General features: G+C 40.2%; 4 protein-coding genes across 6 annotated transcripts; 2 read left to right on the forward strand and 2 right to left on the reverse strand.

Moving 5' to 3' along the window:
• Window positions 1-13956: 13956 nt before the first annotated feature.
• mrpl19 (mitochondrial ribosomal protein L19) lies at window positions 13957-17425 on the reverse strand. The gene is made up of 6 exons (XM_063495568.1): window positions 17314-17425; window positions 16984-17104; window positions 16745-16863; window positions 16511-16645; window positions 14764-14945; window positions 13957-14471 (listed from the first exon to the last, which is right to left on the reverse strand). Exons 1-6 carry the CDS (start codon window positions 17390-17392, stop codon window positions 14250-14252), a joined length of 858 nt encoding a protein of 285 aa, XP_063351638.1. The 5' UTR covers window positions 17393-17425; the 3' UTR covers window positions 13957-14249.
• An 860-nt stretch (window positions 17426-18285) lies between these two features.
• LOC134643046 (protein eva-1 homolog A) lies at window positions 18286-95814 on the forward strand. Of its 3 annotated transcripts, XM_063495245.1 has the most exons (8): window positions 18286-18535; window positions 42611-42834; window positions 44889-45012; window positions 47291-47443; window positions 55670-55813; window positions 89470-89604; window positions 92382-92564; window positions 93815-95814. In XM_063495245.1, the coding sequence occupies exons 1-8, from the start codon at window positions 18427-18429 to the stop codon at window positions 94192-94194; spliced, it is 1452 nt and encodes a 483-aa protein (XP_063351315.1). In that variant the 5' UTR covers window positions 18286-18426; the 3' UTR covers window positions 94195-95814. The 3 variants fall into 3 exon arrangements, with proteins under 3 accessions (XP_063351315.1, XP_063351316.1, XP_063351317.1); XM_063495246.1 differs by lacking the exons at window positions 18286-18535; window positions 42611-42834; window positions 44889-45012; window positions 47291-47443; window positions 55670-55813 and adding an exon at window positions 67220-67727; XM_063495247.1 differs by lacking the exons at window positions 18286-18535; window positions 42611-42834; window positions 44889-45012; ... (1 more) ...; window positions 55670-55813; window positions 89470-89604 and adding an exon at window positions 67222-67727.
• A 769-nt stretch (window positions 95815-96583) lies between these two features.
• On the forward strand, window positions 96584-101565 carry efhc1 (EF-hand domain (C-terminal) containing 1). Its single transcript, XM_063496100.1, has 9 exons — window positions 96584-96649; window positions 98255-98476; window positions 98560-98847; window positions 98953-99102; window positions 99337-99523; window positions 99795-100021; window positions 100541-100681; window positions 100951-101164; window positions 101384-101565. Exons 1-9 carry the CDS (start codon window positions 96584-96586, stop codon window positions 101563-101565), a joined length of 1677 nt encoding a protein of 558 aa, XP_063352170.1.
• Window positions 101566-102132: 567 nt separating this feature from the next.
• Window positions 102133-110329, reverse strand: tram2 (translocation associated membrane protein 2). Its single transcript, XM_063495447.1, has 11 exons — window positions 110165-110329; window positions 107923-107986; window positions 107612-107721; window positions 106494-106610; window positions 106300-106358; window positions 104705-104789; window positions 104455-104525; window positions 103914-104018; window positions 103473-103616; window positions 102989-103146; window positions 102133-102786 (listed from the first exon to the last, which is right to left on the reverse strand). The coding sequence occupies exons 1-11, from the start codon at window positions 110282-110284 to the stop codon at window positions 102710-102712; spliced, it is 1110 nt and encodes a 369-aa protein (XP_063351517.1). The 5' UTR covers window positions 110285-110329; the 3' UTR covers window positions 102133-102709.
• Window positions 110330-111973: the final 1644 nt, after the last annotated feature.

A 111973-nucleotide genomic window follows, 5' to 3' on the forward strand; every position in this document is an offset into this window, starting at 1 on the left:
GGGATTAAAAAAATGTACATTTTAAAAATTGTTCCAACTCTGTGTGGAAACACTCTTGGGAAAACAAGAAAGAAACAGAGAGACACAGACAGAAAGTGAAGACAGTGAAAGGAATGATGGTGCAAGACGGAGAGTTAGTGCAAGAGAGCGAGATAAAGGGACAAGAAAAAGGCACAGAGAATGAGAGAGAAGAGAGATCAAATGTCAAGTCCACTGTGGTCCATTTTGCCCGGAGACAGCTGCAGCCACAACTGACAAATCCAGAGGGGCCCCCTTCCTCTATAGGCACCGGGAAAGCACCGGGAATTATCAAGCGTCTCAGCTCTCTCCGCTCCTTAGGGAAGCTTGCTCTCACTCTTTCCCTCCCTGTCTCGCTCTTTAGTTAAAGGAGAAGAGGGTCATGGCCAGTCCCACTTTCAGAGCCTCCACTGATACCCCTGTTCCGCATTAGTCCAGCCAGCTCCCCAGGAATCCTAAAAGAGGGTAAATCCTGAAGATTCAGGGGGCACGGTTCTCTCCCACCCTCCCATGCTTCCTTCTTCTACTTCCATATGTTCTTTCATAATGATTTGTATGCGCGTGTTAAAGGAATGTGGAAGTAAGAGGTGGGGGAAAGTGTGAACAGCTGTGATGAACTGTCGTCTGGGGCATGATAATATACCCATGTCATTAAGGCTGGACATTGCTACAGCTTACATCTGTATGCGCATTTAGGTAGCTTTTAAAACAAGCAGTTCAAAGGAGGCCACAGCTTGGCGATACCCGCTGCGTCCGTTAAATAAGGAGAATAAAATGAGCAAAGTGAAATTAATACAACCTACTGCCAGAGAGAAAGAAAAAAAAAGCAGACTGCGGATATTGGTGTATTAAAAAGGGGTAATCAGGTGTGTGTGCTGGGAGGAGGAAGGGGGAGGGAGGAGCAGTAGCTACAAGGGTGAGAAAGGTAGGAGGTTTTGATGTTTGGAAAAGGAGTGCAGCAGGGGAGCACATCATAATGTATCTATTGAAGTTCAGAGCTCTGTGTTGGATACAGTACATCTGTACCCCATTTCCCTCTTTTCCCCCAGCTGTGCACTCTCACGTGTACAGGAACAATGAGACCCAGGATCATAAATTCCCTCATTCTGTCTCTCGCTCCGCATAAGTCTCCCCTAGCATCCATGTTTTGCGCTTTTAATCTCTTCCGCTATCCTTTTCCGTCTCTCTTCCGCACCAACAATGACACTCCTATTTTATCCCTTCCTCTCTTTTTGATTTAATGCAGGTGTTGCAAGCTCTTACTGTTAAATTTAACGTCTGCCTCAGATTGCTGAGTTGGCTGCAGCCACTCCTCTCAGGCACAGCTCTGCAAAAAGCTTGAATTAATTGATTTCCTCTCGGTAAGAGGGGTCATGTCTTCTGCTCTGGTTCCTGACATCCCTTACTCTTCCCTCCCCTCACACTCCCCATCTCCTCACCGCCTGACTCTCAGTGTACCGTTCTCCCCCCAGTCCCTAAACCCCTACGACCACTCTGTAATGCAGGAGAATGGAAGTATCAGTTGGCCCCGTCAGGTCCGCTGGGGTCTGTGTGCGCGGTAAATGAAATATGGTAGCTGTCGCATTAGGAAATCCATTGAAGTTAATGAGGGCCGGTGTTCTGTGCGGAGCCACATCTGCTGCTGGTTAGGCGCCAACAGCCCCCCATCCAGACATTACTATTGGGACCGTGGTGGAGATCAGAGGGATGGGGGTTGATACAGATGGGGAAACTGGACCTGGGGTATTGAGTGGTATTGGCCAGCGGTTGGCTTGGGATAGTGGCTGAATGGCTGAGAGGCCGTGACCTCCAGGTTATTTGTGTGGGTGGCTGGATTGAGCATCGAGTAATGGATACTACATTGTTATCAGAGTGATCAGCTGGCTAAGCTGTAGCAAAACCACGGAAATAGCCATTCCACACCCAACATACAATGTCAAGCCCCCCACAGGTGTGACTTTCTCAGAGTATATGATATTTCACTGCCTACAATTATATAAGCTGGGTTGTTACATTGAAGGTTAAGCAATAAAACAACTAAACTGTCTTACATTATTGGTAATGAGCTGTGAAGCAGCTCTTAGTCATTTGTTACTGTGGGATATTGCAGGTTAATGGAGCATAATTTTGACATGGCTGCTCACAACAAAATCTTGAGTCATCCCTTGTTACTTCACATTTTGCTTCCAAGAAGCCAGACTTTTTAAAATAATTTTTAAGTGGTCTTTAGCTATAGTTTTCCAGGCTTTCTGGAGGTCATAGAAGTTTTTCTATGGACAATGAATGGTTTTTCACTAATTTTCAGTCCAGCCCTTGTTCCTGATCATTTCCAAGAAATTTTTTTTTTTTTTTTTTTAGTTTGTTAAGTTTCTTTATTAAGCTACTTAACATTGACCTGAGCCATTCAAGCTTAAAAAGACACCAAATTCATTGGAATGAACCATTGGTGTGTCTAGAAATGATAGACAGCTTCGCAAAAAACGCTTTTAAATTGTATCTATAGCTTTGTAGCAGCCTGACGAAAACACATACTTTGTTCGCATTTTTTTAGTTGAATCTGTGAAAAATCCCAAAGATAAGAGTTTGACAGACCTGTTAGCCAAAAACATGTCATATCTCGGTATTGTGTGCCCTTAAAATATCTGAGGAAACCTTAACAAGTGGAGGACAAAAGAAGAAGTGGCAGGCCTAACAAACTATCTATAGCACATGAAACTATCTGATATCCATGTCCAGGGAGAAAATCCAGCAAACATCTGACACAGGACCTTAATAATGCTGTTCACCGAAATATCATCAGAAATGGTCTCAGTGGCTGTCAAAAAGTGATTCTTAAGGAAGGCAAACAGGGAAAAAGATCCAGGTATGCTAAATTACACAAGAACTGGACTGAAAATCAGCAGCCACAGATCTTATAGAGTGATTATAGAGTGAGTAAAACATACCTGGATAGAAAAACACACAATGTAACACTATGAGTCATGGACTGACCTCCCCAGCGCTCAGATCTCAGCATTATTAAAGCACTGTAGGATCATCTCAACAAAAAACAGAACAAAAGTCAGTCTACATCCAAAAAAGAGCTTTAAATCTCCTTCAAGAAACATGCAGAAGTATTCCTGAAGACTACTTGAAGAAATTACAAGAAATGTAGCCAGGCTCAACTGAAGAAAATAAGGTCGTCATAACAAATATTGACTTTCAAGCTTGTTAGAACTGTACAGACTGCTTTATATACGGTATTTCGATAACTTTTTGTACACGCTTCAATAAAATACCCCACTTATTTTATTTTCATACTTCTTTGTTACTGTTATTGTTTAAAAAATTCTCAAATATGGACTAAACAATGTATTTATCATTCTATTTCCCATTTTCCTAGTAAACTATAAAGAAATGTGGGACTTCTTGAGACTTTTGCAGGGACGCTACACAACAATCAAAGTCTTTACCATAAATTTTAGGATTTATCATACAATCACAATGTACAACAGCTGACCTGCACCCTTAGGTGTGTGGCCTAAAAGAGAGATAATGACAACCAAACAATAAAGATGAGATAAGTAAACCTAATGTGACAGAGCTGACCGCTGCTTAAACAGTAGTCACAGAGCTCAAAGAACAGAGTTTTGTCAAGGAGTGACAGACACGGCAGGGTCAAAAGTTTAATGATAGCGTGTGTGTGAAACATGGTGAATGGGCAGTGTATTGACACACAGACAAACGGTTCAAAGCTGCCTTGAATGGCCGGTCACAGCTCTTTAAGATCAAACTTTGAGTGCCCGACTGATGGGTTTGGGGTTGCCAGTTCAGACGAGGCCTCGAGACTGTGGAATCTGCTTTTTTCTAGAGGATTTTTTTGTTATCGGGTCAAATATTTGCTAATTAGTTTTACTTTACCTGCTCAAAGATCCAGATGGTAGAGGGTTAACTGTATCAGATCAAAGGGTATTTGCTTTTTGCTCACAGAGTTGACATTGTACTTTTCTCTATTTAACCACTCATCCAGTTCTCCAAATAGTTGAATTAAAAAAAAATGCAAATATTGCTTCACCGTGTTATGTTTTAATATAAGCAGAGATGAAGTGCATGGAGACCTTTGATGTAATTAATATATATTTACTTACAGCATGTTTTTTACTGCAAAAACAGCAATCGAAATACTAGAATCAGACTCTACATACATAAATTGTGTTTTATGTATGCAAATTGGTGATTGATTGATAAAACTGACCTGACATCGCCTAAAGAAAATGACTGAATAGTGCATAAAAAGGGGGTGCATAGTTTATCTCTGGCTAGAACAATCAGCAGAAGAATGAAGGTGAAGAAATGGTCTCTTAACCCCTTGTCAAATCACAAAATAACCCACCCATCGTCAGCCATAGCAGGGGGTCAGTACATGCACTGAGGTGTCAGCTCATTTGTCAGCTACAGTTCAGTTCAGGGAGCATCTTCCCTGCGCCATCCATCTTTGCTGTGAATTCTGTGTGTGTGTCCGTGGTGTGTGTATGTTTCACGCCATTTGTCAATAGTTCAGAGTGCATCTTCACTCATTCATCTTCAGCAAGCGTCTTAAGTGTGCATTCTTTGTGTCCATTAGTGCTCGGCGTGCATAATGGATGAATGGGTTGGGGTCTGTCTTCTTGCCTCAAACTAAATGTACAACTTTCCACAATAGTGTTAAAACAGCCCTTTGATCCGCAAACATCAATATACACAAACGCTAACTGCTCTAGTTTTATATCGGTGGTATTAGCAATATAACATTGATTTTGATATATGAAATCCTGTCACTGAAAGGGAGGGAAATCGAAAACTTCAATGCCACTTGAACACCGGTTCCAAGTTTTCCAAAGCATCAGAGTTGTATGCGTCTATGCTTATCAATTCCTTTATCGGTGCCTAGGGATGGGTATTGATAAGATTTTCACGATTCCATTTTCGATTCTGTTTAACGATTCGATTCTTTATTGATTCTCTTATCGATTCTTTTTAAAAAAGGAGAACACTAAGGTCGATTAGCTTAGAACTTTGTTTTATATCTTGAACAAGAGAGAAATTTAGGAGTAACATGGCCTTACAAACCCAACAGTGAGATCTTAAGAGATCCACAGCCTACGGCTCTTCGATGGGGTGTCACAGGGTCCCCGGGAAAAAAAATTGTAAATGTAAAATAATAAAATAAATATTCTTCTGTAGCAAAACAAATTATAACATAAATTATTCAGTGGCAATTACATATCAAGAATATCCAGTGATGTCCCTGCCTACAATTAAACACATTCACTTACCGAAAATCGGGGGCATCTGCTGTGGCAAATGGGTGCAAGCCTTTTACCACAAACTTAGTCACTGCTCGGTGACATTCGTCTATCCTGGCCTGAAAGGAGACGCTACCGGTAGACTGCAGCGAGAACTGCCAGCATCTGAGCCAGCCAGACTCTGTCTGTCTCTCTCATCATGGTCACCTAAATGCAGCGCACAGTAATGGCAGGTTTTGTAATAATGCAGATCGCGCTAACATAATATGGACTGTTAGTTGATTATTTACCTGCCGCATTAACGGGAGAGGACGTGCAAACGTTACCGCTGCTGCTTTGAGATTCACGAGTCCGGAGCGGAATTAAAAACACGACATTCATTTAATGTTATCGTGTGTTTTGTGAGCAAATGCTTTTGCATATCCATAGTGTTTCCTCCCTTAAATGAAATATCTACTTTGCAAGTATTGCAAGTTGCCCTGTTGTCATCCGTTCTCGTAAAGTATAACCAAACTTTTGAGCGTTTGAGCCGCCATGTTTCCTGCCAGGTAAATGAAGCTCCGCAACGTGGTGACGTCATTCGGGGCGACTGGAATCGATAAGGGAATCGTTTACAAAAATGGCAAACAATTCCAAGGAATTGAAACAGTGGGAACCGGTTCTCAACAAGAACCGGTTTTCGATACCCATCCCTATCGGTGCCTGTGGCTGCTGCGATTGGACACTTATTGGAAATCAGCAATGTCATACACGTGTATCATGGTAGTGAGGACAAAGCATTGCTTCGCAAAGAAAGATTATAACAGTGCTAGTTGCAATGGCTGTAACACGATTATTTCATCCTAAAACATCTTTTTATGCAACATGAGATTCACTTCCAGGGTTGCCATGTATTTGACGCTCTATGTATGTGTACAACAAGAGATACTGCTACTCATGTAAACTATTGTTTACATGACTGAAATCCGGCATAAAGTGAAACAAATAAACAAACATATAAAACTGCTACAAGAATCAATAACAGACTTTATAAAGAATCGCATCTATAAGACGATTCGATCATTCGCATCTGTAGTCACTAACAAAATATGACAAATATAAAGGTTTTATAAGCATGCATGTAACAACATATGCATGCTTGAGCTCCACTGTGCATGATGACATACAGTCAGGTCCATAAATATTGGGACATCGACACAATTCTAACATTTTTGGCTCTATACACCACCACAATGGATTCCAAATGAAACGAACAAGACATGCTTTAACTGCAGACTGTCAGCTTTTATTTGAGGGTATTTACATCCAAATCAGGTGAACGGTGTAGGAATTACAACAGTTTGCAAATGTGCCTCCCACTTCTTGAGGGACCAAAAGTAATGGGACAGAATAAGAACCATAAATCAAACATTCATTTTTTAATACTTGGTTGCAAATCCTTTACAGTCAATCACAGCCTGAAGTCTGGAACACATAGACATCACCAGACGCCGGGTTTCATCCCTGGTGATGCTCTGCCAGGCCTCTACTGCAACAGTCTTCAGTTCCTGCTTGTTCTTGGGGCATTTTCCCTTCAGTTTTGTCTTCAGCAAGTGAAATACATGCTCAATCGGATTCAGGTCAGGTGATTGACTTGGCCATTGCAAAACAGTCCACTTCTTTCCCTTCAAAAACTCTTTGGTTGCTTTTGCAGTATGCTTTGGGTCGTTGTCCACCTGCATTGTGAAGCGCCGTCCAATGAGTTTTGAAGCATTTGTCTGAATATGAGCAGATAATATTGCACGAAACACTTCAGAATTCATTGTGCTGCTTTTGTCAGCAGTCACATCATCAATAAATACAAGAGAACAAGTTCCACTGGCAGCCATACATGCCCACGCCATGACACTTCCACCACAATGCTTCACTGATGAGGTGGTATGCTTAGGATCATGAGCAGTTCCTTTCCTTCTCCATACTCTTCTCTTCCCATCACTCTGGTACAAGTTGATGTTGGTCTCATCTGTCCATAGGATGTTGTTCCAGAACTGCGACGGCTTTTTCAGATGTCGTTTGGCAAACTCTAATCTGGCCTGCCTGTTTTTGGGGCTCACCAAAGGTTTACATCTTGTGGTGAACCCTCTGTATTCACACTGGTGGAGTCTTCTCTTGATTGTTGACTCTGACGCACATACACCTGCCTCCTAGAGAGTGTTCTTGATCTGGCCAACTGTTGTGAAGGGTGTTTTCTTCACCAGGGAAAGGATTCTTCGGTCATCCATCACAGTTGTGTCCCGTGGTCTTCCTAGTTTTTTGGTGTTGCTGAGCTCACCAGTGCGTTCCTTCTTTTTGGGAATGTTCTAAACAGTTGTTTTGGCCACGCCTGATGTTTTTGCAATCTCTCTGATGGGTTTGTTTTGTTTTTTTCAGCCTAATGATGGCTTGCTTCACTGGTAGTGACAGCTCTTTGGATCTCATCCTGGCAGTTGACAGCAACAGGTTCAAAAAGCAAACAGCACACTTGGAATGAACTCTGGACCTTTTATTTGTTCATTGTAATTGGGGTAATGAGGGAATAACACACACCTGGCCATGGAACAGCTGAGAAGCCAATTGTCCCATTACTTTTGGTCCCTTAAGAAGTGGGAGGCACATATACAAACTGTCATAATTCCTTTACTGTTCACCTGATTTGGATGTAAATACCCTCAAATAAAAGCTGACAGTCTGCAGTTAAAGCATGTCTTGTTCGTTTCATTTGGAATCCATTGTGGTTGTGTATAGAGCCAAAAATGTTAGAATTGTGTTGATGTCCCAATATTTATGGACCTGACTGTATGTACAAAACTTAACAGTAGAAGGCTCTTTATACATTGAGCTGCCGAATACACGCTCCTACACCGAAAGTCGACTTTTTCTTAGTGTAAAGTCTGTAAACATGCAGTTAGATGTTAACTTTTATTGCACACTTATACATTTGTTTTATTCAATTAGGAAAAATACTTTTTTCTTAGAGCTTTTTAGAACTTTTTTGTTGGGGACATTTATCTTGAGTCTGCTTTAACCTTAGCAAACAGGGTTAGCCATGTTACCTCACAAGACCTTATATAAATCACTTATTTGTTTGTTAACCTTATTGACCCAGGGCCTCGCAGTGTAGAGCTTGGCTGGGTTTTGTTCTAAATCCTTTGGTTCCCTCCCACATACAAAAGACCAGCATTAAAGGGATGCTGAAGAAAGAAAGACTCTGTGTCTGTCTTTTAGTCTGTGTTTTCATGTATAATACATTGGCAATGCATGAGAAATTATAAGGTCCAGAATGTCATAATCTAAAGCAGTGTGGTGCGTCTGGGAATCGGTGATTATGTGCCTCGGCAGCTCTCTCTCTCTATTTATATCAACAGCCTTTCAGCTGCTGCTAGATATGAGTGAAAAAAACGGAGCTGACTGCTACCAAGTCCTGTGAATCTGTGTTCTTCCTGCATACTTGGCGTTAGATCAAGGTGAATCGGGCATGAGCAAGGGAATGAGCTAAGTAAAGTAAGACTGTGTGTGTGTGTGTGTGTGTATACTCTCGGCCCTCATTAGTAAACGCCAGCCTTGCGTTCACAGTATGAACACACCATTTCTCCCCTTCCCCTTGTTCTCGGCCCCCTTTAAACTAAATGAGGTTAATAAACTCAAGACTTTACTACCATCACCAACGCCATCCCTCCACCACCTCCTACCTCCTTCTTCCTTCATCTCTACCTCCACCTCGCCCTGCACTCCTGAGCCAGCAGTCCTCCACCTCCTTTTTTCCTCCTAAGCCTCCCTCCCTCTTTTATCTCAGCTGAAATGCTTTCTTCCTCTTTTCCTCACCTCTTTTTTATTGTCATTGTTGCGAGGCAAAAGCTATGGGATTTCCTCCCTCTTTTTCCCAGGACAGAGCTGCAATTACAGCTCAGGAGAGAAGAAGACCAGCTGTGCAGGGGAACCGAACTGAGAGCTGCATACAGGTGTAGCAAGAAGACAAAGGGCGCCTCCCAGAGGGAAGGAAGTCAAACTGCTAATATTTCCGCCCCAGTAATTTTTCTTCACTTCAAAGCAGAAGCGCGCTTTGAGTCAGCGCTCATGACTGTTTTAAAAAAGTACAAGGGCAGGGTTATCATGACCAGAGAGGAAAAAAACTCGTCATGAGGAATATTATTCTGTTATGACCTGGTTCGCGTCCTCAGCAATAAACCACAAGTGAGTACAAGCTAGCTTTGGCAAGAACAAACAGTAATACCAACAAAATGTAAAGAATGCACCAAAGAGCCTTGGGTGCTCCTACCTCGGACAGCATGTTGACAGTGACATCCTAAAAGCAGAAAATACTCAAGATATTACTGAAAAGGGCACACAACCAACCAAGGTCAAACTCAAGACAGCTGCGTCCTGCATGCATAGACAGGAATGCTGTTCAGGTTGGCAAAAATATCATATGTCAATTCATAATAGGTTAAGTGAGTGAATGGCTGTGAAGCATGCATTGTTCATGCTGCTGTTTGAGTTGTTTTCCCTTTCATCTTTATGCTTCTATCCTCAATCAATGAAGTACAAGTTATACTCCCTGTTTTATTTCCCTGACTTATCATGCCTTCAAAATATTTCGAGTCATGCCAAAAATTATTAGTGTTTTTAAAGAAATGTGTGATTATTTGATATCTGGGGCTGCCTCCGAACAAAAGGTTTAAGTGTTATTTTCAGCTCAGTTCTGGCCACGGTGTTCCTCTGATCATATGACTGAGGGGGACTTTAGTCTGCGGTGTGAAGCTGGAAAACTTTCCTCAGTTTTACTGTTGTGGCCCAGAATGAACCAATAGTACGTTTCTTGTGACTCTCATTATTAATCACGACTTCAAGCCGTCAGTAGCATTCCAGGACAATATGATCCTTTTGAAGAAATCTTGAGATGTGTTCACGTATGTCCTTAATTTTTTTCCCGGAAAAACCTTAAGCACATACTCTAAGTATAAAAAATAGCTTGATGTTGGGAGTGTAACTATTGACATTTGCAGAATGGTCCTCAATAAAGTATTTTCAGCAGCCACTTTGTTAGGTACATCTTTTTAGCAGCACGTTGGACCCTTTCTGCCTTCTGAGCTGCCGTAATTCTTTGTGTCACAGATTCAACAAGCTGCTGGAAACATTCCTTAGGGATCTTGGTTTATATTGACGTGATAGCATCACACAGTTGCAGCAGATCTGATGGCTTCACATACATGACAGGAATCTTACAGTCCAACAAAATCTCAAAGCTACTCTATTGGATTCATATCTGTTGACTATATTCAAGAAACCACTTTGAGATGATTTGAGTACGTTACCCTGTTAGAAGCAGCCATCAGAAGATGGGTAAACTAAAAGGATGGACATGGTCAACAATAACACTCGAGTAGGATGTGGCCTAGTAACAAAGCTCACTAGGAGCCCAAATATCCCCCGCACCGTTTCGCCAAGAGCACCTGCTTATATGTTTTTCCAACCTTCTATCGTCCAGTTTTGGTGATCCTGTGTGAACTGCAGCCTTTTTAGTTTCCTGTTCTTAGGCAAATCCAACTTCTGATGCTTTGGTCTTCTGGTGGTCTCCTTTAGCCCATCTGTTTCAGGTTTCAACGTGTTGTGCACTTGAAGAAGCTTTTCTTCATGCCCTATTTGGAATGAGTAGTTATTTTAGTTACTGTTGCCTTCCTATCAGTTTGAAGCAGCCCAGCCATTTTCCTGTGACCTCAGTGATGCATTTATGCCCTGAGAACTGTTGCTCACGGGATATTTTCTTTTTCAGACCATCCTCTGTAAACCCTAGGGATAATTGTGTGGGAAAATCCCAGGAGATCAGGAATTTCGGAAATATACACTATACACCACATTCAAAGTTTACTTTGAATTTCCTTTCTTTCCCATTCTGTTTGAACTACCCATACTCAGTTTGAACTTCAACATGTTTACATGCCTAAATGCATTGTTAATACTTAATCAGTCATTGCCAGCACAGACAATATTTGTATCAGTGGGATCTAGTCATCAGTAGTAAAGGGTCTCTGTGTGTTATTTATGGACAAAAAGAAAAATGTAATCCCCCGAGATGAGAAATCTTTATATATTTGCCATCTGACAAGTAGTTCTGATGAAACAGATTGACCACTGAAATTTGATTCCATTCTCCTCCTGCGCTGTACCATCATCCTTGTCCTCCTGGCATTAAATGAATAATCCTAAAACTACTGTCCAACACGTTCCATTTGATGGACGCTTTTATCCAAACACTTCTGGGATGAGATACTTGGCCCCAACTGGAAGTGAACCCTTGACCCCAGTAGCACTGCCAGATCCACTCCACACAGGATCACACTATTAAAAAGACTTTGATATGTGCCTGTTCAACTTCAGCTATCAGCTGCTTGCAATGTAATGTTTCCTAACAGCTGTCACACTGTCAGATTGTCTGTGTGTGTGTGTGTGTGTGTGTGTGTGTGTGTGTGTGTGTGTGTGTGTGTGAGCGTAACAAAGAGAGTGATGGCAGCAGGAGCCCATGTCAGTCCCGTGGGACAGTCGGAGAGGAGCAGACGGTTGTGTCGTTTCACTGGAAACATATGGTGAAACTCAAGTGTGTAATTTACCTAGGACTATGGGTGGCCCCAAGGAGCACATACACACATGTGTAAGCACACATGCACACAGTGAGAGGGTGTAATTTACCTGGGGCCTATGGGTGGCCCAGTATCCCATTGCACTTGTCATACACACAGACAGCTCAAACACAGTTCACACACGCTGACAGAGATAGAGAGACTGAAACTAATTTCCCCAGGCCTGCAGACAGGAGAATAAGAAATCACACGATGACAGAGATGTTAAGAGATCAGCACTCTGATCCGGTAGAGTGAGACTGTGCTATATTGGCCCAGTGGAAGACATTACCTCAAAATCTCAATCTGTGGGAGTTGCTGAACACCCTCACATCCTCTCCGATTCATCAACCTGCCTGCTTTTCAAGAGCTATCCCACCTTAGAGAGAAAAAGAGATGAAGGTCATGGGAGTACCAGGGAAAGGGAGGAAGACAGATTAGAAGAGCATGTCCCTCCCTACATTCCTACAGTGTGGTGTGTGGCACTGTAACTATCATCAGGCCTCCATCCTTTGCAGTTGGATGTTATTGAGGGGGTGAGGTTATGTCTCCTCAAACCCTTATGCCACACCTCGATTTCACAGCAACCGTGAATGGAGTGTATCTAGTTTCAGCATGAGGATTGACAGACAGGTTGCCCCAGACGTTTATAGTTGGCACTGTTTAGAGCGTCTGTCTGTTAGGGAGGGCTGGTATGATAGTCTGTCTGCAAGTTACTGTATGTGTCTGTGTGTGTGTGAGCAAGACACAGAGACAGAGAGAGAAAGAGAGCGAGAGAAAAAAAAACAAAAAAACTGGTGTTTGATCTTCTTTCCCAGCCAACGGGCTTCAACTGCACTCCAGGTGCAGCAGTCAACCTGAGGGCAGGGGAGGCACATACAGTTTAAATCACACACACATACGCACACCAGCAACGTTTCCCTAGAGCAGTAACACGGACTGTGTAACTTTGTGGTTTACCAGTTCAGTGGTGTCGCTGTGGAATGCTCCTAAAGACTCGGTAATGCGCTGCAACATAAACATTTCTGTTGCCGCCTCCACATGGGAACTTCAGCCTCAAAGAGAAATACCGAAAAAGGTGAAAGGGCCTGCAGGTTCAGTAGGTAGCATAATGACGACACGCAGGACAGGCTCTCAGTCAACTGTATACAGAAGCACATGGAGTTGGTTTTCTTTGCTGCAGGTCACATCTAATTAGGCAGAGAATAAATTAGCCGGAGTAAACACAGTGTGTACAACACTGCAGCGATGTGGAAACCTATTTGTTCAACAGGTGCAGAAGATTTGGCAATTGGACTAAAACAATTACAAAACCATTAACTCTAGCAGATACCCTGTGAATTGCTGTATATCACAGTTAAAGGCTTTCTTCCACTCCATGACCCTAAATGTAACACGAGTCCTCACTCCCTTTATTCCGCTCTATCTCCACACAGGGAATCTGTGTGGTCCATAATGAGCTCAGCAAACATCTGCTACTCCTGTATTAGAGACCATTTTCTCCACATCTCATCCTGTAATATGGAGAAATTAGAGTGCAGGGACTCATTGAGCATGTTTATACACACACACACACACACACACTCACACTCACAGTGAGCAGACATAACATAAGGAGTCCAAGAGTTTTTATACTACCCAACTGACGCTCTAACATACCATCTCAACACCACAATTTTCCATCCACAACAGTAAAACACTACCGGGTGTCTTTGGTGTGTGTGCTCCTTGAATACCAAGGTTCTGGGTTACAGCTGCCAGGTTTAGCCCATAAACCCCTTAGAACATGAACGGATGGAAAAATCGACCCAAAAAAACATCTCAGTTAACCTGCTTGTTTGGAATCATCCTGTCATCATTAGTTTAAATAAAACATTATTTGTTTATTTAGCGCGGCAGGAGTTTCTCCTCAAAACAGTGCGCGAGTTATATAACTGCTAACGGGAGGCGACTTGAGTAGAGAAACACCGCCACCTGGTGTCACAACTCCAAACAAAGAACACAGACCATAACGAGACAATGAAATTCAGTTGTAACACATGCAGGGTTAATTAGCTTTATTGCAGACGACACTTAACATCGCATACTGTGAATGTCACAGCTAAAATCAGTGACACTGGAAGAACTCCTCAGCAGACTGATACGCAGACATGAAGAAGACAATGCTTTTACAAATAGAACATCAATATCCATATTCACTTCTTGTTAGATAAAGAGGTGTGGCTGTTGTAAACCACTTGGAATAAGACTTGATTTGTTCCACATCCATGACCGCCTCATCTTCCAATTTTGAAATGTCTGCACTGATGGTAAAAAGGAAAAAAAGTTGTTTGTTTCACTTGCTCATCTCCTGCTGGACTTCTTTGATGATTTGCTCCTCCAGTTTGGATGTGTCGTACTCTTTTAGCATGTCATACTCCAGCCACGGCTGTGCCCACTTCTGGGCATGCTCCATCTGTTCTGGGGTCAGGGAGAGGTCGAAGCGGATGCCCTGGATGTTGAACTTAGGCCGTTCCCAGCGTTTAGACCATGGCTTTGGATGCATCCTTACCTTGATCTGGAGGACGGATAAAAACAAGTAATTGTTTTTGGTTCAACATGCTGCAGTTTTATTCTTGCATATTAGGTCTGTTAAACAGATAGACTGGACTGGGCTCAACACTTAGCAAATCCCACACATTTGGCCTATTTATTTCACCATTGCTACAAATAAGACCTGTAGTAATATCAGTAATGATAAATGAATGTTCATCAAAAATATTTAAAAAACATTGAGTGTATTAGACGAGTTTGCTTTGGAGAAGCCCAACTTGATCCAGCTGTTTCAGTTCACCTTTAAGTCCTCTCACCTTGTTGACAGGCACCTCTCCAGTAGGTGAAAAAGGCACTGGCTTCATTTCGGGGTCCACAGTGCTGTACTGGGGCAGAGCGTCTCTCAGGTACATCAGATTATCGTCTAGTCTTTTCTCCAGCTTCAGCACCTCAATGTTCTGAATACGAGGGCTGTACAGCTCATAGCAGATCTCCACACCTAGGTCAAAAACACAGGCGTACATTATTAAAACATGCGTTATCCCTGATCACCTGGCTCACGACTCCTACTGGCCAAACACTTCAATCTGACAGCCTTTCTGCATCTACAAACTTTACGTTTTATTACTCAACTTTTTTTGGTCGGAGGTATTTGGTATTAAGTTGATCTTCCAGTGGTTACCATGCTGCTTTGATCCCTCATGGCACTCACATTATAATATCATTAACTCTTTCATCCATCCATCCATCCATCCATCCATCCATTCGCTTCCGCTTATCCTTTTCAGGGTCGCGGGGGGCGCTGGAGCCTATCCCAACTGTCATAGGGCGAGAGGCGGGGTACACCCTGGACAGGTCGCCAGTCTGTCACAGGGCTAACACACAGGGACAGACAACCATTCTCGCTCACATTCACTCCCGCATTCACACCTATGGGCAATTTGGATTAACCAATTAACCTATCCCCACTAACTGCATGTCTTTGGACGGTGGGAGGAAGCCGGAGTACCCGGAGGGAACCCACGCAAACACGGGGAGAACATGCAAACTCCACACAGAAAGACCCCGGCCTGATGGTGGAATTGAACTCAGGATCTTCTTGCTGTGCGGCAACAGTGCTAACCACCGTGCCACTGTGCTGCCCTAACTCTTTCATCTGTGTACCAATTCATAAGACTCTTGTGCTTCTTCTACATCTTGTTTTGTTTGCTTCGTTTATGGGTTGGCTCAATCTCACCTTATCTCTAGCATCTGCTTCTGTCACACCAACCCTCTGCATGTCCTCCTTCACTACATCCATGAATCGCTTTGAGGTCTTCTTCTTTTCCTCCTGCCTGCCCAGTATATTAACTATACCTCCTTTGTACATGTCCAAACCATCTCAGCCTTGCCTTTCAAACTTTGTCTCTAAACCATTAAACCTAATAAGTTCCTATATATTTACTTCTAATCTTGTCCATCCTGGGCACTCCCAATAAAACCCTTAACATCTTCAGCTCATCCTCTTAACTTTTTATTAGTATCTCAAACCACACATCACAGCAGGTCTCAATATCCATCTCGTAAACCTTCCTTTTTAGTCTCACTGCTAAAAAGTGAGACTAGAAAGGAACTCGTATCCACCCTGCTTGCACTCTCTTCTTCATCCCTCTTGTGCACCATCTGTTGCTTTGGCTGTTTGACCCTAGGTATTTAAACTCATCTATCCTCACTATCTCTCTACCTCACCTTTCCACCAGTCTCCCTCTCATTCACATGTGTATTCTGTCTTGATTCTACAGATTTTCATTCCTCTTCTTTCCAGAGAACACGTCTCTCTCTTCCACCTGCTCCTTACTCTCACTACAAATCATAATGTCGTCTGCGAACAACACAGTTCACAGTTCCTGCCTAATCTCATCTCTCAACAATCCGTGATATAATCCTAGAACACCGCTGTCTTCCTCTCCTTGTGCATGTCCTGGACCATGCTCACATACTTCTCTGCTGCTCCTAATTTCCTCATGCAGTACTACAGATCCTCTGCATTCAGAAGACATTTCTTACAAAACAAACAAACCTCACCTTGGTTATTAATGATGTTCCTCAGGACAAATGTGGCCCCCAGCCCTTTTCCTCCTCTCTGGATGCAGATGCCAACGAAGCGGTTGCTTTTCCCACTGGCATTTGGATCAGCCATAGTCACAGCTAGAATACTCCCTGAAACCAACAAAACAGTTATAAATCTCCACATTCAGGTCAAAATATTCAAATGTCTCATCATGCAGTGGTACTACACCTGACAGTTTAGGTTCTTACCAACATAAAATTCAGGAATGTTGAGCACTTTTCTTCTGCGAATCATGTCTTTCCTCTCAATAGAAAACTTTAAAGGATCTGTTCTCTGTCTAGGAGGGATAAACTCTGGGCTCAAGAACCTAAGGAAAGATGAGCAGGCGGGACAAGTTACAAAAAAAAATCATATTTACTCCCTCATACACACTTCACACTATGTCACTGAAATTTTGAGGTGTCTGCTCTGCAAATGAGCGTCATACTTTCGGAGAGATGCCACAGTCTGTGTCTTGTCTACGATGACAGGTTTCGATGGAGGGACGAATTTCGGCGATTCGCTGTCATTCCCAGCAGCACGAAGACACGGAGATGTAGACAGAAACCCTGAAATCGAGAAGAAACTAAGACTGTCTTGTTTCTCATCAGTTAGCTGTAAACCTAAGGGTTAAGCATGTTATTTTTTGGAGAGGTTGTTTCTAGCATTAGCTCCGTTAGCTCAGAGTGGACACACCGGCGCGTCCAACGACCTGTCAGGAAAATACACAGTTATATGACAATACAGAAGATTTAAAAAAGTTAATCCATTTACTTACGCTCATTTTGGAGCTGCAAGTTTCGCAGTAACCTCAGTGAGATTATAAATCTGTCCAGCCTTTTAGTGCAGGCTGCCATGATTGACCTTCTGTTGTCGCGTGTGAGACTGTACGGAAGCCGTGTGGGTCAAACGTACTTGAAACGCGAATTCTCCAAGCTGTAATGCGGCAAGTTGCCCACAAGATGGTGAAACTGTTCTTTCATTTGATATCGGTTGGTCCTGACATTCCATAATAATAATTATTATTATTATTATTATGGCATGTCAGGAGAATAATAATAATAATAATATTTTTTATTAGTAGTATTATTATTATTATAACTATAATTATAATTATAATAATATGTTCAGAGATGGTGACGACATTATTAAGGCGCTAAGTGCTTCACGTGCTGACAGTTAGCTTTCTAGCTATTTAAGTTCTTGCTTAAGTAAAACTTTAGCAAAATGTGTCCAAAATAGCATGGCACAGGGCACACCGTACTGATAAAAATCCCACGTCAGTTATTTTATATAGAAGAGCAGTGGTTAGAAAAAAAATAATTAAGTCAGAAGTATGTAGCATTTGTATGGTCTTTCTCGTTATGTTGGAGCTTCTTGTAACAGGTATAACCTATAGGCTGTCACTATAGTCTGTTATTACTCTGTTTTAAGTCGTATTTTATCAGATTGGTCGTTGTAGCTGTCAGATTACGAAAGTAGACTGTCTCTGCGATATAAAGTGGAAAATAGATATAATATACATAAGTAACATAGACACAGCTGTCAATTAGGACTCAAACGTTGCACTTTTAAGAAAAAAAAAAGACTTCCTAAGCTAACTCTGGCTCTTTGAGACCATGCAGGGGAGCGTCGATCCCGCAGGTGGTGGCCATCCTCCACAGCACGCAGTTGGAAATGTAGTCAGAGAGCTGTGTACTGCTCCAGTCTTGAGTAATCCCAGTCTCAGTCTCACAGCGGTGTGGTGGGAGGCTGAGGAGAAGGCTAGAGACATGGACGCGCACATCTCCTGAATTCATCTAACAGTCTGAACCTCGATGTTTCCGCTGCTGCTGATGCTGCTGGACTTTCTAATGATTCGGAGACAATTTAAAAACGCGAGGCTTCAAGGATGTTCTTCTCAGATGGGACTCTCTCAGCCGTCAGTTTTACGCTCCTCTTGGGAATAACGTGTCTGACCGTCCTCTGCGATCTCACCGTGGGCTCTCCAGACCTTTCAGGTTGTGATTTTGTTATTTGTTTTGCAATACACACGAAATACAATCTTGTTTTCTAGACTTTAGAAAGCGGCACGTTCTTTTCTTAGAACTTGCTTTTATACTGCGTGACTGCACTTGCGCTCATTTGAAACTTGAGCGTGTTGTGTGCAGAGTTTATTTTTGCCCCCTTGGGAAATGAAACACACCACGAATAACTGCTGAGCACGACTGCCACTATAACTGATTTCAGTGCTGTTTCGCATCAACTTCTCCTCTCGGGACGACCCGTGGCTGTGGCGTGCTGCAGCATGCACACTCAAATGTTTGCGCAAACCCACTATAGGGCACGACTTAAACATGCGGAAAACACCCTTATCGTGCTTATCTTTAAGGCCTATTCTGACACAGTTTGACCCACATAAGGCACTTCAAACAGGTTCCCTTTTACTAAACCGATCCGACTGTATGGATTAGTCTGGAGGCTGGTTTATCAGCACAGCATAAACCTGCTACACACACACCCCATTGATGATGCAGTTGAGATAAATGGAATAATGGTTAATGTGTTACTGGATGGGAACTGTGGTCTAGGCCAGATGCTGCCCTTCTTTATAGATTTACAACCCAAAGAATAAAGCAAAAGCTGACCACAGAGGAAATTTTATGGCTTTTCTGTACTTTATATAAGCTGCAATCAGCTTCAAAGGTAAAAGTGAATATCAGTGCTTAGACCTCAGGACAGAGTCAGAATTTATACATAAGCCAGTGTGATGGAGGCTGTAAGCCTTTGCGTCTGCTCCTAAAAGGTAACATATTACTGAATTAAATTATTCTGTGTTGCATTAGTCTGTTGAGCTCTGCTGGGCCCAAGGCAAGCCTGCAGGTTTTGTTTATGGTGCCATAAAACAGAAAGGGAGCTTTGTGATGGTGTTAATTGGCCTCTAATGGGTCTAATGATTGGAATCAGCAGACTAATGCTATGGGGAAAGGTGCTAAAGAGCAGATGCATGTAACGCATCCCCCGTGTATGATTCTGTGTGCATGTGTCCATGTTGCTGCCTAATTAGCTGTGAAAGACCCTGGTCTAGTGAAGGCTGTTAACAAGCTTTCATTTCTGTAATTAACATGTACACACATACATGTGGTGGATGTTAATTTTGTCACAAGTAATAAGACTGAACGGATTACATGGTGGTTAATCAGCCAGCAAGTAAAAACCAAACAAGCAGCTGATTCCATCTCGAGTTCTGCTGCAGGCTTACATGCAATTATGCAAACATAAACGAAAAGCATGTCTGGCAGGAGTTCATTTGCTGAACTCTCAACTTTGGTGCAAATTCACTTCCTCTTGATTCTGAAACCTGTAATTCCTCTGCCCCCAGTAAGACCACTGGCCTCTGATCAGTTTGTAGTCTCTGCCCCGTAGAGTCATCGTTGCTGACTCCCCAGATGCACAGAAATGCTGACCAGTCTTTCCTGTGGATACGATGAGAAAGAAACTTTTTTCAGAATACCTCAGTGACAAAGAAAACCTTCAAGCCTCACATTCTTGACTAGCTGGATTGTTCCTGGACACCGTGCAGACCTTTTTGATTGACAGGTGCTGCCACCCTGCAGGGTGACAGAAGTTTTGATCTACCATCTGTCAATCAGACCTTTATCAGTCAGATGGTTGAACCAATGAAGGTGAGCAATCTGCTCACATCAGTGGACCTCTGTCTCTGCTTTTAGTTAATCTTTTCAAGTGACCATTTGTGGCAGTAGAAGTTTATTTCATTTGCATTTGAATTTGTTGTTAACAACTAAATGTAGTCATAGTTTAATATTTCATCAATGGCATTGAGAGCACTGGTGAAATGGAGGAACAAAAACTATGTTGGTGGGTTATTTAATTCTTCTTCTGCCCTGTAATCATTTTCTATTACAGTACAGCAATCTGAGCAGCTAATTAGAGGCACAGAGTGAGCCATGCAACACTTAAGAGCCTACAGGCTAACAATGGTGTCAGCCTAGCTACTTTATCTAAATTGAAAGTTCACAGAATTCAGTGTAAAACCTTGTCTCCCCATCTTTGTTCACGCTATGGACTGAGCACTCAGCTTGTAATGTAACATCTAACTGCCAAGCCTCTCTTTCCAAAAACGCTTTCTTTGTGCAAATACTAACCACAGTCGTTTTAGTGCCCATTTTCTGGAACCTGAGGACCACATGATTACTGGCTGTTATTTCTGTGTTTCTGTCTCGGTGCCATTACCAGCTGACGTAGGACAGATTATCATTTCTGTCAACACGTAGTTGTGATGCTAAAGGAAAGTGATGAATGCCAGGCTGTTTGGAAAAAGGTCAAAACAATAACAGGAATAAAGCTTTTGCTGCAGCCGTGCCTTTTGGCCTGACGGTTGCTCGCTTTATCTGTAAGCATTTCCAGCAAAACACTCGCATACAATAGCGTATGCTTCTTTTAACTGCAGAATGTTCTAGAGCCGCTACCATTGTTAATGAGATTTTACTGATGATGTTGCCAAAGAGTTACAGTCAAGCCACTTTCTTTCTCTTTTTATGTCTTAACCCCCCACCCAGGCAAAACCCTTATTTAACCTTACTCAAGGGGAAGTGAGGCTGTTGAGGGGCCAAAGGGTCAACTGAGGTCATCCTATAGTAACCATCAGTGTGTGGTTAGAGGGACCTGCCATCCATCTTATGCTTTGTTCCCCTGTCGAACCTCACCTCACATGTTTTTCAAAGATGAGCAAGGTAGCGAGAAAGTCACCGCAGCACTGTTTTTTAAAGGCTCATTTTAAAGGGTCGTTTCTGGCTTGTGTGATCCATTCGACTTGCATTTAAGGCTTTTAATTGGGACTCTAACTGTGATGTCGACTTTTAAGTTTGTAAAATAGCAAATGCCTTATTTAACAAGGAGAAAAGAGCAGCCTCTCTTATTAATACATAATTAAAATCGCACATTGTAGGCCTACGATCAGTGTGTTGATGTTGTGTGTACAGCCTGTGGCACTCAATGCATTTTAGGTGAGAGATTAGCTGAGGACTTTTCTATAGCCAAGTGCTTTAAGCTTCATGTAACTGCAGCCAGCACATACACAGACACACAAATCCAGTGCTGTTAAACTGTTGGTAAGTCTTGGTATGGCTAGCCCTAACCCCAGCTCTGCATACACACTGAAAGCCAATCAAGGTCCCTTAATTCTTAATCTGCTTTGATTTTTTTAATGGTCCTGGATATTGGTGGCATTTTGAACCCCATGTTCTCCTCTCCAAGCCCCTTCCCCCTCTCCATAGGCTCATCATACCTCCACCACCACCGCTTCTCCTCCCCGCCTCTTTGCTGCCTCTACTCCTCCCTAGGGCTTGCCTGATCACTGTTTCTGTGTCTGCTTGTGTGCCAGGTGAGCTCTGTCTAAACAAATCCTGCCTCCCACTTGTTTTGTCTACTGCGGTGGAGGCAGGCGGCTAGGCGGACAGCAAGGACCTGGCATAAGGCCGCTTTTCTCTCGAGCTGAATAGGGAGAGGTTACGCGTCTCTTCAGAAGAATGGTTTCTGTGAACGATTTTCCCAAAGGAGCGACTCGAGTACAGGGAGCTCACACACACAAAAGTTTAAACTAAAGTCCTCTCTTGATTTCATCTTTTAAATCCACTTATATGCCGAGTGGTTGAATAGGGATATGACTGGTTTTATAGCACGTTTTCACATCTGAATGATGCTTTGAGTCTGCTTATAGGATCCAAATCCTTTTTCAATCTTTTAAAATCACAAGCAAACATTCAAAACTAAAGCTGGTTGTTTTACATTTAGTTTAGGTCCTGACGCAGCTCTGACACAGAAAATATGTTCATATATGAGAAGCATAAAATATTGGCTGCAAATCGACATATACCACAGTCACAGTTTTAGGAAATAGGAAACTAAAGTGGGTGCAGAAAGCTTGGGGATATAATGTAGATAACTTCTGCCCCTGTATGCATTTATGGCAGAGTGCGTGGGGTGTGTGTGTAATTTAAGATGGAAGTCTGGCCTGGCGCAACATGGATGTGATGAAAGACATGACCTACCATGTAAGTTCCTCCCCCGGGATACAATCAGTACATAAACAAACACACGCAGAAGGCAGAGCTTGACATCACACAGGGGAACAACAAAGTGGAGCTGGAGATGAGAGATGGCTGTTTACAACAGGAAGCAAATCTTCTCCTCCGCTAATTTAAGACTGGCATGAGGAAATTAGATTTTACCACATCGCAGTGCAACAAACTGAGAAAACTCTGCTCTGTTTTGCTGTGGCTGTGATTAAAAGTGGCTTGTTGAGATGTAAATAAGATTTTAAGCTTTTCTTTTTGCATAAATCAAGTTCCTTATCAGCTTTTTTTTTAAACCCACAATCCCCTGAAGGTGTTTTCAAATGAAAAGAAAAGACAAAGCAATGAATTAAGATAAAGTGCTGACATGATTAATGTTTCTATGTGTGCTCACAGGACGAATAGCCTTAAAGGTGAGCTTTGCGTTAGTCAAGTAGTGGCATATGAGCTCATTAACATGATCCAGTAAAAATGAGTTATTGTGTCATTGCCAAAAGATGCATTGGAAGCGATCGTATCCTGAGTGAGGTAATGTGTAATAAATGTTTTGGCACATTTTGAGGTAATATTATGCTAAATTAAGTAGACGATGGAGTGTTAGTAATGTCGTGGTACCACCCAAAGAACAGACACACAGCAAGCTGCCATTATCAAGGTAGCTATTTTACAATCATTTTTTTTTGGTGTATCATATGCACACGTAAGACACCTTCCCTCTGACCTTTGGTTTGGATGAAATTGTATTTTTGAAGTGTGTTTAAAGTTGTTTAAAGTCTTGTAGATTGTAGAATGCTTATTCTAGTTTGAGTATTATGAAATGTGGCGTTTCAATCGTGTCTTAATGTGTGCTCTTCCACGCCTTACCTGCTTGCCTTGATTCAAATGTGCTCAGTTGCATTTGTCTGTTTTAGCTTGTTTTATCTGGGCTAGAGTCATAGGTGTTATATGAACTCTTGCTAGGGCAGTGGTTCTTAACCTTGTTGGAGGTACCGAACCACACCAGTTTCATATGCGCATTCACTGAACCCCTCTTTAGTGAAAAATAAAATAGGATTGTTTTTCAATTCAAGATATATGTTTTTTACTGGTGCACAAAATGAGCCGTGCATATCATGGCTGAGGCTCTGCCGAACCCCTAGGGTTCGATCGAACCCAGGTTAAGAACCACTGTGCTAGGGTCATCTGGTATAGGACAACTTCAGATGGCGGCTTTCTTAAAACAGATGTGACCCTACCTTTGTAGTGAGTGGTCACACGGTATTTCCTTAATAATATTAAAATACTTTTTCATCCCTTTTTCACCCAGTTCCTATTAGTTTATCTTTATTGCTAATATGCAAAGTACAGCCTCAGTCTCTTTATAGACTTACATTCCTGTCTATTAATCTTGCAACAACTCGTCATATCTGAATAATCATTCTGATTGTTTTGTTTGCAACAAGCATTTTCACCAGGTCTGACTAGAATTAATGATTGCATTTATTTCTGGGCAACCTTTTTTCTTTTACACAGCAGTAGCACACAATGACATTATATCTCACTAATCTGTTTAAAAATTTCAGTTGTAGTAAAACATTTGTTTATTATGAATTTTTGCTATTCCAAATTCAGACCAGACACATGTCTGAGCCTACATGATGTCATATTTGATGGTGAATGAGGACCTTAAATGCAGACTTGCAGGCAGACAGGGATCAGATGAAAACAACCTTTTATTGAAGGTGAAATTGTAATCTTACAAAGTGCAGTAAAATAACAAACTCCATGTGAAAACACAAGAAGGCTAGGGAGACACTGGGAGCTCAGAAACAACAGGACCACAGGAACCACAGAAAACAGTAACCATCGTAAAAAGTATCGGGAACAGTACAGGTACCAGTAGTGCTGGGTGATATGACGATATATATCGTGTGGACGATAGAAAAGTGTCTATCGTGCCATTTGTCTTCTATCGTTTCTAACCCTAATTTTATAAATTATTACATAAAATATATCATTAACCCTTTACAACCGGTCGGAGCAGGCACACTCCGTTTTGCCTAACTATTTTTAAATCCCTGTAGAACTGGAAACACGTAAAGTGGCGCAATAATTTTTTTTGCATATGAAACCATAGGAGTTGTACTTACATCTTATTCCATTAGCTTGCCCTAGGTCACGGTTTCCTTCCACATATAGCTTTGCAAAAATTGCATAAAAACCACTTCCAGCAACAAAAACATAATATTCCAGACTTGCAGCAACAAAAACATAATATTCCATAAACACGCTTTGCTGATCCGATCAGCTGTTCATAGCACTTCCTATGTATAAGGCAGCATCGCATGTCCGCCATTACCCGTCCGAAACCGGAAGTGACGTCATTTCGCGGAAAATTTAGTTTTTTACCTTCAAAGCCTATGTTGGTGTTTTTAAAAGTCATGTATGACTTTATGCTTTTCTGTATCGTTTCTGGGATGCTTAGAAGTCAAATTACACTCTTGGAAATAGTTTATTTTGATGCCCATGTTGGTTTTTTTGCAAATTTGCATTATAATATTTATTTTAATTTTCCCTGTAGTATATAAAAATTAGTGTATCTCAAACATAAAACTATGACGACACTCAAAATAAATTTCTCATGGTTGGAAACTATTTTGTGCAACTTTTTTGTATTTACAGTTTTGAGGGATAAGCCTCTTAAATTTCTCTAACTAGAAATATATATAAAAAACAAAAAAAAAAGATTTTCAATTTTTTTGTAGTTTATTGCACTTTTTTGCAATTTATGTCGTTACTATGGACTTAATGCATACATATTATTAAAATTTGGGCTATAATGGTTGTATTGATGTATAGCAACTTGAAATGCTCCCACAAATTGTACTACAGCATGTAAAATGTAAAGATAAACTCTGGCAGACTTGGTTCTATGGTAGGGCTTAAAGGGTTAAATAGCCTGTGGCAAATATATTAGTGTTGTCTTCTCACTATACATATTCTTAAATTTATGCAAGAGAAAATAAAGTATAAAAAAATGATATTTTTCGCAAAGAAACTCTGTCTTGTGGTTTTGCGACATGGTACTGCTTTACATGCACTGGGATTTGTGACATGCTTTACGGTAACTCAAAACAAAGACTGCACCCTCTCCACTCGCTGTTTACAGACTGCATACTTTCCAGATGACCACAGGTCAGGTGGTATATCGTGATATATATCGTTATCGTGATATAAAATAATTCATATCGTGATAAATATTTTTTCCATATCGCCCAGCACTAGGTACCAGTATGACCAGATAAAGAACTGAGACAAACTGAAGGAATAAATACCCCGACATCTTGGGAACTGCACATACGTAAGCTAAATCTGGATAATGAGACATTCAAAGTGAATAATACAGGAAGAAACTAAACAGGAAGACTTAGCAATACATGGGGAACACAGGGGAGGCAGGGTATACTGAAAGAAGGAATACTATAAATATAATGGTAACTGGAACAAAGGGCACATGGCTGAAAACACAATAAATGAAATAAGAATGAAACTGAAGACAATTAATAATGAGCAGAACTTAGGAGACCAAAAACACAAAACACTGGCCCATGACATGTTAGCAGGAAGGAGTGAAGCTTATTCAGCAGCACAGCGGAGCACACACAGAAAACCAGAGAAAATATTGAGAGATTTTAATATTCAGAACTATAGCTTTCATTTGCTAGAGTTGGCACTGACAATAAGTCCTTTACATGGATGCTCAATATCTTGTACAAACTGTGGCTTTCTCCATCACTGTCGATGTTACTGAATGGCAATATGATGAATTGCTGAGCGGTGGAGCAGTAATATATAAGGTAGGGCCCCTTAGAGTACAACTACTGTGGCCTAATCACCAGCATGTCCAGACACACATGAGCTCTCCAGAGGATTTGTATCTCCTGCTTATATATTCATGAGCTCCTCCAACTACAGGATATAACAGTTAAGCAACAATTAATTACAAGATTAACTTATATCAGTGCTTATTCTACCATTGAGAGTGGGATGTAATTAAGAAAATTTACCTACTCTCTAACTGCTTAAATCAACTTATCTTTCAAACATCAGATCACACCCGCACCTGAAAGGACATATTCTGCAGTTGCCATATGCTCCCAGGAACTTCATGATATAAAGAGTCCAGAAGGGCTCGGGCTGGATTTGCAGTTCCTGGGTCCAAACGAGACAGAAAGCAAGTGCGAGGTGGTGGTGAGAGACAAACAAACAAATTAATCTAATGTAGGGTGACCATATTTTGATTTCCAAAAAAGAGGACACTTAGCTCAGTCATGAAGAACTTGCTTAAAGAAACATATTTAACATATTTAAACGATGCCTTCTCTGTGCGGTTAACGAATTATGAAATAAAATATGTCATATAGGCTTTTACAAGTCAACAAGTGCAAAAAAAAAAAAAACTTAAAAACCTCTGGAATTAAATAATGGTATAGAAATAATGCCTCATCTGCATAAGAAAATTACCAGTACTGGGTCGGTATGAGGGCTGGACTGGGACAAAAAATTGACCAGGGCATTTTGACTAGAGACCGGCCCACCAGGTATTATAGGAAAAGCCATAAAACCTTTGAATGAAAAAAAAAAAACGCTGTTGTGACAGTGATGTACACTGTCTTGTTGGTATATGTATGATTTCTATACATTTTACATCAGATGACCACTTTGGTTATAAGATTCAGGAAATTATTTATTAAAAGCTAGACATTTTAAATGAGAATAAGAAAGAAAAGTATTTCTTTGAGCCCCCCTTTCCCTGTTAAAGCTCTACCTGGCCCGCTGGCAAAACTTTGCTAGACTCGCCCCTGCAGTTACCAGCTGTCAGCTACATAGAAAAGGATCCTGGTGTTATTTGTCTCTCAGAAACAGTTCATAACTTCCCTTCAACTCATTCATGCCACCTTAAAGGTAAACCTGTTTCTCCATCACCTGTTCAGCTCTGATGATTCAGTAAGGACATCTCCTGGTTTCATCTTCATGTTTCCCTCTCACCACATATCCAAACCGATATCATATCACTATAACTATATAAAACTACACCTAAATTTGGTTTAGATAGACTGCAGGTCATAACTTCTTACCTGAAGTTCAGTTCACCTGACACTCTGACCGGCGGCCGCCTCGAGTCTCTCCTCCTCCTGCCTCCCCTTTCCCTCATCCACCCGCTGGCCTCTGTGGAAGCTCCGCCATAGACACCACCAAATAACTGAGTTATTTTTACACATCAGCCAGCATCTGGCCAATCCACCACCTTTCATTGTTTATACCGTTACAAAAACAACAACAACAACAAAACCATCGGCCTGTAAAAACGAAAAATTACCATCGGCCCACCGGGCAAATGCCCGGTATGCCCGATGGCCAGTCCAGCTATGGTCAGTACGAGGGAAATTTCTTTTGCCATTCGTCTGAAAAGATGCACTTGCACTTTGGGATCTTTTAAGCATCATTAGGCGCGTTGCTGCGCGCTGTCAGTCCCGTCTGTGAGCGCAGAACAAGCGCTCACAAAGCAGCAGTTTGGGGATGACATCTCACACATGGGTCCTCTGTCGGAATATAGGAAAACCCGGACATTTTTATGAATCTCGAAAATCCCCCCGGACGCCCCGGACAGAACGTGAAAAGTGGACATGTCCAGGGAAAAGAGGACGGTTGGTCACCCTATCTCTTGGGAATCTTGAAACTAGAACTTTTAGTAAAACACTTCAGAATTTCATATTTGACTTGACATTACCCACATAACACAGCTGGGTTAAAAGCGCTGTGCATTATGTTTAGAGGTCACGGGCCTCCTAGTGACAGGAATTCTTGTCCTTTTCCTTTTTTCTGTTATACATATAATGTGACACGAAAGCTCACATTAATTAATCATTTTAATACAAAAGGACTCAGAACGCTCCAAATGTTCAGTTTCTTTCTGTATGATGTCGGTAAGAGCAGATATCCTTAGTATGGTCATCTTACACTACTGTCACACTAGGAAAAACTGGTTGTAAATCCCTGCATGAACAAAATAATTGTGCGACGAACTTGCAGTCTTGTTGCCTTTTAAAATGGTTTGTAGTCATTTGCTGTTTTTAAAATGGCAACAAAATGGCACTGACATAGAGTTTGTCAGCCATCAGTCTGCTTGTGTTTGTGACTCAATGGGTCAACTTGACAATTAAATGCAATCTGTTTGTGATAATATGGTGATTAACTGTGATAAACTGGTAAAAATTGCAAATCTGTTGACATCTGTTGCAAATCTTTTGCAATCTACATGTGCAGAGCCAGAAACTCGTGGATTTGAAATAGAAATTCCTTCATAGTGACGTAGTTGCTGACTTTGACTTTAACAGATGACTGAAGCCCACAGTGTTAGTTATTCTGTGCCTGAAAAGGCTTAATAACACAAATAATGGTCATACCTTTTCCTTTTTGTGCTCTTTGAGTTTTGCAGGTGGATTCGAGTAGTGGTGATTAACATCACACGTTTTTTTCTGGGGTCTGAATCAAAAGAGCCAAAGCTGTGTGAAAGCAAACTCAGCACAATACTCTGACGGACTGTTATCTGTGTGTTGACTGAGGGCTTACATTGGCTGCTGACGGAAAAAAAAGAAGAAGAAAAACACTATAATTTTACCATGTTGGTGTTGCTTTTTCAAACAACGCCTGTCTCAATCCTGATTTTAGGCTGAACTTCATAATTAAATCCGGGCTGAATTTTAAATTACTAATGTAGGCCGAGAAGGAGGTCTGACTAGCAGCTGAGAATCGAGGTTTATTATCAGGAGAGAACTTCTCGTCCAGTCAGCTGTGAATACTGCACGATAATCGTTATTTTGTATAGATTTCTCTCAGTACGTAAAAACACCCAAATGGCCCAATCAGACGCTGAGCTGGATGGTGTTATAGTAATAACTGTTATTGGGGAGAGAAGAGAGGGTCTAATTCCATTTAGCTGAAAAGATGTATATATACACATTGCAGGTGTGTGTTTCTACTTGCCCTTTCTTGCATTAGGGAGAGTTAAAAGATCCAAAGAAAACACACAGAAACTTGTGAAGATGATTCTTGAGTGGCACCCTGGCGTTGCTGTATGCAGCTGCACTTACAAAACTATCTTCAGATCTCTGTGTCTATTTAAGCTCTAATTAAACAATAAATTAACAATAATAATTCATATTCCCAATACAGCCACAGGCTGTTTTACAGAAAAAGTCTTTTGAGTTGTGTCCTCTGCTGCTAGTACGGAGGGTTGGACTGTTTAGATTGAGCTGTAAATAAACAGCAGCATGTGGGGAGGAAAAGGCTGAAGGGTGTTGGCACTGGCTATTGAATTATGCTCTAAACAAGCGGTAAGACACGCTCACGTGCACATGCAAAAAATACAAAACAAAAAAAGAACTGTCACTCTTTTTTATTTCTGTGACTTGAAGAATGTTAGCCATGCATTGATGCCTCCTCTGTCTTTAAGTCTGTTTCCTGGATGCTGATTTGTGCTTGGCTCAAGAGTTGATATCTCGTTCCATCCAACCACCCATGAGCAGGTTGCTATAGTAGAGAAAAGGAAACAATTTGAGCAGCATTTCTTCCTTTTATAGTTTGAAACCCTTGGAGGCTAAGAGAGAGACAGAGGGCACAGAGCGATGGAGAGGTAGAGAGGTGGGGCACCGAAGGGCCAGTCAGAACAAGGAGGCATTGTGTAGCCCCCCAACTGTGTTGGACTGACAGTCTGCATTACAGCACGCTACAGCAGCCTGCTCCCCAAAGCACTGCTAATCTGTTGCTTACTGCCCCTCTGGCCAGCTCAGGTAAAGGGGGAGGGAACGAGAGACGGGAGGAGACAGATTCCACTCGTTTTCCCCTAAGCCAAATAAATTTTTACCACCCAAACCTAGATTGTGTTTGTTGCTCTTTCAGCACAAAATGATAATAAAAAAACTAATAAAAATGTGTGTAAATTGTGGTATTTCAACTGTAAAGTAAAAACTGGATTTTATTCAATATTGGCATTTGTAACTGAAACTCTTTATAACTAGAGCAAAGTAGGTTTCACCTTCAGTCTGTCCCTGCAGATCTGTCTGACTTTGTTGTAAAGGGAAAGGGATCTCCTTCCTAAGTGCCAGTGGACATCCTGCAGATGGTTTTTACTTTCGCAGTTCTTCTGGAGTTGTGCTGTTGCTTGTTTTCATAGAACAGCCCACCAGATAAGCTTGTTAATTCCCTCCAAAAAGCTCAGCCTTTCAGTGCCCACCCACTCCTATGCTTTTTTCTTTTTTTCCCTTTTTTTAAGGGAAATATTTCTCTTTTTTGCCAAGCACATGCCTGAACTGTGATGGAGGTATGTGGTCTTGCTGTTAATGCATTAAGACTGACGATTGCTTTTGGAGGGAGTTATGTGGGCTTTTGAGAAAAATAAAGAAGGATGAATGTAATGCAGCAATTTGCAGGATTACAGCCTGCCAGACAGCCAGGCTGTTTTGATGGTGTTGCAAAAGGGTTTGTTATTTTTAATGCAAGAGTATTTTCAGCTTAGACAGCGTTAGGAGACTAGCTGATGGAAAGAAAGCTTAGAAGAAGAATTTTGACTGTACATTTCATTCTCATTTTAGGATGACTATTATAACACATTATCATTTAAAAAAAAATTAACTAATGTCAAGAAAGATGCGAAACCTGACTCAAAAATAAAAGTAAAGCTTAATTAACTTAATTAATTTGGCTGCTGTGTTTCAGTTTCTATCTTATTGTGATAACACTGTTTATTGACTCAGTCAGAGCTGAGCTCAATAAATCTGAAGCAGATAACAGGGATCTATATTATAGCTCAAACATCCAGGAGTAGGTGGGGGTCATATAACATCAAAAGTATATCATGATATTTTAAGGAAATTTGCATATTTATGACCATATAAATAATATACGAACAAAATACAAAATATCATTTTGTTGGTAATACCGTAACTGGTTAACAGTGTAGTTTAACAGTAACATGACATTGTAACTCTTCAGCAGTCTGCACACTATTGTTGCATAGTAAAATTGAAATTGAAAAAATATTTTCTACCATTAGATGTATCTCAGGCTGAGCTTTGAAACTACTTGCTTCAAGTCCTCCTTTATCTCCATGCAACCAAGTAATTTCCATCCACTGGTTGCTCTTCCCGTCATGTGGAGAACTAATGTTAGTAGTAAATTGTACTGGAAAGTATGTTTTGATCTCATGCATTGAAACCATTTTCTTGCAGATTTTACAAGTAAGCACGTACGGGATTCTTTTGGTTTTTTTAGATGTCTAATGTTTTTTTGTAGCCAAACCACTTTGATATTATTCAAGTAGTTCTCTTTTTAGGTACTACACAGGCTGACACTCTGCTCTCACTCTCAGACATGCCTGGGCTTGTGTTGTTGTTCTGCAGAAAAACATCGCTACATCCAATCATGAGAAGGTTTTTAATAACACATTAATATATATTACCTTTGTCATGGATAGTATGATATGTAAAGGCCCCATCAAGGAGACAGTTTTTCTAATTTAAAGAATATTTAACAAATAAGAATCTTTTTTAAGATAACTTTAATGTATGGTTTGATTCTAGAGCTGTAAAAACAAAACAAATTCTTGCTTTCTATTTCTTTCTTTCTTTCTTTCTTTCTTTTTTTTTTTAGTTTTTTTGATAACAAAAAAGCTTAATTATGTCCATTACCATGATGACCACGAGTCCATTACCACGAGAGCATTGGCCTTCTGATAAAGTTTCCCTGAGGACCCCTATCCTTCTTAGTGTCTGCTAATTCTAGTGTTAAAATTGACATTCGTATTTTTGAAGAGCGATAGTTTTGCTGCTCTGTTGAAATTTGGACACGTTTCTTTGAAGTTTCCACACTGTATAGCCAATTGTTACAAATTGTCATAAGTATCTCTGTCTAGCCTTCTCTCTGGCAGACATTCGGGAGACAGACACTATCTCTACTTTCAAGATTAGGCTTAAAACTTTCCTTTTTGCTAAAGCATATAGTTAGGGCTGGACCAGGTGACCCTGAATCCTCCCTTAGTTATGCTGCAATAGACGTAGGCTGCCGGGGGATTCCCATGATGCATCGAGTTTTTCCTTTCCAGTCACCTTCTCACTCACTATGTGTTAATAGACCTCTCTGCATCGAATCATATCTGTTATTAATCTCTGTCTCTCTTCCACAGCATGTCTTTATCCTGTTTTCCTTCTTTCACCCCAACCGGTCGCAGCAGATGGCCGCCCCTCCCTGAGCCTGGTTCTGCCGGAGGTTTCTTCCTGTTAAAAGGGAGTTTTTCCTTCCCACTGTCGCCAAAGTGCTTGCTCATAGGGGGTCATATGATATGATTGTTGGGTTTTTCTCTGTATTTAATATTGTGCTATCTACTGTACAATATAAAGAGCCTTGAGGCGACTTTTGTTGTGATTTGGCGCTATATAAATAAAATTGAATTGAATTGAATTGAATTGGCAGTTTAATTGAGTGCAATGAATTGTCTCAGTGGTGACCTCTCTGTCAAAAGCTCACTTGTCCAAGCCTCAGGCTACAACTGCTCCAACCAGCAGTCACTCAAATCCAATCTACTGTGATGATGGTGACTGAGGAAGGATACATCTGTCGTTCACTTTGTGACGATAAAGCTTACACACTGATGCATCTGTCTGGTGATTAGGGATATGCACTCTGACTGCCACCCAACTCTTCCAGGCCGTAAAAGTGACCATTAAAATGACAGATCTGCCCTCCTCTGGTTCTGTCTGTCCATATTTTTCTTCATCTGCATGCAAAAGCTGGAGATATTCCCGGAACCCCATGCCCCTTACTCCTTCACCCTTCAACCCCATATTCCATCCCACCGATTAAAAAGAAACACACATGCTCTGAAGCTTGGAGTAGAAGTGTTCTCCTGCCTTGTGCCCTTTGACCCTCTGAGGTCACAAGAAGAGGCACGTGCTGACAGAGGTCATGGGAGGGTCCAGTATTTGGGTTTTGATGATTCCCTAAGGGAGACTTAGCGGCCACTGTCATGCCGTGAGGACATCCCCAAGCTGGCAGATTTATACCCATTCAGCACCCTCGTGACATCTTTAGACAGCAGACCCACAGGTGGACGTCCTCTGATTGTCTGCAGGGGTCGGCTCTTGTCAACAATCTAAAATATCAAGCGTGACCTCGTTGCTAAGATGACTTTAGCTGTCAGGGCAAGCTCCTCCTGTGCTTTCACATAAAGCAGACTGTCCAGTGTGGGGTTTTTTTCTTTCCCTTGTTGTGATAAATAAGCAAGAAAAAGAAGTTGTTGCAAACTCCTTGTCCCTCCTGACATGTGCATGACTTAGCATGTGACATTCCTCGCTAGTTCATTCATTTTAGTATCATTTTATGCACTCCTGGAAGAGTGGGATTCATGCCTCTATTAGAGATTAAGCGACTTGCAGAGTTTTGAGGCCATAAAACGCACACACATCATTATAAGCCTGCCAGTGTGCTGCTTTTGGATTCATACATCATGCTGTGAACAAATAAATGAGCTGTGTTCGGAAAGGCTGGGGGCAGAGCGGGCTGTAGACGTTCGTTTGTTTACTTTTACATGAGTCTGTTGGTTTATATGTGAGTGTGCGTGTGTGTGTGTGGTTGCTTGTTTGTGTGTGAAGGTGTTAGAAAGATAAGCCATCACCGGGAGGAGGAAAGGACCAGGAGGACAGAGTGTTTGTGTTTGTGTCTCTGGTTTTAATGACTTCAGCTGCTTGGTTTCTGGTCTTTCTGTCTCTCTCTCTCTCTCTCTCTCTCACTCTCTCTCTCTCTCTCTCTCTCTCTCTCTCTCTCTCTCTCTCACTCGTTTGAGGGGAGGAAGGGTAGATGTGTAAGCAACTCTGATTTTCAAAATAAGGCGACCATTGCCTGAGGGTATTGATACACACCATGAGGCCAACCCGTGCTGTTATTTTTAAAAAGTGGGATAAACAAGTTAGCACACAGACCTTTTCTTCCCTCTGGATTCCAAACCAGAGAGTTTTGTGCACCAGTGAAACTGCTCAAAGCAGAGGAATTTTTTTGTTTGCTTTTTTTTCACATCTGTCTAAAATGTTAGAATCAATGTAGCATTTACCCATATGCACACAGTTTTGCCACTGTGTAAAAGACAAGAAAGAAACACACACAAGCATACCCACAGATGAATGTCATGCTTATAAATCTTAATGCAGCAAAACCCTCAGCTTGTCGTCTAATATCAGTTTACCCACTCTTTATTTTCTCTCTCTTTCCCTGTAGCTTGTATGGGAGGCACCTAATTCTCTGGAAACACTCTCAACTCTCTGGTTGTTGGTCTGAAAGATTTGGCGTCTTCATTGCAAACTATGGGGAACTGATACAACCTGCTAGTGATCAAAGCAATCACAAGTTGGTTGCCATATACCCTCTCTGTGACAAATTTAACCTGCCAGCAACCTTCAGCAACCTTTTACCAACTAATCGGAGAATATACATTCTTCCCTCATGACCAGTATGTGCCCAACAGCTGTCTGACAACAATCCCATGCCAAACATTCCAATGCAAGAATTTTCCCTTTTCCCTCCTCACATGTTGTTCAGTACATAATCTTCATTTACAACCGTTTTGTTTTTGGGTGGGGGGGTGGGGGGGGGTTGTAGATTAAGGTTGTGACTTTGTTGCCAGAGGGTCTGAGTGACAGTGATCGAAAAAGGCAAGTAGATTAAGAAAAGCAGGTAATTTGAATCTGTTAAAGGGGTATGTATTATATTTTATCCAGATCAAATGAGTGATACGCAAAAACAAAAACAAAAAAAATGTCTTTTCATAGTACTATATTGTATGTACAGATTTCAGAATAAGAAAGAATCCAGTAACATAACATATGTGAACGCTCTGGAGTAAAATGGACAGATCAACCCTGTTATTATAATTGAGTAGTGTAGGAGGTATTTAAAATTAGCTGCCTGGAATTAAAAAAAAAAATAGTAGCGAGATTAACTAAATTGTAGGCTAATCCAAAGTATAATATGAGGACTAATGTAGTCCAAGCAGAGGAATTCTAATTAATTGAGGAATGCATTTTTAAAAATCCAAATCAGAACAGCTTAGCAGTGAGAACTGTGTGTGTTTTTAGTAGCATCCATGTGAACATTTGCTCATTTATCTAGGTTGTTTTTGATATAATTTAGTAACTTAGTTTGCCTTACCCAGCTGTAGTAGCAGAAGATGGCCTGAAGATGTGATTTACAACTAATGGTTGTTTTTATGACTCTTCTTAAAAAGAATTAAAATATGAACTAAAGAATGCAATGTTGTTGTGCATATACATTTTTACATTTTTTACTTTGATATTTAAAAAAATGTTGAGATAAGTTAAATATTTTAGCCTTTGAAACTCTACTAATCCTTGAAGAGCTTTTCTGAACTGAGGGGTATATGTCATAATACAGGTGTGATTGTAGAACAAAGCGACTGGGTGTGCATCGGGAGTTAGTGATGGTGGTCTCTGTCTATCTACCATCTACCATTGAAAAAACCTAAAAACTCTTCCAATGGTCATTAAACCAAGTCTTTAACGGTATACACTGAGGTGACAAGACTCGTCATTAAGGGTACAGGGGTGGTCAGTAACTCTTGTCTTTATGGGAGAAATAGTTAAGCAATGTAAACAAACCTGGCAGAGAATCTTATTATCAATCAGATACATTTTCAATAGAATACAATTACAAGACTGGAGATAGTAGGACTTTCTTGAGAATGACCATCAATTTGCGAAAGACTAGAAGTAAAACAACTTAAGTAAAGAATTTGGGGGGTTTGTTTTTAGTTTTTCATAATACCGTTAAAGCAAGAATCTGGAGAAATCTTTGTAATCCAAGTAGAAATTGTAACTGTCCTGTGCTCATTTTGCAAATTGGCCATGTTGCATGGTCATAATTCAAGTAGCAGGAAGAGGGGGACTATCTGGTTTATTGTCAGTACAGAGTTTAAAAGCAGAATCCATGATGGATTTGATGAGAAATTTGCACATCTTTGAAGGCCAATAGTACATTTAGAGATTCATAAGGCAAGACACTTTATGCACATACCTACTGGTTTTCCTGCGGTCCAGACCTGTCACCCATGCAAGACATTTACTGCATCATGAAATGAAAAGTAGGACAAAATAAATAGTTCAGCAGCTGAAACTTCATATCAAACTTTTCACTTTTAAAACAGCAGTTTATCTCCTTCTTATGGCGTGTTGTTAAAAGAAGAGGTGATGCAACACAGATATGAGCTCATTCCAACATTTTTGAATCTGAATTTAAAAGAAAAACACCTTCCAAAAACCAATAAAAAGGTGTCAATATTTAATAATTTATAGGCTTATCAGTCAAAAAGACATTCTGTTTCCCAACTATTTTCAAGAGGAGCTGCACATCAAAGTCATGCTCTGCTCCAGGCCTTTGCATCTCATCTGTCTTTTAGGAAACGTAATTACTACAGGGCCTAAAGCCACCAGCATTGGCCTTTGGACCTCTGCTGCCACATCCTGTGAGTGGTGGCTTTTAGAAGCTCTGTCTTCCTCTCTCCATACAGCTTTCTTCCTCAGTAAAAAAAAGGTCATTGTTTTTCTGTTCTTGCTTATTTAAACCACCATAAAGCATTAAATTATTAAGCTCCTTCTCCAGCATTCATCTTATTCTTTGCTCCCCCCCCCTCCCCCCCCCCTTCATTCTCTTCTTCCTCTTTTCAAGTACCAGACTTCTCCAGAGCAGTGCTGGAGTGTGGCCCGTGTCTTTGAGGCAAACCTCATCTCTTCCCCGAAATTACCACTTAAAGGGAATTCCTTTTCCAGCAAGCGAGCCTGCAGCCCTCCATCTTTGAACATTTGATGGTTTGATAGCTATAATTTGCCTAAAATAACACCAATAAATTTATGAAGCGGCAAATAAATGCCTAATGCACCAAGATGAAACGCAATACAGCCTTTCATACTGTAGCGCTCGGGAATGTCTTTATTATTTAGTTTCTATGGAATGTTTTTTGAGGTCTTGTTACAAATATACTTTATCATATGTGAATGTTCTTGCACTTTTAGTTTATAGCTACAGCCTGTCAATTATCTCTTAAGTACAGTTTAAGCAATCACTTTTGTGGCATTAGGCTAAGCTGTAATCTCACAATTTTCTGCAATGTTATACATACTCGCCCAGTGCAAGAGGATTTATATTACTGCACAAGCACCATAACACTGACTTAAAGGAGTAAGCAGCTAAAAAAGAAGCAGCATTAATGGTATTATAACACGTCGGTAGCATTTGCAATACTTCTGTCATTCTTCAGGCCTGGCCAATAGGAAAAAGCGGCATCTTTCAAAAACAGGGGAAAGCCCTGAGCATTAGTAACTGACAGACTTTGTAGTCAAACCGCTCCCCCTCTCTTTTATTCACCTCCACCTTCCCCTCAGTTCATGTCAGAAGTACCTGTCGTGCTCATTCTTAGCAGACACTGAACACCCCAGCTTAGTGTACCAAAAGTGAATTAGTTAGCTTCCTCTGAGGCTGACCTGAAAGGTGAGACAGGTAAGATTTCAGCTGAGGCTCCAGCTTGGGTGAGAGCACTTTATATAAGCTTTTCATCAGTTTGTACAAGACATGAAGGCAATCTTTTAAGCTTATTTACCCACGCCCAGGTGTAAATTGGCAAAGGTATTTGATATGCACTAGTTTGTGTACTAGTACCGATCCCTCGAAAGAACCACTATGCCAGCTGGGGTTTTTGTTATGTGATGTTGACACAACACTGCAGACCACCACTAATCTCCATCATACGTGACCTGCTCCAACCCTGGGTCAGACTTAAGGGTCATCACATGACCAGATATAGGGGGCTAATAATCGCAAGAGCCTCTGATTTTATGCTTCATGACTGGCTGTGACAGTCGACATTATTTCCTGCTACCGGGATAAATTGCATAATGTGACAAAATCCTGTTTGTGTAGGACAATAAAAAGACAGGTGCTGTTAACAAATCCCTGTGTGTACTTGTGCAGGCATTAAATTAGCCTTTCAATTCAGTTCATGACAAGAGTTGAGCTGTTTTTACACGTGAAGCATCAGAGCCACAGCCTCCTGTCTTTTAATGAGAGAATAAACAAACCAGTAGGCATAATAGCGCAGCGCTTTTGTCAAGAGAAAGGGCAGAGAGCTAGTTAAATAGGGAGTCTGCCCCCCACATGAAAAAGAACACAGGGGAAAAGGGAGGAGGAAAGACGCCTGGGTGTTCCTGCAGCATTGTCGAGCCTTATGCCTTTGAGGGACACCTGTCATTGGCTGGGCAGTTCACACAGGTGCCTTAACGCCGTCTGATTTGTTGTCCTTAAAATGAGGCTTCAGTCAACAGGTAATGGAAACAATGATGACGATCTTGAAGAAGAGAGCGAGGCAGAGTGGAGGGAGGGTGTAGTGGTGGAGAAAAAATGGATTCTTTAGAAGGCACCTGAGGGTTTTGTGTGAGATAATCTGTTTGCCTTTTACTCACAGTCCTCCTTTTGTCGGGTGGAGGAAGGCGTATCGATGTGTTTGCGTTGCTCAGACTGTTGCTCAAGGATCGCTCTCTCAAGAAACTCCTCCTGCAAGTGGTCCGTTCAAATTCACTTATCTATCTTCAGTCCCCTCTCATTTCTCATTTACCCCTTTCGTAACCTCGGACGTTTCCATGGCTACACAACCCCAGCCAAGGCCTGGGTAGCTGGAGGGCCGCGCAAAATCGTGGTCTGTCACGGCACTTTGCCAATAACCAGTTCCTAATAATGTGATACTGTTACACCATCACCCACACCCTGGTTTCAGGAGCCAAACAGCAGGGCTTGTTCCTACCACGTTGTTTGTGTTGATGTTTTGCATGCGTGTGTGTGTGTGTGTGTGTGTGTATTTATGTGTGTGTGGTCCAACTGCTTGGGGAATGCCAAGTTCCCTCTCACCCTGTGTGGAATGTGGCATGCAAAGCAGACCTGTGTGGTTGTGTGTGTGGAAGCGGGAGATTAGAGCTAAGACCAAAGAATTAAAAGAATCAAGGGCAATAATGATGTGAAAAGTGTAATTTATAAAACACACCTAATTCTAATTTATCTGACAGCTGCAGCTACTATCAGCTTTTTCTGTGTGTTTTGGCCGTTTGGGTCACTGAAAAACTCCTTACACTGTGAAGATTTCATAAACTCTGTTTCTGCATTTGTGTGTGGGCAAAGAAAACAAAGATTTTGTCTTGTAAGTCACAGGTGTGTGCCTTTATCTCCTGTCCTGACATCAGACCGTGCGGTTACTGTTTGTAGGCTTTGTTTGTGGGGGGTTTACACATGAATGCAGATAGTTTTCAGACTAAAAGCATTAAACGCCCTTTAAAAAAATACAGTGAAGGTAGCCCGAATTCTAGTAAATCACCATTTCTCAGCTATTAAACATTTCAATTATTCTACCTATTACCTTACCATTTGTACTATTTGTCTACTTGTGATTTCATGACAATTTGTGACTAATTTCACATATTAATCCATTATGGTTAGCTAACAATTTTGTTTGTATTAGAAAACAATTTAATTCCTTTTCCTCGTTTTCATCAACTGTTCATTTATACTGTTTGCCAACAGTTTGTTATACTCTTTGTGAAAATAATGACAGTTTATAATCCAGATAAGCATTTTAAACTGTTAGCCAGGATATTGGTATTTTTAATAATTTATTAACTATTTAACCATTATGGTTAGGTAACAGTTTTGTTTGTGGTCTTCAATGACAGCTTAACTAGATTATCCATGCTTTTATATTAAATCATGCTTATCATACCAATAACTATTTTTTTATAGTCATTGTCCCATATATTTAGAAACATTTCCAGCTTTTTATTCAAACGTATTGTCTTTCAATATCTTATTCAGCGATATCAATTATAAACTTTTTCCTCATTTATCTATACCATTAGTGCTTTATATATATATATATATATATATATATATATATATATATATATATATATATATATATATATATATATATATATGTATACATATATATATATATATATATATATATATATATATATATATATATGTATATATAACAAGCTGGGTCTATTTTCGTTCTGTTTTTGCCCATTATCTTTCTTAAGTCCCAAATTTCAACAGCTTATTAATTCTAAACTTATCAACTAAACTCTGAAAACTCAGATCAGTTCAGTTCTTTTAGTTATTTCAACAGCTGAGTTGATCATTCCACCTATACTCTGGCTAACCATACATAACCTAGCAGTTCAGCAATGTCTTAGAGAGACTCTGAATTGTAAATTTAGGCAAAAAGTCCCCCCCATGCAAATCCAAATGCTTACGTGCTCATTATTCAGGATGGTTTTTTTTTTTTCTTTTAACCACAGCCCAACAACTTAATATCTCACAAAGATAGATCACCCAAATGCATGCAGGTAATATATACAGCTGTTACAGTAGTAAATTTAAAAGTGATCTATACTGTGACAGTAATATGGCACATCTACCGGTTCTTCTTTATCACATCATAGCCACAGGTGGGAACCGGTTACTGTGAGAAATGGTGGTTTAATAACCATCTCTATTTAGAGTGAGGCTGACCTTTCTACACCCAAGACTGTCTCCTGTTTCCCCTCTGCCTCTTTAACTGTGGCCATGGTGATAAGAGCACAATGTGTGTGTTTTGTGTGTATGTTCTGCAAGTCCACATCTGCTAATGTGTGTGTTAATGAACGCTGTCTTGGTGTTATTTCCTCTTTTCTACCAAACCCTAACCAAATAAAGGTAATTGAATGAGAGTGTGTCCACTTTGTGTGTGATCATGTGTGACTTTACTCCTCTGTAAACATGTTTGCAGAGCATTAACTGCAGAAAGAAGGCTGAGCTTACGTTGGAATGTGTTTTCTTTTGTTGAAAAGTAGCTCTTTAACATATTTTACCACCTGGATTAACAAAAAGTGGCTGTGTTTCCTTTTAGATACGGCAGACCTTTATAACTTCAGAGAAAAGAGATAAACTCAGTCCTTAAATTTTGGATTTTACAATTCCAGCCAGTTTTTCAAATGGAAGAAGTGTTCTTTGGCAGCCAGCTCATAAATGAGCCAGACGGTCGAGAAAGACAGTATATGGCAGCAGCCAAGGGATCAGCTCTCTTCTTTATCTGTTTCCTTCTCGCAGACTGGAATGTTAATGGTGGCTTTGTGAGGAGTTCTCTGGAGTGACTGACAGCCGAGTGGCAGCTCTCAAAGACTCTTAATGAAAGAAAGAAACCTTTTCTTTAATTTGAAGCAGCATCTGAGTTCCTTGTTTCATGAAATGGTTATATAACGTGTCTATTCACATGAACTGCCTTGCATAGTGCAAGAAAACATGGTTTCCAGCAAACAAATGAGATGCTAATAGATACTGAACATGTGGAGTTGGACATTAAAGGTTTAAGAATGAGAGACGACAGGTCATTCCAGAAAGACTTTGTTTCAGAATTGTTCTTGGATCAATATTAATTCAGTTCAATTCTGGTGCAGTATCTTTCTATAAAAGAATAATAGTTTCATGTTTTAAAAATCATCCCTTGCACATGTTTTTATAATATAAAACACAGCAGTTTGTTCTGTAGCGATAACTAAAGGGCTAAAACTTACAGCTGAATAAGATAAATCTTTACTTTCTTTGTTGCTGCACTAGTCAAGGCTTTAAAGGCATCTTTGAGCTGGAAGCAGTCATCATTTTGGGCAGACAGACATGTAGTTCTTTAAATGAAGGCTAGGCTAGCATGCTGACAACTCTCTACATATGGAAATGGGATGAAATAAGAGATTAAGTAGTGCATCATAAAATTATACAACTCGAGAATGCTTAAAACCGTTAGGTATCAAGAAATTAATTATCAACAGATGGCAATGTTTAATGTGCAATAAATGAATCTGCTTTCTTGCTTTCTCACAGGCTATCTGTCCAAAGTGTTGAGGAACTACACAGCAAAGGCTTGTGACGGAGACTTCCTGACTGTGCGCTGCCCTTCGCGTGCCACCATCACCATCCAGTCAGCTTTCTATGGAAGAAGAGGTGCTTCTGATCCCCAGCAGTGCCCTCAGACCTACCAGGCCCTCCTAAGCTCTTATAAAGCTCGGGAGGATGATCGATATTGCTCTGTGTCCACTGCACTACAGGTAAATAGCCAGGCTCATTCCTTTTGCACTATTACATCATCATTATTCACAACTGTATTGAGTTGGTATTTACCAGACTTTTCCTAAGAGTAAAGAATCTCCTCCCACATTTGGCATCCCACCTTCTGTAAGTCACTTCTTAATGTGCTGCCTTTTTGGGGGGGATTGAGAGAAAGTCTCCTGTAAAAGGTTCAAATTAGCCAAGGGTTAAACTCTGGAGAACCAACGATTATGTAATGCTTTGTGGGAACGTTTTCCGGCAAATTACACTCTCTAAAGAGGAAGCAGGCTTGTATGTTCCTGTGACACAAAGCGATTTCATGGGGTCTTTGCTTTAGCATCCTCTCCTAAATTGGGATGCGGCTGGACAAGAAGACCCACTTTGCAGCACCAACACAAACACACACAAACACATCCTGTTCGGCATTCATTCAGTTGTTCGGTTTATTCTTAGGCTCCCCTGCCTTTTAGCATCAAACACCCTCCGTTTCCATAATAGACAGGGCTGCCATGAATGCACAGACACAGAGGCTGCATTGTGTCGAAGTGAGAGAATGACTGCCGTGCCACCCACATGAGCACTACCCTGAGGAATCCCAGTGTGCCACCTGTTAATGACCTTTGGTTTGCTGGCCTTACAGAAGGAATGCCTCCATGTACAAATGCTTGTTTAGTGATGCCCCAGGTTGACCAAGTGACATTTGTCTTTATCTTTTAACCTAATTATTTTCAAATCCCATTTGAAATCAAACTTTACACCATAGAGATTTTGCAAGTAGCAAATATTTAGAATTTTTGCTGGAAAAAGGCAGATTAATCAATTAAAACAACTGTTGCTGCCAGTACCTGAATTAGTAATTGTTTAAATAACATAACATCTCTCGCATTGAAATTTTGGTAACAGCATTCAATAATATCTTTTTTTTAGATTTTCAGCATGTAGTCTGATGGATGTGAAAATTCAACCTTTGTTGTATGCTTAATCTGTGATATGTAGTTAATTTTTAGGTGTATTCAGTAAAAGGCTTTGTCTTATTTTGTATTCTTTCTGACTGTCAACACAGTTGGCACTGAAACTTGTCTGGGAAGATGAACACCTTCACTGAGCCTTCTAAGGTTACTTATTGTCACCAGATTCATGCTCAAAAGGGGAATTTTGGTGCGTGGCAGGGGGATCCTCTCAAAAATGAGCGTGATCTTATTTATTTCCTATTTGAAATGCTGTGAAAAGACTTTCATTTGTTGCTATATGGATAAAACGGAGCTGAAGCAGTCTGATAAAAGAGACCAAGAAAGGACATCACTTTGCAACATAATTCATTCTTCAGCACGAACAAATGTGGTGGTTTCTCCTAAAGATATTGCTCTTTAAAAAAACACAAACTTAAATATAGTTTGTAACAAACAGGATAAAATATTGCATTTACTGCCTGTTTGCAAGCATGGATCAGTACCCAGCCATGTGCATGTTATTAATGTAACAGCTAATTCAATTCAGTGGTTTACTGTGTTTTTTGGTTTATGGAATATAGTGGACGTACACAGAAGAATAAGACTTCTCATTCAGTGCTTATTGTTTCATTATTTGATTTGGTTTTCTTGTTAGATCTGCTGACAACAAAAAGTATATTTCCAGACGTATTAGTCTTAATTGGCGCCACAGTGAGGACCTTCTTGTCTATTTAGTGTGTTTTTAGGTGGAAGTCCACAAATTACGTCTGTTATCTTACCACGGCACTATTTCAGTGGTAATTCATGTCTCTTTCCCTGCTTTTTCATAACTAATGCAACTCTTTTAATATTTAATTTAAGGGAGGCTCTGAACTGAAACCTTTCAGCCATTCCTGTGTGTTGGAATGGTCACTGGGCTTATAGCAGGCTAAAACATGAGAAAACGAAGTGGGTGACCTGATGCCATATATCCCTAATAGCTATAAGCAGCCTGTTTGAAGTGGTTTTAGGTTTTTTTGCTGCTGGTCTCACTATCATTGGCTTATTGTTCTCCCTCTAAACATGCCTTTGTTCTTCTCCCGTTTTGTGTCACTTTGCTTCAGAAAATGCAGGATGAGTGCCAAGACAGAAGGAGCTGTCAAGTCCTTGTCAACAGCCGCGTGTTTGGGACGGACCAATGTCCTGGGAGCAGTAAATACCTAATTGTCTGGTACAAATGCAGACCGAGTAAGTCCCTCGTCGCCCCGCGTTGTGACAGCGACAAAAATTTCTGTCCCTCCCTGTGCTTGAACCATTCTTTCTTTGTCCCCACCCACAACGCCAATACACAATACACAAGGGTGGTGTCAGGTCAAAACCAAACTAGTACACTAACAATCAAAGGAAATCCCAAATCAACCTTTAAAATTGTGTACCAAGGCTCTCCCCTGTAGCCACTTATAAATATCTGAATTTGAAATAGAAATTAGGGCTGAGATATACTTTTTAATATATTACAGGTGATGATTATGCTTTTTCATAATCCTGTGAAGGATATGCTCGTAGAGTAGATGCTCATAATGGGTTTTTCTAACACAGCTGGACTCTTTACTGACTCTTTACTTTATCAAGCATCAGGATGTGGTATGTGTAGCTAACCCAAAAAGCAAAGTGCCATTGTTTGTCATGATAAAGCACTATGTCAACTAGTGCACATACTATATATATTTTAAATCAAATATATTGACAACAATTGAGAAATAAGTATCGCCTGGCTGCACAGGCAATACTGAATCTGTATCAATCAGTACTAGCCATTGGCAGCCTTATGTTATAGCATCTTACTCACTGGATGAAGAGACTATATCTGTTGTGATCGTGGCTGTCTAATCTGTATCTGTTATAAAAAACCTCAGATGGAAGGAGCTAGCTAACACCTCTACAGCTGTGACTGGAGACCTTCTATAGTATATAACTATAGAGGCTATCTTTCATCTTAATCTGTCATTTCTGATTGAATCTTAATTCTCTTATTTTCTGTTATTTTTATTGGCATGCATTTCTATTCCTATGTTTGGCACTTTGGTCAGTGGTTGCTGTTTTTAAAGTGTGTTATAAATAAAGTTGGCATGGCTTGGCTTGGATGACATCCATGGTAGCATGCAGTAAGGAGCATTTTGCTGTTTCAGCAGCTTGACCGTTATATGGCAGCCTGTTAATAGTAACGTTTGGTTTTCAACTGGAAAAACATCATGTGACTTTCCTTATCCTGTTTAAATACTTTGCAGCGGGGAGACACATAGCTTTAATGTTGGTCAAAATTCTCTTAAGTATATCTCATTCATATATTGAAGCTGTTTCACTCTAGCCTCACACTTTTGCATTTGCTACTGACTAAATTTAAGCTTTTTGTTTCAGATGGAAATCCCAAACAATACCCTTGAGCATAAGGGGGTCAGACCAGGCAAGAGTATTTAAATGTATTTCTCATTTAAATACTTTTTGTAGGAAAAAATGTTTCTATAATTTTTCCATAAAGTCTGCATTAATTTAGGCGTCAGTATCCGTGTGACTCTCTTGAAATCTCTTCCCTCTGTGCTGCTTCTTTTATCTGAAAAAAACACTTTTTGCGTGCCTCGCTGTTTATCCTTGTCCGTCCTTCTCCTTGTGATCCAGGAAGTTAAGAGTATCACTCTGGAGGGGAGCCACAGCAGTGCAGTAATCCCACCCAGATTCTAGTTTTCATTCGTCGCTCAGTCCTGTGCTGAGCCGAGCCGCACTGAGCTGTGCAAAAGTTCACACAAGAGTGCCCACAACTCAGCATTAATCCACTGATCCCCCTGCCTTTCCTACTTGTTCCTTTCTCCACTGGACCCCAGGACCAATCAGCAACTCTTTGTTCACTGTCACTTAACCAATGACTTCTCGGGGGGAAAGAGAGAAAGGCTGCATGGGGTGTTAGTGAGGTGCAACGGGCAGGTGTCACTGCCTCTGAAAGGAGAGGGGGCTAGAGGATGGTGTTAGTGAAGGAGAACAGGGAGGGTCTGAGACAGAACAAGAGTGAGTCCATCACAAAGAAGTATAACAAACTGGTCCTGAACATTTTCTTTGCTTTTTCTCTCACTTTTCTTTTCTGCATTCCTGTTCCACTTCCCACATGGATATAGAAACACTCTGCTGTTGTGTTTTTAGTTGCAGGCCAGTGGAGCTACTTCTTGCTGTCACAGGTCACTTTGGGTGGATGTGTCTGAGGAATGCCTCTGCATGGCTCTACATGTCCACCAATCTGTCCTCCCTCTGTCTCATGCCCATTACTCTGAATGAAAAATGGAGTCTGTGCTCTGTGCATATGATAAACTGCTAAGCAGATGTTCTAATTTAGTGGTTCTAATTTGTATCTAATCAGCAAATATCCAGGAAATGAAAACTTATATCAAATATTATTAAATAAAAATCTTTTCACCTTTACAGAATATGTGTTGTTTTTGGGTGACAAGCTTTCTTCTTTCTCTCTCTGTATCCACAGATGAGTATAAGAGTAAGGTGGTCTGTGAGGAAGATAAGATGAGGCTAAGCTGCAAACAGGGAATGCAGATCGCCGTCTACTCCGCCATGTTCGGCCGAACTCTGCAGGGCACCCTCGAGTGTCCCCTTCTCCACAGGAGGTCTCCATCAGTAGGTGAGAAACCTTCTTGTTTTCCTTTTCTGTCACTCCAAGTATGCAGTGTTTAAAAATGTACTTTACTCTTGAAAGCTGTATTTTTTGGCAGTTTTTTTTATAGTTCGTGATCATTCAATGACTTCCTTTTTTACGAAGGTGCCTCGATCGTGTGATTGTGTCATGTATTTTCATGAAAGGTGGTACTTTTTGCACATTTGTATCATTCCTCATATAATCAATTTAGGGGTCAGTCCGAGGTCAGGGGAGGAGTAATAAGTAAGGAGTCATAAAACAAGACACTAGCTTGGCATGCAAATCAGGCGTACATGTGTTTGCATGAAGTTAAAAAGAGTCTCCTTGTCGTGCTAATGCTCTTATACATATTAATGAATGGGAAGAGTGCAACTTCAGGTCGCTGTTTTTTTGCTAAAAGACAAAAATGCCTTGCAGCGAAGACATAATCAAAACATTCAGGTGTCATTACATTGAGCAGATGTGAAAAATGAAGAGGTTTTAATAATGAGTGTTACACGCCTGGACTCGAACTCCAGTGAACCACAAAGTGAACTACAAATACAGTCAGGTTCAAAACACCTGCTGAATCCCCCCCTTCATGAAATGTCTTTGACGTGGGCGATATTGCCTTGAGATGCTGTTGTGGTTTGGAAACCTTTATTCCTCCATTTCCTCCACTTTCTTTGACTGAGAGGCTCTAGAGCAAACACTGGTCTGTCACACCCATCCCTGATGTCATCTATTCAAACCTCTTTGCACTTTTTCCACAATCACTGGTTGATCATTTCACTTTTAGAAGCAATTTACCTTTTGTCATTTCATCATCTTGTTCTCAGAGCATTTTGAGATAAAGAAAACCACCACTGAGCATCAGGTAGACACACACTAACGTGCACACATTGCCAGGGGAATGAGGAGGAATGTAGATCAGATGTCGCTGTCATCAAAAGAGGCTGAGTTTGGACTGTTGAAAAGGAACATATTGAGTTCCCTCCAAGTATGCATGTTTGTTATGTGCATATGTGAGTGCATGGGATAACCAAATGTACCTCTGGCCTTGTTTAGAGGAATGTTAATGACTTTAAACTTGGATCCGTGGCAAGTATTAGTATTAGTTTAACCACAGGTGCTGTTGTGGTGGCCTTGACCCTTTTGTCAGGTAGTCTTTTCCTCTGTACGAGCAGGAAGCATTGGACCAGACATGTGGCAAGTAGGTGTAACAGGTGACACAGTGCTGGTTTGAGATATGGTTTCAGACTCTGGGGTTAAATACAGTAGCTCTGAGTATTGATTAAAAATCTAATTGAAGCAGGGGAGACGTGGTATTTACTGAAAAATCACATATTCACCATTAGTGTGTTTATGTCAACTGGAGACTCAGACATACACAAACAGCTGTTCGCCCACTTTATAGAATGAGTTTTCCTCTCTCCATCACATACACACATGTGCGTGCATGTAAACACTGCACTCACCCACAACCACCCCCTGAGCTGTTCCAGACAGTCTGGTGGTGCTGTAGTGGGATTTCCCCAGTCATCTCTATCTTTAATGTGGCTCTCATGTCACCTGGAGCAGGAAGTGAGGGTGTCTTGAGTGACAGCTCAGACAAACACTGTTAATCATTTCTAAATGCTTTCCCCCTTCTTTTTTACCCTTCCGAAGCAGCGTGGAGCCTCAACTGCATGTGTGTATTTGTGGTTCTGCATGTCTGAATTAATCTTGAGGTTGGCAGTCGTTGTAAACGCAAGTTGGTTTTGTGTCTGTTTTGAATTTAAGTTTTCTTAAATGCGGGTTCAAATGTGCTAAACGGAGTAGGTTATGGTAATCTCTCAAACCTTCCTGGCAAAGTTGCAGCCTGAGGTGTGGGATCAACCGCTGAACTCACACAGCTGACTGCATGGCCCAGGTATGCTGTGCATAGTGTAATGTTAAGGAATATTACAGTGTTTTGCTTGTACACTGTTAGATGCAAAAATTTAGACAATTTAACACCAGCCACCTGCCAAATAGATGGAAATTTTTTGTGGTAACTTGTGCTAGCCGTTGTCTAACAAACAAATGTCTTCTGGAGGTACTTTTCTAGGCAACTTATTTAACTTAATTAGATTTGCCGCAAGGAATTTATGCCATGGAAAACCACTGTCTGCTTTCCTTTTGAATAGAAAAGTCCTGGAAAAGTATACCAGGAAAAAACAAGTATGTACACAGGCATGTACTCACAACACAAGGACTCTTTGATCTTGTCTTCTGGGTGGGAGTGGCGGAGTTGGACGGCTTTTGGCGGCGATGAAGAATCCTCAAAGTAAAGGGGCCTGCTTCAGCCCTCCTCTCTCATCTGCCCCATTACCATGATACATACCTCTTGACATCTAAATAGCCCCCCATGCTTGGCATGAAGGATCTTAGAGTGTGTTTTTTTTTCTAAAATAAAAGGAAGGCCACTGTGCTTTCCCTTTTGAGTGTGTGCTTTGAAATCGATGGTTCAGACTTTAGTCTATTTGCAGGTTGGACACTAGATTATTGTGGTAAATGCACAGCTGCACTTCAACTTTAATATTTCCATTGTGGACTGCTTGTTCCATTTTTAGGGTGTGAGATACTTCACTGTAACTCTGTATTTATTGCAGACACTAATAGATGCAGAGCAGAGAAGTAGCATGTTTATGTTGTTTTGGACTTTGCTGAAATAGATATAGATGTAGATTTATGTTAAATGTGCAGGTCTGTCTGTTTAAATCAGTCCTGAAAGACCTGAGTTGACAGATTTCTGTCAACAAATTGTTACTGGTTGACTGTTTTTCCTAAAGTTTGCAAAAATATCATCAATGACATTTGTATACTGTATATTGTATATTGTAATCATGAATTTCTCAGGCTGCATGTTTTCTATGATAACAAGCTCATGCAGGGTTTTAAGGTGATAACACACATAGCACACATACCAAATTCTCTGATTTGCTGGAATGATTGTGACATAACTTGCTATCGCCTTACAAACCCACACAAGGAAAATCCTCTGTACAGTACTGTGCAAAAGTCATCAAGCCCTTTGTATTTTACTAAGAATATAAGAAACAATTGGAGTTATTTAGGGAATAAGCATAGGAGTACAGCATATGTGGAAAAAATAGAGTTTGTAAAATTCTAATAAGTTTAAAAGTCAGTATTCAATATGACCACCTTTATTCTTAAACTCAGCAACTCTTCTAGGCAAAATTTCTTATAATTTATTTAAATAGTCTTCAGAAATAGTACTACGGGCTTTTTGAAGAACATTAAATACCTTTCTTTGGATGTTGGCTGCCTTTTTTTCTGTTCTCTTTCCCACACTCCTTCAATAATGTTGAGATCTGGGCTCCGGTGAGGCCAATCCATGACCTGCATCATTCCTTTGTGTGTTTTTCTATCTGTGTATGTTTTTACTGCATTGACAGTAACAGCAATGTCATGGTGAAAAACTGAGCTGCTGCCAATCAGACACTTTCCACATGTTATTGCACGGTCAAAATCTTCTGTGTTCATAATTTCCTAAGTTTTGGTAAGATTCCAAACACCACTGGATGAAATGTAGCCCCAAACCATGACAGAGCCTCGAACAAGTTTTACAGATGGTTGTAGACACTCACTGTTGTACCTCTCTCCTGACCTTCCCATCACCTCCAATAAAATCTAGCCACTAGATTTACTTTCATCTACTGTCAATAGTTTTTTAGGCCTCCCATCACATCTTTTGGCCTCTATTTGTAAAGTATTCTCAGATCTTTTAAGAACACACTGCACAGCATGCTAGGTTATGCAAGTTTTCGGCTGATCGTCTTTGGGAATCACCTTGTTGGTGCCAAAATACTATTTTATGCCTGTCAAACTTCATTGTCTTTGGCATTTTTTTTGGGCAGATTCAGCTAAAGTAATGGAAACAAGCTATGTGTTTTTGTGACAGGCTGCTTGTAACAAAGTGCCTAAAGATACATTTTAAGTTGTTTGTTAAGTGTAGACACAATGCTGGTTCATCCCTTGAATTAGGTGCCTTTTTTATGAATGAATGATTCAAAGGTTAGTGTTAATTGGCTTAACCAACAAAACAGTCATCTGAAAATGGTCAGGGAGGAGAACTGGAATTAAAAGGAGTGAAAAAGCAGCCAATGTTTAAAGAAAAACTTTGAAAGATCTTTAGAAAGAACAGGGAACTACTATAGCTAAAGATCACTTCAAAAATAATCTCAAGTTCCTGCTCCTTGCAAGCAAAAAGCGACGATATGAGGGGTGGCTCAAGACTTTTGAAAAGTATTGTTTATGTCTGGCTGTAAAATATGTTTCCAGAGAAGTGAAAGAACATTTTGGGGTAAATGCGTGTGGTGTTACCTTGGGTAAAAGGTTGTCTGTCAATGTATCATTGACATCTACTGAAAACATTTGGCGTGTGCAGATCCTTTCACCTTATCACCATATCTGAAAGTCGCTCTTCTATTACACAAAGAGTTTAAATCCCACAACAATGAGTTAAACCTCCCTATTAAACAATACGTATTGCGATGAGTCAGAACGAAAGAGGAGATGAGTGTTTTCCATCCATTGTCTTGAAATTCCAGGAAAGGTGTGTGTGGGTGGAAAACTTGGACTGTTATGGTGGTTGTAGTGACAATTTACTAGGAAAGGTTGCTGTACTCTTTGCACGTGTGTGTTCATTTGTGTGTTTGGATATGTATGTGCTCTGAGGTGTGTTGTGTTTATTCGAAAACACACAGTTGCTGTACACCAAACTCAGAAAATGCACTAACCTTACAGGACATCAGGCTTAAGACACGTGCTCTATGATGAGTGAAACTCAAGATGTGGCTTTCTACTGGATATTATCTTTTTTTTCTCTTTTAAAACAATTGAATGACATGAAATGCCACATCACACAGCTTTAGGTGGTTTCTCCACCTAGAATCGCCCTTTCATTGTATTAGGAAATCAGCTCAGTAACTTTTCAAACTGTGTGATTCCTTTTAAGAAAAGTACTTGCAGGTGCTTTTCTGTATGTGACCTCAGTTTATGTTTCCTGCTGTAATTAGTCATCATTGAGAATAAGTGTGTGTTTGTGTGTGTATGCATGTGAATCTGTGTGCATGTGTGTGTGTATCCAGGAAGCTCCTCCCTTTCCTCATATGCTGCTTCTCTTGACTATGGACCTACTCTTCTGAGCTATAGTCCTGTCCTTGTTGGCTGTGTGGAGGATAGAGGGGTGGTGGCCCAAGCTTGGAAAATTGGAGAGGGTAAAGGTTAGAGGTAACAGGGGTTATTCATGCCGTGTGTATGTGTGTGTGTGAGAGAGAGAGAGAGGAACTGTTGTATGCTTGTCTCTCTGTGTTAAGACCACTAATGAGAGCCAGAGGAGGTCAGGCCCTTGGGAGTGTTCTTTTAAACTACATAGAAATTCTGTGTGTGGCTGAGCTGGTGAACAAAGAATACATGTGTGTCTCCTCTCTATCAGCTCCTGAACCTCTAAGTCCCACCCCATTTTCTGTGAGCTCTGTGCTCAGCTAATCACTCAGTCAGTGAATCTAAGGTGCAGCTAATGGGGGTCTGTCTGTCATTGGACTTGGCTTGTCAGGCCCTCCGGACAGGAAAAAAGAGCGTCAGAGAAAATTAAGGCACATTCATCAGAGCAGGAGGTTATTGAACTGAATCAGAATCAGAATACTTTATTAATCCCTAAGGAAATTATATAATTATGAGCGGCTGTACTATATATATATATTGCTATAAACAGTGATCATAAAATCAACTAGTACAAATGTACATATTATAGAAAAATATAATGTGATTAATAAAGGAAATAAAAGCCAATAGTTACACCATTGATCTCTGTCATAGACACAGACTGCTTATCAGTTTGTCTTACATAAACAGATAATAAACTGCTAATACGAATAATAAACTTTCACATTAAACGCTTCCTCACCACTTTATTAGGTACACCTTGGTAATACTGGGTTGAACCCCCTTTTGCTCTCAGACCTGTGTTATTTCGGCATAGATTCCTCTGAGATTCTGTTCCATATTAACATGATAGCATCACACAGTTGCTGCAGATTTGTTCTATGATGCAAATCTCTCATTTCACCACATCCCTTTTTGATTGAGAAGTGGGGGTTGAGGAGGTCAACTGAGTACATGTTCAAGAAACCAGTTTGAGATGATCTAAGCTTTGACATGGTGAGCTATTCTGCTGGAACCAGCCATATTAAGATGGTTACTGTGCGGTCATAAAAGGGATGGATATAGTCAGCAACAATACTCAGGAAGGGTGTGGCATTTAAATGATGCTCAACTAGTACTAAGGGGCCCAAAATGTGCCAAGAAAATATCCCTCACACCATTATGCCACCATCAGCTGGCTGAAACTTAGATACAAGCTAGGATGAATTCTGACGCACAATCAGATTAAGCACATTCTGATGCTTCCTCTGAATGCTGCAGTAGAAATCAAGACTTATGTGACCATGCAACTTTTTCCAATCATCTATTGTGCGGTTGTACTTAAATGTACCCACACGTCAAATGTACCTAATGACTTGTACCATAGTCCTACTTCTGTCCTGTCCTCAGGATGTAGCTAAACATGTGATGTCAGGCACTGCAAATTTAACCACATCAGGAAAAAACAAACTGTACTTGTATTAAACCTCAGTTTAAAGGTAAGAAAATTTGTAATTTGCTAAATCAAAACAAAGTTGAGTTGCCATTTTCATAATTTAAAAAAAATGATAAACAAGTTAAACACTAGTTTAGGGCAGAATTAAAATGAACTTTTTTTTTCTTTTTCTTTTTTAACATTACTCCACATGTTATAAGTGACAGCAGGAATTATTCCACCTTTGAGTTATGGTCCTTCATATCCAGTTACTCTCACTGGTTCCCACAGGCTTTCACCTCACTACATCCTGGTTGGGAATTCCACTATGTCAGCTCCAGCTGGGGGTGTACCCGTTTGATCTGTGTCCAATTGAACCAACAGTGATTCAGGCTTACTTCATTGAGAAGCTTAATGCTTTGCATATGCTGTGACCTGTAACCACACAAGATTTATGGAACAGATTTCCCCGCAATTTATTTATATGACATAAACTGTAAATAAATCTCCTGTTTATAAGACAGGCCTGCACGGTTACAGGCCATCCAAGGAATTCCCAATTTTGATATTATGCATGACCGCTAGATTACCCTCAAACACTTCCAGGCTATGACATTTAACCTTTGGCCATAATTTGTTGAGGCTTGGTGACACTTGAACCAAGTCTTAGCCAGCATGCCCTCTATAGCTTTTTTCTGCACTTCTCCTTCTGCGTAGGCCACCAAGACAGCCGAGTGTCCATTTTCAAAGGCTCATTTCCTTGTGTTGTTTTTAGGGGTTAGATGGCCCGTGGGGGGCCCAGGAAGCATCCATGTGGAACCAAGGGCCATCCACATTCCCACAAGACCACAACAGGAGTTGATTAGTGCTTCTCACACCTTTATCCTTAGTTTCACTGGAGTCATGTGGAGAAATGTAGAATGGGAATACCACTGGGACTGCACCTTTGAGTACTTATATATTTCCTTCACTGTTTAGTTCATTTCCAGTTTATTGGCTTAGAGGTGCCGTGTCATCTTCTGCAGCTGTGTTATAATTATGGAATAAAGGAATGAAATCAAAGCCAAAAAACGAGGAGAGGAGTTGGCTGGTGCTTAGCGATGATGTATGAGAGGCGTATCCATTACTTTGACTGGTCTCCATACACAAACACTCACACACCCACATGTATTGGATCAGATATCCTTTAGACAATGTAAGGCCTGCGGAAGGTTCTCTATGTGGGTCTGATGTGGACACAAACTCCATCATGGGATCTGAGATGTGTGTGTATGTGTGTGTGCGTGTATGTGTGTGTCTTTGTGAGTGTCATGTCATCTAAGAACACAGAGCATAAGAAATGTAAATTGATAATAGTTATAGGGGAAGTAGTTTGGACTTTCAGTCCATTGATATAGAAAATATGTTAACAGAAATTGTCATATTTTTTTTTAAATGTGTTTGGCTGTATTTTTAACAGAAATCAACATTTTACAATGCTGGTAGAATTTTTCTCTAGACTATAGTTGATGATCCAGTGGAATAGACATTACTGAGATGTGGGAGGTAACAAAATGGTTTTACAACAGAGCATTACATATGTTTCCCCATCTCTGTCTTTATTCCAGAGTGCCAGTCGCCCATGGCTCTGCAGGTTTTGACCAACCGCTGCCAGGGAAAGAAAACCTGTCTCATCCGAGCTTCCACGAGAGAGTTTGGAGATCCGTGTTACGCTGGCACCAGGAAGTACCTCAGCGTCATCTACACCTGTGGTGAGTCCCCAGGAAAAAAAATACTCATGGTTTAGTTTTTGCCTGCCACCAGGGGGTGATGTTTGCTAATTTATCAGCTGCACTCCTGCCCATCATGTTGGACCCTCGTTTCAGGATGAGGGCCACTAAAAGGGGTTCTGCTGTAGTTGCAGAAATATGATTATCATCTGCGATGATCGTGGTTATGGTGAATAAATATTGGTAACAGGGGGATATTTTGTTAGACTTATAATTTTTACTTTGAAAGGAAACTGAAACAATAAAATAATTTCTGAAATAGTTTTTTACTGAAATGAGGAAACTAATCAAGGATTTAAATGCTTCTACATGTATTTTCCACCTCAGATCTTTAGTGAAGAAATCTACATTAAGCATTGCATATTGTGTTTTGACCTTATGTCTGTTTGGATGAGATTAATGATCTTCTTCCTTTATCAGTTCCCCTCCCAAGAGCTAATCTGGACATGTCAAGACTGTAATTAATTAACCACATGCTTTAGACATGCACAAAAGTATACATACACAGACAGGAACGAATCAATCAGCACCATGCCCGGGAATCTCTTAAATCCATAAAATCCATTTGCCCAAACACCCAAAGTAACATTCGTCCTGTTGTTTGCCTTGGCATTTCAATCTGAATTCTGAATTTATTTTGTAGATTTTGAGATTTGTTTTTGCATGGTGTAATTTTATTTCTGTGTTTGTTGCATTTTCTGCTGCTTTTCTGCTTTACAGTTCTTGTTATTTCTTGCTCCAGGGGATATTCTGTATCTTGATGTTGTGATGAGAGTTTACAGCTTGTTTATAGTCTGGTTTTGGAGATCCTCCATGCTAAATCTCCAAGAACTGTCAACTGTGAGCTAGTCATTGCAGACAAGAATACGGAGACTGTTCAACTGTGTTTATGGAATCGTTTGGAATGAATCTGTTTCTGACCTCTCTTATCTGTCACTGATAGCACAGCGTATTATCCTTACAGCTCTGGTGCTGAGTTTGGCTGGTAAATGTGTGAGTGTCTGTAGGGCCTCAGAGACAAATGAGATAGAGGACGGATGTAAGATGCTAACACACACAGAGGGGGATGGGGAAGCGGGAGAGGGAGGTCTTCTGGGCTGCGGTGGGAGTTGAGAGGGTTGAACGTGAGTAAATCAGTATAACTGCAGTAGACATGAAGTCACTGGTTTCTTCAGGCTCTCTCAGAGTGGTAATTTTGGGGGATCCTCTTTCGTTGGTGGTTGAATGTGTGCAGAACTGACCCCATTTTTGTCAGAGTAGGGGATGAAGGCTGTCTGTCCGCTCATGATTGGTGGTATTTATGTGCATGTGTGAGTGTGGTGGTGTGCTTTGTTCCAACTGGCACTGACTTACAAACTGACTGAGAGCACATGATCACTGGAAAAAAATCGCACCTTTAATGCATTTTCAAATAAATACCTATTATTAGCAAAGATTTTATTGATCTTAGGTTTATTATAGTTCAAAATTTACTTTTTGCGCTTTTGTTTTAAAATCTACAATGTGTTAGATGTTTAACTTTGAGTATTCAGGTTTGTGATTCTCTATGCCCTGTGTTGAGAACCTTTAATGGACTATAAACTGCTATTTTCATGTTTTTGAACCCTTCTAAAAGTAAGACAAGGATTAGGGCCACGGAATAGATGTTTTTGGTCATGACTTAAAAAAAAATCCCAGAATTATGACATTTTTTCTAAAATGCTGATTTTTTTCACAGTTTTTAGAAACAAAAAGTCAGAATTTCTATACAACCCCAGGGGTGCCCTCTGGAATGCCTTCTGAATAACACAGCAGCAAATGACCTGGAACCTGCCATCAGTCTATCAGTAGATCTCTCACAAACACACACACACACACACACACACACACACACACACCACTGTCAAGCACCATTTACAACCACTACCCTAGGAGGAAGTCCCTAGTTTATGAAAAAAATGCTACAGATTAGTCAGAAATAGATTGTTAGACGTCTGAGGGGAAAAAGTCAGAATTCTCAGTTTCAGTCAAAATTCAGATAAAAAAGAAAAAAAGAAAAGTCATGACACCAAAATCTTTCCGCTGGCCATCATACTTTTTTGTAGGTACATAACAAGCTTGTATTTATGTATCACATTTAAACCAAAGTTACTTTACATTAAAAAGAGAGAGTGATGAAAACATTCCTGAAATTACTCACATACAATAGCTAGCTGATCCATTGGTTCCTGTGGGATGTGGGATTGGGGGCTTTTGTGGATCGGACTTGTTTTCGTGCATCATGCAGATGTTTGATGAGATTGGGATGTAGGGATGCCTTCTTGAACAGTTTTTAGAAGGTGTTGGGATGCACTGAGGGGTCTTCGTGTACAACAGTTCTTAGGGTGTAGAGTAAAGTAACAATCACACCAAGGTCAGGACCCAAAGTGTACATGCAGAACTTTGCATTGTAATGACACACTCAGTGTTATTCGCTTCACCTGTCAGTGTTTTCAATGTTGTAGCTGTACTCGTGTCTACTCTCTCTCTCCCTCGCACAGAGACACACACAGTCATCCACCCTTCGTTATCGCCCTCAGCTTGCCTCTGATTTATAATTCCATCAGGGTCCAAGCTCCAGCTTCTTCATCATACAGCCCCAGGGGTGATCTACTCTTTAGGAATTAAACAGCAGCAAATGGCCTGGAACCTGCCATCAGTCTACCAGTAGATCACACACACACTCTGCACAGCCACCACGTCAAGCATCATTTACTCCCCTAGGAGGAAATCCCTAAGCTTTATTTTTTTTGTTAAAATTTGCTCCAAGAGTCCAACTGAGTGCAGTTCATTTAACATTTGAATATTTTAAGGAGATGGTGTTTAAAATATATTTGTAAGAATGCTTCCTGTATTCCAAATTATTCATAGGCTAAGCTTGAAAATATTTGCCTCTCTCCTCCTGAAGATTGATGAATGAGTCTGCTTGGGGCATTTTCCGCAGAAAGCAAAGTTCCGCTGCGACTGCTTTGAACAATCTTCCTTTATGTCTCATTAGTTACTGTGTCAAGATGTTTGATGTTGGAATGAAAAACTGCCTTATTCAACAGTTATCTATATGTATATTTAATACAGAGTAGGTGGAAATATTTTGGCAATGTGTAATTAGAAGAGCTCAGTATGCCTGTCCTGCAGCTCTGCAACATAATTCTTCCATCTTGCCAATAACCCTCTTTTTCCAGACTGCCTGAAGGCATCCTGTTTCTGTGTGTGCATGTCTTTATACCATCAAACACGGTGTTGTCTTTGAATTATTGCAAAAACATGATTTATGGACCCCCCATGCTAATCCGACCATATCTGGAGGAATCTTTCTCTTTCAAGTGTCAAGGGTCTCCCAGTTCCTACCTAGTGCACAGTTATTCTCCTTGCCTGAGAGTTATTAAAGCTTCAGATCTCAAAGGTGTGTTATAATGGGTCACGCCGATTAGGCCACACAGCCTCTTTTGAGCCATGTAGCACAGGCTTTAGGGGGATAAAAGGTTATGGAAACCTCGATGAACAGGTCTAATTGCTGAGTAGGAAATTGATTGATTATGGCATTTGGCTGGTCTGGTCCTCCTGCACTGGGAGCTCTGTAAAAATACCCTGTTCTAACCCTGAGGTTGAAACCACATAATGGACATAGGATCCCTCAAAAATCCTAATGAAAGTATAATGAGTCCTTTAATATAGTTTATGTGTTCTTGATATACAGAACTTCCACCACTTCTCTGGCCTTTGGACCAAACATGGAAGTAAAGCAATGAAGTAGAGCTAATGAACTAAGTTTATCTCAGTTCGTGGCTTAGTGTCATTTTTTAGAGCTGGTCAAAATGTAGATGGTCAGATAAACATTATTTTCTATTTATTTTCTAATCCAGACTTTGTAAATATTTCACTCAGCGTGGATCCTGCACCAAGGCTGGTGTCCTATCATGCGATTTTAAAAGAGAAGAAGTCATTTCAAAAGTCTTTGTTTCTTCATGCCCCACCTCTTCACTGAGTTTCATGAAATTCAGATGGGTAGTTTTTCGCATAATGTTGCTGATACAAAGGCACACAGACATGTAAATGGTGCTGAAAACACAAATCGTTTCCTCTTTAGCAGAGGAATAAAAAGTCGAGTAATAAAAGTCGAGTATATGTGGTTTCATATTGCCCCTCACAGTCAAAAATAAGCCGCCGTGCTGTCTATCACGCCAGTTACATGTGCAAAAAACATGTACACTCCATAGTGATTTTGTAGTTCACTTGTACAATTATTTTACAGTCTAACTTCATGAACAGCCACAGAATAAAAGAAACCAGTGATTATGTTTTCAACATTTGTTTCTTAATCGTTGCATTATCTTTTTTCTTGTAGTATTTGAACTTTAGTGTGATGCGGGAATACAGAGATATATGGAGGTGTGGTCACTGGAGTGCACCGATGGTATTTTTAACGGACAAAGGATGGGCAGTGGAGGCTGTGGCTGCCAGACATAGCTCAGCGGGGGCTGATTTAGATCTAACTGGGGGGAAGAGAGGAAGATAAAGATGTAATTCAGAAACTTGAGGGTTTGAATTCTCCAAGTTGGTTATGTGGACAGGAACACTCACGCGCACATACGTACAAATACACATGGACATAGATACTTGAGGAACACATGCGACCACTGGTAACCACACACTCCTCTGGCTGCCCCACACACATTCATGTCCTGTCAGCAAAGAGACTGAGGTTGATGTTTATTTTGGCTCTCATGCATAGAGCTGCAGTCCAGCTGGGCAGCCAGTAGTTGCTGCTGGGCCCCATCATTCCCCCTTAGAGCGTAACCTAGAGCTGTATGACTGGTGGTCATATGTCCCAAAATACACCAAAGTATGGTATTCACCTTTATTCAGCACGTGTAACCTGACATGCATACTAGGGTTGTCAAGACACTAGAATTTCAAACTCAGTACAGTTACCCAGGAAAATACTCAGTCATTTTCGATTCCACAAGGGGGAAAAAAACGTGAAACTTAGAAGTATTTTTCTTTTTTTTGTTTTTAAGTTGTCTTACAAAATAAAGTAACATAATTGTAAGATATATATATAAGACTCTCTTAGAAAGTGCAAAAAAGACATCAGTATTTTTAGGCTCTCTGAGATCGTGCTGTGCCTCTCGTCACTTGGGACTACATTTCCATTGTTGATCAAATAGAGCTGGTAATATGAGCTACCACTATTTTTATTTAGTTGTTTTAGGCTTTTCTTTTCTATCTGGCGCTTTAAGACAAACGTAAAACTTTTAAGATGAATATAATTGTATTATCTTGTTAAATTAACCATGTCTATTAACATTACAGATGAGCAGGTCTGATCATGTTTGTTGCCTAGCTCCACCATTAACACTGTAATTTTATTATTAGCCACAGTGATAACAGCAGGCTAATGTGGCTGTTGGGAAATTGCTAATAGCTAAATGGCTAATGGTAGCATGTGTGCTGGCCAAATTAAGATTAATGATAACTGTGAAATGTAATATTTCAATACCTCATAAATTGTTATTCAGTGCTGTGAATGTCAGTCATTTCAGCTGCTAGCGAGGGAAGGGGGGATATGGCGAATATGGCGCTGTTGCTATCAATACTGTTTTAAATGACTATCTAATCTGATAGCAATTTTTAATATTGCTTAGTATCTGAGTATTCACCTAAATTCTTAATCTTTAGCATCAATAACAGTCTTGCTAGTTTTTTAATTCAGGTGTTTTACAGGCATCTTAAAAAAAGAAAAAGTCATTTGTAAAATATGATCATGGTGAATGCGATGATCAAAAGATTATTTACTGTTGGCTCATCTGAGTATGAAGGCACAAGTTGCTAGGTTTTGCTCTTAAGGACTTATTTATACATTTTCCGGAAATAACCATCACCGTTATTTAATTTTCTTTCATCCTGTTTGGTTTTATTATAAATGACTCAGCATCAGCTTGTGACTTCATTATTAGTCTGAACAAAGGAGCTTTCAGGAAACAAAAATGAAAGCAAATTTTCTGTAAGCTGGAGTTGTACAAATATTTTATTATTCCACTTAAGTAGGTTTCATAGTGTGTCCACACTGTATATTCATGGCTTAAGGAAACAAAGAATTCCTTGACTATGTATTCATCTGAATGCACTTCCAGCAGAGGTGTGTTCTGCTACAGCTGGCCTAATGCAAATGTACCAAGTACGGCATCAACAACTTATCCACGACCTAACTTTACCCTTAAATACCTCCTAGGTAACGTCAGACAACTCTGGCTCTTATTGCACGATTATGCCATTTTACACTTTATAACTAACCCCACACATTAAGTATTTTATGAGGGTAATACAACCAGTAAACCTGGAAAATGTGATCTGTATTGCGTCTGAGTTTAGTGAGTGGAGAAGTGAGCACAAAGGCCGTAGAGGCAGCTCTAAATGCTCCCCAGGCTTGTAACACAAGCCTGACTCTGCAGAAACCCCGTGATAACAGCCACAACTGGTACACTCATGAACACTGCAGCCTGAAAACACAAAGCACGTGACCTGGTCTGACCTGTGTGGGTGTGTTGCCTTAATAGTAGTTGTTGTGGGTTTAGCCAATAGCCATATATGGCATTGGTTTTGACTAGTATAACATCATCTTTGCTGACCTTTTTTGTCCCTTCAACACACCACTAATCTACAGTAGCTTGGTGAAGTCACAGGCTAATGTAAAAAGTTTTCTTTGGAAGAGGATGAAGAACATGTGAGGAGTTTCTTGTAGTCTGCTGACACTAGAGCTTGCGGGTTTCATGTTTTGCCAACATGTTCAGTCAGCTGATGTCTGGCTTACACCATGTCTTTCTGACTCACAGCATCTGGTGTCTGCTATTACTCTAGAGCGCACAAGCGATGAACGATGTATGTGATTTACCAGGTATACAGTACTGTGCAAAAGTCTTGAGCCTTTGTTCATATCTTTATATTTTGCTAGGAAATGGAAACTAGCAGTGCAAACATACATGAAAAAACGGTAAGTGAGGCAAAACCGGAATTTTTTTCATTTCGGACAAGCTTGAAAGTCAGTTTGGCACGACCATCTTTATTCTTCAACACAGAACAACCTCTCTTAGGCAGACTTTCTTCTAATGTCTTCAAGTAGTCTTCAGGGCTCCAGACTTTTGGAAGGACATTCAAAGCTCTTGTTTGGATGTCGGCTGCCTTTTGTACCGTTTTCCGTCAAGATGGTCCCACAGCGCTCTGGGGAGGCCAATCCATGACAGATAAACTTCGACACACACATCTGAGCACACATGAAGAAAAGGTGTTACATTTTCTGTTAAAGTTCTCATAGCTTCTATGACTTTTCTTCCCCCCTTTTGCCTTTGGTTTCGTTCCCTCTCACCAGTCACAGATGTTTCAACAACTCAAAGAAAACAATCAAGCACTTTCACTGGGTATGTCTGGCACTGTCAGTGTCTTTTCCTTCTTTCCTTTGTCATATTCCCACATTTCTGCCACCCTCATTGCTTTTCAAAGCCTCAAGGCCTCTGTTTTTGACAGTTGCCACTATAAGCCACCATTTCAAATAAGATGTGACAAGCAAGAGGTGGCTCTGACTATGGCATTGCATGCTTATTGGCTAATGTCAACTAATGAACATGCTCTGGATAACCCACCTTTCAAAAACTTAGAATAACCAAAATTTCACCAAAATCAGTGGCTGAGCCATTAAAGGAAAGTGTTTAATGATCAAGCCAGAAGTGCTGTTGTCCTATAGACTTTTATAGAACCCCCCTAGTGGCTATTAAAAAGAATGCAGGTTTAAGGCACTAGACCTATGTTATGTACATCTACTTTTTATAACCATAAGAGGTTACAGAGTGTCTCTTTGTGAAAAAATTGTAACTTCTAAAAGATGGACATCTCATGGAGGTCTGAAAACTGAAGCCAAAGTACAAAGGCCTTCAAAAAAAACAAAACCCTGAAACCCAAGTCTGTGAGGAAACAAACCCCATGGATGGTCACTTTTTTTTTGCTATTTTTAAATCTTTCTAATGTGCACTCTGTAAATGACGGTCTTATTTAAAGTCAAATCAACAATGAAGCGGGTGTATTCTTTAGGGCGAGTCCGACTTGTGATTGAGAAGTACCTTTTGAGCCTGTCAAGCACAAACACATTCAGTTTAAAAAAAGAACATGACCACAATGCTTAATTCAAGGTTTCAAGTGTTGGCGGCAACCATCTTTTGTATACAATCCATTGAAGAAATATGAATTTTGACTTTGGGAATGCTTGGTTTACGCTATATTCAAAGTATTCAAAAGCAATCAACTGAACTGCCACAAGCTTCAGCTGTAAACATTGTTTTTCTGCCCAGAATATGTCATGTTACCGAAGCTGCATGCCACATAATCAGAATGTGTTTAAAGGAAAAGTCAATTGCTACTTAAACTCTAGAGCCTTTAATTTATCCGATGCAAGATAAAAAGAAAAAACTAAAACAGAGAAACAGCCTTTTTTTTTAATTAAAAAGCAAGATTACTAAAGAAAACCATGAATAAACAGGAGTCATTACATCAACTGATGTGGCACTTATAAAGTGTCTTAAACTAGATATTAAGAAAGTACCCAGTCTGCCAGGCGAAATGCACTTAAGCAAAGCTAAACTTCACTAACCCACAAATTTGCCCAGTTACAGTCAGAAGTGAAAAAGAGCGAAAACGCCTTTGTTCTTTCACTGTGTTGCTTAAAACTGTAAAAAGAAAAAGAATCCATTATGACGCAAAACTTTGTATCTGAGACCATCATCCATGACCGAGGCAAATTAAGAGCATTGTCAGAGCTCAGCCATTATGTTTTTCTCCTCAGTTCTGCAGTGTTTTCTATCCAAAGCTATTCAACGTGGCTGGTACCAAAAAAGCCCCTTAAATTAAAACAGAAGGAGGAAAAAAAAGGTAGCAAAGCGGAAGCTGGACTGTGAGCCAGCCAGACGCTTTGATCCCACTACAGACTGCTTAGTAAACATGGTGGGGAAAAAGCAAGATACAGACAGAGATAGCACAGGTGACTTGATAGACCTTGTAGTTGGCGCTCACTGGGTCAGGTTAACTCTTTTGTAACCTCTGAAGCATTCAACAGCTCTGTTTGCACATGTCTGTATATGCATAATGATCTGTTAACCCAAACACAAGATAAACCCAAACGGTGATAATACTGTGCATTGTTTCTGTGATGTAGTTTGTAGGGCATTGATTAGGACCAGAATCAGAGGGAAACATACACATAGTCACTACTTCAGAAAGATTCTTCATGTGACACAAAGCATTACCTCAGAGGTATGTAAGACTGTATATTGACTGTTTTATTACTAGATTCTAGTAATGATTAATGGTAATCCTTTTCTCTATATGATGTTTGCCCATTTAGCTTCATTGTTCAGACTTTTAGGATTACAAGTTTATCCTAAACCAGATTTTTATACCAGTTTCATACAAATTGGTCACATAAAAATCGTGACTATTCGATTTAGTTATAAGGCGTTTTTCTGATGAGCATTTTGGGGTCTGTCGCTCCGCTGCCACTTATGTCCCTGTAACTGTTCCAGCCCCCAAACATATGAAGCTCTTTCCAGAGTGAAGGAATGTTTTGCATTTAGCTGCGGGCTGTTTACCTCCTTTACAAATGAAGGAAAATCGAAGCATGCAGTGAAGTTAACATTCATACAGTCACACATTTGCATGGATGTAAAGACAAATTCAGATAAAATATACAAAACTGTACACACTAACACAAACGTCTGCCCCCTTCCTGTGGTTTTTTTTGCTTGGCCTGTGTTCCCAAATGAGCAACTGCTTCTTTGTTGGGCTGGAAACTGCAAAATAAGCAAAGCTCCGGACGAGAATTTGCTGCCAACTTTGTCGGCTTCACACACTCGTTAAACTGTGCACACTACTGTTTTCGTGTCATTGTGTGCCCATGGCAAAAACTACTCTCTGCTTTTTCTGTGAGATCCATACTTCTTGTTTTCATTTGTGTGAGGAGTGTTGAATCAGATGTGTTGGGGGGAAGCAGGCTAATGCTTTCCAGTCTGTGGCTGGTTTCAGTTTTCTTTCTGTGGTGGACAAAGACAGAGAAGAAGAGAGAGATTATTAGAGAGAGAAGGCAGAATTTTTGTGAACGGAGGGGGCAGTCTTGGGTGGGGGGATTCAAAGAGAGTAATTCCCAGGATATCTTAAGGTGGAAATAAAGTGTAAATTCAAATGTTTACAAGAAACAAATTAAAATTCAAATGTATTTTCTAGTTAATGCATATTTACTTTCATATTTTTTTGGTTTGGTAGTATTTTGAGAATATGATTATCATATCTTGTCAAGTTTTTGTCCAGTACTATGTAAAACTACATCCAAAAGTCTTCAGTCACCCATCATTTCTTTATATTTTCCTTCCAAAGAGCCAGGCTGTCAAGGTCTTTCAAAGTTGTCCTTGGACATTGGTTACTTTTTCCCTCATTTTTTGTCAACAAGGTAATTCCCAAAGAGATTTTAGCCAAAAACTTGGAATAGTGTTAGCCTGAATAGAAAAACACACAATGGGTCGCTATCAGTCATGGATTGGCCTCCCCAGAGCCTGCATCTCAACATTACTGAAGCAGTGTAGGATCACCTTGACTTGACAGAGAACAGAACAAAAACAAGCCAACATCCAATGAAGAGCTTTGAATGTCCTTCAAGAAGGACATTAGATTTCTTAAGAAGCAAATGCATGCCCCACAGTTTTTAGAGTTCAAATATGCACCCAAGGATTTAGAGATATTAATATCAGTTAAGTTTAAAGAGAAGTTTTTCTTAAACACACTCATTATATCGGTTTCTGTCAAAAGGATCTTTTTTCTAAAGATCATGAATTTTCTAATGTTTCTTCTTAGAGGTTATGAATGAGCACAGTGATCTGCTTTCCAAATCTCAGCAACAAGATGCTTAGTTGGTGCAACTTCCTGTCAGGAAACCAAAATAATGGGAAAAAAATGCTTTCATGTTACACCAATGATCAGTATGGACAAACCGCTGACTGCTGACAAATCTATCTTGTCTAATGGAACATATGATCTTACTGCCCAGCCCTGCAGCATGTCTGTTTACATGCAGCCTGGAGCCGCATGTTCCATCTCTGGCACACCACATTCCCAGCTTTCCAGCCTAAGTTGAATGAAATTTTCAGCTCATTCCCCGGAGCCTCACTCGAACTTTTCATTGCTTCTCTTACTTTCTCTCGTTCTCAGACAGCCCTCCTCCTCTCCTGCCTGCTCCTTCCCTCCCCTTTGTACCTCTTCTCTGACTGCTCACTCACACAGCAGTGGGCTGTGTAGGTGGACACTACACATGTCCCTTGTCTTTCTCTCCTTCCCTCTCTCGCGCACACACTCTCTCTCTCCCTCCCTCACCACCTCATTCTCTCTCTTGCTCTCTCCTGCTGTCACATTCCAGTTGTCTAAAGCCGGGTTTAACTTTCTTTCTCACTGAGTGTAGGAAGGAAGGCTAAACCAAAAAGAGCACAGGCATTAGCAGAGCCTTAGTCTTTCCGGATGAGAAGAAGAAAAGACGAGGAAACTCTCTTCATACTCCATTTGGCTTAAAAAGGGGGAGTCACCCAAAAGAAGCATACCTTCTTAAAGGGGCTATTCTTTTTTTCCTTCCTCCTTCCTTTCTTTGCCTTTTTTGGGCCGTGCTCTCTCATTCTGGTTAGACCCACAGCGGACTATTCACGTGAGCGCTTGTTTTTACGGCAAAGCCAGTTCTAGTTCTTTTGCCGGGACAGAGAGGAGGAGGATTAGGGGGGGAGTGTTTGACAGAGACATACGCTCAAAGAGAAAGCTGCCGCTTGGACCTGCAAAGGATTTTCCGTTCAGCGATGTATGTGTAAGTGTCACTTGGTCTCCTGTCTGAACACGCTTTTAAATCTCTTCGCTGTACTCTGGCCACTTTTGCCTCAGACTTGGAAACAAGCATGTGATCTGAGACGCAATTTGTAATACTTAAAGAGTTTTAAAGTGTACTGTACTGAACTCTAAACCAAAATAAATAGTGGTTATGTTTCACATCCACATCATATCATGTGTTACATATCCCTTGGACTCCCTGTGGCTTCCAAATCCTCATCTATGTTAAAGTTTTACATTCTAAACTTCAAATGTTTTATATCCTTTTGTGTCTGCTTATTTTGCTTTTGCCTTTTGCAAAGTCTTGCTTGCATTGCCTCCAGGAATGTTATTGCTGTTTTAGCTCTTGCAGTTAAGGATTTGAGAATGTATGAAGGGATACAATAGTGTGAGACTGAGTGCCAAGCACTTGGAACTTAAGACAGCAGTCTGTCTTAAGATGGCTGTGAAATGTGAAGAAACAAGTGCTGTCAGTTGAGAAATAAATTTGCCCAAAAGATCAGCTAGATTAGATTTGTAGACATAAGCTTAGATAAACATCATAAGATCACTTAGTTATAGAATACGCGTGTGTCTCACTCGGTACTAGTACCTTTAATAGAGGGACTGAAACTCTGTTTTTATGTTTTCCTTTTGTGTGTGGGTTTCTATGGACGGTCAGTGTTTTCATCAATGAACAGGATCTGTTAGCAGTTAGACTCCACTGTAATTAACCACAGGGTGCATAATACTGTAAAGAAAACCCGAAGTACTGACTTGTTGTTACACATGCCAAAAGGTTACTGCTGACTCAGAGTGGGTAGTGGCATGAACTCCCCAAACATAGGCCACCTTAACTCCAAAACTCTTTAACATAATTTTCTTTCTCATGCTTGTAGCTAACAGTTATTTTCCCTGCTGATTAATTTGAAAGATAATTTTTATGTATTATGTATTATTCAATAATTTTGGTTAGAGACTGGTTGGCAACAACCAGGCAAACTCAGGTTGCTAGGAAAATGATGTATCCCCAACTGGTTGCCGGGTGGCTGCTGCAGATTTTGGTCTATTGTTGGGTGAAACCAGTCGAGAAAAGTATGTTGCATCAAAAGCTTCCTTTTGCTGTGGCAGATTGCCACAGTCACACATAGTTTGCACTGAAGTCACCAATTTGTATGTAAACACTTGCCAACTACTCACAAGCTTTAAAGCTGAAGCCAATAAGTGTTCACACAACATTTACTTTAAAAATAAACCCTCTGCATTTCTGTTCTGTTTCTGTTTCTGTTGCGTCTCACATTTTAGAGTTTCACCAGCAGTTGCAAGTAGCTGGTGAGTGTTTGCTGGCAAGTCAGCTTCTTTCATACAAACTATGCCATCATAATGTACTAGCAAGCAAAGGGTCAACAGGGTTTTCAGCGCAGCACCAAGTGACTGCCAGCAACCTCCAGCAATTGCTCATCGACTAATGGGGGAATGCCTAGCAAACAGGGCTTGCCTTGAGGTTATGACTAGATGATGTGTTCAGATCAAATTAAGATAAAGGGACCAAGCTTTAACATTTTTAAACCTATTAACAGCATTTTTTTTTGATGATTTTCCTAGAAAAAAATTAGGAGAATTTGATCACGTGTTGACTAATTTTCTGCTGATTGTGTAGACGATAAGTCATTTTATCAGTAATCTTTTGTGTATTTCTCCCGTAAGTCGGTTTAACTAATAGAAAAACCTGAACCAGTATAGTGAGAGGGCTGGCTGGCTCTCTTATGGTCACTGCAAAAGATTTTTTAAGTGATCTATTTTATCCAGTGATAAAATATTTCCAACCTGATGGAAATTGCTAATAATTTCTCTATAGGGAACCAGGGTCACTGAATGGTTTGATGAGTATGATAATGACTCAGCAGTCTCCAGCACTGTTATAAAGACTCCAACTACTGTAATCCAACACTCACTCCTATGTCATCTAATGACACTTAGCCAGCAACCATTTCACGTCATAGTTTAGTGCAAGGCCGGAAAGAGCTAGACACAAAAGATACTTCTTTGCCTTCAATTTCAATCATCTTGAAGAACATTAACATTAACAAAACTTTCAAAAAAGGGGCTAAAACACGAAATGGCACATGGCAATCTTCTCATTAGTTTCCTTAGCGCGGAAAATAAAGACACACCGTGTGACAATAGGAACCTGAAAGCAGAGCTGGACCAGAATTTTCAGTCTTGTCACATTTTTCTTACATTTCTTTGATGATAAACTAGAATACATGTTTAATGTTTAAACCACTGGTACAATTTAAGCAAGTCTTCCTGCACTTCAACCCGTGTGTTTTTACAGAAGCCTGTTTTGAACACAAATGTGGGTTTAACTCCCAGCAGTGCGTGCACAACACCCGAACGCACACGTCACCCTTCAGAAACAGGCTTGAGAAAACCAGCGAGCTGCTAAGAGCACACAATGGTGCAGTCAGTTCCTGGATGCCAAAATGACCAGACTGTTTAGCTGGCTTCCAAATTGTCGGTGTGTGTGTGTCTGCTTGTTTGTGTATATGTGTATGTGCGTGTGTGTTTGTGTGTGTTTTACTGTCTGTTGTGAACACGTGTATGCAGCACTTTTGCGCTCATTCCTCCATGTTTGAGCTACTTTAAATGTGTCAGCCTGTGAGTGTGTGCTGTGTCCACACCTCTCCCTGCCAGTCAAGTTTCCCTCTAATTGACGCGTTGCTGTTCCCCCGTAGCGCCAGTTTGCAGTGCCGTCCTGGTCCCTCCCAAACCACAAGGGACTCTTTGTTTGTAATTTATGAATTAGTGTGTGGTTTGGGTTACGAGAAGAGAGGGCAGGCCGGAGGCTAAGGCACAGGAACGGCAGCAGGACTACTTGATTAGCTGAATGCTAACCCGATTTTGTTTATAATTTCAGATTATTACTTTGGAAGTCCTGCATAGAAAGAAGGAAAGCTCAAGATGACAGTAGACATGATTAATGGAGAAGAAAATGAATGGGCTTCTCTGTCTCTTTCTCTCTGCTTTTCTTTGTGTGTCTTTTGCGCCCACAGATGTGACTTCACGTTTGACAATGCCGTGATAATCTTTTTAAATCTGTGTCCAGCCATCAGATAAGGCTGGCGGCTCAGTTGTAAAAACAGTGCATACATAAAGCCTTCTCTTCATCTTCATAGTTTCATATATACAGCTTCATACTGAGCTGCCTGGAGCACTCTTTCCACCATCCGTTCGCCCCCCCTTGTCTCTTTTTCATCAAGTGGTTATATTTACTTTGTCTAGTCTGAATGGAACCTGGCACAGTATTATGCTTTGGCCTGGTCCTTCTTTTCACAAAATAGCAAAGCCCTTTCCAACCTCATCTTTTTTTTTTTTTACTCTTGATTTGATTTTTATCCCTTCCTCCCTGTTCTCTGTTTTTGAAACTCAGCATGCATTCCTAATGGCTTCAGCTCTCCTAGAGAGATGTTTTCATTTTTTCCCCCTTCCTTCCTACTGACCTTCCTTCCTTCCCTCTTTCCTTCCAGGATGAGGCTTGAAAAAAAAGGGAAAGAAATTTGAAGGGGGGTGAGGAGGTCCTCTGATTGCCAAAGCAGATGCCCCACTCAACCCCAAAACAAAAAAAACTCCTGACATTCTTCAGCACCAACGTGCAGCTGCTTGCAGGCCAGGCTGGGGTTCTTCTGCCCCCCACATCCCACCCAATACTTCCCCACCAGCATCTTGGTTTATATATCATCATCACCTTAACTGTAAAGCCTTGGCTCAAGCTGCTTCTCACTTTTATTTTCTATTTTTTATTATCTCCAGAGTCCAGAGCATCTGCCATGACTTAACCCATACTTCAAATCTAAATACCGGGGACCCCCACTCTCAAATTTTATATACTACAGTTTCATTGATAACAAGCTGACTTTACAAACTAATAATCATGTTAAAGATTTGATAGTTCTGCTTCCAAAAGGTACAAGAATCTTTTCTTTTGTCTCGGGCCAGTTCTTTGTACTTAGAAATCAGTGGCAGTTGTAGCAGACTTCTTTAGTCTTCTCCTGGGGGAATAGTGTTTTATCACTCCTCTGATGTCCAGGTTATTGCCTGGACTGGTCCAGGATAAAGGGATTTGAGGAGCTCATAGCTTTTGAGAGTAATTTATTTCCCACTGAGATTGTGAGGGTAAGTCCTCGGGATCGTGGCAGAATTAAAAGGTCAACAAGGTGAGAAAGGGAAAAAAAGCACCTTAGCCCGGTGCACTTGGGCGCACAGAAGTTAACAGTTGAAGATCTGAAACACACCAAGACACTTGCACTTGTAGTCTATTGCCGTGTGAACATGCAGCAATGACAGTGATGCACTAGTCACGGTGCAATAGAAACAAAGTAAGATGAGCATTTATTCTATTCCCATTCACTTTTATATTGTTTAAACACTCTCTTTTGTTAGTTAATTTAGATATTTAAGTTTACCCATTCATACTAATTGGTGTAGAAAGTGTCAAACTTGCTGATCTAACAAAAGTAACTCTTAACAATGTCATGGCAGAGAACCTCTTGAAAGAATTAATTCAGCAGAGCTTTTTGCCTTTTAGTTGACCTTTAGCAGGTCACGCTTACCCAAATTAATATACTCTAGAAGGGAATCTGGTAAAGATCAAGGGCACTGCACTTCACAGCAAGAATGTGTCCTTAAATATGTTGGCCACATTCACAGTAGACCGGAGAAATAAAGAGCATTGTACTGTTAGCTTTGTCTACTCATGTCAGTGTTTTACCAACGGTGCAGATGTTTGCTTACTTACCTGTCTGGCCGAGTTTGTGTGTGTGCGTGTATACAAGACGTGGGTTAGCCGGTATCTGCCAATGACTGTGAATGGTTTAACCTGCTTAGAGTCAAAATGATGGATGGTGTTTGACAGTGTAGTTATACTGGGAGAGTGTGAAAAATTAAGTTTGCTTTTACGGCTGCCCAAAGTTTCCAGACACGTTCAAGTTCATGAAAAATGGCTTGAAGTGGTCACCTGTGAGAGTTGGATCTGCTGTATGGAGTAATGTTGCATTAATGCTACTCTTCTCTTGTTTGGAGGCTGGTTTGGAGTAGCATGTGGTGTGTTTTTACAGCTCTTTCTTCGTCTACCCCCCCCCCCCCCCCAGCTCACCCTGCCTCACCCCACCTCACCCCGCCTCATCCCCATTAAACTCAATTTGTTCTGAGACTCGAAGATCACTTTGAGCCCAGAAGCATGTGCTGCATGAGCAAAGCGATGCAGGGAAATGTATTTTAAAAGGTTTAGTGGTAAAATTGTAAAAAAAAAATAAATAAAAAAAAAAGAAGAAGAAGAAAAGAAAAAAAGAGAAGAAAAGAAAAGAAAAACTGCTTGAAGATGGGCCAAAGAAAGGCACTATCACAAATGCTTTTTAAACAGTTAATCAAAAATGTAGTTTGAGCGTGTGGTGTGTGCTCTGTAAGGTTTTGCTCACATTTTGTGAAGTTACAGTACTTCTTATGATCTAACTCTTATATGTTTTAACTTTTATTTTGTTTTCTTATATGTTCTTTTATGTTTTGGGCCTGGTTAAGTCCTTATTAGATGTCAGCAGACTTTCAAAAAGCCCAAACTCTCCTCAGAAATCTACTGAGACCTCCAATAAAGGTTAAAATATGCAGCAGGATTACAGGGAACAGATTTAATGAAGACCCAGCATCTCAGTGAAGAGAATTTAAGCTGAAGTTTGTTTTATCTAAACATGTGTTTTAACTCAGGACACATGTGATAGGTTTCAATATACAGTAAACATGTGTTGTGGATTGTGTTGCCTTGGTAGTTTTATCGCTGTTGTAGTTCAGGTTTTAGAAATTAGCAGACATGCTTAATGATGTCTTGAGATTTTACAGCCCAGGGTTTTCGAATGAAGCATTAAATGACTATCTACAGATGTGTGTTCGTTTTTCTTAGACTGGAGAACATCTGCTGCCACGTAAATGTGTGCTTGTAATTTAAGATAACGCCTGAACTTTGGGGCTAATTTTTTATGGTATTTCTGGATGAACTGTAAAATTTGTTTAAATTAGGTCATCCTGTGTGGGGAATGTTTATACAATCATATTGCATTAGTACGTATTAAAAAGCAAACATTTTTTCTGGCCTTGCATTGAAGTCTATAACTTTTGAGTTTAGCATTATGTTCTCAACCTGACATCAGGACACTATTTATGCCACAAATCTGCTCAGAGATTGCATTGAAAAATATTTTCAAATAGCATGGACATCATATGAGTTGTCCTAGTTCTGGCATGAGAGAATTACTGTGATAATTATCTGAAACAATCTGCAGGACACAGAGCTCAAGTAGAAATGCGATGCTTATCACTTGTCCTGTGTGGAGGGTGGCTCTGCTGTAGACAATATTGACCTTTAATTGTTGTTTTCAGGGTCAAAGGTTATCTCTTATCAGCTGCTGTCACACACAGTATAAGGATATGCTGAAGGAAATAATTTTAACAGAATATGTCTCAAGGAATTCAGGTGTCGTTATTCTCCAGATGTCCAACTTTTTTTTCTGTCTACTGTTTACAGAGCAGTATAATAAATACGTCTGAATCAAAGGGTAGTTCAGGTTTTTGCTTTTTATTTTTGTAGTTTGTGTCATCATCATTTTTGTCTATTAACATAATACTGATCAATTTAATCAGAATGAATGCATCAACAACACAAAGCTGGGCTGAGTATAGAGTGTTAATAAATCCACATGGTAGTCATTGTTGCTTGTGTCCAGATCTGTGGCAGCATTTCTGTTGCACTAGCTTTCAGTATTATTTCAAGAAAAGAAAGTATAGTTTTTACAGCCTCTCCTGCCCACTCCTAAAATAGGCATAATTACACCAGCAATTTTAAAAACACCACTGCCTAGTTTTACATGGAGTTACAATACTGGTTACAGTTGGTTCCTCCTTGGGAAGAAAAGGGTGCATTTCAGTTGTTTACGAAAAGAAAAGAAAAAGAAATTAAAGTTAATTACTGAGCCTCAGTGGTGTTTTTGACTGTACCAAACAAGCCAGGCTGGTGAAATCCAGTCTTTCGCCTAACCTAGGGTAACCGGTTCCTTGTTTCAGGTAAGTGATGACCATCTAAAGGTGAGAGTGGTGTTGATACCTTCATCCAGTGCTCTGTGAGATGTAGTATTAACTTACACCTTTGGGTGAGTCCTAAGATTACCATTTCAAATTCATTTTCTTTATACCATATACCATATATTTAACTTCTGGTGCCTCTTCAAGAATAGATTTTAATCTCAATCACACTTTCATATGAATAAATAAAGGATAATGGGGTTGATTTTAGATGCAACACTTGACAGCAATATTATTGCTTGTAGGCTTAAAATATACTTTCACTATTTGGGACGTATCCCAAAGTCTTTCTTAAATAGCCTACAGGCTCTGAGGCTCAGCCTAGCCCAGTACAGTAGAACCATGCTGCGCTGTTATTTAAAAATCTGCCACAGAACTCCAGCACTCTGATCTTGAGCCAGAACCCGCTGATCTACACTCCAAACACCACCATGGCCTCACTCTTCCTTTCCCTTCCAGCTGAGGATGAAGGGATGATGGAAGGAGGGATGGTGAGAGAAAAGGAGGGAGGGAGGCATTCTCTTTCTGGCCTTCTTTGGCATGCTTGTTTTCTCCTCTTTTCCCAGCAGCCCATCTGTTTCCTGTCTGCAACATGACACCAGTGCCCAATTAGGTTCTGCTACTCTTGAGGTGTGTGTGTGTGTGTGTGTGTGTGTGTGTGTGTGTGTGCGTGCACGTTTGCTATTGGAGGGATTATGATTGGCTGCCATACACCTAGTCATTTATGTTGGTACAAACTGGCCCATGTGGTTGCATGTGATCCAAGTGTGATATAATAGCATCGCTAAAAATGTGTGGGAACCTCTGACTTCTGTCACTGAATCGTATTGAGCATGCTCAGTGGCTGATATATTGTGGCAATGCATTATTTTACTCTTTTCACGCTTGTTTTCATTAAAAAGTGAGGATGTTCTTCAGATAAAAATATCAGTACACTGAGCACTCTGTGCAGAAAAGAAATGCACATTTTGAGCTGTCATTCGGGTATATGCTGTGGCTAAAATGGCTGTTTTCTCAGTCTGGCCAGTGTTTGGATTTTGGCTCTTATAACAGTAACAGAGCTGTGTGGATTAGCCGAGATAATCCCCACTCTGTTCTTCTTCACTCTCTATGGCAGCAAAACTGGGAAAGTGAAAATGTATCAAATGGACATCTTGTACATCAGCTCAAAGTACCCTTCCCTTTTTGTTGCATGTCTTTCCCTTTTTCACTGGTTTTTCCCTGTCTAACCCTGTCCGATGGGGATTTTCCACCCTTAGGCCCACACTGAAAAGCTGGACGCTCCGCTCTCCTACTGTGTTTGTTTTTAATTGACGCACATAAAGACGTCCGTCAGCTAAGGCCAAGCCAGACCTCCAAGTTGTGTTTGGCAAGGCCACAGTGGATGCACTGGGCTCCGTAGGTCTAGTTATAGCCTTCTCCAAACCAGACAGATTGTGGGATGCTCCTTTATATAATCCAAGATTTTGGTAGCTGGGCTAATAGAGGGAAACACTCATCAGGTCTCTGTTGTCATAGTCCTTGACACATTAAAATAGAGTGAAGTACCAATTCAGAAGTGTCAAGAAGTTGATTGACTGTAAAGAAGCCGGTGATCAATTTGGTAAAGCGGTGGAGACAGAAAAGCTCTAGGATGTGTTATGGATAAATGAATGAAATAATGTTCTATTATGTAGATACAACAGTAAAAAAATACATTGAGAGAAACATAAAAATGCATTAAAAAATGACAGAGCCTCTTTAAAAATCTTATAGACAGCCACGTTCTGTGTTTTGATCACATGATTTCTGCTCTGGCAGTGTTAATATGACAGTTGCCCTATAAAGGTCAGGGCTGGTGAGCTCGTGGGTGGTCTTCTACCGCCTAAGAATCCTTTTAAATCTAAACTTTGGCTCCTCATACTGCTGGTAGCTAACTCTACAAGAACATTTAACAAACGTCTACATTAAAATGTCTAACTCATAAAATGTTACTTAAAAATTGTCAAGGCTGTAAAATTAAGAAAAAGAAAAAAACATTATTACTCACTTTAATGAATTCAGATAAACTCATTAGCATATGCTTACTTACATTTAAGTGATAGTTGAAATCATTCTCACATCTGCTGGTTAAATATGCTTACAGAGTGGTGAGAATGTTAGTGTGGTATAAAGACAGGAAACCAGTCAAAATAACTCTTTTGACTCACCTACCTACAAAGCTAACTCATTAGCATAATGTATGAGAAATGATCAGTTTCTTTTCTCTTCCTGCTTTTCTGTCTCTGCTGTTCTTAAAGGTCAACAGCTCAATGTGCTCAAAGGATGTTCTCCATTGTGTGTGTATGAGTTACTGTTAAGTTTTGACCCATGTGTCAGGATATGTTTGTGTCTCCCTTGTGTTAAATAAGCACCACACCCCCTGCAGAATCCCTTTTTTGTTGATACACGTCTTACTGGTCACAGTGCATTTTCTAACTCTATAAGCCACAGCTGTTCCAATTCTTTTTAGCGGTTCTACAACGTTTTGTTACAGGAAAGATTCATAACACAGTGTGAATTAAAATGCACAGATCTTCTCATCTCTGACAAGGAGCTGAAATATTGTTTTCAGTCCTAGTATTTCGTACTGTAAGTTAGGTCAACTCCTTTTTGCTAGTAACTTTAAAGTCATAACAAAGCCCGTTTTTAAAATAAAGAGAAAATTGATGTTTCATAACTAGTATATTTCCACCCAAATACTGACACAACTTTTTTTAGTAAAAACCTCAGACCCTATTGGGGAGATGACTGATAAAATAATAACAGTAATAACTTCCCTTTCTTCTCTTTTTTATTAAAGCAGTGAACATCAGTGCCAGAATCTATTGAAACTTAGCTCACCTCCTTTGCTTACTGTTCTGGACTTTCTACATTAGCTTACAAGAACTGATGTTTGTGATTTAAAATATGAAGATATCCTCCAGCCCCCAGTGTGTTAGGAGTCTTGCCAACTATTGGCTCTACTGTAGCTATTAAAAATACTAATTTGTCTTTTGGATGACTTACAATGTACCCCATTTTGAAGAAACCAAACCTAGATCCTGCTGTCTGTAATATCTATATTTTAAATCCCTTTTTAATCTAAGTTCTGTTAAGGATATACTGTATACTATAGAGACACAGTTTCTACCACAGCTCTCTGTCAGAGCAGTTAAACTACTTCTGAGAGTGTTAAATGACCTGCAGTGCCCTTGGGCGCAGGTGATTTCTCTGTTTTAGTATTAAACATCAAGCACTAATTAAGAGGCCACATGGATTTCTGCCTGTATTGGACTCTAATGTCAAATTTGTGATCTGTGGTGCACCACAGGGTGTGGTTCTGGGACCCCTGTAGTTCATTTTATATCCGTTACATTTAAGACAGATACATTGAAGAGAGTTTTAACATTAGATATCACTTATTCACCATGATGCCCAGCTTTATTTTTCCTTCAGACCATATGTGGTTAATAAGTTAATTATTTATATGACTAATGAGCTGCCTAAAGGCTATCAGTGAAATAAAAATACAGCTCAGTGCGATAGAGTTTCTAGACGCTGGCCCAGACAATGTACCTCTCTTAATTAGGAATAGTATAGACACACTCTGTACTATTCCTTTATTTAATTTAATCATTATTTAATCTACTAACTGTTAGATTAAATAACCTTCATCTAAAGGGTATTTTCAATCAGTTCCTGCCCTTCAACGCCCATGTAAATCAGCTCTTTTAACCTAATTTTATAACGTCTTAGAAATATTAGTGAATTCAGATCCATATTCTTTATAGTGGAGCTGGAGATTCATTTATGCATTCATCTCATCTTGTGTTGACTTCCACAACTCACTGTCAAAAGCCTGCCATAAGACATATGTGTATACTCTGGCAGTGTCTTTAAATGTGCGAGTTCTATGCAATGTAGATTCTGTCCTTTAATTCTTGTACTACTATGAACTCTGTTTCATTTCTCGTGCATTTTTTGCCCTGTAGAATTTTTCTGTTTTGTTTTACATTTGTAGTCTTTTATCTTCTGTCCTCTTTAATTCTCTCTGTCATTTTGGTATGTTCGTAAATGCTTTCCTGTAAAGCACATTGTGACTCCTGTGTGAAATGCTATATAAATAAATGATGCTTGCTAGCTTGAATGTACACTACAGTACAGAGGGGTACTTTGCTTTAATGTACTTTGCTGCCAACTACAAAGGTCAGTGTACATTGACATGTACATTGATCCTTCAGGACCTCCTTCCTCTGTTACCCCATGTAAACTATTCAGATCCATATTTGTGCTGTAGAATTTGATTGGTGTGTCAACAGAGTTTTATGTGCATTTACCCTCCTCCACAGGCCTGAATGCAGATTTGAATTGTGTGTGCGTTTGTCCTTATAAAGAATATGTCTAAGAGAGAGAGAGAGACACAAGGATTGAGCTCCCTTTCATCATCTAAGCACATGCTGGATCTCTAACGTCCGCCAGGCACTTCAGCCACGGCAGCAGGTGTTTATTTTAAAGACTGCTGTAAAAGTGTCTCTGGCTGCCTCTGTGTCTGTCACTCCTCTCTCTCTGATGGCCTCTTGTTCTCTGTCTGCCTGCTCTCTCTTATCCCTGAGGCCATGTAAATGCATCTGCTTTCAAAGACCATGATCTAGGTTGACACAGGGAAAACAAGTCAGGAGACACACACACAAATACAGGCAGCAACACAAATAGATAACCAACTGTACTCAAAAAGCATCTGCAATGGGGATGGAATGCCAAAGCTTTGAGGCCTCATAGAACACGTTTGCATCAACTGAATTTGAGATTGTATATATAAGAAACCAAATTGGAGTAATGCATGTGCTCCCCTGTGAAAATGCCAAGAAAACTAAAAACAAGCAGATAAATGAAATGTTTTTAGCAGTTCTGCTCATCTTTTCCTATCTCGTCTGCCCTCCCTCCTCTTGATCACAAGCAGCTGTTGAGGGCAGTCTGCGATAGAAGTTGCCTCCTAAAATCTATTTTTGGAACTGATTCTAATAATAGTCCATATTAAAATAGTGTCAAAACTCCCCTTAGGTGGGAGACATTGGGCAAGTATATGGGTGGGGTATAGAGCCTCTACTTTTTGGTATTAACCAAAATTTGTTAATGTACCTATTTAAAAAGGTGTCCGTAGCCAGTTCTAGACAGAATTTTATGATAGCAACATTTCTAATTGGCTTCTGTGTCAACCAAAGTGTAATGTTAGAGAACTGCTTTCAAAAAAATTTCAAACAATACCCAGCTCACACCCTGCATTTTGGTAGTAGACTAAACGAACTGTGTGTAGTCTCATCCATTTGTGTGTGCAGTGTGTATTTGTCATGATAAGACCGATGACGGACTCAGGCTGACCCAGACCTCACTGTTATTATCACTGTGCAGGTCTGACCGCTAATATAGCCCAGCGCTCTGTCAGCACATGGAGAAAAAAATACGGCTCATGTATTTAAATACTCGAGAGCAAGTCAACTCCCACACTTCAATTTAAGCATGATGGTGCTTAAGTTATCATTAGGTTTTTGTCTCTGGAATACAGAAGGCTAATACTTAGTCTGAAAGCTGTCAGTTATGATTCACTCTCACTTTGGGTTTGTGTAATTACCTGACAATGACAGGGCACAGGAGCACATATGATAGACAAGTGCTATATGAGGCAGGTGGTTGTGTTTAACCAGAATGATAAAGAGGGAAGAATCGAGTGAGATGGTCTAAATCAAATCACAGAGCATGTAATGAAACGCAGATGCTGAAACTTTTGTGTTATGCTGTTATGAGTGTGTATTCTATTGTTTAGAACAACGGGCTGTAATGTAATTTAGTCCATTCTAGTGTTTACTGAAAAGACTGTGTGTTATACAAAGGTCTTAAACACTGCATTTGACTGTGAGGTTATACTGTCACAGGGTCCTAACTGTCTTTTCTCACAACTGCTACGTTAACTTGCTAAATTGTATAGTTCTTCTACTCTGAAGCTGAGGCTTTGCACTGATTTTATACACAAGAAAAGCATTAATCTATTACTCTGTTGAGAAAAAGTGTGACCACAGTTTGGATTAACAGCAGCACACAATTGGATCATACCTTTAAAGCATTAATGACAGAACCATACTATCTTTGTACCCACTGCTCTCTGTTTGCTCCTTAGCTTAATGGAGTTCAATGAGACTCATTCAGTGCCGACTTCAGTCAATCTTTGAGAATTCGTCTTTGGTGTGAAGCAGTGTCTTTCTAACTTTTACTGTACGACACTTGCATCCCATCCACTTTTATTATTCCTGATTTTTAAATTGCTTAATTTAAAATTAACCTCTTGTGCATTGTGTCATATATACACTGACCAGACACTTCACTAGGTACATCTTGCTAGAACCAGGTTTGAACACCTTTTGCCTTCAGAACTGACTTCATACTTCATGGCATAGATTCAACAAGATGATAGATGCATTGCTCATTGATATTTGATAGAATCACCGAGTTGTTGCAGATTTGGACTGAAATCTGGTGACTGTGGGAGCCGTTTGAGTACAGTGAAGTCATTGTCATGTACAAGAAACCAGTTTGTTGATTTGAGCTTTGTGACATGGTGCATTATGTTTTTTTTATGGAAGCATCCAACAGAAGATGGGTACACTCTAGTGTTCAAACAATGCTCAACTGTTATTAAGGGGCGTGCCAAGAAAATATCATCCACATCATTGAACCACCAAAACTGGCTGAATCTGTTGATAGAACGCAGGACTGATTCATGCTTTCATGTCGTTTACACCAACTACATGACCCTACCATCCAAATGTCAGTGCAGAAATCAGACTCATCTCTTCAGGCAAAGTTTTACCACTCTTGGTCCAATTTTGGACTGGAAAAATGAATTGTAGCTTTAGTTTCCTGGTCTTAGCTGACAAGAGTGGCCCATGGTATAGTCTTCTGCTGCTGTAGCCCATCTGCTTTAAGGTTTCACATGTTGTGTGTTCAGCAATGCTGTGATGAGTGGTTTGAGTTACTGTTGCTTTCCTATCAGATAGAAGCAGTTTGGCCATTCTCCTCTGACCTGGGGCGTCAACAAAGCATTTTTGCACAGAGGAAACCTGCTCACTGGATATTTTCTCTTTTTTGGACCATTCCCTTTAAACCCTAGAGATGGTTGTATGAGAAAATCCTAGTATATCAGATGAGCCCGTCTGGCACCAACAACAATGGCACATTCAAAGTCTCATAAAACATGCTGCTACGACACTCTAATGCTCAGCTAGAACTTCAGCAGATTGCCTTGACTTTGTCTACATGCCAAAATTCACTGATTGCCTATTTGTTTTGAGGCGCAGGTGTACCTAATAAAGTGGCTTGTGAATGTCAGTTATAGTGTTACATTTTTATTATATTAGGTCATCCAAAAGCTCAGGCTTAAGGATGCTCTGTTTCAGACAGCTCCACACACCTGCTCCCTAGTCCTTTTGTTTGCAAAGGGGAGCCAATCAGAAGAAAGCTGACTTATATGGAGGGTACCCTTAAATAGAGAGGAGCTCATCGTCATTATCCACTCATTTGTTGTTGATCCTATTATATCACTGACAAAAACGTTGGCTTAGTACTGATGGCATATATTCTGTTTAGGCAGGCTTACAGATCATTCCTCCATGAACAGATGGCAAGGAGGGAGCTGAAGTGGAAAATTAAAGTAATTTAATTGAGCATTTCACGTCAGTATGAATGATATTGGCATTAACTTGTCTTTTTGTCACTTTAGAGCTCAGTCTGACACTGCTAATTTAAAGCTTAATGAAGTCTTTTGTTCAGGCGTGCAAGAGACTGAGCGAGAATGAAAGAATGTGGACTGCCAACATGCTTAGTAACTGCCAACCTTTAATAAAGTTGACTAAACAGTACACAAAGACTTACACTGATTCATTTGTATATGACAAAAAATGATAAAAAATGATCATAATTTTTCGTAGTAGCATCACAGTTTATCTTTCATTGAAGTAACAGGTCCCCAGTAGACTTCATGTTGCCAAGTGTTGATTTTATTAACTGCCTTGCACAGCCAGTTGTTGCTTGCAGCTAAAGATAGCACCATTGTTTAGATCAACCTTGACATATGTTGGAACATGCTTGTTGAAAGCTATTGCCTTTATTTCTGTCACGTGTGGATTCTAGACAGCACGACTATTTCACAACTATTTTTTCCCTCTCTGCTTTGTTTCAGTAACTCACGCCCTCTGTCCTGTATGCAAAAGGACTATGTCATTTGCTGGTCTCATCAGCCCTCTGCACACTAAAAACTCAGTATCCCATTACCTCACAACACTGACATGAAGGAGTGCGTTTAGGCGGGTGGCTTGATTTGATGATTCAGCGCTGGTCTCATCCTTGTTTGCCCAGTGGAACATCAGATAATGCTGAGCTTTTGCTGATCTCTAGTGTGGCCCGACTCTCCCACATCCAGCCAATAAAGATTTGGGAGTAGCAGAGTGTTAGGTATGTAAAGAAAGTGGGTGGAAGAGATGGTCATTTAAGTACATTTCCAGCATTAAAAGTGTGTTCTGGATAGGTGTTATAAATGGAGAAATATGTCATGTTAACATAGCAGGAGACACAAGTTGGGTTGTCTTTGGTTCATATGTAGGCTGAATGGATCTGTTCAGTGCCTACTTTTTTATGCATGCTTAAAACTCGGAGTGAGGTCATGGATGAAGATATAAACTCTAGCATGTGTCTGTGTGGGGTCTGAGGGGATAGCTCCACAGCTGAGTGATTTTCTCACTGATTGTTATGACCCCTGCGCTGTCAACAGAGCATCTATTTCTATCTCTGAATCTGTGTGGATGATGCCAACTGTGTGTGTGGACTGTTTAAATACCCCACATGGCTGGGATTTGGAAGTTTAACCAATGGTTGTGGTGAAGTGAGAGTGTTCATGTTGAGGTCCCATGCCGGGGCGTCTGTGTCTATGTGTGTTTGCATACATTAGCATTTGTGGGTATCTCACAGCAGAGGGATGTGTGTTATCCATTAAAGTAAATGGGGAAAAATTCTACGCAGGGTTTGGGGTTTTGAGCTGTTCCACTCTCTCCATTCTGGAATGCATTCCCAACCCACAGTATCCTGACTCTGGATGCTTTTAGACTGCATCACCTTCATAATGGGTCTTACACAGACTGCATACCTGCATTACTGCATATTAGAAAAGCTTCATCAGGACATGCCCTTCGTTTATTTCGAGCTTTAACAATCCACACTGACAAGATAACTTGACACAACTTTTTGCATTATTCGTTTAAGCATCTGAGCCAAAACATAAAGCAGAAAAGGTTTCTCCACCCTTCCAAGATGTGAGGCTTGATTCTCAAATTTTCTCAAAGTTTTTTCAAATTCTTAATCTCGTTTTTTTATGTTTTTCTAGGAGAAGGGGAAATACATGCAGCAATTTATTGAAACATCTGAAAGCGTACATGGAAATAAAGTACATGAGGCAAAATTCTAACAAGCTTCCCGAGGGACAATAAAAGCTCTTCTTTGGATGTCGCCTGCCTTTTGTCGCATTCTCTATAAAGATGATCCCATACTGCTTACTCAATGTCAGGGTCTGGGATCTCAGGAGGTTAATCCATGATTAATAGTGTTCGACTGTGTGTTTTCCTATGCACGTATGCTTTTACAGCAATATGTTTGAGGATGTTTGTCATGCTCAGAAATTAAGTCATTGCCAATTAGATGCTTTCCAAATGATGCTGCATGTTGGATCAAAATCTGACAGCACTTTTCAATCAGTTTTGGCAAGATCCCCAAAAGCATTGGCTGAAATTCAGCCCCAAACCATGACAGAGCCTCCAGTGTGTATCTCTTGAGTTAGGTGCCTTTAATGCTCGAATGATTCATAGGTCATGTTAGGTGGCCTTACAAACAAATAAAATACTCCAGTCACATAGAAGGACTAGATTGAAAATGAGTGAAAAAGCAGCCAATGTCCAAAGAAAAACTTTGAAAGACATTTAGAAAGACTCAAGAATTATTGATCAAGACTACTTAAAAAAAGTACGTTCTGTATTTTACAGGTGTGGGAGGCAAAAAGTAGTTGTTTTGTGAAAACGAACCTTTTAGCATGTCTTTGAGTTCATGTAGCATAAAAATGTAAATTTACAGCTATCCTGATCTAGAAAGTAAATGTAAGACTTACAGCATGCATCATAAAACAGTCAAGTTGTGTAAATTTGATATCATTTTTATTTAATGAACTAAAACCACTGGCATTCTCCTTTATGGATACCACAGTCTCATTGTGCAGTATTTTTGTACACACATGCATGTACACTGCTACTAAACCTAATGGAGTAATATAAGTAATTTGGATTCCTCAAACTCACATAAAAATGGAAGCAGAACCAGGAAAGGTCCTCGGTGTAGACCACCAGTCCCTTGGTAGAGTTCACATTACTGGTGCAAAAGCTGGTCTACTTTGTATACATAAGACAAGAATGAGTGTGTTAATCATGCTCACCGACACACGCGCTCTCAGTCATGCAAGCACGGGGATATTTAGAGAAAAAAAACATAAATTTTCACAGTGTGAGGTCGAAGTAGTGCATTTGGAGGGAGATAAACATGGCTGTAAGACCCCAGCTTTGTATTACACTTATGCACTTATGTTGTTTTATACCATTCTTATCTGAAAAATGCAAAATCATTCTGCATATTGAATACTGGCAGCCTCCCACACTGCTATTAAATGTGCTCTCTCTCTCTCTCTCTCTCTCTCTCTCTCTCTCATTCACACACACACACACACACACACACACACACACACACACACACACACACACACACACACACACACACACACACACACAGTGATACCCAAGCCCAATAAGCTGCTGTCAGCTGGATGGTGTTAGAGTGTTACGCTGTGGGTTGGAGAGAAAGAGCAAAGGGAGGGAGAGGAGGAATGCAATCTCAACACCTTCAGCTTCTGCCCTATTCACCTTGCATGTTATTTTGCAGGAATGCCATTAGCTAAGTGAAAAATGACTGTGTATGTGTATGTGTATGGGTTGGTGGATGGCTTCATGAGTATGTGCATGCAGATGTCTGTCTGCATGCCTGCCTTTGTGGGAAGCAGAGACTTGAAAAGATGTAATAGAACATTAAAAGCATTTTGTGAATCTGAGTGTCCATAAACATGGAGTTTTTTGAGGCACTGCCTTTATGTATGTATCAAGTGAAAGTGGAGCCTTAACCAGCACTTTAATGTCGTAGATTAAGTTGGCACTGGTTGTGTGCTGATGAAAACCAGACGTTTTTGCTCAGACTTCCTACACACATGCACACGTGTGCGTGCACATTGTGTCAGTGGACTGGTTCTTTTGAAGAGTCCATTTAAGAAAAATGTATTACCCAATCTGTTATGTGTTTTGCCATCTAACCGTGTTTATTATCCATTATACAACAGATTAAAGAGTCAAGCTATTTTTGAAATGATAAATATCTCATTTGAAACAAACTCTGGAAGTTTCTGACACGGGAAACGACTCCCATCTCTATGCAGTGTCTCCATGTCTATTTTACAGTTTCTTGCGCTCATTTTTGGGGTCAAATTTTAAATGGCTGAAGCTGACCAACCATCAAGGATGCCCTTAAACAATACCTCAAACATCTAGTCTTCAGCAGTCTCCCGTGTAAACCCATAAAGGCAAAAGTATGTGCAAATTATTGGCCGAGGTCTTTGAGATTTACTATGGTTTAATATTTCATTATATCCCCTCTGGCTTATAGGGCTTTGTCCCAATGGTGTTCTGCAATGGTCAGCATATGGCTCACAAACACAGACACATACAGACATGCACACACTCTCTGGCCTGCAGAGCCCAGTGAAAACAAAGCTGGGCTCTGCCAGTGTAAACACAGCCCATTGTTAAGGGCACTCTTTCCCGCCTCGTATCTTCGCTCCCTGTGGCGATCCAGGGCTCTGAGAGGTACAGTTCTGGGACAGATCCCATGTAGCAGAGTTATATTAAGAAGTTTGAGGACTCATTTGCTCCACATTTATGTGACCATGTCATTATAACGAAGGCTGGAGAGTGTGATTTATGTGCTGGGTTTCGCTCCCTTGCACTCCTCTGTCTCTCTTTTACTGATTTAGTTTAAATGCTTGGCTCCTTAAGCGTGGTTTGCGGTTGCTTATTTTGAGGGGTTTTAGCTTTTTGACACTTATTTTTAGAAAGGCAGCAGTCAATATACTATACTATACTGTACCGTTTTTTGTTAGCAAATAAAGTGTGCAGAAAAACTTGGCAGACTGTTGTTTTGGATGATTGGTGGACTGTGTGTGCATGTGCATTGGCCAGGTAATGCATCCGATTACATAGTCTTTTGTTAGTGAAGAAAATGCATGTTTCACAGTGTGTATAAGTCACATTGTGCCCTCTTCAGCTGTGACTCTGGTCCACATGTGCAGCCAATTAGGACCAATCAGAAGCCTATAATAAGGGCGTGGCATGGGACCACGGCAACATGGCAGTGGGGGAGTTGGAGCCCTGTGATTAGTGTGTCAGACTGATGAGAAGGAACAAGGGAACCTGCCAGGCCAAATCTCACTTCTTAATTTTGGTATTTTTTTTTATCTCCTCTTAGTTTGACCCAACCAAACCAGGTTAAATTTGGGCTTCTAAGTCTCATTTTTAAAAATCTTTTCTGTTGAGAGATCGCACATGAGATAACACAGTTATATAAAGTTTTTTACCGATATGAAAATCTTATTTTCACTTTTCTACTCAAGCATTCACAGTGCTTTAAAAAACATTTTTCATTCACCATTCACACACAAATTCATACAAGTGCTTTCTATCTAACATTCACACATCAGGAACAACACTGTTTTCAGTATTTTGCCCAAGATTATGTAAAAATACAAATATACATGTATGTTTATACAACTGGTGAGAAACTACATTGCTATTGGTCTTCTTGAAACTGAAACAAAGATCAAAAATCATTTACTGGTTGTTACTTGATGTTGAGGAGGTTAAAGTCAGACCTGTTAGATCCAAGTCCCCCAGGAACAAGAGCTGTTGAAACTACTTTAAGTGCAGTCTTTAAACTGCTGTAAGAAAAACATCTTTTTCACGTCTATTGCTCTCTCTGTTTAATTGTCAGAAGTTAAAATGGTATTGATTGTATATTCTCTTATAATCTTTTAGCCTGCACAGTTTTGAAGTCCTTCAGATATTTGAGCCTTCGCTGTTTTTAGTGCCTGCAGAAATACAAATTGAGTTAATCACTTAACCTCCTGCACAAAGAAATACTTCAGTCTTCTCCACATTCCCGTGTTGTCTCATTCTTTTTTGATGCACGGCACAAAAATCAACCAAGTCAACCTTAAGAAAATGGTTTGCATATTAATTTTGGTCTTAAACACCATAAATGCATTCTGCAAAGTAGAGGCAACATACTGGTTTACTTAAGCAGCCATATCCTCCATCTTTATTTATTGCTTCTTCAAAGAGAGCTCTTTGTCTGCTTAATTGTCCTGTTATGGAAGAACAGGTTTAGTAGGAAGATCGTGTAACTGAGGCCACCAGCATTTCTTATCAGCCAGTACTGTCCAATATCCGATAAAGGCAAAATGTCACAGAGTATAATTACACAAATTGTATCATAATGTGCATGTGCAATCTTTTCATCATTACCTACAACTGGAAAAATGTGCACAAGCCAAAAGCATCATCCAGTGCAACGGGGGAGTGTGGCCTGCTCTGCTCCTTCCTGTGCTTTGATTGGCTCTTGGATCACTGCCAAAATACGTCTCTGGTAATTTGATCAGCGTATTTATCGTTGTCCTTTAAACAAATGCTGCATTTTTACCCCAATTTTCATGTCATAATTTTACTATTAGTACTGATGATCTCACGGGGAAAAAAAGCAGCAGATTTGTCTTTGTGGCCGTTGTTCGCAAACAGCAGTGAAAATGCAAGAATGACCAACAACTGGACAGACAGTCATCTGTTCAGCTGTGAACTGTCAGCCAGTCTGACAGAGCGGACAAACACAGTGACCGGAGCATGGCTCGGCCTCCGAAACCGCATGTGAGCCGGCAGGAATGTATAGCCCAGTAGGTTTGTGTCTGGGGAAAGAGTGAAACCTCCTTGACTAACAGGACACTGTTAGGTTGGGGGGTTGTGATGGCGGGGGCAGCGTAACTTTTGGGAACTCGCATGCATGGTCCGGAAGAGTGTGTGAATCATGGCCACAACGCTGTCTGACACTGTCAGTGACAGCATACTCTTGAGTATGTTTACCTTTGTTTGACTCCTAATGAAATGAATCAGCAGTTGATGTGAGTCTTAATCCTTATCAACAACAGCAACAGAAACGACAGACTGCACAGCTGTGTGCACTAGAGGGTAGAGAAGAAGATAGTTCTGACTAAAAACTGGTTGCTTTGAAAATATAATCCAGTATATTGCTTTACAAATACTGCATTGCCCTTTACCTCCTTTACCTACAAATACTCCAATACTGCATTGTCTAATTATGCTCTGTTCTGTCTTTCATTTCCCTACAAACCCCTTCCTGGCTTTACTTCCTTCTCTTTGTAGTCCCAAAGAAGTTGCTCCACGAGCAGGGCCCCAGACCACCAGCCTACCACCCAGCACCCAGCGCCCATGACCCTAACATAGTGGGAGACAGCCCTCCTGAAGGGAGCTCAGTCAAAAGCCCTGACACTGTTCCAGGTGAGACAAATGACAAATATAGTGTATAAGCTCATACACTCTCACCCCCCACCCCCCCATGAAATGTAGTTAACGCTAAACAGGTTTGAGGCCTCTTGAGCATCAGACCTTGATCTAATTGAGGTCTTAAGTCAGAGCGTGGTTGTGTGCATTTTCAAAGTAACACAAGTTCAACTGTTTCCATATGGATCCTTTCTGATTGATGGTACTCACAATATACTCCTTCCCAACAACCAATGATTGCACTGCATGTACAACAACATAAGTCAGGCTTTCAAATTCCCAGAGAATGAATGACCAAGAACAACGGAATGAGAGAATGAAAAAGAATAGACGCCAGCAAGAAAGAAACTTAAACAAAGCTTTATTCATGAGCAATGGTGGCCTGCATCCAGCACACTAATTACTCTGCTAAGCTACTGGCACTGTGCTGATTAGGAGGATAGAAGAATGAATGAGCAGTTATGAGAGGTGGAGGACAGAAGATGTGTGCTGTAGCGCTGACGGTTCCTGATGCATGAATGTCTTCTCCTCATTGCCACAAATTTACGCACTGCTCATAAACTAACTCTGGATTAACCTTTCTCGTGAGATTGTGTGATAGCAGATAAAACATGGTGAAGAAGAGGTTTTCAAAAGAAATATTCAACCAAATAAAGATGTGATTCACTGTAAATTCAGGTGCCTTGTTCTTCTTACTTTAGTATTTCTCTTTAGTTAATGTTAGACTGCACAAAATGATGGGTATGTTGACATAGATTGAATCTTTTTGCTTGATCACCAAAGGTAGCCATGCAGACAGCAAAGGCTCCAGGAAGTCACTGCCCTCTGCCAAAAAATAGTCCAGGAAGTGGCATACCATAAAAACACTACTTACTGTATTTACTATATAACACAAGTGAGTACATGCATGATTGAAGAGGCAGATTTGAACTTTTAGACTAATGCACCACTAATAAACTACTTGTATCCATTTGTTTCCCATCATAAGCTAATAAGGATATTTATATTAATCATACATGGATTAATATCAATTTTCTCATCCAATTTTGATTTCTCAGATTTTAAAAGCTTTGCGTGTTGTACTACTGCCTTGATAGATTATGCCTTTTCTATCGCTGTTATCATATATTCCTCACTCTGTACACTTATGTGCTTGTTACTATAATTCAGCAAAACTATGTGATGCTTAAGACCATGATATCATAGCTTTTAGAGGAATACCATTATATAAACATGGATTTTGAATGCAGTCTTGTTTATTTCCTATCCTTGCAAAATTGGTTTTATGTGTACAAGTTAAAATACAGCTTTGTAAACATCATATGGCACAAACACAAACACTGAACTTTTTATTGTCTCCATCTTTGGTTCCAGCTGCTTCTTGATGTGGCATTGCTGCTGTGCAGTTCACACAGATTACTTGACTTTTCTTTTTCCATTTATTTCATTGAAGACAAGCTCTTTCTTTGACTCTTCAGTTAGTTTCCCTGTGCATTGCACGACATGATCTTAGGTTGAATTCACTGGGATGTCGTGTTAACACACACCTGAACACACTGGACCAATGAACTGACAACACTTTTGTTTTTATAGAGGTGCTAACACTTGCTGACTGTCAGTTAATGAAGTGCATTTGATTAGCAATATCCGGCTAGTATGTATGCTCTTATTGCCTAAGGAAGTAAGAAGGGTGTCTTTAGTTTCCCACAGGAAAGCTAGTCCTCTGAACACAAATGTATTGTTTCGTAGAGACAACAGTATAACAACAATGTATTTTATATTTTCATTGATAATGTGACAAAAGTTGTCTGTTTTCTGTGAGTTGAGACAGATTGCGGTTGAACGTTAGCTCGTGTGTGCAACATAGCCGTAGGTCCAGGTGGAAGCATTTACCTCATCAGCGAGCACTTCCAGTATAAACTGCATTTATCAGATAAAGAGAGCCCGACACACCTTAGAGACTCTGCAATTAGAGGTCATTCTTGCGTGTGACAAATCACCAGAGTATGCTTACCTTCATTGACAAAAGAAATAAAGCATGTAAAAATGACTATGCAACCACATACACAGAGAGAGAGCTCAGGTCACTAAACTAAATTCTTCTGTTTATTTTGACTGTCTGAGGTTTGGTTGCTTTTTTTCGGTGGAGCTAAACTTGCAGTAGTTCCACCCTACCCCATAAACAACTACGTCAGGTAAACTAAAGGCAGCTGTAACATGAGTATGAATCCCTGTAATTAATTCATGGTGCTCCTGTTTTCTCTCTCTTTCACACACTCTCTTTGCAGTGAGTGCACAACAAACCCCAGCTGGTAAACACTGAAAGAAGTGAAAAAAGAAAAATCTAGAGCAGGAAGTAGTCGTTCCCATCTATAAATAGAACATTTTTTTCTAAGATTTTGGGAAGCTTTTGAAATGTCTCCAGAGTACAAACTTTTCCATGTGGTTCTCTGTTTCTTAATGACCTGAGTCAGAATGAATTTAACAGAAAAGGATGTTGTGTTATCTTCTGAATCACAAAGCTCCCTGTGAATGTGTACGTGTGTGTGTGTGTCTTATGCGTGACGCATCTTTTTAGAAAATTTATGTGATAAAATCTCCCCCAAACCACTGTGAGACTGTAGGCGACTGAGACTGATGTCATTACAATGAATCAGCAACAGCAGATTCTGGATTTACTGTAAAAGCAGCACCATCATAATGTAACTGTACATCTAGCTGCTGTAAACTACTCATTGTGTACTCATGTCCTGTTAATTTACATTTTTTTCCAGAAAGGAAGAAACCCAGGGAGACGAACGCCGACGAGGAAAAGTCTTTTGAAAACGGAAAAGGAGGAGAAGAAAGAGAAGAAAGTCCATTGCATCCCCCGGACATGAATCCCATCATCAACTCAACATCGAGTGGCAACATGGCCCTCATTAGTAACGCATTGGCAGCCTACACTTACATATCAGGTCGGGTAGCATTGTTCTGAAATCTACTGTAACATCACATGTATAGCGTAATCTCTGGCAGTTAGACTTTTAGAGATCTTAACTGCATCTGCTTAGGGAGTAGCCCCACAGTGTAAAGGTTAATGCATTCACCTTGCAGCCTGGATAAATGGGAGGGGTGCACCAGGAAGGGCATCCGGCGTAAAATCTGTGCCGAATCGAAATATGCAGATCCAACCGCTGTGGCGGCCCCTCAGGAAATAAAGGGGCGGACGAAAGAAACTTGATCTCTTTGGGAAAGAGATACAGTTCCACTGCAGGGATTCTCGTTGCTCTGTTAGCAAACAATAAGGCTGGATCTCTGTGTTCAAGAGCATTATCAGCTCCTGGTTGCTTCTTGGCCCATGAGATTAGTGACCACGGGATTGCACTGCATGGACTGATGTGTGTAAAATTCCCGTTTCCCATTTCTTGTCACTAATAGGTGGGTAAATGTGGGCCAGAGGATGTAAGCAGAGATAATGTCTCTATACATTACACAGTGTGGGTCACCAGCTCTAAGCAGCTGCTAAAACAGTCACTGAAATAGTTTGCCTGTTTCCTGCTATAAACAGTTTATACATAGTGAAATGTGCAGCACAGAAGGTCAAATAAATACACAAGGCATGCAGTGAACATGAGCTCAGGTGGTTACATAGATCACTTAGCTTTTAGCTTTCTTTAAAGGTTTCCTCAGAACTCAAAAAAGGTTGCATGTTAGGATTTCAAGAAAAATTCTCAACGTCTTAATGGTAAAAGAGAAATGAAATTGATTATATTAATGAACAATAATATAAACAGAAGTATCTGCAGTTGAGCTGGATTCATTCAGAATGCAAATGCAAAGTACCTGCATGCAAAATGCAAGGAAGACATGAAGGATTCAAAGCTGAAAATGGCATTCATTCATTGAAAAGGGAGAGCTGTTCTCGTCTCGTACAAATGGAGCTAGAGTCACTTTGGTTTTTTCAGTGGTGAAACACAGATCCCATCAGAGCTGTGACATCTGTTGAAGATGAAAACCAGGAGTAGCGGAATCTGTAAGACATCTTAACTAAACCAAGCCACATGAACACTTGCTGTGCAGACAATGTTCATTACACTGAGTGAAATGCATCTGACTAAACAGGTCAGGAAAAAATAAGAAACCCAGTGAGAAAGACTCAGCTTAGTGTTCGACACATTTTCCTCATAAAGTCAACTAACAATTTCCAATTTCTCTTCTACAACAGACCACCCAGAGAGGGCTGCACTATTCTTTGTCTGTGGTGTGTGTTTGGGCCTCTTCCTCACCCTCTTCGCCCTGGTAGTACAGATCTCCTGTCGTACCGACTGCCAGCCCCGCCAGCGGCCTCCCGCCAAGAAACGACCGCGTCCTCCCGACTCATCCTCCGATTCCAGCGACTCGGACTCAGACTGGGACACCACCTCAGATCTGTCGGCGCGGAGACACCGGCGCTTTGAGCGTACGCTCAACATGAACGTGTTCACGTCGGCGGAGGAGCTGGAAAGAGCACAGAGGCTTGAGGAAAGGGAGCGAATCATCCGGGAGATCTGGATGAACGGACAGCCGGACATCCCAGGGACACGGAGCCTCAATCGGTATTACTGAGGACTGCAGAGGGACGATTGATAGGCGGCTTACTTGACTCAAACAAAAATTTAGAACACACTTGGGTTGGAGTGGAAAGGGACAAGGCCTCGATGAAGCTTTATAAGCATGAATGCAAAAGCAGCTGGACTCTTACTGATGAGAAAAGTGGAAGGTATTGCAGACTTTTAAAGAAAGTCCTCCTTCTCTGCTGATTTGCATATTCCTCTGGGTATCATAAGCTATTCCCCTTTTGAGTAAAACAATAAGCTCCCTTTCTGTATGGTAAGCTTACCTCTTGGCTGGAGGAAGCAAGAGGTGAAAGGCTGCACTGCCTTGCCCATGACCTCCGCAGGCCTTTTTGAAGTGGGGATTTATGGGTTAGCTGCCTTAGACATACATAGGCCTGCAGAGACTACATGGTGACTGAAGGACCAAGGCCTCAGACAGGTCTGTTTATACAGAACCCCAGGCAGCTGGAAGAGACTGTGACACTTACAGCTTTATGCTCTGTACCCTCCAGTATTCAAGTGTGAACTTTAGCAGAGGGGTAGCATAAAGCAAGTGCACTTGACAATGTAAGATAATCTTTCCACAGTGAATAACCATGCTGCCTTTTGAGCTTTATAAAACCAAAAGATATTTTTGTGGGAATTCATCTCAGCCCTTCTGAAATATATTTTAAAATATTTAATAGTTTATTAATGTTGCGTATTTTTGTTGTCAAGTATGGTTTATTATGAGATATTTTTATACTTGGCGAAGGTTGTCTGGTCTAGCACCTCAGGGATGCAATCCTAGTGTTTCTGTGTTTGGTTGATGTTTTTTTTTTGGCTATTAAGAAGGGGATCGGCCCATTTAAACCGCTTTGCCAGCATTTAAAGAGAAGAACTAGGAAAATCATATAAAGAGCCTCAAAGAGGTTTTAGTGATTTTTAAATCTTATTTTTGATACAGTATGTTTAACTCACAGTGCAGTGCCTTTTCCAACTGTTACATCTCTTTGTCAGAAATGAAGCTGATGAGTGTCTCTGTAACTGGTCAAATTATTTATTGATTGGAAATCATAAATTCATCTCGTTCCCTTCCCTTTGCTGAGGTGGACCATGTGTAAAAGCTGAATGTGTCTGTTAAACATTGCACTTCTCCCCAGATGTAAATGTGCATTACCAGTAAATGCCAATTTCTCTCAGTGACTTTGCTACAAAATATTTTTATGGTCTTGTCTCATGACAAATGTGTGAATTTCAGGTCTTGCGCCATCCATGTATTCATTTCAAAGATGCTAAACAGATGCCTGTGGAAACCAGCGCTGCAGAAAGTGGCGAAACATGTCGCCAGTTTAATCTTATAACCAGTTGTCAGTCCAGTTCTGCTCGTGCTTCCCTGACTTCAAGCATAGAGTTAGTTTTCATAAATCAGTTTGGTATTTTTGTGAGCATAATTAAAGAGTAAACAGGACATATTAAGGTCATCTTCACAACACTCCCTCCACCATACATACACCCTGCACTTCTCCTAGTTTTTTTTTTTTTTTTTTTTTTTCTAACAAGGATATTTGTTGTGTTTAATTTTGAATGGGATTAAAATGTGCCAATAACTGGTGATGTGAGAGACCAAAATATGACTCCTGTGCTTGGAATAAACTGTGTTAAAAATAACATGTCTTTTTTTTTTCCTTCTGCACTTTCTTCTGAAAAAAACACGCTGCAACTGTGTACATTGACCTATATTTTTGACTTTAAGACTATATTGTGAGTCTCAGGAAAAAGAAGACGCTTTAGCCTAATTCCAGTACTGAGAATACAGGGAGTTCATACATAATACGGATTTACACAAGGAGGCCATAGACAGCATAAAGGAGAACTTGGATCTGTAAGATTTGTTATTGAGCGCCACCTTGTGATGAAGATAGATCTCTACAGTGTGTTTTAATGCAGCACATAAGGAGTGAAGTTATGACTGCAAATCACTTTGGCTAGCTATACAAAGTCAGCACAACTATATAGATAAATGCATTTGTTTTAGTGGGTATAACATAAAAAAATACTTAAAATAAAAATACAAATTAAAAAAAATAGAAATTATAACAACTTAAGATCATGTTATTATACTGTATTTTATTTTTGCCGTTTTTATTCCTCTGTTTTTGTGTTTGCCGCTGTGAATTTCAGTATTTCCTTGGGCTTTTACCGCGAATTTAATTCTGTTTTAGGAATTATTTGTTTTGTTTCCATTGAGACGCTGCTGTCGTTACCATGGATACCATAAACTTACCACGGTGAGAGCGCTCGTGCAATTTTACACACCAACGAAACCTGCTGTTAAATCCACAAATTGCACAATTAGCACTGCTAACATCTTGTGCAGAGGAGGAAATTAAACAAAATAAAAAATATCGAGACTGGAAATGTCGTGTACCTGGAACAGCCACGGACTACCCTTTTTACCGGGATATACATTTCGAGATGTAACGGTAAGAATATGATTAAACAAAACTATAGGGTTTGCTTAGTAGTTTGAAACATTAATGATTGACAGAATTTTACTTTTTGAATATTTGTCGATTATTTTTTAATAATGCAGATGTCTTCTTACATTCCTCCACTGGTTAGGTTGTGTTGCTAAAGTACTAGCCAGCTCTCGAGTGACCTTTAAAACATCCCGGATGTTCTCTAAAGAGTCTTTGATAATTATTAGTTATTTTATAAGGTTACTTTATTTTACCACGCCCAATAAAAATGAACAGCAATGCTTTGAATCATAATAACACTTAATTATTATTATTTTTTCATAAAATAGCAAATTCACTGTTGCCAGTTAACACAGACAGAATTTATCCCAGGATTGTTGCTATGCATTCTTGCTATACTTTAGGGATGTTATTGTTATTTTGTCTTCCTACAGGCATAGCGCTCAATATTTGATCTACAGTACTGTTCAGTAGTCTTGAGCCACCCCTCGTTTCTTTTATTTTCCTAGGGAAATGAGAAATGGGCGCAAGTATGTATTGGAACATGTGCAAACTTACATGGGAATACAGTACTGAAGGCAAAAACAGAGTTTGTACAATTCTAATCACCTTGAGTCAATATTTGGTCTGAGCACCTTTATTCTTCAACACAAACAGAACTCTTGGGCAACAATGCTTGTCATTTCTTGAAGTAGTCTTCGTGAATAGTTCCCCATGCCTCTTGGGGGACATTTAAAGATCTTCTTTGGATTCTAGCTGCCTTTTGTTTCATTAACAGGGGTGGTACCTCAGGAGGTTGAGCAAGTCATCTACTAATTGGACGGTTAGTGGTTCGATCCCTGGTTACAAGTATGGCCAAATATCCTTGGGTAAGATACTAACCCCAAGTTGCTCTCCAATGTGAGCGATTGGTTTATAGAAAGAATTTGGGTGAATGATGTTGGATTGTAGGGAGTAGAAAAATGCTATGTAAAAAAATGATCAGAACATTGAGGACTGGACTGGGAGGCCAGTCTATCACTGATTGTGCTCCCTTGTGTGTTTTTCTATCCAGTTATTCCTTCACCGCATTGGAAATGTGTTTTGGCAAAAAATAAATAAATAAAATACCTGTGTTTTCTGTGTTCTGTGTTAATGGGAACAGATGATGTGTTTTTGTGACAGTATATTAGTAAGATAACTAGAGATATATTTTTAGATTGGTTTGTTGTAAAGTTGTCTGCTATGTGTAGACAACACTGGCTCATTGCTTGAGTTAGGTGTCTTTTTTATGCTTCAGTCATTCATAGGTCAATGTCAAGTGGGTTAACAATTAAAAAATTCCTCTAAAATGGTCAGGAACAAGGACTTGAATTAAAATCCTTGAAAAAGCAGCCAAAAGAACAACATTAAAAGACCTTAAGAAAGCCTGGAGAATTGTTGGCTATTTGGAACAAAAAATACACAATGGGTGGCTCAAGACTTGCACACACTACTGTAATATTTTACAGAACACTCCCATATTGGTATTTAAGTGTAAACCGCATCAATTAGTGATAAGTGCTTCATGTAATTAAATTTCTGTTTGTATTTACCTGAGCTAATTTATTTCTTCCTCTGTGTTTGCAGAAGTCAGCCTTCCATCGACCCCAAACTCTGAGCTATAGGAATGGCTATGCTCTGCCCCGACGTCCCACTGTGGGCATTGGCAACGACCCTCTTTTATCAGAGCAGCTCACTCAACAAGAGATTAGTGAGTTAGCCTTCGAGACACCTGACCTTACTTATGGCCCCTTTGGTAAAAGAGTACATGAAGACTTTATCCCTGCTCATGTGGCCCTTGACAAGAAGGTCTGGTAACACCTAAAGTTGTAAGACTCATAAAAACATAAAGGTTCCTCATCTGTTATTCATCACTACCACCTGTCTTGCAGGCGCTGCGCTACTTTGGATATTTTATGGAGGCTATCTTGTATTCTCCTGAAGAGGAGTACCGTGTGCGCCCTGTGGTAATTTACTATTACCTAGAGGATGACAGCATTTGCATCATCGAGCCCACAGTAGAGAACTCTGGGATACCACAGGGAAAGCGAATCAAACGCCACCAGTTGCCCAAGAATGAACGTGGAGAACATTACCATTGGAAAGATCTCAACCTTGGTATGGACCTGGACGTGTATGGGGTCAAATACCGCATCACCCAGTGTGATACCTTTACTAAGGTACAACCTTATGTGTTTGAATGCTGTGGAAATGAAACTATGCATTAGAAGTCTGCTGTTATAAATACACTTCCTGTGTGTTCTGATCTCTCATTCTTCGTACAGGAATTTATGGAAAGTGAAGGCATGATTGTAAATGACCCTGAGCCAATGCCAGCGGATCCTTACATCATGCGTCGTGAAAACCCTCCACCGTGTCACACTACACCTTCCACATTTGATAATTTGCACAAGTTTCTCAACATGGACCGCAAGGTGAATGAAATTCCGTCCTTTCCAAGCTGACTCTGTAACATTTATCACGTTTAGCACTGTCACATCACAACAGCGTCCAAGGTTTGAATCCACCAATCTTGATTTGTGTTAGTGTTCTAATAAGTGTTAGAAATTCAATTCCTTGATGGGGTATCCCTGCCATGAAATAAATGGCAGATATATTAGAAGCATGCCTGTATTTGTAGTTTCATTCTTCTACACTTTTTTGGTTAGGTGTTACGCTTCTTCGCTCTGTGGGATGATGCTGACTCTCTGTATGGGGAGTCCAGGCCTGTTACCATTCACTATTACCTGGTGGATGATACAGCGGAGATCGCAGAGGTCCACCAACCGAACAGCGGCCGGGATCCCTTCCCCATCCTGATGCGGAGGCAGAGACTACCCAAAAAGATCAAATCAGGTTTGATACAGTACTGTGTGTTGGTTAAATGTGCATTTAACCGATTTGATTTGTTATGTCATCAGTTATGTTTTTTGTCTTTCCTACTTTATGTATGACATAAACGACTTTATGCAATGATGATAAAAGTGATGACATGTTATGTAAAAAGATTAATTACACTGGCTTCTACAAAGTACTCAGTTTTCTAGATACATCAAAAATACATTGAGACTGTGATAATATTTTGTATTATTAATTTTTACATCGGTGTACTCTTGTTTATTTGTAGAGAACTTCCCCAGCGCAGTGATGGAGGTCTCAAAGGAAGAGGTGGATGAGTATTACTCCCCAAAAGACTTCCAGGTGGGTCAAAGGATGAAACTACTGGGGCGCAACTTCCTGCTTTATGACTGTGATGGCTTCACTAAAGAATATTACCAAAAGAACCACCCGGAAATGGAGATGAAGTCCATAGAGATACCAAAGAAGGTTGATATGCCTCAAGACAGGAAGAAGGTAAATTGAACTGTATATTTAACCTATTTTTTGGGGGGGGGGGGTTTATGTTAGAAAAAAATTTATTTAAACTGAAGCCCATCTTGGAATGTGATTACACCAGACAAAACGATTATAAACTACATCTATCTGTGAATTTGACGTTCATTATGATGTCAGCGATACACCCGCATCTTGACAGAATCTGTCTACAGATAGTCATATAAACACTTGATAAAGCTCTAAAAACTACCTTTGAAGAAGTTCTTGCTGTAGTAAGTGTCTCAAGGACCTAATTTTGCCATGATTGCGTACACACAGACAGATTCAGAAGGTAAAAAGCAATTCCAGCCATGCTGTCAGAGCTAATCTGTATCACTGAGGAGGCATCCTTTATACTGCTTTAAGCCAGAGTGATAAGAAGGCAATAGTAGCTCAATTAGGCAGATGGACTACAGCAGCAGAAGTGTATATGTTTTTGTACATTATTACTTCATGTCCATTTCCTTCTCTCTTTCTCCATGCTGTCCATTCTTACAGACAGTTCCTCCCTACAATGGTTTTGGTTCACTTGAGGATTCTCTTCAGAATTGTTTGCATCTGATTCCCGAGCCTCCCAAAGTGAACGTGGTAAAGATGCTAGAGAACGACCATAAAGTGTTGCGCTACAGTGCCAGACTGGTGAGCAACATTTAGCAGAGCATTTGTAGTAGTGTAAAAGAACTTGAAAAGAACTGAATCACTGAAAGTTACCTAAAGTAGACGATTCTAATGAGATTAAAAAAGCCAAGCCTTGCTCCTCATTTTGCAATGAGCAGGGTTTTCTCAGAAACACTGCAGATTAGAAGCATTTTTACTCCTCAGTAAAAATGTATTTAAAAAGGGGTGATTATGCAAAAAGCTATTTTTATTTTTACACCTTGGTTAAGCCTGCCTATGTTGCATTCCAGGACTCCCAGAATCCTGAAGATGAAGACCGGCGTTTCATCCTGTCCTACTTCCTGTCCAATGACATGATCAGCATTTTTGAAAAGACCACACGCAACTCTGGTATCATTGGTGGAAAATTTCTGGAAAAGTCCCGTGTCCCCAAGCCGGGCTCTACTGTAGACAAACCTGCGTACTACTCACCTGCAGACTTCGCTATCGGGGCCACTGTGGAAGGTAACAGCTGAAATCCTATGTTAACCAGGACTGGGAAAACAAACATGCCACTATCCCAACTTCTTTTAAGCATGTTTCTGACTTCAAATTGAAAATGATTATATATGCATTTTTTTTTTTTAAAATACAGTAACATTTCTCAGTTATGACACCTTAAATGTAATCTTCAGTATAATATCCGAATTATACATTTTACCTTTTTCCCCCCCTCACTTTCAGTTTTTGGTCACCGCTTTGTGTTGACTGATGCCGACCACTATGTGCTCAAATACTTGGAGTCTAACTGGAGTGACATCCCTTCCAAGACACTGGATTCTTTGCGGCAGAAGCTGGGTGTGGAAATTGAAACTACCCAGCCACCTGACCAAGATGGGAAAGACTATACCAGCCATTTAGACTAAATTATGTCAATGATACCTTTGAGCAGGTAGGTATCACTTTTCAAAAAATAAATGCTAATTAGTTCATGCTCATCCTAACTGCCCCCCCCCCCCCCCTTCTCATTGTCAGGTGAAGCAACAGAGCAGTCTTGTTGATGTGAAGAATTTCCTTATTTCAGAGTTCTTCTTCTGCAATAAATCTACTGTAAATCAAAGCCTTTGCTAAAATTTTCTTGACAATTTAACAATAAACATGACACCTTTCAAGTGATACTGTACATTGAGGCAAATGATAAATACAGCGACCTATTGTTGTTGCTTTAAAATTAACCTTATGGCGTCTCTGACGAGAAGACGTCAAATTTGTGCATTCAGACACCGCTTCTGAAAACAGAAATTCAAACAAGTGATAAGTCTTTTTTTTTCTTTTTTTTAAACATGTGGTGCATAAAATGTAAACCAGCTAAAAAGACCTCAGATGCAGAACTTATATCAGAAAAAAATCTCATTATTTAATAAAGAAATAAAAAAGAAAAAAAAGGAAAAGAAAAAAAAAAAAAGAAAAAGAAAACATGAAATAGCATGCGGTAATATCAAACATACATACTTAATGCATATTTGTTAAGTGACCAGTGACAATTGTATGATTTCGACAGTAAGCTCATATCATACTTTATCATCAGTAACGCTTTTCTGCTCCAGCGGACCAGAATAGAAAACAAGCAAAGCCGGCTCAATGGCAAGAGCTGCAATATCTCACAATGCTACAACCAATACAGTACTTGTGTATGAGGACAAATCAACACATTCAGCATGGACATACACATTAAAATGTGCCGCACACTGCGTTCACTTTACTTTTGAAATAACTGTGCATTCAATGGTGTGCTTCAGGGTGGGATCACAGGCTTTGTGGATGTATATAAAAAAAAAAAAAAATACTGATATGATGAGAAGAGAAAATGTCTGTTGGGGCTCAAGGGGTTTCCTTGGATTTCATTTTCCAGCATTCAAGCCTAAGTCTGTAGCGACTGAGTCCCCGTGGCATCTCAGGAAATACTCATCCAGAAGCTTGATGGCCAGTGGCTATGAGCTTCGCTGTGGTGCTGATGAGAAGCCTTGGCCAGGGCTAAGGTCTCCTGTTTAGGCCAGTCAGTTTGTTATCTTAAGGGGATTTGAGTTTCTTCGTCCGAGGAGAGGCTCCGTTCTCAGCTTTAAGAACTCCATTTTCATGGTGACCAACTGCCAGGCAGAGAAGGGAGAAATCAGTACCTCTGTTAATGCAGCACATGTAAGAATCAGTGTGATAAAGATAAATGAAGAAAGCAGAAATGACAGCAGAGAAGAGACAAGTGCTAAGTCTCATTTCCTTTTTCTTTTGCAAGTATTTAACAGGTAATGCCCGTGAATTATGAAAGCCAGCAGAGCAGGTGTTTAAACTCACGTGAATCTCTCTTTAGTGGCCTTAGGGGTTGTTTTGCAGCAGACTTCTTGCGAACAGCCTGCTCGTGTCTGAACTCCCTCCAGCGCCTCAGCTGGAAGCGAATAAACTTCCAGAGTAGCCACGATTGAGTTAAACATACCAACAGTAGAACGGTCATCCTGAAAGGGCAAAAGGAAAGAAGAAAAACAAACGTGTGCTCGTAAAAATGGGCCATTGTGTTGCAAAATGTTAAAAAAATATGATGCAAATGTATGATATTTTCAATAGCCTAAATAAAATATCTAAATTCCTTCCTGGCTCCTATACATCCTCCTCAAAATGAATGATGCAAAACAATACAAAACTGAACACTATAAGGGCACAATGTAATTATACTTTTATGTTGTTTCTGTAGCTCTAAACAGTTCTTGCAGTACCAGAAAATAAATCATTATCCACAGATGTTGGACATTGCTCTTTTTTTTCCTCTCTCAATATAACTCACCTTATCAGCACAGTGTTGAAGTTCCCCATCTCCAGGTCCAGCTCCTGATTATCTGAACGAGCCAAACCAAACCCCACTGCCAGGAACATCAGGGTCAGCGTAGACATCCGCGTAAACACGAAGCTGACCGCCCACAGATCAAACCTGGGGGAGGACACAGCGAGGTTGGGCCCAGAGAAAGGAAAAGGAAAAAAAAAAAAAGCTGCTGAGATGATCAGTTCAAGGTAGTGGTTATCATAAGAACATTGAAATATTATAATGTACTGTAAAACTATCAATTCAAAAGGTGAACACTGCTGAAAACATATGATTGAGTTGCTTACAAACAAAAACACTGAAGTTTATTTTTAAAAGGTCGCACTGTTGGGCTTGATCTACTTCTATCTCATTCCTTTATCAAGTAAAACCTGCTGAAGCCTCTTCGCAGGTAAGATAGCTTACATTTTCTGGTGGTTCTCATCAGTGAAATACAGGAGTCTGGCGATGTGGAAGCCCAACTCTGACACGTACTGCAGGAAGAGGAGTACCAGACCCACACGACTTAAACTAGGCAGGAAAGAGGAGACACAAAGTCGAGAGATTAGGTGATAAAAGGAAATCATCTAAGCAGCCCAAGCATCTTGCAACTCGGGAGTCACCGTGAAGTGCAGCTGGACACTTATTTTGAGCCATTATCTAAAATAACTGAATCACCAGTACAGTTTGATCTGACTTAACCCTGAAATAGTGGTGGTGGTATTTTATTATACCACCACCACTATCTTTATGTTGTTCCCTCAGATTTCAAATCAAGGTTCTTTGAGTGCCACATTTCTCCCTTACATCCCTGCTGACAAAAGAAACACTAAGTTGAGCAGCACAGTGAAAATTGCTGCTGCAAAGAATTTAAAAGACCTCGAAATGACTCAAATACCAAGCATTTAGTGAGTCTTCTCTACTCACACCTTTGGATTTTACTGGCCAACTTCAAAGGGATTCTTACTTTAACAAATAGGCTGCAGAGATGTGGAGCAAATACAGGCAGATGTACTGGAGCTGGCGAGAAATCTCCTCCTGCAAAACAAACAGCCTTTATTTGCAAATGATTTTAAAGCTTGACACCTTCCCCCACCCCTCCGTCCTTTTCCAACTTTGTCTAATGCACATGCAGAATATACATGAACCCAAATATAAACAGAGCTTATCTAATCACACTTTAGAACTCCTCCAGTTTCAAGGACTCTCCAACTGACCTTGCGGACTTTCTGGAAGTAGAGCTCTGGCAAGGCATGGAGCCAGTAGGCAAGCTGAGTGAGGTAGAAAAACTTCACCTGAAACCTGGACCAGACACACACAGACAGGCATGGGTAAGACAGAGGGAGAAGCACACATAATCTATATTCTGCCTCACTGATAGTTTCGTCTTAGTTTTATTATATAATTAGGACTATGGTCGAAAAACAAAAAAACAAAAAAAACAACAGGCTTGTAGACAGCCAACTTATCGTGTTTCTGCAGCAAATTTGATGATCCCCACTTCTGAAAAAGAAACTCTAAAAGGCTCCTACTTTGCACAAATGCATAATGACTGAAACTAGCACTATTGAATGAACAATGGGCTGTGAAGTTCACTGCAAATTGTTATGACCCTCGATCTATGAGCACTGATCAATGGCCATGAGTACCATTCACAGAGAGTTGGGGAATGGCTGCAATCCTAGCATTGTAAGATGGTGAAAGATGTGCCCTTAGGCCCCCTCCTCGATTCAGAGATGGTCTTTCCCTTTTCACGTAAATGGCCTCCTTGACTCCACGCTCAAACCAGCGTTCCTCCCTGTACAGGATGTGTACATCCTCATCATTGAAAGAGTGGCCACTGGCCTGTAGGTGTAAATAGACTGCAGAGTCCTGGCCTGATGAGGTAGCTCTTCTGTGTTGTGCCATCCGCGTCACCAGAGGTTGTTTGGTTTCCCCCATGTATAAATCATGGCAATCCTCCTGGCACTTAACAGCGTACACTATATTACTCTGTTTGTGCTGGGGGACCCGATCCTTGGGGTGGACCGATTTTGGCACACCGTGACACATAAGGGATCACTAAAGGTTTTCACTTTAGGCAGCTATTGTCCTCCTTCTCTCCTGGAGCTTTCTCTAGGTGCCTTCCCAGCTTTGACAAACGTCCAGCTGTGATAACCACATTTACTCAGGGCCTTCTTGATATGATGTTCTTCTGTTTTCCTGGCCACTGTATCTGTGGGGATGGTGTTCGCTTTGTGTTGTAGCATCCTGATGACACCCAGTTTGTGCTCCAGTGGATGTTGAGAGTCAATACTTAAATACTGATCTGTATGTGTTGGTTTACAGTACACATTTGTACGCTACCATTATTATATTTTAATAATGATTATAGCTAATAACCTCTTATTCTCCCTGGTTATTTTGATAAATGCCACCACAAAAAGTCAGGCGGTAGAGACTCCGGCAAGTAAAACTGGTTGGAGAATCAGAGTTTAAAAATAATTTTAAATATTAAGTGGGCTTAGATTAAATAGCTTAAATACACTTTATTTATTTAACAGCCAAAATTAAATATAACGTGACGCACAAACTCATTCTGTCAATTTGCCTGAACCATCTGAAGATCATTTGCACTCAGGTCCATACCCAGGCCAAAAACCCAACCCCAAAATAATCAAAATCTGGCAGCAGCATCAAGATAAGAGTATCAAAAGAGGAAAGGTTATGATAGATTGCTGTATCAGTATTATGTCTCACCCCTAATAAACATGATATTTGTTAGCTACAGTTAGTGTTTTATGGTTAAATTAATATTAATAAATATATATACCTGAGATGTACATGAGGATAGTTCTCCCAAAGGGTGCTGGGATGCAGGAGATATCCTTCCTGTGTGAAGAAATTAGAACACTGAAAAGTCTTAATACTATTATCTATTAATGTGCGCGTGTGAGTGCCTGTTTTAAGAATATGTGCGGCATTTCCTTTACTAGGAAGTTGTCGCTTGAATGCAGTCTCACTCACTGTAATGAGGATGTAGAAACTCCACACACTAGACACCAAGTGAAACACGCAAAGTTGACCCGACTCATTAAACTTGGTGTTCTTGCTCTTGGAGAGGTGAAGACGTCTGTTCACTTTCTGCAACATGAACCATAACAACAGGACGCGTGAATGAGGTTAGATCCCGGCAATAACGGGTGGCATGTTGACTCTGGCATTTGTCATGCACAAGGAAGTGTTACAGGAATACCGTAAGGAGGACAAAAAAAAAAAAAAAAAAATGATAGAAGCTATTTATGGCTGCTACTTTAAACACTTCCCTGAAGAAGTATTCCTTTCAAGACACGCTGGAAACCGTGGCGATGTTGCTAAAATAAAACCCCGATCCTTTTCGCTGGCCTATTTCTAAACAATGACACATGGGCTTCTTCTTGTTTAGGATGGATCAAATACTACCCTTGCTCTCTTTCTGCCTCCAGTCCACCCCCCGCCATCCCCCCACATCAATCTTTTTAAGCTCTTTTGTTTAAAATATTCATAACTGGCATGTGTGGGGTTTTTTCATGTGGTTTGTTTTAAACTGACACACTGAGAGCATTTGGATGCAAACACCATGAGATGAAACAGCACATATCCTGGTTTCAGTATATGGCACGCATCTTCCTCATTATAATATCATGTTTTTGAAACAGTAAAGAGGCTAATACTGTGCACTGAAGGTTTTTTTTTAAGCTAATCAGTTCAAAGCCCGGATGACTACACTGAAAACAATAATATTCTGATTATTTTAAAGCTTCTTTATGGTCTTGGAAAGATTTATGTAATTTGGTACAACCTGGTCATAACCTGTAGTGTTCTCCTTCATTTAACCAATGTGTAGAATGTGTATATAGTGGTTAATGAATGTGGGTTTTATTGGAGCAGTGCTTTTGTGGCAATGGGTACCTTATGACGCTTCCTTTCCAAAAACCTTTCTACTAAGTTATTAAGAATTTACATACCCAGAAGAACATTTTTTAATTTTTTTTTTAATCTGCCTGCTGGAAATAATCAGCATATGTTTCAGACAAAAGAAAAAAAAAAAAAAAAAAAACACACCACAAAGCTGAGGCATTGTAAAACAGTAAAAAGATGCTTACGTCCAGAAGATATTCCTGCACTACTGCGTGTAGGATGATGGCGATGAAGAAATAGAACAGGATGGTGGCACAGTCCTTCCATCCGTAATGGTACAACGTCACCTCTCCCTCTAAAAACACACACACAGGAGATATGAAACACACATAGGATGTTATTTATCAGGGGTGTGTTAAACATCCTGGAAGAACATCCAGCTTCAATAATACCATGACGCAGAGGAAAAGGTACGGCAGAAGTGAAACTCCATGAATCAAAGGTTAATAGAGGCTGAATGAAAATAAGCACGTAATCAAAATCTGGCTCTTCGTACCTGACGATAACGTGGTGACGTTGTACTGAGGCTGAATGAACAGTATGGCCGTCTTTGCTGTTGCCTGGAAATTAGACGAGACGTCAGCAGCAGCATAGTTCAGCGAACCTGCCTGAATGCAACCTCAAGAATGTGGGCTTCCAAGTAGAGCAAACACAAGTCAGTCTTTCCTTCATAAAGGATTTTTGACAACCCCCACCCACATCCCCTTGCAGTGTTGTAACAATTTGTTTTTTTTAAATCGGGTTGTCATTTACTGAAGTACAATAGCCATATCAGTTTAGCATATAGTCAGTAAACCATAGACTGTGGTCATATGAGGTAACACTACGACAGCGATCGTGGTTACTGCCCTGAGTAGAGTCAACCCCCACGAATGAGTTATTCAAATATCTATATCTATATCTATATATAGATATAGATATAGATATAGCAAGTGGGGGTGTGAGATTAAGGAAAAAGCCTTATCTATATAGCAGACAGTCACACATCTGGTGTCATAACTTCCTCATGAGAACTGATTTTTAAGATGTTCTTCTAAAAGAAATTTAAAAACTAGAATGGCAGAGGTTTTTGTTTTAACCCAGTATAAACCTTATTTCAAAACAAAGCAATACCTGCCTGCAAGCACCTGTTACAGGTTGCTGAGTGTGATCCAGGATCAGATTGTTATATTCAGATGATCCAGATTTCAACAAGCATACATCCATAAAGCAAATACTTTTGATTATTCCTGTCACTAACACACACACACATATATATATATATATATATATATATAATTGCTGCAACCAATCGTCCATTATGCACAGAAAACAAAAAAAGGTTTTGTTCTGTTTTTTTACTTAAAACTTGAATACACTTGACTGTAATAAGAAAAGGTGAAGAGGGCCAGATCCTCAGGTTTGATTATCCATTGCTCAAGCAATTAAAACTGTTAAAAATGTTTTCTGCTGATTAACAGACTGCATATTAAAAAGATCACAGAGATTGGTGTCCAGTCATCTCCTTCTCAACCCAGGATGTGAACCACTGCAGTAAACCACCGTTTCCCACATGCTAAATTCTGACCTTAACACATATGATTAAGCAAAGTGAAAAAATGAAACTACAGCCCCCTCCTACCCCTCATCCCAAGAGACCTTGTTGGTCCCCTGTTACCAGTTTGGGCGCCACAGTGAAACAAGTCGCCAGTTATTCCCTGTGGATCGAGGCTACTGGTGACATGTCATCAAAATTTAACATAACTGACTACATGTAGAGCACTCTTGTTCTCTTTTTTTCCCAGTAATGAAAAAAATAAAGGAAATCCCCTATTTTTTTTCCCCTATTCGATCAGCTGTGTAATCACAGCCAGGGTTCCGTTTTGAAACTTTACTAAATGTCCAGGCGGTGGCTGCCTGGGAGTGTTTGTGCTCACGCAGAAGGAAAAACTACTACATGAATAATCTATTTAATTATTTCACTAAATGTCAGCGGTGAAATCCCTTCAGGTCAAAGCGTGTTAAGAGCAGCTGAGCCCGCAGCTCACAGCAGCAAATATTGAGACGTGGCAGTTAACTAGTTGCGTCAAGACACTAACAAATAGGCGGACAGCTTCCGTTTACGAGTTTCAAAATAAAACGGCTGGCAGCGGAAGTTTGTTGGAACTCATAGGAAGGAAAGTCGTTGCTTTTAATTTGAATACAGGAAAGGCTTTAACACCTATTTTATTTTAGAAATGTCTGGTAACTGACAATTGCAAAAACAATTGCTTGCAAAGAGTTTTTGCTGTAAAAGACACTGTCATGCGATTAAACGGTCATGTAGCTTTGCTACCCAAGTCAAGTGTTTAGGTTTTACCCAGATTCTAGAAACTTAAAGACAAGACAAAGGGAAGCTTTCAACATGTAAAGCAATAATACGAAAACACTGTAGTTTGTGCACAGCTGCTTTTTTAACCCGTTTCCTCCTACCTTAAAAGCAACGCGTAGATTGTTACTCTGACTGCGACCAGAGCAACATTTTTTTCCTTCCCCAAACTTGTAAAAATTAAAACACAAAAAACAGCACGAACGACAAACCCGCGAAACTGATAACAGCTAAATTAACACACACAATCTTATGAGCAACCGTTTCTACAAAGCGGGAATCGCTTTAAGTGGGATTTCAAGTTAGAGCTTAGAGTTTGTCGCAGGCTTTGCCATCTTAAAACAGCTGAGGGAGAAGAGAGAAGGAAAAAAGGAATGTGAGTTCATCTCACCTCAAACATCAGTCCAATCAGAATGAAAATCACCAAACCGAATACGATGTCAGCATGGTTTTGAATTAAGAACTCCTGGCTGAAGAAAGGATAGCTCTTATTTCTTCGGCGAAATGCCATGTCAACACAATGGACTTATCCCTTCTGTTTTAAAAATCAGAATTTTTCTGACTACGAAGTTCAGTGAGTTAACTTTCTCGGCGACGTACGCATGCGCGTCGTCTTAAAGGGCCAGAGCCATAAATACCTTCTTTGGGTCGATTTACACAAAAAGTTAGATTCAGTCTGCCTTGTCAGACTCAACATAACCACTTTTACAGCTGCATGCAGAATTGGCATAAAATGTTGTGCAAAAGTCTTGAGCTATCCCTGTTTTCTTTATATTTTGCTTCCAAGGAGCCAGACTTTCTTGCATCATTTGTTTTGAGCAATAGTTTTTCACTCATTTTCATTATCAAACTATTTTCAGAGGAATGTAGATAACAGAAAACTAAGCAAAGAACCAAGTTTAAATTATATCTTTAGGGACTTTGTTACTAGCAGCCTGCGTAATTTGCTCCTTTAGTTTCTTTAGTTTAAATCTAAAAAGGAAAAAAAAAGGCAAAGACAACGTAGTGGACAAAATTGTATTTTTGCAGCAACAACATGATTCACAAAGCCCTATTAGTGCTGGCTTTGGCACATCTTGATTTATGTGCAGTATGTTCTTAAATAAATCTGAGGACAAATAGAGGACAAAAGAATCTCCAGCAGATGAAGTGTATCTGAATGTTATGCCCTTAAGAGGTGGGGCGGAATTCCACACAGGACTTAAGAGATGAATCAGGCCCTTCAGCTGATCCATCTACAATTCAGTTCAGTTCAGTTCAGTTGCCTCAAGGCACTTTATATTGTAAAGTAAAGTGCCTGTAATTATAAAAAAGACATGCTGTGGAATGGAGCCAGAGATTGATAATAACTATTGATTACATGCAGAGTGGTGTATAAACACATAGTGAGTGAAAAAAAGGTGAGTGAAGAAGAAACACTCATCATGCATTATGTCAAGCCCCTGCAGCTGAGACCTATTGCAGCACAACTAAGGGAGGATTCAGGGTCACCTGATCCAGCCCTAACTATATGCTTGATCTAAAAAGGAAAGTTATAAGCCAAATCTTAAAAGTAGAGAGTGTCTTTCTCCCGAATCCAAACTGGGAGCTGGTCCCACAGACGAGGGGCTTGGAAGCTGAAGGCAGTGCCTTTGCATTCTGCCCCCATTCTACTTTTAACCACAAGTAAACCAGGAGTCTGAGCGCAAAGTGCTGTGTGGTCTTTAAGATAAGATGGGACCTGATTATACAGGGTCTTGTATGTGATAAGAAGGATTTCGATTCTGGATTTTGACAGAGAGCCAATGAAAAGAAGTCAGTATGAGAGAAATATGCTCTCTCTCTCTCTCTCTCTTTCTCAAGTCCCTTGCATTACTATTGCTATAGCATTTTCAATCAACTGAAGGCTTTTTGATGATTTTTTAGGTCATCCTGATAATAATGAATTACAGTAGCCTAGCGTAGAAGTAATAAATGCATGAACTAGTTTTTCAGCATCAGTCTGAGACAGGATGGTTCGTTCTAGAGATACTGAGCAAATGGAAAGAAGCGGTCCTCCATTTGTTTTTCAATATGAGCACTGAAGAACACATTCTGGTCAACACTGACTCCAAGTCCTCAGTGTTACTTGAGGCCAATGTTTTGGGTTTTTTGTTTTTGTTTTTTTTAACCTTTATTTATACAGGTATGCCCATTGAGATTTGATGTCTCTTTACAAAAC

This window comes from Pelmatolapia mariae, linkage group LG15, assembly GCF_036321145.2.
Source record: "Pelmatolapia mariae isolate MD_Pm_ZW linkage group LG15, Pm_UMD_F_2, whole genome shotgun sequence".
Lineage (NCBI taxonomy): Eukaryota > Metazoa > Chordata > Actinopteri > Cichliformes > Cichlidae > Pelmatolapia > Pelmatolapia mariae.

What these genes read in the sequence shown, in the direction of transcription:
- mrpl19 (XM_063495568.1), bottom strand. Translation starts at nt 17,392, where the DNA reads ATGGCAGCCTGCACTAAAAGGCTGGACAGATTTATAATCTCACTGAGG. An exon ending in CTTGCAGCTCCAAAATGAGC is followed by an intron (nt 17,105 to 17,313) that starts GTAAGTAAATGG and finishes TCTCGATTTCAG; the next exon opens with GGTTTCTGTCTACATCTCCG. An exon ending in CATTCCTGAATTTTATGTTG is followed by an intron (nt 16,646 to 16,744) that starts GTAAGAACCTAA and finishes TGTTGGTTTCAG; the next exon opens with GGAGTATTCTAGCTGTGACT.
- efhc1 (XM_063496100.1), top strand. Translation starts at nt 96,584, where the DNA reads ATGTCGTGTACCTGGAACAGCCACGGACTACCCTTTTTACCGGGATAT. An exon ending in ATACATTTCGAGATGTAACG is followed by an intron (nt 96,650 to 98,254) that starts GTAAGAATATGA and finishes CTGTGTTTGCAG; the next exon opens with AAGTCAGCCTTCCATCGACC. An exon ending in ACCCAAAAAGATCAAATCAG is followed by an intron (nt 99,524 to 99,794) that starts GTTTGATACAGT and finishes GTTTATTTGTAG; the next exon opens with AGAACTTCCCCAGCGCAGTG.
- tram2 (XM_063495447.1), bottom strand. Translation starts at nt 110,284, where the DNA reads ATGGCATTTCGCCGAAGAAATAAGAGCTATCCTTTCTTCAGCCAGGAG. An exon ending in GTTTCTACATCCTCATTACA is followed by an intron (nt 106,359 to 106,493) that starts GTGAGTGAGACT and finishes TTCTTCACACAG; the next exon opens with GAAGGATATCTCCTGCATCC. An exon ending in GCCACTAAAGAGAGATTCAC is followed by an intron (nt 102,787 to 102,988) that starts GTGAGTTTAAAC and finishes TCTGCCTGGCAG; the next exon opens with TTGGTCACCATGAAAATGGA.
- LOC134643046 (XM_063495245.1), top strand. Translation starts at nt 18,427, where the DNA reads ATGTTCTTCTCAGATGGGACTCTCTCAGCCGTCAGTTTTACGCTCCTC. An exon ending in CAGCGTCATCTACACCTGTG is followed by an intron (nt 55,814 to 89,469) that starts GTGAGTCCCCAG and finishes TTCTCTTTGTAG; the next exon opens with TCCCAAAGAAGTTGCTCCAC. An exon ending in AAGCCCTGACACTGTTCCAG is followed by an intron (nt 89,605 to 92,381) that starts GTGAGACAAATG and finishes ATTTTTTTCCAG; the next exon opens with AAAGGAAGAAACCCAGGGAG.